Here is a 122,608-nt window from a genome sequence, read left to right as displayed (position 1 = left end):
AAGAATGTTAAGTTTTACCAAAGCAAATGAAAATCACGGCAGTGCGTACCTTCTCCGCTGCACAGTATTCACATGTTTCTTCGTGTTCTGAGTCGCTCCCTCGTTCTGCCTCCTTTTGCTCAATGTTTCTTGCCGCTAGTCCCACTGCAAAAGTTCCACCTCTCTTTGCCTCAACTGCTCTGTTGGTCCGCTCGTCCTCATCTGTTGAGGAACCCGAGTACGAGAGTTGCAGAGATCTACGCTGGGCCTTCCTCCGTGAGCTGTACGGAGCTCTGTCTGGAATAGCCTCGCTCAACGGCCTTGTCTGTCTTCTTGTCTGTTTGTTGCTAATGAATCCTACATCCGGGAGATCGGCATGATCCTCTTCTCCTTTGTAACGATTCCTGTGCCCTGAAACTTCAAGCACAACACAAGATGACTGACACATTGCGACGTGATTTTTGAATAATGCTCCTACCAAAATTCTACCGTGCATCAAAATTTGGAAAACACTTTAATTATCTGTTCTCCTCGCATGTCATTATCGCTTATCTTTTGGCAGCATTCCCTAGCGGGACTAATTATCAAACTGTAAACACGAAGCGGGAACTATGTTACAAGCGTTCGAATGAATTAATTGGTTACATTTTCACTTCCAAATGCGGCACCTGTCAATTTGAATACTTTGGTGCTGAACAAATTTCCTTGAATTCACAAAACACGAAATTGTTTTTGTGTTACTCCACTGTGACTACAAAAAGCCTTTCTTTGTATTCAAAGGATCGAGGAAAACTGCCGATAAACTACCAGCAGAACTAGTGTGTTTATTTTCTTCGCCAACAGGTCAGTTTAATAAGCAATCTTTTGACCAATTCTACACGGTATTCATATAGCTGTCTACCACCTCATCACAGTGAGTGACTGTATTATTGAAAATGCTGGTTGATGGAATCAATTGCCAACAACACCAAGATGGTGAAAATTCTCGGCTATCAGGTTTTTTAACATCGAATTTCGTATGATTTTTACCTGAAGTTCAAATTAGATTCCCGTTTAAAAACAAAAACAAAACTTGGCTCTTGTCATGACAAACAGCCTGACTGAGTGACAATTTCAATGTTACGTTGCAATAGTAACAGTTTAAGATTTCTGGATTCGTTTTAATTACACCGTTGATTGCTGCTACTTGAACAAGGGCAAGGTAAACATGCACCTAGACTTAATCTATTTCCAAATCACATTCACATGTACTAAGCGTACATGCCAGGTTTTTAAATATTGATTTTTTTTCACTGCATTTTAGTCTCCTAAAAAGGTGGAATATTATTTCTGGTTGGATCAAACACTGCATGCAAAGGAGAGATCTGCACTAAGTCGAGATGTGACATGACAACCATTAGGCAATGAAAACAGGGAGCATTATTCACATTGCTGCAGCGCTATACACATCATATCTTGAGTCGGCAGCAGCCTTTGCAAGGTCTCGCATGAATGGCTCACAAAAAAAGAGAACAATAAAACAAACAACAAGAACAGTGCCCCTAGCCCCCAAAACAATAGCAACTGCTACTCTAGAGGGCCAGTAGAATTACAATTTTACAAAAGCTGCTACAATTCTGCACATCTTTAGACATTTTCCCCATTACAGAAGAACAAAAACATCGAAATTGCAACATTAGACAACTGTTATATACATATTTACTTACAAACTTTCCTTCCAGCCAAGCTTCCTGACTCGTACTCCTTTAACAGGGATGCTTTCTGTGCAATAAGCTTATGAATCTCATCATCTCTACACAGCCAAACATGTTTACTCCGATCATGGTTGTGGCCACTGTGCTTGTGGCTACCATGGTCCCTTGCACCATGATCATGCCGACCAGAGTGTGATGAAAGTTTTTCATGTGAACTGGACAGATGACCATTACTTGTAGGCCTTGCCCTCGGCTTGGCTGCCTTAACTTCAGCTGAATTTTTAGCAGGTACATGTATATGTTGCCTCCCTTCGTGATACACAGCATCTTCATGGTCAGCTCACAACATGAACAGGCTTGGCAGCAGTCTTTTTTGATTTTGTCTTTCTTACTTCAGTATTTTCTAGCAGGCTTTTCTTTTTCCTTGTGTGATGAAGTCGTAGTAGCAGGCTTTGGTTTCTTTTGCCTGGAAACTGATTCAGAAGAGCTTGCTTTCTTTGGCTTTTGCCTTGTTAGAGAATCAGATGTTGCATCGCTATCACTTTTTCGTGGTTTCTTTACTTCCTTCTTTGCTTGGCTGGTAGGCAAATTTACTTCCTCTTTATGCTTAATATGTGAACGAGAATCACTTGGTAAGTCACTAGCTGGTCTTGCCTTTTTCTTTTCTTTTGTTGGCAAAGTCTGTTGACCCCTTTGCTGTTCAACAGCACCTCTCTGTTGTTCACTAGCACCAGCATGAAGAGATGATGCCGAAGCTGATTTCACCCTTCCAGCTTTTGCTACAGGTTTCCTTTCCACACCAGCTGCCTCAGTCATCCTTGGACTTTCTTTGACATCTTTCCTTTGTTTTTCAGTCTTTTGCTTAACATCTGTTTTGTCTATACTCTTATCTGTAGCTTTGACTTTTGCTTTCACAGGTTTTGTTGCAGTGTCAACTGGCCTGGAGGCTGTCAAATTTTTTGTTGTTGTAGTGTCAACTGGCTTGGAAGCCGTCAATTTTTTCGACGTATTTTTCACCTCATCTTTTACACTTTTCTTTTCAGCTTTTACTTGTTCAGGTTTAGGTGGACTGTCTTTTGTCGCTTTTTTGGGATATTTTCCAGGCTCACTTTTCAAATCTTGATTGGATGCATTTTTTGAATAATCATTTACACGTTTCTTTTCATCTTTTAGGGTGCTCTTTGCATTTAATCCTTTATCAATCTTTTCCTTTTTCTTTGGCTCAGCTCTCTGCTGAGTTTCAACAACCTTTGTCTGCTCTGCTTCACTCTTGAGAGTGTCCAGAAAAGACCTCTTAAGTTTGTCAACCTCTAATCCTTCTGCATTAATCTTCGATGTTTTATTCACGCTCTTCTGTGGAGGCAGATCAAAATCTTCCACATCCCATTCCAGCTCGTTTTCATCGTCGATAGGAACAAATTCAGGAGAGTCACCACTGCCCTGATCGCTGTCATCGTCAGAACCTTCTTCTTTACTTAAACTAACTGGCTGGTCACGAATGTGATCATGATCTGCACTTAAATGTACCGCATCTTCTTTTTCATTAAGTTCACTGCTGATTGCAGCATCCTCTGTAACATCTGCTTCCTCGTTATCCTCCTGTTTGTCTTCATGTGAGTCTTCCTCGGAGAGTGCTGAGTTGCTTACCTTATTAGCAACAGAGGCAGCATTTACCTCTTCCACTGAATCCAGTGCAGCTTCATGGTCACTCTCCTTCTCATCAACCACGCCATCATCACTGTCATCAGATTGGTTCTGTAATGGAATTTGCCTCTCGGCTTCAGCAGGAGAATCAGATTGTTCACTCTCCTCTGAGTTTTCAATCTCAGGAGCTACAAACTCAGTCGAGTGTGGCGCTGCTTGAGTGTGCTCGTCCTCTTCCTGTTCTCTACCATCATCATCATCATCATCATCATTTTGATAGTTATCATCATGTTGCTCATCATCATCACTGTCGTCATCATCATTACCATTGTCATCATTATTATTATCATTGTTTTCATCATCATTATCAACCTCTTCCACAGGTGAATCCTGTGTATAACTTTCAACAGTGTCAACATTAGCACTCTCAATATTTTCTGCATTAGGATTGCTCGCTTCATTTTCTTCTTCATCATCTTCACTGTCAAGAGGTGGTGGTGCTTCTTTTACACCACTCTCGCTATCACTGTCGCTTGCAGAGTCTTCAGAACTTTTTACACCCCTCTTTTCCCTTTCTTCAGGAACTCTGTTATGGCTTAATTCCTCTCTACTACCAGTATCAGGAGAGGTTGGCAGCTCTTCTCCATCATCTGTGTTCTCGGCATTGTCGCCGCTGTCCAAAGGAGGGGGGCCATCTATACCATCAACATCGCTGCCATCGTCATCATCCTCACTGTTCAATGGTGGAGGGCCATCATTTACGTCACTGTCACTGTTGCTTTCGCTCGACGTAGCTTGATTACCATACTGTATCTGTTCTTTAGTGTGTGCAACAATCTCAGTGTCACTGGATTCAGATATGGCATCCCCATCTTGAATATCAATAAAACCAGTGCCCTTTGAAGGCTCAAACATATCTATGACAAAAGTACACATATTAGTGTTGTTAGTGTTGATGAAGCATTTACACGTATGTTGTTATGGTTGTAATTTCCTTTTTTTAAATGGATTAGTTTAATTCAGTCTGAAAATCTTTGAAGACCTTGTACAAAATGGACAAACCTCTGGATAAAAAAAAGCAGCTTTGACATATTCTACATGTACACTTACCATACTCCAACGGGGAGTAACCTCCACAACTACAATAATATCTAGAAGGCATTGGACTTTGCAGTACCATTTCACCAAATAACAAAAACCTACTCATCAGAAAGTTGCTATTAGCTATCTTTCTTTTGTATAATTTAAAATGTTTACTTGACAGAAGTAGCCTTCAATTTAACATACACAGTATTGAAATTTTAACTGGCATCAATTATATTGGTTCACCAATTAACACTAGAAAACAGAGAACTTTATTATATGCTTAATTGCAAAATTTGGTATGGTTAACATTCAAACAATATCATTCCTTTATTTTCAACATTTTGCTATTTTCAGATACAAAAATCTATTGTTTCATTTTAAATATTGTTCAATGTGTGGATTTTTAATTTTCTATGACATATTAATCCAATTACTTCAATCTCAGATTTTGATAACTGTGCTGCATTAAGCTGCCTGTCAATATCTTCATCACATTGTTAGAGAATTTACTAGAAAACGGTTCTGTAAAGCCAATATTTAAGGTTTTAGAGTGCTCAGTTTTCAATCGAGTGTAGTAAAACCAAACCCAAAGTAATTGCTCTGGGCAATCACAAAGGAGACAGATGGGGAAAAACGTGCGTGAGCAAGTCACGATTGATTTTTGTTTTACTTCTGATTGGCTAAGAAGGTGGCGCGAGATTTTTAAACCAATCACTAAGCGAAGTGATGCAAAACCAAAGCAAACACAAACTACTTTCGACACTCAAGTGAAAACCGCTCTAACTGTCGTGGTCAATTATCATCTAAAGAAGAAAATTAACTACTTGAAAATAGCAAAATTTGCAATCTTATAGAATATAAGTAGCATTAAATGTGAAATTTTTACAGAATTCTTTAAGAAAAAGACAATTTCCTCTATCGAATTTATAGAATTCATGCAAGCCTATTGCTCTTTATGTATTACATGAATGATAATGGATTTTGTTTTCATCATTTATTATTAATTCATGTAAAAAAGTGAAGGTCAATAATTATTTAACTCTCAATGTCAACAGACAAATTCTTCTTACTAACATGCATACATTTTGCAAAGTACAGGATGGGAAAATTTATTAGCATATTACATGTGAAATGACAGAAGTTCACAATTTCCTTCTGCGGATTATCCATCTTTTGGCCCGCATGTTTGATAAACTAGTTGAAATTCACGACAGATAACAGGTGTTTCAACCTTGGGTTATTCAAATGACATTTATAAGCACTTTTCATTTCAGACAATGATCTGGGAAAGAAGGTTTGTAGGACATTTCACCACTATTTGTACATAAAGTATATGTACCGGTATAAGGTCTAGTTATTTATCAAAAAGAAGATTCAAAACTAAAAACCTAAATGTTTGCTTCAAAACTGTTTAAATTTAATTGTACTTGACTGTCCTAACTACTTCTAGATTGGATGATTTAAATGTAAATCAAGGTTAGTTTCACATGTACATGCATACCAGCTGGTTTTATCAAAAACAATCAGTGACAATTTCATTAATAATTATTTTCATTGTCCAAAAACCCACAAATAAAAGCACTATCTGATTAGCTCTTCAAAATAAATTTAATTTGTAAAGAAATTAAATTATTTGCTACAATGTAGGCAAAAGGAGTGCAGTGTACATAATAATAATAATGACGGTATTTATATAGCGCATTTCCATATGCTCATTGCGCTTTACAACACTTTGCGGGGGACTTAGACAGACTGCAATTAAGCAGTTTACAACGAATGAGGATTTATTTTTACAGATGCCCCCAATGTAATTTCGGAACAAGACTAGGCCACAACACCGGGAACTCCATGCCCTACTCTTTGCGATAAGTGTGTGGGTTCTTGAACGTCTCCAGCTGACCATAACCGTGAAGATGCAAGAGACGGGACCTACGGTTTATCGTCCTTATCCGAGAAGACTAGAATATCTAACCATTTGCAGTTGTCATCATAAAGGCAGCACATTCTCCTCAGTTATTTTAAGACCCTGAGTGCTGGTCCGGTCTGGGCTCGAACCCGAGACCACCCGCACAGAAGTCCGGCGCTCTACCAACTGAGCTAACCGGTCGGCGGTACATGCATATTTTATTTATTATAAACAAAAAGTAACTGATACAACTGGAGCTTCTTGTTATACCAAGAAAATCTAGCAATTGCATTGACAAGCTTGAAATCTTATTGACAATTGAACGAAAATATTTCCATTACCAGGGTTCTCAATAGAAATTTTAGCTGCCGTTGCAGTGAGGTTTTCACCCGTAACAGGCAACCATGTGACCAAAGGCTCAGCCATAACATTTTCAACGACACTCGTGACAGGTTTTACAGGTTAAAGCTTCAACTGAGAAGCCTGATTATCTCTTTTATCCAAATGCACTTGACTTTCTACAATAATAATATTGTTATTTTACAATTTACATTATTATTTTATTGCTACATTAGAGGATCATACAGTCTTAAAAAAAACCTACACCAAATTAATTTCCAAACAAAATTTGAACATTCACCCTTTATCATACACATATCAATTCATCTAATTAACAATGACTCTGCTTTGCTCAATAGCTTTGTCATAATGGAAGCTTTTTGTTGTCTCGTTTCACTGTTCTGTACAGATCTTGCAAAAAACTTTAATAAGGAACAGACTATTATTTTTTTGGATGGGGGGATGAAAAATATTGAAAAAAAAATGTTTGCAGGGCCTAAAAAGACAAAATAAATTGTTTGCAAACACGATATGTATAACAAAAAATAGTTAGAATTTAGAATAAAAATGTTTGCAGAGGTGCATAAACTAAAAAAAAAGGTTTGCAGAGGAAAATTTTTCACCCCCCCCCTCCCCCTCCTCCAAGAAAATAATGGTCCTTCCCATATTATGTACCAGTAGTTATTAGTTTTAAATTGCATAAATTAATAAATCAATCTAATTTACCTGAGTACTCCATGACTAAATCTTTATGATCTGCTGATAGATCCACAGGTACATCATCAAATGGAGGCTCTGTACTCCCTCCAGATATAACCACAGCATGCCCAGGTTTACTTATCCCTCTTTTCTTTAACCTTTCTTTCTCCTCTACAGCATGTTTACCTATTATTTAAACACTCATATTAAAATAGTTTGTTGCAAACACTGGCTTGGCTGAGTACTTATCCAAACTTTTCAACTTTTACCTTGATCAGTGCATTGCAATGTACATGTAAATCAATAAATGCATAGCAGTTTGGCAAATGCCCAATAGCCCTTCTTTATTTTTTATTACAGCACTACTGTAATTGCACAACCAGAACAGTTAATTAGTGACATCCCCTCCCCCCCCTCCCCCCCCTCAAACACACACAGGTGTTACAGGTAAACAGGGCATATCTACACAGATACATGTATACACTGTTCTTGTATTAGATATATACTTTTCCGGATACACATTAAGGAAGGAATGACTTTTAAAGGAAGGAATTGTGCATTTCAAAAATGCTTAGTTGATCATTAACTTGAAATTGATAATGGTAAATTAACCATGGCAAATTTGATGATGGTGAAGTTTTTCAATTTTCAACCGCTTATTCACACCTAAGGTGTGTAAATTGGCACCTCGTATATTTTCTAAAAGTTCAGGCCTTGGTTAATAAGCCTATGTAACCTTTATTTCAGAAAGTTGTTAACTTTAAAGCCATTAATTTTCAAATTGGACATGTTTGAACGTTTCTACTACCTTATACACCAACATAGCACAACAGTTTCTTTAGAAACTGCCAGTACTCCCTTGGTTCACTAAAGTTATTATTCAGAAAGGTGTTTGCATTGGAAAACTTTTGGTGCATGTGATACTAAACATGACTTAAAAAGGCAAAACAGAAATTCAATAATCATCAAATGGGCATGCTGTAACAATGTTAAATGAAAAAACAAGCTTTACAGCCAGGGGGTTATAATCAGAAGAAATTATACAAGTCATATAAATTATAATTTCTCATTTAAATGGTAAATCTGCATGTAAGGCTGGCTGCTTATTATCCAAGGGCTTTTTAAATCTGAAATTTGAGGAGGTTAATGAAATTTTTTTAACTGGTCTGACACTGAAATACTGAACGTAATATACACCATTCAAAAAACTAAAACAAGACATTTCCGCCGAACATCTTCGGTCTTCATCGGTTTCAAATGAGGAGGTTGTACTATAATTTTAGTGGGCTTATTTTTGCAAGTTTATTTTTGCACTTGTCATAGTGTTATGTGCAGTGCAACTCTCCTCTCAGGTGTACATAGGCTGCAGTTAAAACCCTGGGGGAGAGGGTAGGCAATTTGTGATGGACTAGCAACCCATCCAAGTCACTTGTTTAACCATAAAGAAAGAAACTGGAGCTTCCAGGCTCCAAACAAACTTAATTACTATTATTACATTTTGTTTTCTTTGAAAGACATTGTTATCTTTTTCAAAAGGTTCTTAAAAAATAAGATGTTATCAACAAGCTGGCTATGCAAATATGTGGTTTTATTCACCAGAAAGGCAGATAAAAATGATTGAGTCAAGCCTGGCCTGTTGAATGATCCCTATTAAAGGGTACATGTACTACATATGTGTAGATAAAAAAAATGACAAAAGCTAAGGCAATAATGACTATAATTGTCCTAACCTTGCCTTAGTATTTTAATTTAAAATGAAAGTTTAAAATTTAAAAGGAAATCTATTAAGCAAGTAGTCACTCAGGCTAGTAAAAATAACAAAATATTAAATAGTTTGATGATAGTCGCTTCTGTCATGTAGAAATTTAACCAGGAAAACAGATGGTTTTCGACCAAAGCTGTACGTCTAAAGCTACAAAAATCCCTCGTATTCCTTGAATATTTTCATAAGAATGAATCAATTATTGGACGCGTACTCGATATATTATTTGTTAGATTCATCAAGCCTTCCGGTATGCATGCACGCTGTCTTTATATTAAAGTACAGTTTCTTCCTTTACAAATTTAATTCGTACTTAAGGTTAGAATCGCCTGAACCAGGGTGTCAGTTTAACGCCGCAAGCTATAAGACAGAAAGCATTTTCTGTACTTCTGAATGGCAGGACGTGACTCAGTCAATTAAATCCTGTTTGCTTAGAATCATTCATTGAATCGAAAATCAGCGCCTTCTGGGTGCGACGATTTTTCTAGTCTGGCGACTCGACCGCGTTGAACGGCAAATTCTAAGACGGTTTTAAGGTTTTCTTGTACATATAACCGTTACTTAGACATATCAAGAAACAATTAGTGACTTCTTACCTTTCCTTTTCCCTTTCGAAGCATCTTTGGCCGGATTCTTTTGCTGTGAAAATGTTAATTCGTGGCCGTCGGAATCCGCATCCGCCATTTCAGGAAAAGAAGAAATGACAGCACTCGACCCAGACCTTTCAGTCCAATTTTCTAGAAAAGGACTGGAGCGAGCTCAAAACAACATGGCGGACGACAACAGCGAATCTGTTCCCCTCGTGGCTGTTCTTTCGGAGTTTGAAAGCGCTTTTGATCACCCAGAATCGTATCTTAAACCTCCTGCTAGTCTTCAGAAGAACACTCTATCTGCAATCAAGCAAATATTTGACTTTTGCAAGAAAGATGAACTGAATGGCAAGCGTTCTCTTGAAAGCACGTGCCCTCTGCTGGAACTATTGGTGGACAATTTTGATGATGAGCAGATATGGCAAGAAATTGAACTGCAGAATGCTCCTTTGTTGCGTGTCCTAAAACAAGACATTCAGGATTTAAAAGAAAAAGCTGATCAGCTTTCTCTTTTGTCAGGAAATAGTGATGCAGTGAAAGGGGATCATTTAGATGATTTAGATGATAGTTATCATGAAATTGTTGGTGAAAAAACCAATGGATTTGAGGAGAGTGCACCAGAAAGTGACTCAGAAAACGACAATGTTAATGAGGGATTAAGTCTTGATGAAAATTCTGATGATCAAACAGATGACGACGACGATGATAACGATGACGAAGATAATGAGGATGATGATGATAACAATGACAGTAACAAATTAAAGATTTCTAGTAATAATAGCAAAAAACAAAATCCATCAAAGAAAAAAACTCAGGTTGATGACACATTCTTCAAGCTTTCCGATATGCTTCAGTTTTTAGACAAAGAAGACAAAAGATACGAAAGAGCGCATAAAAAGAAGAGCCAAAAGCAAAGTGATGATGATGACGATGATGATGATGACGAGATTAACAATGAACCTATTGATTACTTTATTGACATGGACAGTGATGATACAGAAGAAGAGGAAGATGAAGATTGGAACAAAGCTCTTGGTGTAACAGAGTCACTTCTGGGAAGGTGCATATCTGTTTCCTGTGCATTTTTATTTAGTAAACAAAGAGAAAACAAATATATCAGACAATATTGAGCATAATAGCTAGTAAAAGTTTACATTTTTCTCGAAAGGCATGGGTGACGACTATTTGGCTATTATGAGCTGAGAAAAAAATAATGTACCTACACTCATTGCTACATGTATTTTATGCACCTGGAAGTAAAAATGTTTGCTGTATTTAAATTGGTTTGTGCTAAAGGTTTTGTAAAATTAGTTTCTAACACTACAGTGTAAGAAACTTAATGACAATTTAAAGAAGAATATAATGCTGACATACAGTACTGTTCGCTTACATTTCAGCATCTACATTCATTTCACACACGTATATGTTTTAAAATTTACATGTGTGTAATAGAGAGGCTTGATTACACACGTAAGGAAAAGTTCTTTGTTAGTGATGCACCATTTATTTAGGCCTGTCCACCTTTTTCATTTCATTTGGTGCAGCAAAGTGCATTTAACTAAGAAGTGGCAGATCCAGACCTTCAGGTAAGTGGGAGCTTCGATCATCCATACCCTGAAAAAGGAGGGGAGGCTGCTCTGGAAAATAATATTTTTCTTGGCCCTTCGGTCCTCGGTTTGGTCTAAAAATAAGGTGAGGGCCCAGGCCACCCCGGGCCCCTCCCCTACATGTAGATCCACCACTGCCTAACTAGCTAACTAAAGTACCTATAGTAGTCCCTAATGAGGTCTCTGTTATTCTTTCTGAGTAGAAAAAGGGAGTTAAAACGAAAAGACAAGAGAAGTGGAAAGTCTGCCAGGAAAATGAAGTATGCAGACTTTTTTGATCCTCCTGATGGAGAACCAAATGTAAATAAAGGAAGTGGAGAGGAAAGTGAGGAAGATGACGAAAATGATGAAGATGAGGAGATGGAAGTTGATGATGAAGGTGCAGACGAGGAAATAGAAGATGCTGCTGCTAGCAGTGACGATGGATTGGACACTGATGAAGAAAAGTCTAAAGCAATCTCAAATTTTGAGAAGAAACAACAAAAGGTAATGTTTATAGTACACATGAATACAGTCAACTCTATCTTAATGGACACCTTTACAACACAGACACCTCAGACTGTAAAACAAACACCTGGTGTTGGTCCTGTCCCTGCCGTTTTTCAGTAATTTAACTGTAACTAACTCCCTATAAGTTGAACACCTCTCTAAGACGGACAGTTAGAGCCAGTCCTGACAGTGTCTGTCTTAGATAGAGTCCACTGTAATACAGGTATTCTATGTTGAAAATTCTTTGTGTCAGTGATACATGATGTGCGGGAACAGGTCACCCAGGTCACCATTCTAAACAAGGTCTGTTTTTGTCAATAATGACTGTTATACGTAGTACCCCAACTGGCATCTAATTTCTCTAAAATATCTAGAAACAATGAAGTCATGAAAGTAATAGAAGGACTGGGTCGAGGCATGCGGAGGCTGTAGACGTGTTTCAAACTGCTCCGCGTAACTTCGTCAATTAATGATGTTTTTAGGCCTTAAACTCTTATGAATCCCAAGCGAACTAGAGAAAGCAGTAATTCGAGCGCGTCTGGTGCATCGCCCGTGGAAAAACGAGCAAGAGAGTTTAACTCGGGTACCTCGCCCGAGCGATCTACTGAGGTCTTCGAAATGTCGGCGGACGCCTTGGAGACGAAATTAGATCTTATCTTAAAAAGATTAGAGATCATGGACAATAAACTTGAGGAGATAAACACTAAGGTGTCCAACCTGGAGACCAAATTCAACTCATTAGAAGGCAGAGTGGAAAAATTAGAAGATGCTCATTCGACCACGAGGACGGCCGTACAAGAGTTACAAAATGGCCTCCAGGAATTCAATACGCAAGTCAACGAAGCGACAGCGGCCCGAGAAAAGGCGAGCGAGTTCTGTGAGAACAGGTACAAAGAATTGGAAAACAAACTGTTGTATGCTGAAGTGTATCAAAGGCGAGAAAATTTGCGTTTCTACGGCATTAGCGAGGAAGAAGAAGGCGGAGACTGTCGCATGGTGCTTAATTCTTTCCTGGAACAGCAATGTGGTGTCCAAACAATGGGTATCGAATTTCAAAGGGTCCACAGGATCGGAAAGCCTCATGATGATGGAAGCCCTAGAGCAATAATCGCTCGGTTTCTTAGATATAGCGACAGAGAAGCAGTTTTCTCAAAAGGAAAGTCGTTGAAAGATTCCGGGTATAGGATCGCTGCAGACCTGCCAAAAGAAATAGTTAACCGAAGGAAGCTCCAGTCGAAGAAGCTGGTCGATGCAAGAAAAGCGGGTAAGATCGCGTATTTCAGCCGCGCTGAACCTGATAAATTGTATATCGATGGACACTTAAACCCACTTTAATTATTGACGTTTACTTTTTTGTTTGGATTGTTTGATGCCTATATTTAGGCACAGCTTGAACTTATATTGAACGCGAATTTGTAACTAGATAAGCTTGCCTCAGTCGTAAATGGCCTTGCTTTCTCCTTATTATGATTTAATAGACGAAGTTATGGGGAACAAATAACCGTTGTAATCATCATTTCCCCTCTCCGCTTAGTTTTCGTATTTAGTTTGTGTTTATTTTTATGTTGTTTTTTGTTTCAATCAATTTCCTCGAGTCGTTCTACGGTGGCACAACAGTGTTTCTGGTCACCTTTTATGTTCTGTCGTTTTCGTTATTCGTTAGTGTCTTGTAGGGTGTTAATTGCAAATGCAATAAGGGAGAGTGTTAATTTTTTTTTTCCGCAAACAAACGCCTGCTTTACGCAATATTTTTCTTCACAACTTTTGTATGGAAATGAATTCAGGTAACGCTTTTTGTTATTCCATTGACAGCTGCATTGGTGGCCTTTTACAAATTCTAAAAGTTGTGGTAAAATCATGACAGCAAGCAACTTTGCATTTAAACTATTATCCTTAAATGCTCGTGGGATTCGTTCTTTTGAAAAACGGAAAGCAGTATTTGGATGGGTAATGAGACAACAAGTCGACATTTGCTTTATTCAGGAAACCTATAGTACTAAGGAAGTTGAAAATGTTTGGAAAAAGCAGTGGAAGGGTGAGATGTATTTCTCGCATGGTTCTGTACATAGCAGAGGCGTGCTTGTTTTAATTAAAAATAATTTGGAATTCCAAATCAAGTCCATGCGGCAGGACAAAGAGGGTCGTTTTATTTTTCTCGAGGCGCTGGTGCAAGATCAAAAGTTTTTATTAGTAAACATCTATGCTCCAAACAAAACGAGTGAGCAAACTCACTTTTTCGACAAAATCAAGGAGGAATTGGATAACATTGATATAGATGACGACTGTAGAATAATCATTGGGGGAGATTTTAATGTTATTTTAGACCCCAACCTTGATGGCTGTGGGGGCAAACCAAAATTAAAGGAATCAGCTAAGCAGATTGAGAATATTTGCTTACTGTACGATCTAGTAGACATTTGGCGACTTAGGAACCCAGGAATAAGACGTTTCACTTGGACACAGAAAACTCCTGTGATCCAAAGGAGGCTTGATTTTTGGTTAACCGATAATGCCTTGCAGGAGGAGATCGATCAGGTGAGCATTATTCCTTCCATAAAGTCTGATCACTCAGCCATTCTGTTGTCAGTTAATGGAATAGAAGAAAAATCACACGGTCCTTCCTTCTGGAAGTTCAATGCAAGTTTATTAGATGACAATGACTATGTAGCTCTAATAAACGATAGATACCAGGTTTGGGTTGACGAATTTAGGGATATACAAGATCCCAGATTGCTTTGGGATCTCATTAAATTCAAAATTAGACAGGAGACAATTTCATACAGTAAACGCAAAGCGAGGGAAAGGAAGGCGAAATTGACATCTCTAGAGGAAAAATTGACAATCCTTCAAGAGCTTTGTGACCAGGATCCATCTACGGATAATCTGAATAGGCTAGAGATTTTGAAAACCGAGTATGACCTTCAATATGAATACATTGCACAAGGCGCTATAATCCGTTCAAGGGCAAGATGGTACGAGCAAGGAGAGAAAAGCAACAAGTATTTTTTGAACTTGGAGAGCTCTAGGGGTAAAAAGAGCACAATCCGAAAGATTCTTAAGGAGGATCAATCTCTGACAACGAATCCCAAAGAAATAATGGCCGAACTTAGAAGTTTCTACTCAAATCTTTACCAAGTGAACTCTACTGGAGAAAGTGAAGCCTCATTAGACGCATTTCTTAACAGCGTATCCTTACCCACACTGTCTGAAACACAGAAAGAGAAGTGTGAGGTAGAATTGACTATCGGTGAATGTTTCAACATCTTGAATGGTTTTCAAAAGAACAAAACACCTGGTAACGACGGCCTTACAACGGAATTTTACTTAGCCTTTTGGCCTATTCTTGGAAAACATTTGGTAGCTTGTCTCAATTATGCACATAATCACGGAGAGTTATCTAACTCTCAGAAACAAGCGGTGATCACTTTATTAGAAAAGAAAGGAAAAGATAAAAGGCTGATCAAAAATTGGAGACCGATTTCCTTAATTAATGTGGACACCAAAATAGCCTCCAAAGCGCTAGCTAAACGATTAGAGAATATACTTCCTGACTTGATTCATTACAACCAAAACGCTTATGTGAAAGGAAGTAGCCAGCGTAGCTTGGCATTCTAGTCAGTCGGGGAGAGCGAGAAATCGCGCGCGCGAGCAAAGCGACGGCGGAAGGCAGAAGAAAAGAACGAACGCCAGCCGCCAGACGCCTCTTAAACGGGAGAAATCTTTTCACGTAATTATGTAAATGATACGCGTAATTTGTGAAGACCGGAAATAAAAAGGTGACGTGTTCTGTCAAACTCACGTGTGGTACAGGATGTACAAAACAAATAAACCCTGGGAAAGTTATCAGGCTCATATTCGTTTTTGCAAAATGTCTGCAAATTTGGGAGGTCCAAAGAAAAAATCATCTGCAAGTCGAAGCGGGGGAAGAAAACCAGTTAAAGTTTCTAATGATCACTGCCGAGTTTGTTTGCCTGCAATAGCATCCATGTGTAATTCACACTGCTTTGCTTCATTCGTCACTTGTCAAATGCTAATTGAGCGGCCTGAATGTTGCGTGCATGCAAATGAGTCATTTGAAATAAATTAAAGCCAACAAACCAATCACAGGACAGATAAGCAATTTTAGCCAATGGGAATTAGCGGCCTCTGGAGGCCGCTAATTCGAAAGATTTCTCCCGTTTAAGAGGCGTCTGGCGGCTGGCGTTCTTTCTTTCCTTCTGCCTTCCGCCGTCGCTTTGCTCGCGCGCACGAATTCTCGCTCTCACCGACTGACTAGAACGCCAAGCTACGCTGGCTAGAAAGGAAGATCAATATTTGACGCCGTCAGGACCATTGATGATGTATTAGAATATACAAAATGTAGTGATCAGTCGGGTATCCTTGTAACAATTGATTTTGAGAAAGCGTTCGATTCTTTGGACCATAGATTCTTATTGAAGGTCCTTCGCACATTCAATTTCGGACCATCTTTTATTCAGTGGATTCGCACCTTTTACTCAAACGTGTCTAGTTGCGTAATAAATAATGGATTTGCGACAAGTTACTTTAATGTTGACCGTGGTGTGAGACAAGGGGATCCGTTATCCCCTCTCTTGTTCATTCTTAGTTTAGAAGTTCTAGCTTGCAGTATTCGACAAAATGACAAGATTCAAGGGATCAAAATTGAGGATGAAGTTGTGAAAATCTCTCTTTTCGCGGATGACATGACATGTTTTTTGAGGAATAAGTCTTCGTATGAGAACCTGATTGTTAATTTAGATCTGTTTTCGAGATTCTCAGGTTTAAAATTAAATGAGGAAAAAACAAAATTTTTTTGCTTAGGGGTCCAAAATTTGTCTAAATCACCTCCCTATGAATTTAAACGCTCAATTAAGATTTTAGGCGTACACTTTGATTATGATCAACTTTCTAGGAAAAAGGATAATTTCGAGGCAATTATAAAGTCTATTAAAAAAACATTAGGCATGTGGAAATGGAGGGGACTCACACTTATAGGAAAGATACAAATCGTTAAATCTTTTGCTATTCCGAAATTTATGTCGAAAGCGTCGCTTATTCATGTGTCTAAAGATCTCATACAGGCAGTCAATAAAGAACTTTACAGCTTTATTTGGAAAGGAAAGGATAAGGTTAAACGGTTAGCTTTGATTAATTGCATTGAAAATGGAGGGCTTAAGATGCTGGATATAGAATCTATGGTTCTAGCGCAAAGAATAATGTGCGTGAAGAAGTATATTGAGGACTATGTTAGTCCCTGGAAGATCTTCTTAAACCACTATTTGAAAAAACTAGGCGGAAAGTTCATTTTGCAGTGTCATTTTGATTGCCCAAAATTGCCCATATTTTTACCCGAGTTTTACAAAGATTGTCTTGCTGCGTGGTCAACTCTTTCAAGTAAAGAAGTGGTTTCGTACGGGGATGTTATGAACCAATACTTGTGGAATAATAAAAACATTCTATGTGAAGGTAAATCTTTATATCATGCCTTTTTCCGCATAAACTGTGGGATAAGCAAAATCGGAGATTTAGTCTCTAAAGACAATACGTTTCTGGAAAGTGATAAAGTTCTCAGGTCAAAACTATCACCTAGTCAATTTTTCCTTTTAATGGGAGTAGTCAGTGCCATTCCAAAGGAATGGCGCTCCATTATCAAGGGTGAGAGTATATACCGTGAACCATACTCCTGCCCTGCAAATTCTTTTGAAGTGCCAATAAAGGGGGAAATGTTGGATATTTCTAACATTCCCTCCAAAATAGTTTATGAAGAGTTTCTTTCTCGTAAAGTAATTCCTCCTACTGCCCAAAAGAAATTTAAAAATGACTATCCAAATCTCTCCGTCGATTGGAAGAAAATCTATTCTCTAGCGTTTAGTGTTACTTTGGATACAAAGTTAAGAGCTTTTCAGTACAAATTACTAAACCATATTGTGTATACAAATGACAGACTTTATAAATTTAAGATTGTAGACTCGCCATTATGTGCTTTCTGTTACTCTGAAGATGAATCCCTCGAGCATTTATTGTTTCTTTGTAAAGCAAGCGAGGTATTCTGGAAAGAGGTATTGTCGTGGTTGGCCATCCATAAGAATGAAGTTTTAAATTTTTCTCTCACCGATGTTTTGTTTGGTAAGTTTGATATCGATACAGACTCTATGGTAGTTAACCATATTCTTCTTCTTGGAAAATATTTTATTTATAGGTGTAAGCTTGATAAGATTAAACCCTCTTTACCAGTTTTTAAGGCTAAATTAAGAGCTACTCTTAAATTAGAATTTTACATTGCCAGGAAAAAAGGTACACTTGCTCAACATTACAGAAAATGGAATATCTTTATTCCTGTATTAAGTTAGACTATTTCCTTTTTCCACTCTACCTTTTAAAAAAACTCCACCGAAAATATTTTAGGTCACTCTATTTTTTTGAAAACTGCTTTTTGACCTTTTGTTTAGAAAGCTGGTGTTTGCTTTGCATGTCTCTTTTTTCTTCTGCTCTCCATAGCATAATATACCTTGTTTATTTTTTAACGTGCTTTGTTTGTAGTAAGTAATGTTAAGCTTGTAATAATTTATTGTTGTAGTGTAAGTAAGTATTGTATTAGTGTAAGTAAGTAGCGTTAGGACTGTAAGTAATGTTTAAATTGTAAGTAGTGTTTCTTTTTTCTTTGTAATTTTGTACTGTATGTTTGTATGGCAAGAAATTAAAAATATTAAAAAAAAAAAAAAAAAAAAAAAAAAAAAAAATGAAAGTAATAGATTCAATCGTGTTTACCAAGGGATATTGCCTTCTTCTTTCCTCAGCTTCTCACAACTAGTGCTATGTGAAATTTATAGTTTAATGTGAGGAGAGTTTGCAAGTTCTTATCATTAAATGAAAAGTTAAAGCAAAGCAAATGGATAAGATGGCTATCCCTCTCTTCTCTGACCATTTAAGTCTCCACAAAGTAGACAAAAGAAGCCACATGGCTACTAATTTACATGTAAGCCATACGTGTAAACATTCACTGTCTTATCCTGTGTTTTCTAATGGATAAGCCTTTGGCTTTGTGTCAGACCAGTGGAGATGCCAAGTGCTCATTGACAATGATATTATAGATTTGATTGTTGTCTTTTTCATTTGCACCAATATCACAAATTTGTTTACAGCTAAAGGAGAAAATTGACAAGCTGGAGAAAGCCAACTTAGCTAAAAAACCCTGGCAGATGTCTGGTGAGACAGGTGGTAATGTTCGACCTGTCAACAGCTTGCTTGAAGAAGACGTCAGCTTTGATCACACAACCACTGCTGGTAAAAAAAATTATGTGTACACCTAATAATGATAATAATGACATATAGTGGCAGATCCGGAAAAGCTCAGGAGAGGGGGAGGGAGAAGGAGGGAGCAAATTTAAGAGTGGACTTTTCATGCTTGGAAAAAAAGGGGCTGGACTGAGGCTGGGTCTTTTTTGCAAAAAGAAAAGGGAGTCCAAAATTTCTTAAACCCTTTGGGCCTCATGCATACTTTTTTCCACCACAAGGAAGGGTTCCTTTCTTCGCCAATGATTATTGTTATTAAAAGGCATGGTTATTTTTTTAAAGCTTGGTATTTAAATTAATACTGACCATTCAGTGTTATACAGTAGAACCCAGATATAATGAACCCCTTTTGTAACAAGGCCCCCAGTATAAGAAACGATATTCTTCAGCCCAGAGAACGTTACTAACAGTGCAATACATGTGATATATAACAGTCATAACAAAAACATATTCCCAGTCCCTTACCTCTTTATTTTATCACAGTTTCACTGTAGTTAGTGCTTCAAGGCATTTCCATAAACTCTGATATTTATCATCTTCAGCAGTTCATAACATCTTGATAACATCTTGGTTCATTCTGTCGATTTCAATTTTGTCTGGAGAACAGATTGCTTAATACCTGTAAGGACAAACAATATTTGAGCACAAGAAAAGATCCTGTTTTGTATTTTATTGTATCATATCTTACCTGGGATTACTGTGACGAAAATAAAATTATTAAAATAGTTTTTTTCAAGTTTTTAATCTTCAAATAATGTGTTATCCTTGTCACAGCTCCAGATATAACAGAAGAGACAACTAAAAACCTTGAGGACATAGTGAAACAAAGGATAAAAGATGAGGTATGTTCATCTTGCCAAATTAAATGTGTAGCATAATTTGATGCACAATACCCCAGGGGATGCACACTCCCTGTAGTGGAGTATATCCAAGGAAGCTCTGCCTAAAGGGTGTATCTTTTTCAGGCTTAGGGGAAGGATTTCACCAGTTGAAGTATAGGAATGTGTAGGGGGGAAATGTTGAATAGGTATTTAAAAGGCCCTTTCGAAAAGTATGTTAACAGTTGATTCATCTGAGTGAGTATTTTTAATGGAATACTCAAGTAACCGTTTAGAAAAAGGATTCAGTATTTTTGCTGAAGTTATGACAAAAAGGGAACGATCTTCCATAGGAGGTATATATAAAAGGATTACCTTTTCTATCAAAGAGTTTGGCCTCAGAAGGGAGCCTCCCCATATAATACTTTGCTGAGTACCTGCTCAGTGTTACAGTCTATTGTAGGTATGGCTCTGGTAGTATATCTACTTAGTTGACCCAATTATTTCCTTTAGACAGTACATTTTAAGTTTATGATTATTTTTATTGTAGGCTTGGGATGATGTGGAACGTAAAGTTAAGCCTGTCATGGAGCCATTTGAGTACAAGAAAAAGCTACCACTGGATCAAGAAAAAAGCAAACTGAGTCTGAGTCAGATTTATGAACAGGAATACCTCAAACAAACACAGGTAATGTAAATAACAAACTAGAAGATAAAGTTACATTTGGGTAATTTTGGGCTAATGGGAAGGGCGGATGCACATGTTGCATTACAATATTCAAAGTTCAGAAACATCATGCATGAATGAATGTTGGAAAACATGTTGTTTGGAATAATGAGAGGGGGAGAGGAAGGTGCTGTAACATGCCTTTAAAGAGACTTACTATCACAACAGCACTAGTACTGCAAGCTTGGAGTATTAGCAGGTGCACCGTAACCGGTAATATTATTCAACAAATGCGTGTGCTGCCCATATAAAATTATAGTCAATATGGTATTGTTATCCGTCATCCGTAAATAACACAAGCAACAGAGAATGCTACATTTTCATGATGAGTGTAAGTGTTATGTTGTTAAATTAAGTTGCTTTGTTGCAGGCGGAAGCTGAAGAGAAAGAAAATGAAGAGCATGTTGAAATCAAAGCCTTGATGACTAAACTCTTCGCCAAACTTGATGCTTTATCAAACTTTCATTTTACTCCTAAACCGGTAAGCTATCTTTTGATAAATAACTATGTTTTATTTTGTCTTGTGGCAAAAATTTATTATTCCGGGGTTAACATAGCGAAATACTCAACATTCCTTTATAGTTTTTAGCCAATATACTGCAATATTCAGTATTTGAGGGCAGTATTCAATGTTCAATATTTCGCTTCAATCCAGTTTGACACCACCACCTCAGCAGGGGGAATATAATGACCCAAAGATTTTTTCAGTCTGTTTGCAAAGGGTACAACGTTCATGTTAGCCTTTCTAAAAACTCTTTCCATACCTATTTTCCAACACATGTATGTTAGATGCTCCTACACTTTAGGTCGCCCTCTCCTAAAGACCTTAAATAGCTCTAACCGTGTGTGAAAACCATGAAAATGTACTTGTTTCTAATGCAAGTAAAAAAGGCCAATTACAGTCAGTAAGAGATAATATTGATATTATCGGCATAGTTAAAGTATTGTTATTAGATTTACTCTCCTAACATTTTGCCAGTTTTCCTAAGCAATTTGTCGGAATAAAAATAATTCCCCTTCTAAAAAGCTTAAGGCCTGGCCAAACGGAGACGTACGTATTGCGTCTCCGTTTTGCAAGGGCTTGCGTGCACTTGCGTTCACTTTGGTCAAGATCAAATTTGTGAGCGCAGGTTTTTTTACGATTTAGCCACCCAACGCAAGTCTGTACGCAAGTTCAACTTGCGACTAGTTGCGTCCTCTTGTGTTACCGTTTGGTCAGGGCTTTACAGTCAAATAAGAAGAAATGTAGGAGAGAAGGGAGATTCGGGGTACATCTCTAGTAACTTTGGTACGTAATTAAGGAGTTTTTTCTTCATTTCAGCTTAAACCAGAGCTTAAGGTTGTCAGCAATGTGCCTGTGATATCGGTGGAAGAAGTCGCCCCAGTGGCTTTTAGCGATGCTATGATGTTGGCTCCGGAGGAAATCCACGAAAAGAAGAAAGAACAGAAAGGCAGTACAGAGAAAACAGACACAGACAGAAAACGTGAACGACGAGCAAAGAAGAGGAGGCAACATGAGCGAGCTGTGTCAAAAGAGAAGCGGAGAAAACTCGTGGAAAAACTCAACCCTGGACTTGGAAACAAGCATTCTAAAAAGGCTGCGCTAAAGAAGCTGGAAAAAGATCACAAATCTTCGAAAAATGTGTCGGTGTTGACAGACGAGGGGAATGATAAGCCTGTGAAATCGTCAGCAGCTTTCTTTTCTCGTCTTCAAGACGAAGTCAGAGATCAAGTTAAAGCAAAGAAAGAAACGAAGAGAAAGAAAGAGAAGTCCGCTGTAAAAGTGTCGCAACTAAAACTTTGATATAGTAAACATTTCTGTATACTATAGGCTTTTTAAATTTTTTTTCTAGCAGCTGTTAAGACTGGTTTTCACTAGCGAAGCAAGCACAAGCGCAATCACGCAATAAGGACAAATTTTGACCCTTGTCCTTGTGCAAGCGCAAGCACAGACATCAAAATACAATGCGCTTGTTCTTTTGCTTGAGTCGAAGCCGTTTTCACGGTGAAATACGTGTTATCCTTGTGCTTGTTCTTGTGCTTGTCCTTGGGTCGCTAGTGAAAACCAGGCCTTAATGTCTGAAGCCAAGGTGATAACAGGATAAATATTTGAGCCGTTCACAGCTTAAGAAGCCTCAAATGAACCAATGGGGTGTGTGCTTGGGAAGAGTTTTTCTTCAGTCGTGCACGTGATTGGCTGAAGAAAACAATAGCTTAGCTTTTGATTGTTCATTGCATGTTGCACTAGCCTGCGTTGCAGGCGTCGAAAGGGGAGGGAGGGGGAGTTGGGAAGAGAGAGAGAAAGAGGGAAAAAACGGAGGGGTATATACAGGTCGGTTAATACTTAGACTTGCACCAAGTTGCCCTCTATTAAGGCTGGTTCTCATATGATCGCCCCGATCGCGTCTGTCGCTTTTGTCATTTGCAAATTCTGAGGCGATCGTAGGCGATCGAAGCGATTGGAAGCGATCGCCCTGATCGTCTGATATATGCAAATTAGGGTTAATTTAACAAGATAATAATAGACCATTTGCATTATGACGTAAAAGCGCAATGACTTCTGGTAGTTGTAGTTAGTTTCGCGGGAAAAAAACCATTTCTGCCTTATGATTGGCTAAGGGCAGCCAAGCGTGAAGGTGGACATCCAGGACTTTTATTTTGATGTGAAGTTGAGCTGCTAAGTTTACGCTCTTGTCGCTTCGAAATTTGTTTATACATTTATTTTTTCAGTTACCTGTCAAAAATATAGAAAACAGGATGATAGCTTTGGAATGAAAAATGACTGAGTTCTGTGTTTTAACCAAGACAGACAAACAAATGTTGTTCGTGTTCAAGCAAGTTTAATATGTACATTGTGCGGCGGAGTTGACTTGGTAGAAATTCATTCATCGCGGCCGGCAACTTCTCTTCGTAAATAATTTTAGCCTAACATCACAGCTTTAAAACATAGCGCACTGGAAACTTGAAAGGACGAGTCTACGATATAACTAAATTTGTGTGGAATCAAGTGAAAGCAAGGCAAAGATTGAATTTGTGACAGCTGTGGTTTCAATCCGAGCGAGGGCCGTGCGAGCTAATATAATTTTATTTCCATAATCTTGTTGATAAACGATTACTTGTGAGACTCGAAGGGTGAGCCTCAAAGATTTTTACGAGTGAAGACATCATGTACTGTACTCCCCCATGTTTAGAAAGGGTAAAATATTGCGTCTTCGTATGCTATTTGAAAATACCTGGCAAGCAAAAGTTTTTAGGAATTTAATTAAATAACCGCGCGGACTCGAGTGGAGGAAACACTCGTTGAAACTTCACTACAAAATGCAACCCACAAAATATACAATTTCTTGCATAACTTTTTTTTTTTTCATTTTAACGGACTTGGTTTTATACTGAGAGGTTGCTTTATGCGCTTTAAATGTCGCCCCAGGGACGTCTTCTTCGGTGAGAGTATTTTTCTTTACCTCCATCACGATTTTCTTGGGCAAGCGGGCTTGATGACGATTCAAAATTTCCCGCGAACATAACTACAACTACCAGAAGTCTTTGCGCTTTTACGTCATAATGCAAATGGTCTATTCATGATCTTTTGTTTGTTCCCGCATATGAATATTCGATTTTATTCCGATCGACGCACGTGTGTTTTTCAAAACTCCGATATCACTTATGGCAGCCTTCGATGCAAAGGCAAAATTCGCGGTCACCTATCTTCTCGTTATTGCCGTTACGTTACGGCGAAGAAGCAAAAGGGAGGCCAAACGGAAACGTAGTTCTGGGTAATACTGATGCACCATGGGACAGTTTGGATCGCTTCGATCGTCTCCCTCTGTGGCAGTAGTTCTCATATAATCGTTCGAGATCGCCGCCGTCTGCGACCGATCGCCCGGATAGAACACGGGCGATCGCGATCGCCCCGATCGTCGCAGACGTCTCTGTAATGTTCTCATATGATCGCCGCGATCGCAAGCAAACTTTTTGAAGCGACAGAGACGATCGGGGCGATCATATGAGAACCAACCTTTAGCGAGCGAAGAGAGCCGCAAAGCGTCGCGAACCGACGACCGCGAGTGACCTAAACCGCGCGTCGAAGGACTTTGGGAAAGTTTAGTTAATACTAAGGGCCGAATCGCACTAGCGGACAAATTTTGTAACAATTGGTAGATTTCATCATTAACGTGTCACTTGTTACAGAAAACAAGTGCGAGCGCGTTTTTTGAGACCTAGAACTTGTCCAACATTTCAGGAAAACAAAGAAGCAGTTGTCTTATGATTGGTCCGCGTTGCACGCGCGATAGATGTTGTCAAACAATTGCAAAAACAAGTGCGAACGACTTGATGGACAAGGGCAAATTTTGTCAAAATGGACAAATCATCAAAGGGACCGAAGTCCTGCCTCAAGGCAGGACAATTCATGACAAGTCGCATTCCCATGCCCCTCGTAAATGCCAGATAACAATACGTTGTTGATTGGCTATTGTGTTTGGCCCAAATTGCACCGAAAAACAACACGCACTCAAAAGTTGCTGGGATAGTGATGTGGCTCTCACTATCATAATCAAGCCGCAAAATCTTTTCGCGAGAGGCAAAGCATATTTATAAGTGAAGTGTTTCGGCCAAATGTAAGAATGAGAAAAGAAAAAGTTGTCTTGAGACGACTCATTAGTCTACTGCGTGAGAACACGCGTACTTTAAATGCGAATTGTTTTAGATTTTTTTACCGCGTTGTACTGCATATTTGATGTTTGCCCAAGACGGCCGTGCTGAGAAATGTACAGGGATGGCAGAAGCACGTGCAAAGCTATTGTACTAATAATTACACCTTTTGTTTTCTTCAAAATGTCTCTGACTTGTCGCGACAATTTTGTTTTTGTAAAAAATGTTATGACATTTAAAACTTGTCCGCTAGTGCGATTCGGCCCTAAGTTACTTTCGAAGTCATGATTTTTGGAAATGGTTTTTTCGATTATAGTTTATGTATATAACAGAATCAAACACAACGTGATGTTATTTAACGGTCATGAGTCAACGCTCGTGTTATATCGTGACTAATTTACACACAAAAAATTGCAGTATAATCAGACCTCTAGTATAATACAGCGTGTAAATGAATAAGTTATGAATTCTAATATTAGGAAGTGTATATAACTTATGAATAAAAATTATGCATATCACAAGCAACGAATTTCGTGGTCGTGCAGGCGTAAAAGGGGGAGGGGGAGGTCCCCTCGGCTTTTTTCCCTCTCCTTTTTCCTCCCTCCCCCTCCCCTTCGACGCCCGCCACGCAGGCTATGGTCGTTCGCAAGGGAGGCTCTTTGTCAGTCGAAAGTCACTTAACACTTGGCGACGATTTCTGTGCCTTATGGCAACACACCGGAAGTATGATCAGACGACCTAGTGTTGTCCCCAAATTAAGCTCTTGATTTTTAATGCAGGCTCTGCATACAAGCAATCGTCTGACAACCTATCAGATCTAGGGAAGAGGTGGGTTTTTCTCCTATTGCAATAAGAAAAGCAATAAATTTGACATGTTTATACAGCTAATACTGGTAACTGCCTCTGTTTTTCATAAAATTGTAATGCTTCCTGTTGGCTCATTACAGAAGCTGCGTTTTATCCAATAAAGCAATTCAGAGATAAAAAATGTGGCGTTTAATATCCAGTAGGACAAGTGTTATCAATTAAATCCCATGCCTCAGTTTACAAGATCACTTCACTTGCAGAGAAAAGCTAGAGAAACATATCCAGCCTTACCCTGGATTCTTTGTTTCCTGAAGGTTCAGTTGTCGGCAAAAACCCGGTTTTCGCCAACCCGTGCACGGCCTTTCGTAATTCACGAAAAAAATAATATTGGCATTTCACGCTTCACGGAAATAAAAGAGAACGTTTTGGAAAGCCATGGTTCATAGCTGCTATGGAAATCACGATTTATGAGGAAAAAAAAAGAAATTTCACATTTCACGGGAAATAAAACGGGGCCGATCACGGGTCACGAAAATACCCTTTCAACCCTCAACAAAAAATAAACTGCACTAAAAGTACCGCCAAGGTATGGACAGACGAGTGAACGGGATCGGTAATTCTCAGGCCTGGGTAATTCTGTAACGCGGGCGATCGACCGCATAGGTAGGAATAATTAGTAATACGTGACCAAAAATCAAGTTTGACTCAACAAGAAATCGCCGCGTGAACACAAAGAAAAGTACTCCCGTGCAGTTTAATGGAACATCTAAACGAAAGAGACTAATTATATTTAAAAAGTTCCATTAGCTTTAGCAGACAGAAATTTCTAAATTTACTGCTCGCATTGTATCGTATGTCGTTTATCGGATGTCACGCTACAATATAACGCAACCTTTGTTGAAATAACAACGGGAAATCTAAAAAATTGGAAAGAAAATCAAAAGTTAATAATTTAAAAATGTTACTGCTGTTCAATTGAGCAAATCTATGAGGAAAATGTATTATTTGCATCTTTGTGACTCCATACTACCGTAGCACATTAATGTGAATTCCAAACTGATCCTCACAAAGTCAATGCTAATTTATGCAAGCAATAAATTTGCGTCTTATGTCAAAACATGTAAGCTGCAGCTGGATAACCGTCATTTCACGTACAAGTTGTCAGCTACATTTATTTACGTCATTTTTTGACAAATTTCCTGAATTAGATCCCCTTGTGAAGCGTCGCTTTTGCATGCATTGCGTGCCATTTATTTGTCTGAGCCGTAAATTTTCGAAAATTTAAGGTGGCTCTGAAACCACTCCAGAGAATTGTTTTTGACTTTGCAAAAATTTTATCTTAACATGCTGATCATTATTCAAAAATAAAAAAAATGGGGGTCACCAGACTCGTTTTTGAGTTATACACTTAAAGCTAACATTAAGGGTGTTTTAAACAGGTTATGTTGTTGCTATGGTTACGAGTGACGTCAAGAAAATACTCACAATTTGTTTATCAATGATTGGGCATTTGTTTGATACCATTTTTGTAGCGGGAATTGATAAATGTTTGTAGCACTGACCCATCAAACTTGAGCCTTAACCCAAGAAATTGATTCTGGTACGTTTCAGATTTTTTCAAAATATCTAACAATGATGCCTGTTGCTTTTATATAGGAGCCCTTTCGTGCAAAGCCTTTCTATGTAGTACACTGAAGGGAGTATCCCCCAGAGGCAACGTTTCCACTTTGATCATGTAAATCATGCCATTCAATTTTGTATCACATTGCCTGCTTTCACGTTGGAGGCAATTAAGTCTAAGATCCTATATAGGTATGGCCACAGGAAAGAGTCTGGTTTTTGAGGTTCTCAAATCCTTACCGGCAATAGAGGCCCTGTTAGGGTAAATTCCGACAGGCGACACGGCTCTGAAACGGCGACATGAAGGAGCTGAAATGACGACGAACAACAAGATGCTCCCGTGAAATAATGACAGCGACAAAGAAAAGAGCAAAATCGACATTGACCTTGTTAAGACCAAGAGCCCCCTAGGAAGGTGTCTCCTTCGTCTGTGCCAACACATCTAATTGACAGATTCAAGAATAGGGAATATTTGAGCAACAGAATTACGAGAACGCATTATTTTAGGTTATATGCACTCCGGGCTCAACCATTTCCGATATTATCAGTCGCAATGGACGAATTCGAAATTCCGACAGCGACACACGAAATTGCGACATGAAAAGGTTTGAAATTCAGACGGGGACACAAACACCCCCCTAACAGAGCCTCGCAATAGGGTATTATTTTTTCCCTTTTTGGCATTGTATTTTTGATGTTATCCTTAGACAGCGTTTCAAGTTTGTTGCTCATAATCCATCTTAATCTTCCACAGTCATAGATACCTGTTTCTTTATTATTAGTTTATTATTACTTCTTTGTGCTTTTCGACCTTATAAACTATATTAATAAAATTGCCCTTTTATTTTTTTTTAAAAAATGTGCATCTTAAAAATAACTTGAAAGAATTAATATAGGAGATTGGTCAAAGGTTTTCTCAATCAGGTAACAGATAAACCCCTTTCCAGCTTTGGTAAAATGTTGAAGTTTTGCTTAGTGATTTTTTTTATACTTTTTCACTTCAAGCCAAGAAAGATCTGTAAAAATATCCTCCACATTATATGTACACCATAGTTTCTAACAGCTTTCTTCACTTTATCCCATAATTTACAAATACAACACAATTTTAAAAAAAACTAAATGCTATTTTGATTGCTTCTGATGTTTTGACATATACAAACGGAAAAACTGCGAAACTGCAGAAGTGTTCCAAGACTGCAATATTTACAGTAATAATTTATGTAAATTGGATGTGACTGCTGTTAAAACTTCCATTGTTCTCCTGGTTTGGGCGCATCTCTGTACTCGTCTATTGGTGTACTGAATGCAGCATTTTTACGAAATGGTGTATCTTCAGTTCGCACCTGAGATACTCCCTGAAAGAAAAACAAACATCAAAGTTACTTTGAACAACTGCATGAGGCCAGATTGTAAGGTTCGTTTGCAGAGTATAATACTCACATGAACTTCTTCAGTTCTTTCAAGCCAAAAAGTAGCAGGCTGCTCAGTCTTGTAGTTGTGATCCTTTATATTAAATTAAGAAGACAATAATGAGAAATTTTAACATGGGCTAAATTGTAATAAAGCAGGGAAGCCAGGGTGTCTGAAAAAACACAATCCTTCTTTCCACTTGTGAATTAAAAGACACATAGGTACTTCTAATTTCAGCTACATGTAACTACAAAAGATTCTAAAAAAATTTTCAAATACAGTGAGCTAGCAAATAATGAGAAATGAAATATGTCCGGGAAATTCAGGGTTAAAGGTGACAGATATTTGATGGTACTTTGCTGACAATTAAAGCTGATTTCCAGTCCGTACTGCGCAGACTCGAGGTTTGTTTACGTTTTTGTTTTGAATTCGTTGAAACATTACACTTCGGTGACAGCATACATGACGTTTTTTAGTCCGCCATTACAGTTCGTTTCGTTCAAGAATTTCCGATGAGCTGAAACGTCGGTTTGAAATAGTGTCAAGGTTCTTCTACTCGTTATTATTTGTTCTGCAAGGATATCTGGCGTTAATAATGAAGAAAAAGGTAAGTTTGTCGCGGAATTTTTAGTTTTGCTTGTAAACATTCCCTTCGTGTGAGGCTCACATAAACATTGCAGCCGAGATTGCGCAGTACGGACTGGAATTCATCTTTAAAGAAAGCTGTCGATAATGATGAAAAAGAGCAGTGAAACTAACAAATTAATGTTCATGTCATTGTTAAACTCACCCTTGTTGGTTCTTTGACAATTGGAGTGAATTCTGCAGAAATTCCAAAAATAGGAGTGAGACGGAGAAGCAATCATTGTAACAAAACATGAATAACTCCATAAAACTCAGATTCAGCAGATGACAGTTTTTTTTGGACCAACCTTTTGTAAAATCTTTCTTGGTTGTAGAAAGATACTCCACTGTAGGAGGTGGTGGGTTAAATTCCTGATCCACTTCAGCACTAAAGAGACAAAAGTTCACCACTTAACTTATAAAGATAGTTCATACGTACTAAGTTTATGTACTACAGTCAACTACTGAGTCAACTCTCTCTCTCTCTCTCTTGTACACCTCTACCAGATGGAAAAATGTGTTGGTCCTGCCTCTGCCGATTTACAGTCATTTTACTGGAACTAAACTCCCCATAAGACAGACATATACCTGCCAACTCTCACGCCTTGGGTGTGAGTCTCACGCCTGCGAGTTGAAAACTTCAATCTCACGCCAACTCATGCTTACGATCCAGTTTCTCACGCTTGGTCGAAAAATGCAAGTTTTTACAACCAAAACGGACACACTTTCCAAAAAAATGTAAACTCAAACCAATGTGAGAAACGAAAACTCCATTTAAAAAGGGTAAATGACGATACTTTCTTCGAAATCCCAGAGTTTTGATGAGAAAAGCATTTGGAACGGGGTCGTGTTTAGCAAAACACGTCCATGCACTAGGATCAGGATATGTTCAGAATGTCTTCGGAATACTTTGTACGTCTTCAGGAGGCTTTGGACATTGTCATATCCTCTTCGGAACTCCTGGAACTCTCAGGATAAAAATCTCACGCCTTTGACCCAGAAAAAGTTGGCAGGTATACAGACATCACTCTAAGATGGACAGTTGGAGCCAGTCTTGATTGTGTCCGTCTTAGAAAGAGTTGTCTGTATAACCAAAAGTTATAATATTTCTACCTGACTTGTCTGTAGAGTTCTTCCTGAAGAAGCTGTTGCCTCAAACCAATCTCTCGCACTCCAAGTTTCTCTGGTTTTCTGTAAGAATCTCTGACAGTAGATAATCCCTCTGGCCTGGCATCGAAATCCGTTGTCAAGATGCCCTGATGAATGTATAAATAAATTTTGTTTTATTTGATTTGTTCTATACATTTTTAATTTGTACATGACAGTAAATTATGCACAAAAGGTGATACCTCCAACTCCTGTTGACTGATTGGTCAAATTCTCTGTGACGATATTGGCCGTAAGACTCATGTAAGGTTCATCAACAGTGATTGGCCAGTTCAGCTGTGAACTGTATCACTGTTGACGAACTTAACATGAGTTTTACTGCCAATAACATCATGCAAACATCATCAACTGACAAACAACTTTTCACTTCACTCTGAAAATAAATAGCTTATGTGTACATTGTTCAAACGTCGGCCACCAATGGAACCTTTTCAAGACTACTTTGATTCAGATGATCACACTTCGTCTTACTTCCTCAATAACTGTGTCTATAACAAAATTCTTGATTCTGATGTGTTCTCCATACATTTTTTTGTCATGGAATTGGAGTGTTATCGTGTGGGTGTCCAATTACATCTGTTCAATAATAAAGTTATTTGTAATTGAAAACCTGTAATTCAACATACCTACACCATTTGTGTCAATTACATGCATTAAATTGGGTTCAGTTTCTCGCTGTTTCTCTGCTGTTTGTGAAACTGATGGAAAATGCAACTCACTCTGTCACCTAAGATGGTGTTCTCTTCAAACTGATTTCCCATTATGATAAACTGGTAATTGGACAGTGTCATACAATTAAGAGAGTTATTTTGCATGTTACGAAATCACTTGCCCAGTTACTCCTGATTTGTACTCCACTCAGTCCAATTACCATTTCATAACAAGGAAGCCATGGAAAACACTTTCCTTAAATAAGTTCCTTCAAATAAATAATTTCATTGTCCTTTACATTACCTTGTGTCCTTGTTTATGAAGCTGAGAAACATTAATTTCATCTGACTTATCATACTGTTCACATTGTCTCTGTAGAGAGTAAGAAGTATTGAAATAAGGAATTACAAAATATATGCAAACCTGGAATTTTCATGGAAGAAAAACATGATCCAGTTGACAGCATTGAATGAACATTTTTAACACTTACCTCTTCAACCCAATTGTCTAGCAAAGTTTTACCACAAGAACTGTTGTGTCTCATGACACTTATAGTATCAGAACTCATTATTAAATCTATAAAATGTAAAAATATAACTATGAAAAAGCCTAACTTCGATCCTTCGTGGTTCAGAGGAAGTTCTTGTAATTTTGTTGTCTAGGAAACTGCATCGCGGGCGCACTCCAGTGCCCGGATGGCAGTAATTAAATTAGCATAAATTAAAAACCTTCGGTAAACAGGCAAGATGGCGGCAAGTTCCTCGGAAGAGTCGCTCGCCTCACTTTGTAGAGAAGCGGAGCAACTGAAAGTGAAGATAGACGAGGAGAAGCAGAAAGTAAATGACCTTCAACGTAAGTTTCCGTCCACTAGTGTGAGGGCATGATCGATTTTTGTCCGGCAGATCAAAATGATCTTTTGCACCAGGTGATCTTAGAACCATTCAGATGTGATGGGACATGTTGAATGTATGGCGTTCTGCAGTACAGTTTACTTACTGCTACCTTTGACATTCATCATAGAATACCTAAGGGTCATGATGCTGATAACTGTAGTTATAAACTGCAATTTCAACTGTCGGCTTTCAAATGCTATAAACTAAAGCTTTCATTTTTGCAGATCTAGAATATGCTGTAAAGCATTGATCTTTCATTTTTGTTAAGCTTATCGTAAAACTACTTTTTAAAAGATACTGAGTCACCCATCGTTTTCACACTATAGAAAGTGGAAAAGGTATAGTAAAGTGTCTGTTTGAACCTCGGGGCTCCTCAGTCTGGAGCTTATCAGTTTCCATAAGAGACTTGTCGAAGTATACGTATTTCCACTCCTCCCTGGATGAGATACTAGTCCATCACAGGGTTACGTCCAGCATTAAATTCACTGATGCCCATTTATACACCGGGGTGGGGGAGGCACTCTTACAGTAAAGAATCTTGCCCTGAGTACAGTGACCCCGGCTAGGGCTTGAACCCAGACCACTTCATCTGGAGTCAAGCATGTTATAAACCATTAGGTCACTGCACCTCCCATAATTCAATGTAACAGCTGCTTTTAACTTGATGACAGCACTGGCCTTAGACTTTCAATAAAGTCCTTCGTCATGTTTATTATGGCGTGCCGGGACGAAGGACTTTTCATACTTGATTCGCGCCACTATTAGCGACCCAAAAACGGGTCGCTGAGCGTAGACCAATCAGAGCAGCCCTTAGGACAGAAGTGTCAATCACAAGGGATCAAGCGGAGGGAAACGTGACTTGCGGTCAAACATTCAACATGGGGTCAATTTCGAAAGCGATAGATGATGCTGTCAAGGTCACCAGTTATTCATGTTTGTGTGACTGCTAGCGGAAAACAATAGAATTTTATCTTTCCGGGAGAGATGTTGTGTCTGCTCCAACCGGAGCGGAGCTGGAAAAAGCCTCACCTTTGAGCTCGCTCCGTACGCATTCGACTCCTTTCTTGGTGAGGATAGCAATGCCATTGTTTTATTTAGATGTTGTTCCACTGATTTCTTTAATGAAAGATCAAGTCTAGAACCTTATTGCCTCTGGAATTCCAGCTTTGTATGTTGGCGACGACTGCTCTGAACAGCAACTGGCCAATAATTTAGATTTCAAATCTAAACTGGTGTTTAGAAGTCCGGAGGCGATTAACTATCGACACATTTTTCGTCGGTTGAAAAACAATTTCAAATGTGTATTCATCGATGAGAGACATGGCATTGCCAAATGTTAAGAGTGTTTGTCGTTCTTTTTTATTTTTACTTAGAAGCCCGGTTTAATCACTGTCTATTTTAATATTAAAGTTCAACTGCAGAACAGCAAGCGGCAGCAAGCGTTACTAGCTAGCACAATTCAACCAAGTGTGCGACTATAAAGTGTCATAGAAATGTTAACATTGCTTAATCCACAACTTTAAATTTCTTTTGTCCTGATGTAAACGGTGACTTCCATTTGTTCTGAAGTTCGAGAAACACACACATGCTCGATTGTTTTCGTTGGAGTTGAGTCGTTAGTAAGTTGAGTCGGAGTATTAAAGTCACGCAACAACTAAACTCCATCCCTTGAAAATTGATACTTCCCATTTTTGGCGCGAAACGCAAACGAAAACCCATCAAGCGAGACAAGTCGACCTCTCGCGACTTCGTCACTCGATCTCGCGACTTCGTCGCTCGCACGGCCGCTTCGCGACCTAAAAGGCTCGCTTCGCTCACTTATTCACTGTGAAAACTCATGAGGTCGACTTGTGGCAAGTCTACACTGGCCTAAACAATTTTTTTTCTCTGTTTCTCTTTTTCAGTAAAAGATGTTTCTCAGAGGGTAGATGGCCTTCTTCTTTCACCTCTCAAAGTGCGAAGGATTCTTAAAGGCCATCAAGGAAAGGTGCTGTGTTTAAACTGGGCACAGGACAGACGTCACTTGGTCAGCAGCTCACAGGTATGTTTAAGGTAGCATAACTACCGGTAAGTCATATTTTTAGGTAGCATAAGTCACAGAAATTTTTCTACACCATAACAGGATTATGTGGAATAGACTGTTGCCGCACAAACAGCTGTTGAGAAGTATTGACAGCTGTAAATACCTAGATTGCAGGTAATTCCAACAGATGTATGTTGAGTGTCAACACATTGAAAGAAAAAAAACAAATTAACTGCATAAAATTAGTTACTAAGTAACTTTATTATAATTATTGAAAATATGCGGCTGTACATTATCTTTGAATCCAAAAGCATTAACTGATTTTGTATTATATTTATTTACCAGGATGGCAAGGTCATTGTTTGGGATGCATTTACAACTCACAAGGTAGGATCACAAGCTGCTTTTCAGTTTTGCCACATTATAATTTGCAGTTTTCAGTGATATGTAAAAATTAAATCCTCAACCAAAGATTACTTTTTTATCTGCTGTCAATCATCTTAGCTGATCTCTCGGGAAATAGAAAATCATTTTAACTGGGATAGAAGGTTACCTCTGTCAGTTGTGATATTTATTTTGTAGATTTCAATCCATGTTTTTTTTTTTATGGTTCGTTGACTGTTGTCATAATAATTGATAGCAGCAAAAAAACGCAATCGTTAGTTGGATTTTGAATATCACTAAAAACTACAATAAGTAACGTGTTACTGTGCTATACCCTTACATGTAGTTTGTACAATATCTAGAGTGTTTAAACTCTTTTAATGCAAGGTTCTTTAAATTTACATTGGCTCTGAGACTCAAAATGAAAATTAACTCCTGTGTGAAAGCTGTTCAAACTGCAACTACAAAACATCAACAAAAATCACTCTTTCCTCAAATTGCCTCATGCCACTCCATGCACACATTTTATTGCCAAAATAATACTGTATTTTCTAAGTATTGGGCCAGCTGAATTATCTACTATTAACATTTATGAAATTGAATTTAGGGGGCCATTGCAGAAAAAAACTGACATCAACATGTTATTATTAAATTTAGAATATTTTCATCTTTGACAGGAGCATGCAATTTCTATGCCGACAACGTGGGTCATGGCTTGTGCTTATTCACCATCAGGCAACATGGTTGCTTGTGGGTAAGTTGAAATGAATTTGCAGTCAAAACAAATGGTGTAAAAGTGCATGGTGACCACATGTCAGGGAGTGTGCTCCCTTTGATTTGGAGTGTTCATGGTCCAGGGGATATCTGGTAATTTTTGGGCACTGGGGCTGTACCATTGGGACTCTTAAACCCTTACCCTATTGGGCTATTGCATAAAATGTTTGTTTCCGGCCTGTTGAGGTGGAATTCTTTAGGGGTAAGTGCCAAAATCTGTGGATTTCCTCAGGGGTAAGATAAAAATATAAGGGAATTCTTCAGGGGGAATGGGTGAAAAGTATTTGAATTCTTTGGCTCTTTCACTGTTCAAGATCTTTCAATTTCAACTGTCAAATTTTAACTTTAAATCCAGGACTAAAATGATTCCCTGAACATTGTAGACCAAAACTCTTGACTTCCATACCCTGTCCCAGACTAATACAGATTAAACTCTCGCCTGGCAGTTTAGTGGTTTAAGCAAATTTTGAGTGTACTAGTTCATTTATGATTTTAATGTTATTTTCAGTGATTTTATTAATCTTTAATTTGTCAAACTGTTGCTGTCTACCGTTCTAGGGGCCTTGACAACAAGTGCTCGCTGTTTAAATTGAGCTTTGACGATGAGGGTGCCACTAAGAAGCACACTGTTGCCATGCACACTAGCTACATGGCTTGCTGTACATTCACCAACTCCGACCAACAAGTAAATACCAGTTTATTAGCACTAGAACTTCCATCCCCAACAATAAATAAATCTACAGGGGGTGTGATCTTGGGAAATATGCCGTTTTTAAACCGTATTCACCCAAAACTACAGCCAAGAATCTCTGCCAGTGAGACCTCGTGTAAGCAGCACTTAGTCATGATCTGAGCAACATACAAACACTACTACCGGTAACATTTTCAACCTTGCATAAGGGCGAGTATAAGCGCTCACCCCCATAAGGGCAAGCACTTATTTGAGGTGGGCACTTATTCAAGGTTGGGTGCTTAACCAAATAAATATGGTAAAAAAAAAAGGTAAAGTTTGCTTCGAGCCTAGTGGCCCATACAGGCCGGAGCTTATTCCGGTTTCCGTAGCATTAAGTGACTGAGAGTATTGCTACTCCCCCCTGGATGGGATGCTAGTCCATCGCAGGGTTACCCCCCAGCAGTAAATTCGCCGGTACCCATTTACACACCTGGGTGGAGAGAGGCACTGTGAGAGTAAAGTGTCTTGCCCAAGAACACAACGGAGCGCCCCGGCCAGACCTCGAACACGGGCCGTTCGACTCGGAGGCGAGTGCACTAACCATTAGGCCACCGCGCCTCCCAAAATAAATATGGTACTACAGCTATAACTCTACAGAAAATTATTGAATGGGGCATTGAGCAAGTAAAGTTAGGTGAGCGTTTTCTCATTCATTTCACACAAAGTTGCAGTTAATAATTAGCACTGATTTAAGATATGGATGGAATGAATCATAAGAATATTGTCTTTTTTAGATCTTGACAGGCAGTGGAGATACCACCTGTGCATTATGGGATGTGGAGTCAGGACAGCTGTTACAAAGTTTTCATGGTCATTCATCTGATGTGATGAGGTACTTACTTATTTAGTGACAATAAATAGATTCATTATAAATAATTTATGTTAATTTGCTCCTGGTAATAATTTATATAAAATTTTGTTTTAATTAATAAAGTCAGGACTCTTGTAATAGGCATTTACCTTTATGACAATTTGCCCTGAAAAGAATTAAATTAATAAAAATAATAATTTGTTATTTTTTTCCTTTCAGTCTTGAAACTCTTTCACATAAGTTACGATCATGACACTTGTCTAATACTACTTTTGTCCTGTAAACAGTGTCGATCTTGCACCAACTGAAGGAAGGAATATATTTGTTTCTGGTGTAAGTACTTTTTAATAATTGCAATTACCAATTCAAGCAAATGTTCTTAACTAATTTAAGTACATGTTTCAGAGCCTAGTAACCTGGTTCTTGTCTCTCACTAAATCACTTTTAATTGATCTTAGTGTACAGAGATTCAAGTCCATGGATGAATATCATGATCAATCACTTATTAATACTTATTTATTCCTTGTAGGGATGCGATAAAACAGCCCTTGTTTGGGATATCAGGACTGGTCATGCTGTTAACTCATTTCAGACACACGAGGCTGATATCAACGGAGTAAGGTACGTGTCAGTGTTCAATGATGATGATGGTGATGATGATATTCTCAATGAAGTTTATAAATAGTTAACTTTGACATTGAACTAAAAATTATTCCTTTTCCTCCTGAGAGATCACAATTAGTACAAATTTGAAGTTTCTAGAATTTTACTTGGGAACTCAAGCCTTTATTCACAATAGTTTTACATTCTTTGTTACTGTAGGTTTTATCCAAGCGGAGAAGCATTTGGCACCGCTTCTGATGATGCTACTGTAAGTGTCACAATACAGCTGCAGTTCCAAATTATACATTTTATCATTAACCACAAATTTACTCTTTTCAGCTATCGTAAATTTAATTTTTATGGTTGCAACAAGTTTAATAACTTGTCAACATCTTGATTTGCTTAATTTGTGTAATGTTTTTGTTTTGCTCTGAGATATTTTGCACTTTATTTCTACAGTGCCGTTTATATGATTTAAGAGCAGATCATGAGCTTGCAGTGTACTCTAAAGAGCACATAATTTTTGGAGCGGCATCTCTGGACTTTTCATTTAGTGGTTAGTACTCAGACTTGAGCCGGAGGGAGTTTTTTTTTAATTTTGGACAGTGTTGGTTTGTGATTCTTTTCAAAATGCAATTCCTGCCACTTAGAGCAGTTTTCAGTTGAGTGTTGTAAAACCAATGAAAGTAATAACTCTGACCAATCACAAGGGACTCCTACAATTCAGTACACCAATCAAAACTTGAAGTAATTACATGTAGTTGTCACTAAGAGTGCAAAAACATGCTCAAGTAACAATAAATTTATTGATTTTGGTTTTATAAATTTCTAATAGGCTGAGAAAGTGGCACAATATTTTTGAGCCAATCATGAACCTTGTAATGCAAAACCAAAAGCAAATTTACTTTCCACACTCATGTGAAAACTGCTCTTAACACCACCAATCTGTTTGTCTGTTTGTTTTTCTCTAGGGAGATTATTGTTTGCTGGCTACCATGACTACACCATGAATGTCTGGGATACATTGAAGGTAGAAAAATCTGAAATTTTCATGCATGATAACTCATGGCTGATGAAAGGAAATGTATTGATGGCAAATCAGTTTTGGTTGGAGTTTGCCTCTAGGTATCCTTACATATATTCATGGGTGGAGAAAAGCATTTCAGTATATCTTGCCCATAAGAGGACACCAAGGTTCCTTTTTCTCTGGGATGTCGCTAAGGGGTGGCTGCTGGCTAATTTTACCGGCTTAAAGAGAACTTGTTAATCCGGCTAAAATTTTACAAGACTTAGGTAAACTTTTAGAGCTGCCAAGGCCTGAAAAGTCAGCTTGGCTTGTTAATGAGCTGGCTTAGTGTTTTCTTAGCTACTTCTTTGTTTTCTAATCATTCACAGGCTGAGCAACTATCTGTGTATTATGCACATGATAACCGGATCAGCTGTCTAGAGGTATCCCCAGATGGGACAGCTGTTGGTACTGGAAGCTGGGACAATACACTGAGAGTAAGTTCATCCAAGAAGCCAGTAGAACAGGAAGTCATATGTTTTTTTTGTGTTTTTTTTTTTTTTTTTTTTTTTTGCTTGCTGTAACATAATTTTTATTGATTATCATGTGGCTCTCTCCTTGGTTTCAGATTTGGGCCTGAACAGCAGCCACTCTCACCACAGACATTATTGCATATGAGGAATCTTCCATTATTCGTAAAGTTCTCCATCATTAGCACTGTGATACAGGGGTGGATCTAGAGGGAGGGTGCAGGGGGCATGCACCCCTCTCCGTTGAGAAGACCAGCTTTCTAATACAACTGGTATTCTGCAAAAAAAACCGTCATTCTTTAGTGGTGCACTCCCTCCTAAGAAAAATCCTGGATCTGCCCCTGCAGTAGTGTTTTTTTATTCCTGAACAAAAATAAAAACGAACAGAAACAAAAAACAATTTCTTACCTACTATGTGTGGCCTAGGGCCTTTATACATAGTACTAACAATCCTTTTGTTTCACGGATTGTTTTTATTTAATACTGTATCTAAGTTATAAAAATGTAATATTTTTATGTATATTATTTAAATTTTCAAAAAAATGATTTTTGATATTGAGATGTGTCAAAATTTGATTGAGAGAACAAATTAATATAATTTCAAAAAAATAGTGTAAATACAAAGATGTTGCGATTTTGTTAAAATGTATTTGAATTTAGCTTTAGGTATTGTAATTATTTTAAAGAATGGTGGTAATAAAAGTGTAAATTCACAATGAAATATAAGCTACAGTTTCAAACTTGATAGCGCACAGTTTTCACTGTGAACTTTTTTTGCTACGCCCACTCCATTCATGCCAAGCCTTTCAGATTCACATAATTCTATCAGTTAGAGGTATTACCAAAATGTGGGTTTACCTCAGCTTATGAACTTGTGAAATTAACTTCTTTGTTTTTGAGTTATTGTTTTTCCGCTCTATATCACTTCAAGGTTCTTTCATCTTGTTGTTGTTGGTTGTTCTTCGTTTCATGTCATGAGCCCAAAAAATTGTTAAAACTTCCTAATATTTACCCCAAAATTTCAAAAGGGTACTGATACCCAATTTTCCAACTCCACCAAAGCAATTTGTTCATATTTTTGGCCAGTGCACGCCGTTTTCGAATGAAAGTTCTGAAGCAAGTGTCAAGACAGAGTGTGGCGTGCCCATAGAGCCCCTTCTGAGGAAAAAAAACTGACTGTTTTACAGTCTACCACAACTTCATAGCACTGTATCTCTAAATGCACAGCTGACATATTGATTGTTATCGTCCTCTCTGCACGCCTTGCAGACCTATGATACAGTGTTTCATGCAAACTTGAACCAAATCTTACTTCTCCCGGATTTACTGTAATTTTACCCTCGTAACTTGCACCCTAGATAAATCAATTAGACTTTCCCTCGCCGCCACAACTGCGCCTAAGTGTCGAGATAGAAAAATGGCAAACATGATTGCATTTTCACCCTCTCTCTAGCTAAAATAAACCTGGTTTTACACACAGTTTTTGAGTGATTAGTAATCTAATATGTTAACAAAACACCATTTTAGTCCCTTATTTCTTGACATTTGTTTTTATTTCCTAATAACTCGAACCTTTGTGATTTCTCCTAAAGGGTAAGAGTTATAAGAAGTCTGTTCTAGCTCTCTGCATGCCCTGCTGACCTATCATTTGATAAAAAGAATCTCTAATGTTATGTTACTGTAACCACGCAGTAATGAAAAACAAATGTTACAAACAATTACAAAATGCTTCACAAGTTCTGACAAATGCCAGGTGTTTATTTTTTCCTAACAAATTATACAGAGTTGGTTACAAATACAAACTGGAAAATGAACTAATAGCAAAACAGGTCACTTGACAAGCATAAGCAATCAATAATTCACTGACTTCTGATTCAGCTTACATATGGACAAAAGCTTGAGCCACTTCATCAATCCATGAACTGTCATTAGCAATCTATTTGGATTAGTTAGAGCAGTTTCACTTGAGTGTAGAAAGTAATTCGCATTTCCTTGGTTTTGAATTTCAATCTTTGTGATTGGTTTCAAAAAACTCTTGCCACTTCTCATCCAATTAGAAGTAAAACCAAAACCAAACGTGACTTGCACGCACAAATTTTCTGTGCTTTCCACTAGCTACATATATTTACTTCCAATTTTGAATGGTTCACTGGATCATTTGAGTTCAGTGTGATTACTTCAGTTTTGGTTTTCTGACACTCCATTGAAAACTGCTCTATTGTATAACCATGTTTGGAAGTTGTTTAAAATAAACCCTCAGTAACATAATTTTTATAGGGTCGTTGTGTAACTTTAAAAGGTTTACTGCCATATATTTTGACCACAAGTCAGGTTGAGAGTGGACCATAGGATTATTGTGTTGCCTTCAAAAAGTGGGAAGAGGAAGCAAAAGGAAACAAAATTCAGTCAGTAAGGCAAGCTACAGCTTATCCACTATAGTAGTGACTGAGCACAAACTTGACATGCCCTGAATGGACAACAGTTTGTTTTAGCTGTAATAATATAATTGCAATGAGTTAACATTGCAAGATGATTTTTTTATTTCATCTTATCCCATGTTAGGGGTGCAGAATGGGTAATGCATGACTGATATCTTTTCAGCAAGCCCGAGACCTTTTTAGCCTTGCAAAAGAAATTGAGACTCCGAAAAGGCGTCAAAGAAAAATTTGAGATGACGAGACCCCTGAAATTTGGCTAAAATTTTGTGACACACTTTTTTTGAAGGACTTTTCACCACCCGATATGTTGACATAAGATTTTTAAGGTAGGATAGATACATTATACCATAAAATTTAAAGACAGGGCCATACTTAGCAGGGGGGGGGGGGGCAGTTGCCCCCACCAGGAAAAACTAAATTTCTAACACAGTGTTTGATTTTGCTGGGCTATTTCTTGTAGTTATATTGGAGTTTGCCCCCGCAGACTAAAAATCCTAAGTAAAGCCCTGAAAGACTTATCTTTATCTACAAACCAAAAACTGATGGAGAGTATTTCCATACTTTTTGCCATTTTACAAAACTGCAAAAACTAACCCTTTTATCTAGTACCTAGCCAGAAAAATATTTTTCTTTACAAACTAGCTGACCAACACAAACAAACCCCATTTTTTAAAAGCAAACCACATCCTCACAACAGGAGCAATGATATAAAAATAGAGGTCTATAATAATTTCATATTAATTTTTTAAGCTTTAGGTGAAATATCAAAATAATTTTGACATCATCAGACATTTTTATTAGAAGTCTATTTTACTGAATAACACAAGTTCTAGACTGAACACTTTGTCCATCCTGCACATCTGTTCTGTCTGGGTCTGACCTGTGTCCTGCAGAAGCCTGTACTGAAGCCAAGTATGCTTCTCTATGTGCCCGGGGCATGTCGTCGGAATAATCACTCCTTGCAGGAGAAGCTACTCTGTCATCAACTGCCTGCTCATAGTAATTCTCTCCTTGTGTTGATTTGAGGGGTTCTCTAAATGATGTATGTCTAGCTTTTCGTGAATGGCGGGTTTTTCTCTCTCTTCTTTCTCTATCCTTGATGACTTGTTCCTCGTCAGTAGAATCTGTGGATGTCATTTTTCTTCCTCTTTTTTCACTTGTTGGCTCCCTCTCATGATGAACGTCAGCTTCAGTGGTTATCGTCCTATGCCTGTGCTGTCTGTCTCTTGTAGCTTGTTCATTCTGCCTTGTCTCCTCCTCAGAGTCATCAGACTCTGACGACTCTGTATCCTGGTCACCATCTGGCTCCTCTGACTCTGAAGGCGTCTGGTCACCATCAATCCCTCTAGCAATCAGCTGGTGGTGCTCTTGTCTTGAGCGTGTCTTCCCTACTCGTTTGCCTTTTCCGACTCTCTCCTTTGTGACTGCAGCATCACTCTTTATGCTGTCAGCTCTTAAGGGGGGCAGCCTTCCATTTAATTTTTTGGACAAAACCAACTGGCATTCTAAGGCATTAGCAAGTTTGCTAACAATTCTGTTGTTGTGTTCGGGATCTACCTCTCCCGTTGTTGAAAGGACTGACAAGGCTAACTTGTAATACTCCACAGCTTTGTCATACTCCTGTCCAAGGAAGCTTACTGCTGCCAAACCCTCATAAGCTTGCCACAATCCTCTTTTATCATTGGCGTCCTTTGCTGCTTGGATTGCATGGGTGAAACTCTCTCCAGCCTTGTTGTATTCTCCAAGCTGACTTTGTGCAAACCCCATATTACAGAAGGCCTGTCCTTGGGCTGCTCTGTTGGATAGTTCACCTAACACAAGCAAAATAGAAAGCAATGTTTTAGATGAGTTGTCTAGTTTGCAGTTTATACTCAAAATGACAGTTTTGATTTTTTTGACTTTGTAGTTTTAAAAATTTAAACTGAATTATGTAATTAAGTTATGCTATTACAGGTGCTCCTTTCTATTAATATTTAATATTTTTTATTATAATTGCACCGATCTGAAACATTTTTGTACCTGACTTTCAAATGTAATTGAAGCTTCTGGTTGAAATCATACAGTACTAATTCAAAAAAACTTCTGCCTCTTTCAAAATCCTCTTTATTATTACCAGTAGTTGAATTTTTCACAACAACAGTAAATGTAAATACATGTACTTAAAGGAGCAATGTCACAATATTTTCAGTCATATTTCTGATTATTTCCAAATTGAAGAAAACCTCAAAGTATATAGTCTTGTAATGTAGAAAAACAACAAAGGAGTGGTAAAAATGTGAAAATAACCAAGGAGGTTTCGACTGACGAAAATCAAGACAGATTACGAATGACAAACTTGGTGTTGTCCGTGACGTGGCTTCTTTAACCAGATAGAATATCCTTACCATGAAGAGAGACAGCCTGTCTATGACACTCCATTGCTTTGTTGTATTGTTTAAGTTGATTATACACAGCTCCTAGATTTTGCTGAAGAACAGCTTCCAGTTTCTTGTCAGGGTGCGTTTGCATAAGAGGGAGTGCTAGTTCAAAACACTCTGCAGCATTCTCATGCAACTTTAATCCATTGTAGAGTAGACCAATGTCATTGTAGACTTTACCTGAAAAGAAAAAGACATCAGTTTAAGTGTAATCAACATATACATGTATTAGAAAAAGGAAGCATCAAAACATTTCAGTGTGTTCCCTGTAGAACTATGATAAATAAAGTTACGTTTACTTAGCATTTTAAATTAGTACTTAAGATTCAATTACAGACAGCAAAAAACACATGTTTTGTTGGCTACAAAATTCTGTGACTAGCAAGTAGAATGTATTTTGCTGTTGACTTCAGCTCCTCGATTTTAAAACCTATGGCATTAGAGCTGTACATAATAAATTTATATCACTGTTCTGATCCTCTGACTAAGACAAGCCAAAAATACCACCACGACCCACAATATTACCTTAAATTTAGCAGAATTGCACACAAAACAACACGTAATTACAAAACCCTGCATTATGATCATATCTGAAAAATTATTTCTGTTTTGTACCAATGTGAAGGTGGGGTTGCTAGATAATTGCCATAAGCATAAAATAAACATTGCATGACTGTGTTATATATTCTGAGCTAGCAACAATGTTCTGTATATAAATGTTTAAACAGTCAAGAGCACAATAATCTTAAATTACAATAGGTTTAGAGACGGTGATTTATATATTTTAATTTACTACTTTGAAACCTTCGAAAGTTATTGGAATCATAAATTTCATCAGACAAATTATTCATGTAAAGATGTTTTTGGCCTTGCTAAAACTTTATGTACTTTTCAAGTAGAAGCAGTATATTTACAGTGGGCAAATACACAATTCATATCCCCTAGTGCAAGTGAAATTAAAACATTAATCTGAGCACCTGTAGTTGAACAATTGCACAAGAAAAACATTAAATTTAATTACTATTACTATTTACAAGGATTATACAACTGTAATTTAAACCCTCAAAAACTGCTTAAAAAGAAAAAAACATCCCAAAACAAACCTCTGATATATAATGCTATGGTAAAAGGGTTACATTCTTATAAGCAGTCCCCAATGGCACAAAATACATTTACCAGGAAAAAGGCCAAAACAGCAGGGTGCAGTCAGTATGCTTTTAATTAGGATTAGCCCATTTGTTTTTTAACTCTTGCCAAGGAAACTATAGAATAAATGTTACAAATTGCTACAGGCAAATTTGTCATGATTTATGGCGCTTTCTTTTGATATTCAACAAAATAGGTTTAAATCAAAACAGCATTGCTTAAATTTCTCCTTCATGCCTGCTGCATGAATTACTGGGCTTGTGAATTGCAAGCTTTTGGATAGGCTAATAATTCAATAATATTATTCCATTGAGGCCCAAGTATTCAAAATTCTACATTCTGAGATGCTTACATATTTCTGATGAGCTTGAGAAAAGCCAAGACTCTAGTTTAAAAAACCAAGGTTTTAAGCCATGGCTGAAGATAGATGAGATGCATGTACAGGTGTTATCCCGAAGAGGCCAATTTTCATAAATTATCACAAATTCTCTCTTGGAGATGAAAAAAATATGGCTTCTCTCCTGGAGATGGAAATTATGGCTGGTAATTGGTAATTACTGACCAAAATTATTATATAAAAAAAAATTGAAGGTCAGTAACCAGGATTTCTAACAAAATTATAGTAAACTTTACTAGGTCATCTCCAGATTCCTGTGAAGGTTATGTCAAATTCTTTTTGTAGGGGATCTTTTTCTTCCAGGGGATCTAATTTTGGCTCATTTTCAGAAATCCACAGACTGAGGGTGTTCTGTAGATCTCACGGTAATCCTCATACATCTACAGCAACATTTGCTAGATATAATTTAAATAAATTCTGTCTGTTATATGATATAAGAACTGTAACACATAAGGGTCCAGTTGTTTAAAGGAGGGATAACACTACCCACTGGATAAATCAATATCCACTGGGTAGCATAGTTTGTTTTGCAAACACTTATCTGCTAGATAGTGGATAAGTGGATAGCATTATCCACCCTTTGAACAACCAAGTCCAGATATTGGACATTTTTGGTATAACGTCATTAATTTGCTATGCAGAAAGTATCTTCATAATCTAATTAGCTTTTAATTGAAAATGGTTTTTTACAAATTTTGTTAGGAATACACAAGTTTACCAAACAGCTACTGTATATGTTCGTGTTGTTGGAGAAGCAAAACTCTAGTTTTGCTATGGTATCCAAAGGGCAATGATAGAATTTCAAACATTTCAAGGTGATGTTTGTTGATGAGTGATCAATTATAAACAAATTATAGCTGCACTGAAAATATAAACTACTTCACAAAGTCATTATTATATACAAACTGTATATTTCACTTACCTTTCAAAGCGTTGTCATCGACTTCGAGACAGAGTTCAATAACTTGAGTAAGCACTTTACCACAAGCCCCTATATCATGCAGCTCAGCTAGCAAGCTGGCAAGGTTATTGAGGATCAGTAACTGAGTGTTTTTATCGCCCATTTCTTGGAAAATCTCGGCGCATTGCTGGTAAATTTCTGCGGCTTTTTTCAATTCCCCGATACTCGTCCAATCTTTGCCCAGTCTGAGAAGTGTTTCCCCTCGCATTTCCTTGTTCTCTTGAGTTTTGTATTCCTCGGCGGCTGTCTCGTAGCATTCAACTGCCTTGTGTAAGTCGCCAAGCGCGTCATAAGCAGTTCCTAAATTATATTGTAAATCAGCATAGTTCGTCCTTCCATCTGACTCCTTGTCGGGTGGAAAAGCTTTAAGTAAGAACTCTACTCCTCGTTTAGGATCCCCTCGTGCAACGTAGCATGCTCCCAGATTAAAATAACACGCTCTCTCTGTAAAACCTTCCTTCAATCCCTCTGCAAGCTCAACAGCCTTTTCGAAAGAACCACAAGCATCGTCAATGTTCCCCTTGCCGAGCTGTTCGTGTCCAAGTCTTGTAGCTCCGTCTATTTGTTCTGAAATCAATTTGTTGCTCATCTTCGTACCAGTTCAATGCAGTTTTTTAACGTAAATCAAAGACGGCAACCCCATCAGAAGGACAACACGAGTGACATGGTCCGAGGAAAGGATAGTGCAAGTCACGTCAAAAACGCGTTTAAAACTCAAAACTGCTCCCGAAAAAAAGAGGATGCCAGGTGTAAAAAGGCTTAAAAACCTTAAAAAGTGCTAGCGCTGTAGTCTTCCGTAGCCAACGTAACCCCAAGACTAGCTATAAACTTAGCATTTATCTTTGTTTTGTCTCTGATTGTCTGCCCGTGTCCGTTGTGAAGGTGCAGTGACGTCACGTCATCGACCGGCGGCTCACAAAAACAGTAATGAAGTCATGCGCGTGAGTGCGCCTCGCTTTCGAACACGTCATCTCTTCTCTCTTTCTTTCTTTTCTTCCTTTGAGATCCGGCGAGACGGTCACTGTGGTGTATAGAAGCAGAAATGAAACAAGTACGTTGAGATTTTGTTGTATAGCTGTTAACACCGTGTTGCACTACTAATCAGAGTCTTATCAGGATGGCAGTATTAATCGAAGATCTAAACAGATCTTCGATTTTTTCTGGTCAAAGCATGGATAGTTTGCGTCACGTGTTCTTTGTTTATGAGTTGAATCTGCAATGGACACGCAAATTTTGAAAGTTTCTCTAAGTTCAATGCATGAATTGTGTGCGATCGGACAAATATAAAATTGAGCCAATCAAGAGCTTTGTTTCAAATTTTGAAATCAGGGGCTAAGTGAAACAAAAAAGAAAAGTTCAAGGTTTGCTCAACTTGAAATAATTTGTGAACAAGGTTTAGTTTGAGGTACCGTCTTAGTTGTAGCCTACAAGATGCTGCACAAAAAGGCTTTTTTACAGTCAGTCCAAAAAGCTGAGGCATTCTGCTCACCGTAAAATATTTTTACTACTTTCATAATGCCGAGTTGTGTTGATTTCTTCCAATTTTCAACACCCATGTCTTTTATATTTCAGCTGTTTTTGTGTCTCCTTCTTGGAGCCTTTGTAAATTGTGCTTTTGGTGCTGAAGGAGATACCAGTGCTAGACTACTCATCTCAAAAAATATTCTTAACCAGTATGTTGTTGAAGGAAAGGAATTAACAGTTCACTATAGCATCTTCAATGTTGGAAGTGGGTAAGATCAAACATCTTGTGTTGTGTTGAAATAATTACTATTAAACTACTTCTTGGAGTAAATTCTCCATAGGTAAAAGATAAAGTCTGTGTTTGAGCCTAGTGCCCAAACAGGGCGGCACTTACATTGTATCTCAGTTTCCATAGCATGAATCGACTAAGAGTATTTCTACTACCCCCTGCATGGGATGCTAATCCATCGCAGGATTGCCTCCAGCATTTAATTTACTGGTACTTATTTTTCACTTGGGTGGAAAGAGCTACTGTGAGAGTAAAGTGTCTTGCTCAAGAAGAATGCAAGAATACAGCACTGTACAATAACCCCAGCTACTGTTCGAACCTGGACTCCTCAATGTGAAGTCTGTTGGGTTAAACAAAAGGTTGTTTGTTGAACCACAAGTGTCTACTGTGTCTTGGCCTGTGACGAGTCTTACAATTGTGCGAGGCAGCGAGACGTGTGAGGCAAGGCAGTAAGGCAAAAATCCCTACTCCGAATAAAAAGACTAACCGCAAGCTACACTGTACCTAAGCTAACTGTAGCTTAATGGGAGTGCTATTGCTTCGCTTTATCATACTTTGTGACAAACCGCTTTGTCAGTCAGTAAAGACATTTTTTTCATTTTCTGACTGATTTATAAGGGTAGACAGAAGGTTAATAAAAGAGCCGATATAGTATATTGTCTGGCCAATGAGAATAGAGATATTTCAAGTAAAATGCACAACAATAAACTTTTAGTTACGTTTCTTTGCCTACATTGACAGAACACCAGTATTTAATGCTTGCTAACTGATATTACCATTTATCTTTGCATTCTTAGTCCTGCCACAGCAGTATCCTTGACAGACAATTCCTTTCCAGCAGATGAATTCAAGGTGCTTCATGGATTGTTATCAGTCAAGTGGAAAACTATTGCTCCGTATCCTATAGATATGATTAACTTTTAATTATCTAGATATTTTATTATTAATTTTTTATTATTATTACCTTTATTTAGACACGGTAAGGATTAAAGCTATAAGCTTGTGGGGCCGTGTTTTCCTGATCGAATTGGAATTTGGAAGTGTTGGTTTTTGTGGAGGGAGGAAAACCGGAGAGCCGGAGAAAAAACCCTCGGAGCAAGGACAAGAACCAACAACAAACTCAACCCACATATGACACCGGGCCTTTCACAGGAAAAAAGTGTGTTGTATTATATGTGGATTAATGTTCTAGTCAAACTTTGAAACTCTTTTTATCAGTTTTTAAAATCCATTTCTTCACCTTCACTTTCTACGACTTGTATTTTCTTTATTTATTTTTACTCTTTCATTATTTGTTTTTGTTTTACTGTGGCTGCTTTTTGAACTTTTTTTCCTGTGAAAGTGATTTTTTTACCAGCATATAAAGAAACTCCTGTCTGGTTAGAGAATGTTAATCCTTGTAAGGTCCATAGTGAATTTTACTGTGTTAGCAGATTTATCCCTTCCTTGACCATTGGGGTCGCAAACTTTTGATGATTATTAATTTAGTACTTGCATGTAATTTATTGGTAAACTTTTTTATTGAGCTTGTAAGAAATAGTTTCAGGCTAATTCGTCCCATTCTCTGTTTGCCTGAGTGGTTAAATCAATTATTATTGATTGTTACACCTTGATTACATTATGTGTTGTATTAGTATGCAAACATTTCCTTGACTTGCTTACCAGTGGTACAAATGTATCACACACTATAATTCTTGAACCTATGAAGTCTGGAGTGTTCAACTTCACAGCAGCTCAGGTCTCATATAAACCATCAGAGGATGCCACAGATCCTCAGGTAAACTTAGACTTAGCTGCTGTAACAGTTAGATTTCCCCCAGCATGTGCTGGTTTTTCCTAAGGGTCTTACAATAACTGAGAAGAATATGCTGCCTTTGCAATGACATCTGCAAATGGTTAGATTTTCTAGTCTTCTTGGATAACGACGATAAACCATAGACCCCTTATCCTGCATCTTCAGTGTTATGGTCAGCAGGGAACGTTAAAGAACCCACACACTTATCGTAAGGAGTAGGGCATGGAGTTCTCGGTGTTGTGCACGAAAAAAATATTTTCAGGCAAAGCGATTTGCTCACACTATCAGTGTGCATCATTGGATTATGGCGCACGCTTACATACATGTTTACTGAATTTGATTGTGCAGCTGTGCTATGTTACAATACAATTTCATGAAATGTTTTTTTTTTCTGAACTGTCTATTTCTTTTTTTCTTTTTCTTTTTTTTAACTGTCTATTTCTTACATGTATATTATGACTGTAACTTAAAGCATTGTCTTGTATGTTTTTGTTCTTTCAGATTGCATTTTCTACATCTCCAGGGGAGGGCGGAGTTATGGGTCAGCAAGAATATGACCGCAAACACTCACCACATTTAGTAAGTATGGTTAATAAGTTACAAATCAAGACTACCGGTACACAAAGAATGTTTAGATTTAATTACTTGTCTACAGTAGTTGCCCCTGTTTGGGTACTTCTTTCTAAACCCAACTTTGGCCAGCCTTTTGGCTGTTGTACCTTGCTGTACCATGTTTATTTGTTTTGCTGGTGGTGGTAGATCTAGTGGTCTAATGGCAAGTGCAATTTGACCTCTACATTGAAGGTCTTGAGTACCTGGGACAAGACTTAAGACCACACTTAGTAGACTAGTTAGATCTCCTCCTTGCCTTCCTTTACCCATTTACTATGCCTTTCAATAACAAAAGAACACTACTCAAGTCAACAGTTACGTTTTCCACTACCATCAATCATCTAAAGGTTACGTCTGTCGGTTGTGATTCATAGATTTCAATCCATTTTGGGTTTTTTTCTGTTTTTCAAGGTTCGTTTGTAGACGTATTTCCAGCTGTCGTTTCTCTCCGCCGAAAAATAGCATCTGTGAACCTGAGCCAAGAAATGATTTCCGTGACGACAGCCGGAAATATGTCTGCAGGCTATGTTCGTTGGCTGTTGCCATAGTTTCGATTGATGGCAGTGAAAATCGCTATTGTTAGTTGGGTTTTGAACTTTGGCGATTGCATGACAGTGTTATTGAAAGATGCAGGAAAGGCCCACTTTCATCCTGCATGCTCTCCGAGAGTTTGCCTCTTGTTTTGACCAAGGTCTACTACTTTTTTCTTTTACAGGTCGACTGGGGTCTCTTCAGCCTGATGTCTCTACCCACCATTCTGATACCGTTTCTTGTCTGGTTTCGAAGCCACTCAAAGTATGAAAATTTCAAGGCAAAGAAGAACTAGAGCCTAGTACAATTGTGCATCTCAGAGCACTGAGGGCGAGTAGCATCAACAGTTCCTATGGAGTGCACAGAAGACTAGCAGAAAATCTGCTAATTCCTAAAATATTTTAAAATAAAACGTTTTTTACGTATTTCGTTTTGTTTTGTATACGAATTTTAAAATGTCTTTCCTCTCCATGCTATCTAAAAGTAAGGACATCATACGGATCGTAGGCTGTATTTATAAAACACGATAGGCTCTGGGGACCTGAATAGCTTCCCCCGAAACTCGCGGCAAGTTTAAACACTTGTTCATGAAAGACAAAAGATGTCAATGAACTATAAAAAGCTGATTTGGGCAACCTCAATTTTTCACATAGTACTCCCCAAGTTATTGGAATTACAGAAATAAAACACAAAAGCACCCAAAAAGCTTTTTTTGTTCACGATTTTCTTGTGTTTTAGCGAAACAATCCTTATAAATCGCTGAATTTCAATGCAACGCAATTTTTTCATTGAACATTGTATTTTAACGCGTCGATATATTTAAGTTCTTTCCAAACCAAAACTGATTCAAGAGCGATATGCAAAGACGTTACTCAGTGATGATGTAATGCGGGTGGAGGTTAAACTTTGGCTCTGGCCAATCACAAAGGGCACAGACAATCCAGTGAACCAATCAAAACTCGAAGCAAATACATGTAGCTGGCACGAAGCGCGGAAAAACATGCGCGAGCGAGTCACGATTGGTTTTGGTTTTACTGCTGATTGGCTGAGAAAGTGGCGCGAGATTTTTAAGCCAATCACTAAGCGTAGTAATGCAAAACCAAAGTGTGACGAATTATGCATAACCGTAATTAGAATATTAGAATATGTAAGTGCACGTGCATATGTGTGCAGTATTTAAGTAGTAATTTATGCGAGTAGCAGTCAGTATTTCCAATGTAAGCGCTAGCGATGTTCGGTCACCATTAAAGTCCATATTTACCGTTATCTTTCGTTACATGGTGTCAGAAGTGGCTTACTCTCCAATGGCTTATCTTCAATCGTTGCCTGCCCCTCATTCTCTCGACATAAATGACTCCAACGTCGCCGAGAAATGGAATGAATGGAAAGAAATGTGGCTCCACTACAGTGTGGCGGCTAAAGTCAACAACGAAGCTGGCGAAGTGCAAGTTGCCACGTTCCTCACAGCGATAGGTCCTGAAGCGAGGAAAGTCTTTAAAACATGGAATTTAACCGCTACGGAGAAAAAGGACATCGATGCTGTCATCGAGCGATTCGACAATTACTGTATCCCAAGAAAGAATGTTCCGTTTGAGCGTTATCGTTTTAATTTGCGACAACAAGAGCCTGGTGAATCCTTTGATCGTTACGTAACTGCACTACGCCATATTGCGGATAAATGTGCTTTTGATGCCATTACACCAGATGATATTCTTAGAGACAGGATTGTTTTTGGCATTGCTGACAACAAAGTCAGGGAAAGACTTTTGCGGGAACCCGAACTCGATCTTAAGAAGACATTGGAAACTTGCCGCGCCGCGGAAATGTCCCAAGCTCAAACCAAGGCGGTGGGCGATCTCAGCTTGGCGAACGCTGCTAACGTTCACATGGTCAAGGAAAACGAAGGAGAAAAACCGCCGCCTGTTTCTGCAAAGCCGCTGCGATATCCTTGCCGATTCTGTGGAAGAAAGCATGATGGAAAACGTGAAGCTTGCCCTGCTTGGGGAAAGAAGTGTAACAAGTGCGGAAAGGATAACCACTTTGCAAAAAAATGCAGTTTGAATTCTAACTCTAAACAAGTCTCCATGGTAGAGGAAGAGGATGAGTATCCTGTTTTCCAGGTATTCAAAGTCTCAGCGAGTCAGAGCTCCGACTCGAACCTCGTGACGCTAAAAATTGCAAGCGGGAACTTTATACGCTTTGAAATCGACACTGGAGCCCGTTGCAATGTTTTACCGGTTCATATCTACAAGAAAGCTACTGGCGACTACCGCCTTGAGAATGTTAGCCCAGTGAAGTCGTCAATTGTGTCTTATGATGGTGGAAGTATTCCGGTTCTGGGAACAGTAAAGATCCTAGTACAGCGTGGATCTTATACGTGTTTTCTGTTGTGTCGTCTGGTGGAGAGCAAACGTTGCCGTCCAATTCTAGGCAAATCCGCGTGCGAGGGGATGGGCGTAGTCGAAATCAAAGACTCTGACGCTATTAGACAGCCTGACACCAGTGGTGGTGAAGTTTTCTCTGTTCAAGACGCAGTTTCTAGCTCTAAAATTCTTACCAAAGAGCAAGTCATTGAGATGTTTCCTGATGTTTTTGATGATGGGCTTGGTATGCTGGAAGGCGAATACCACATCAGGCTCGACGAATCAGCTAAGCCCGTTCAGCACGCTCCCCGACGAGGTCAGGTTGCTCTTCGCGCTAAAATCAAAGAAACCCTTGATGAGCTGCATAGTTCTCGAGTCATCGAACCGGTCACGAAACCTACACCCTGGATCTCCTCTATGTTGGCTGTCCCCAAAAAGAATGGGAAAATTCGCATATGCCTCGACCCAAAGGATCTGAATAAAGCCGTTCTTCGTGAGAACTATCCCATGCCCACCATCGAGGATATTGCTACTCGACTACATGGTGCTAAAGTGTTTACAGTCCTGGACGCCAAAAATGGGTTTTGGCACGTAAAGTTGGACGAGGAATCTTCTTATCTCACCACCTTTCATACTCCCTTTGGCCGCTATCGTTGGTGTAGAATGCCGTTTGGCATAAGTTCCGCTCCTGAAGTCTTTCAACGGCGAATGCATGAACTGATCGAGGGTCTCACCGGCACGGAAGTCGTGGCAGATGATTTTGTGGTGGCTGGTTTTGGTGACACATTTGAGGAAGCTGTTTGTGATCACAACAAAAGCCTCGTCGCTTTTCTACAGCGTTGTGCTCAGCGTGGAGTCAAGCTTGCGGTGGAGAAACTTCAACTGTGCTTAGAAGAAGTCCCGCTGATTGGTCACTATGCAACTAAATCGGGATTGAAAGTTCACCCCGACAAGGTGCGCGCCGTTCTTGAAATGCCTCGCCCAACTGATATAAAGAGTTTACTTCGCTTCAATGGAACTGTTCAGTACTTGGCTAAATTTCTTCCTCGCCTGTCAGAAATGTCTCACCCACTTCGCCAGTTGACTGTGAAGAACGCTGAGTGGATTTGGTCAGATTCTCAGGAGAAAGCGTGGAACGACATCAAAACGGCCATCACCCAGGCACCGGTCCTACGTTACTACAGCCTAAACGATGAGGTCACCCTTCAATGTGACGCTTCTGATACGGGGCTAGGAGCTGCTCTACTTCAGTTACAGCAGCCAGTAAGCTTTTCGTCGAGAGCCCTAACCCAAACTGAGACCAGATACGCACAGATTGAGAAAGAGCTCCTTGCCATTGTGTTTGCTTGCGAAAAGTTTGACAAGTATATTTTTGGGCGCGACGTTGTCCACGTGGAAACAGACCACAAGCCTTTGGAGGAGATCTTTAAGAAGAGTCTCTGTGACGCACCTGCAAGGCTGCAACGGATGCTTCTTCGACTTCAGCGTTACAATCTTGACGTCAAGTACAAGAAAGGACCTCTCATGTATATCGCTGACACCCTGAGCCGCGCTTACCTTGACGAAACGGTGTCCTGTGAGGAAGTGAAGTCCCTGGAGCTTGTGGATCACCTCGAGACCCTGCGTGTTTCTCCATCTCGACTGGCGCGGATTGAGAATGAGTCCTCCCAAGATCAGGTCTGCAAAACTCTCAACCATGCGATTCTGAAAGGCTGGCCAGACGATATCCGCGATTGTGATCCTGCTCTCCGTCCTTTCTTCCAGTTTCGTGGGGAACTGATTGTCCAAGGACATTTGATTTTGAACTGATTGTCCAAGGACATTTGATTTTCCGTGGTTCTCGTCTATTTGTTCCCAGTGCCCTGAGGAAAGAAATTATGTCTTTGGCTCATTCAAGTCACATCGGTCTTGGTGGTTGCCTTCGTCGTCTTCAAGAATGCATGTTCTGGCCTGGGATGAGTTCGCAAATGACAGATTTTGTTAGTCAGTGTGATGTATGCCTCACCCATCGCGACTCACAAGTTCGGGAACCCGTCCTTCAGCACGATGTTTCTCCACGTCCTTGGGCCAAAGTGGGTGCTGACCTTTGCCATTTCTCAGGTCGAATCCTCCTAGTTGTGAGTGACTACTTCAGCAACTTCATTGAAGTCGATTCTGTCTCTGCAGAAAACTCCAAAGCTGTAATCAGAAGTCTAATGGCCATGTTCAGCCGATATGGGGTGCCAGATTCCGTAGTTACTGACAATGGGCCGTGCTTTGCGTCGTCAGAGTTCGCAAAATTTGCCAGTCAGTGGAACTTCCAACATGTCACTTCTAGTCCCCGATATCCCCAGAGCAATGGTAAGGCCGAGAATGCAGTTCGCACGGTCAAACGCCTCTTTACGAAATGCGGGGCTGCTGGTGTCAGTGAATTTCAAGCACTTCTTGATTGGCGCAATACTCCAAGCGAGGGATTGGATGCTAGTCCGGCGCAACGTTTCTTTGGACGTCGTTGTAAGACGTTACTGCCGGCCACTGAAGCTCTTCTCAAACCAAGGTTTAGCCTTGCCGCTGATGCTAGAAAGCTAAGTGCCCAGAAGGAGAAGCAGAAGAAATTCTACAATCGTGGCAAGCGCTCTCTTGCTCCCCTTAAACCTGGTGAAGCGGTTCGTGTTCGTTCCCCGCGAGGGACCTGGAAACGAGGTACATGTTTGAGAGAAGTAGCTCCCAGATCTTATGATGTGCAAGTTGACGGGGAAGTTCGCCGTAGAAATCGGAAAGATATTTGGCGTGCCAATGAGGAGAAAATGCCGCTGAACGACTATGAGCTTCCTTCGCCGCAGTTTGAAGAGGTTGCTCCTGAATCCACTGTGCTGTTCCCTTCGCCTGAACCTGTGGCTCAGAACCCTGTGGCTCAACCCGTTGCCCCGGTCCCTGTGGCCACACCTGCGTCGTTGCCCCTCGGAGCTGAACCTACGCCAGCACCGGGCTCATCTGGACAGCAGGAGATCAGAAGATCCACAAGACGGAGAAACCCTCCTGGCTATTTCAGAGACTACGTCATGTCTTAGTCGGTCGTTTAGAGACTATATCAGAGACTATGTCAGAGAATATGTCATGTCTTAGTAGGTCGTTTAGAGACTATGTCAGAGACTTTGTCATATCTTAGTCGGTCGTTTGTCAGAACAATATCCTTATGAGTGATGACTTGAGCTTTCCTTTAAAGGGGAAGATGTGACGAATTATGCATAACCGTAATTAGAATATTAGAATATGTAAGTGCACGTGCATATGTGTGCAGTATTTAAGTAGTAATTTATGCGAGTAGCAGTCAGTATTTCCAATGTAAGCGCTAGCGATGTTCGGTCACCATTAAAGTCCATATTTACCGTTATCTTTCGTTACACAAAGCAAACGCAATTTACTTTCGACACTCAAGTGAAAACCGCTCTAAAACTTTCATTTTTCGGCTATTCTGAAATGTCAGCCGTCCTCTCGCTCGCGCCCCTCAGGCTTAGCGGGGAACTGGGGGTAGGCATTGACGGATTGTGCTCCAAAAAGAGGCATATTATGCTACTAGCAGTGCTCGAAATTTTGCCAAATTATGCCAAAATTATGCCAGAATTCCCTAATTATGCTCCTGGAATAGTGTGGACCCAGCCTAGTCGTTCTCTCTGCAGTTTGCTGCTCTTCGGACTCCAGACTCCCTTGAGCCTAGGGACTAGGCTGGTGTAAACAAAAACATGATTGAACCGTTCTTGGTAAGTTTAACGAAAGATCATTATTTGTAACCAAACTTGCATTTACATGTAATAACTTCAGAAAAAAAGAATTTCTATAAAAAGAACCATAATTATAACGATTGACGATATTTACTTTAAAAAAAAAAACATGGAACAACCCCAGTTCGTCTAATAACGTAAAAATTCCGATTAAAAGGCAGTGGCCTGTTGATCGTACAATGTTTCGACTGCGTCGTGTTTTCTTGTGTTTCTTTCTCCTTTCCCAATGAAATTTGGACCCCAAGGCGATAACAAGTTCAGTGGCGGTGGGCAGGATTTTCATTTTCATGCTTGAATTATTTTAAACGACCATGTCCTGTATTAAATAAGCACTTTTCATAGTCTTTGAACACTTTTAGTTGTCAAGGGAACCTCACACTGTTTTCGTTTCGTTTCCATGTATACCTGATTGAAGAAACGTTGACCCGTGAAAAGCATAAACCATGAACGATGCCATGAACGATGCGACCCAAATGTTTTTGGGGGTAGGTCCACCGGGGAGGCTTTTGAGATCAAGACCATACACTTTCTCCTTCCTACTTTATGTGTACTGCCCGGGCCTATAGGCTAGCTACGCCCCTGCATGTAAGTCTTCCTTGTTTGAATTTTCTATAACCTCAGTATCTTATCACTACCTAGCAATCATTTATATTTACTGAAGAATCGCTTATTTCACAGATAACTAACCGTCATGTTGACGTATCTTTTGTGAAACGCAAACAAGCGCGCCGGTGTCAAGCTGTCTCCCAATGCAAAGTATTTATTTAACTTGTCATCTTCCCAGTTACGCTCAACTGTCTCTTCCATCCTGTAGAGAAGAAGTGCCCCGTTATTTCGGAGCTGAGTAGGCACGATGCCGACTTTCTTGGCCAGCACTCCCAGATACGCGTCTTCTAGCGGGAATTTGCGGGTATTTTTGGATGCGGCGAGTAATTCAATGATAGCGTTTTTAGACAAAATGTAGAATGGACCATTGCAGTAAACGGGAAAGAAGGTCTCGTTGTAATCTTGATTGCCGACATAGTATTTGCTTCTCGTTCTTCTTATTGCTCTTGAACGATACAGTAAGTGACCAGCGTACAATTTTTCAGGCAAAGACGCAGTTTTTAGCCACCAAATCATTCTAGGAACATCCAAATACACATCGTCATCTATTTTGACAACAAATTTGACGTTCATTGTTGAAGCAAACTTCAAAGAAGTCAACGTCTTGTGCACCAACATTGTATATGTCTCATTATATCCCAGCCTTAAAATGTCTTCGTAAACTCTGGTCTCATTTTCCACATCGGATTCGATTCTTGGGTCCTGGGGGTAGTGGCCGCAAACAAAGAAGTATTGAATAAGCAAGGTGTTAGAGGAATCCACAGGGTCATTCATTGTTCGAATGTTTGATTGATTCAGTGCAACGGGATTTTCTGTTAAAGTGGAGAGCCACGTTCGTCGAATAGCTGATCTTCGCTCCTTGTTATACGGCGCACTCATTATTAGTATTAAAACAAACCTTTCCTCTTCTGTGAGTAATGGTTCACTCAGTGGATTTTCCCATCCTAAGAATTCTCTATGTGGCGGATCTGCTGAGGAGGGCAGAGGAGAAGCATTTCGCGATGGCTGCTGTGCCACTTGGTTTTCTGTGATCTCGCCAACTGGCAAATATGATGCGCAACTTTGAAGGAACTGATTCAGTTTTGAGCATTTTATCTGTTGGGGAGTTATCATATAAAACACAGTGGCGGCAACAAACAACGAAAAAGCCAGAACTACTCTTTTCATTGAAACACGCCTCATGTTGTTCCCACTAAGACCGCAGTCAATTCTATCCTGCTTTCTTTTGATTATTTTTAAATAGATTTGATTGAGTCGTGTGTAAGTACAGTGCACATTCGGAAACAAATGTAATTAAAGTAACTCTTATTTCTATTTGAATAACAAGGGAACATGGAGTGTTTATTACTAGTGTGGCGAAAAAACCATTGTTTTACTTCCTGGAGACCTAATGAACCAAAGAACATCAAAGAACTAAGGAACAATACATTCCTAACAAGGATGTCGGTTGTTACAGCAATCAGATCGTGTCAGTGAATGTTTAAGTAATGGTATTGAAAATTAATCAAGTTTTATTTTAGTATTAGTTCAAGTTGAATGTCCCCAAGGCAGCCTTGATATTTAAAATCTTTTGAGTATCCTCATTTCCAGGGTCTTCTTAGCTTTTCAAAATGGCAGTCGGGACTCTGAGGACGAGATTGGAATTCAAACTGAAAATCAAACTAAAAATCTCGAAAATTTGAAAGATGGACCATTAGATGCTACAGTAAACACCCGCGTGTAAGAACCTAGTGGTTTAAGAACCTGCTGGCAGAAATTTGCCATTTTAATATCCCAAAATATAAGAACCTGTTTAGCCAAGCAAATTTCAGCAGGTTCTTATATGTGGGTTATAGAAAATTTTTATGAACATTTTTAACAGAACATCCCAAATAAAGAAAAGACAGATTCACATAGACTGTAATTGTCTTCTTTGGACCTTGCAATACAGCAATAGAGCAATACAGTTATGAATAAATGCTGTATAATGAAGGACCAAACCCATTTTTTTTCTTCTCGTACAATCAAAAACTATGGCTCCTCCTTAGAAATTAAGAACCTTATTAAGAACCTACTTAGCCTAAATTACCAATAACTACCCCCAAATACAAGAACCTATTTTGCCAAACTTAGAAAATTGTAGGTTCTTACACGCGGGTGTTTACTGTATTCTGAATCTCAAATGGTCTCCATGATAGCGCAACTTCCTCCAAAAACGCTTCAATATCACACGAGCACGAGTAAGACTGAAGGGGTAAAATGGGAACGGGGATTCACTGGGAAAATGAAAATTGGAGGACTGGGACTAGGAATCACAAACCAAAAATTGGGAATGGTACGGGGATTTGGGCAAACAATAGGCTGGGAAATGAGATTCATACCCATCCACTCCCTCCCTGAATCTTTTTATCATCGCTTTTCTTTTTTGTTGATATTTATTTGCTTTAACCATTTTTTGTTTTGTTTTTTCCTTCTGTTAATAAAGCATGTTTATGGCACGCTACAGGCCATACTTATAAAAATATAATAACCAACCGGGTCACTGTCCGTTTAAGAACACCCACCCACCGTAAATAACCACTGGGGAAAGTAGCCTGCCAAATGCCTAAGGAGAATCTTGAAAGTCCATTGGCCCATGCGTGTGTCCAATGATGAAATTCGGAGAAGAGCAGGAATCGAAAAGATCAGTTCACAAGTACGACGCAGGCGATGGAAGTGGATAGGTCATGTTCTGCGTATGGCACCAAACCGAAACCCACACGTGGCATTATCCTGGGCACCAAGCGGGAAAAGAAGCAGAGGACGGCCAAGGGAAACATGGCGGAGAACGGTGGAGAAGGAACGCGCTGAGCTGGGACTAACATCGCGGGCTGCAGCAGCAGCTGTGGCCAAGAATAGGGACAGATGGCGAGCATTGATGTCCGGCCCTATCCCCCACCCGGGGGCAAGGAACTAAGAAAGTAGCCTGCGTAGCTGGCTGCATTGATGGGGTTAACGCGCGCGCGTGCAAGCGGTGAAGCCGCGACAACGAGTGGCGAAGACGCCAGGTGCTTAGGGAGGAGGCAATCAGGGGGAGATGGCGCAACCAAATAAACGAGTCCGTCAAGAAATCTTTCACAAGTGCCACGATTCCAATAACTTATTTTATTCATATCTATTCTATAAGAATGTCCACTTCTAGAGATTCAAAACTAAAACAACTGTACAGAAGGCAATCTAGGGAAGAAACAACATAATTTACGTTCACACGGAACAGCTCAAGAGAAAATCCAAAGAACTACTCAAGATTTATCAAACAATTTGTACATGATATAATAACTTCAATATCCTGGACTCTTCAGGCAATCAACTTCTTATATTATTATCATTATTATCGTTGTATTATGAAAATTATACTTTTATACACAAGACACTGGACAACATATGTCGGCCCATTAAAATGATTTGGTCAAAACTGTACAACTGAGCCAGTTAGCATTCAACAAGTGTGTGTACAAGAGTTTACAAATTAAAATTGTCTTGCTCAGTAAATATTTTCTACAAGGCTCTTGGTGAAAATGCTCAGTGATTACACAAACCAATTCTGTCTCATTCACTCTGAGATGTTCACACGAAATTACAGGCGACGTTCGCAAACGCGCAAATTTCGGAAACCAAAACACTGCCCTTCGACGCGGGATATATTTATATTTTTACACTTGAAAAGCCGTGCGTTTTCGTTTGAGCATTTCTTTCGAGGCGGGAATCGCTTTGGTCTCATTGGCAACCGTTATTTGAGCAGTCACGCAACTCTGAACTTCAACAGGCGTTACCTGGAAAGTCACGCAACGCTCATTTCAGAAATGCCTCAAACGTCATCATTCTCACCAGGTTCCGCGCACTTTTTTTTTGTCAATGTTTAATAAAGTAACATCGGCATAGTAATCACTCTCCGTCCTTTAATTTATTGACGCCTGAAAATTACACGTGAACATCTCTTTACCACAATAGACCTTCCACAGGGTGGAGCAAAAAGATTGAAGCCAGAGGACACACTAAATGGCCTGAAGCAGGATACAGCTTCTGTCTGCTCGAGGTAACCGAACTTAAAATAAAATAAGGAAGACAATTATAAAGATACTTGTTAAAAAGTCACAAGCAAAACAGTTTTTGAACGAGTTTTACAGCAGTGAAATGAGTTTTACATACAATTTGCTTTTATTTTGTGCTGGTTCTGAGGTTTGTTCTATAGCCAAATAAGCGCACAAAAACATCTCGTTTTACTTTTTTTTAGGAAAATAAATTTTGGACCCGAAGTTGTGCAGTTGTTTAGCCTCCGAATGGTTTACTGACCACGTTGGGAAGGCTTCCCAAGAACAGAGCGACATAAATAGTTATGAGCAAATAAAAAGTTCCACGTTTGAATTTGACCCAAAGAAATCTTTCCCTAGTTTCGTCTAACAGGCAGGCCATTTAGAATGTCCCAATTATATTTTCCTTTTTTGTAAAAACGGACCTTTGTCCCCCAATACATGAGTTTCACCAACAGCCTGACTATAAAACAAATTGGTAGCAAGAATAAATTAAGAATAATTTGAACTGTATGAACACTACACAACAAAGACATAAGGATTATTTCAAGAAAACAAGATAAAAAGCACTAGCCATGAATATCCCTTTCCCATAAAAACGACAACATTCAAGGATTTTTATTGTTTTTAGCTAGAAAACATCCGTCGTGTTTTATAGCTCAGTATGCAAACTAAATGCTCCGTTTTTGACCACCAAACCGAGAGTAAGGAATAAAGATTTCATTTCGGTATTATCGTTATTTAAAATTTCAATCAATGGCAAGTCGAAGGAACAAGAGACAATTTCGGTAAATCTTCGTAAAAAGTCCGAGAATTTCCGATTCCACTCAGAAGTTGTCACGTCGGTTTGTCGGAATCAGGTTACGTCATGTTTCTAAGCAACAAGTTCCAAAAAACGCGGGCTTATTCATTCAGTCAGTACTTGTTCCCCCGACTGTGCACAGGAATCAATACTAGATTCCAGCCTCACTCGTCACTCATAAAAGTGATGAAGTTGTGGGTCAGAATCTTTTTACTGACCTACTTCTTTTCAAGAACTGCGAGTATCGAGAGCATGTCGACGAAAGACATGGTTAGCAATCTTCTCGACCGTCAAATTCATGAAATTGTGCTTGGGTTCTAGCCAGAATTGCAAGCTTATGTTGTAGATAACAGCAACCGTTTGCCATACACACTCGTGACGCTATGAGCGCTTCCCCTTACATTAAATAATTTGAAACTAAGTTAAATGGAATGAAATTTCGACCGAAATAAAATGTTGTGAACAGGCAAGGTCCCGCTAGCACCACGACATCACAGTTGATGAAAAGAAGCGTCAAAGCTTACTCTACTTGATGGCGAGCTTGAGAGCAATCAGCCAATCAACTCTCAGCTCTAATCTCAATATTGTTCCCGAAGCCTGCGCTCGTTTTGGACAGCAGCTAGCAATTTCATATCTACTGCTGACCTGTAGGAGTGCAGCTTCAGGGACGCGATTGACATTAATTTATTTCACTCTACCAAAATTAATACATTATTTCATAGGAACAGATTTAGGTATGGATAGGTCAACGGAAATAAATATAATACTTTATAATTTTCTAGAGATTTTTCCTTGCTGGGAAAAAACGCTATGTACAATTTGTCTTTTGTTTTTTTCTTATATATGTAGAAGGTAATCTGTTTCTCTCTTGTAATTAAATAGTTTTGTAAGGTACCCAGATTGCGGCCTACTTTAACTAACTTAAAGAAAGAAGAGATTTTACAGTCAACAAGAAGGTGTAGGAGAAAAATGCCTGACTAAGAAAATTCTGTTTAAATTCAATGCAAGCTACGCTCTCTGCATGAACGGGTCTTACACAAAACTTGCAAAACAAATAAAACGATGTGCAAATTTAGGGATGAGTTACAAAAATCTTACACTTACAGTACCTCACGGCCACAAAAATCCGAATCAGATAAACTTGCGTTACTGGACGTCACGCGGCTCAAGTCACGCAACAGAGGCCGAGGCGACGACTGGCGAAGAAACACACTGATTTGTAGTGGCTTTCAAACATTCTATACTGCATGCATATGCTACAATTCTGCACATAATGCCGTCAAGTACTGGTCGGCATTTGAGCGTTTGATCGTATAAAATAAGTGTACAATATATATAATACGCACTGACATGAGGAGAACGATGACATCAGGGAGAGCTTACTACCGTGACTGACAACAAACTACGATGAGGTGAGAGACGTGCTGGACGAAGAAGGAGGCTCGGATGAAGTGGTTGACGTGGACGTAGGATTTCTCGTTGACGCGCCGGAAGTTGGGTTACCGGAAGTGGTGTTACCGGAAGTACTGACGCCCGCGGTAGGAGGACGAGCATCCTGGGAATCAACAAAGGGACTATGTCAGTCAGTCTAATCGCAAGGCCCAGTGAGGACGACTACTGTGCAGTGCATACAGTTGAAGGATTAGTAAAGACGAGAAGAGTTGAGATGAGACCAAAACCACGACATTGCATTTACGTGACAGAGCAGTTAACAACATTTGTGAGAAACCAAAGCCAAAGATTATCACAGCGGCTGCCGGAGGAAGAAAAGACGACAGGCAATCAACACTAGAAAGGAAACTTAACAGAGACGAGGTGCGTGTTATAACGATACCACAAACACTACGAACGATTTAACATAATCTGCGTGCAACCATAGTGTTAAAGAACCACATAAGAAAGTAAATGTACAGTGTGATTGGGCCTAATAACTCTGCGTATCACGTAATGGATGAGCTATTCTAGACAATATGATATATTGCAAGTTAATAATTCTGAGCAACGCCATCTGGAGTTTCAACAAAAGGAACGAACTTCAAATCAAAAACACAAGCCCTTACCCAGTCTTCCGCTGCTTTTTTCCAATATTCGTGATTATCTGTAAGATGTCTGATGGTCTCCGGTACAAAAGCGAAAGCTGCAAAGAACATGTGAAGAATCGTATAAGCCTTTATGACCTCGAGTCACTTAATGGGGTTCTAGCTATTAAGTCTGAGATCTTTCATGCGATACTGTCTGAATAAGTTGCAAATTAAAGTGTTTTTTTTTGTAATTTTTTGCTGTAGTTGTTCGCTTGTTGAGCTCTATATTTGGTTCAAAAACATCGTGCAATGTGCTCTAGCCAATGGGAAAAACATACTATTTACATCAACCAATCAGAACAATCCAAACTCCTTCACGCGCGTTTCCCGCGCTTGGCGCCTTCAGCAAGTTTTTGTTCTAAGCCCTGATTGGTTAGTTTTTAATTCCGATTGTCCAGACGCAACTACTTCAGTTTGGTTTTACGATAGTCATTAAAAAAAACAACAACAAATAAAACAAAACAATAACAAAACACGTACCATCCCAGGCGTCGTAAAGATCGCTTACAAAGTAATCTATGAACCAAACCTAGAAAGGACAGACAGAAAACAAACGGCATTTACTTTGGTGGATGAAACAAGTTCTGTTCTTTGAAAGAAAGTGGAATCTCGATAACTTGAACCTAGATAATGATAATGTATTTATATAGCGCATTTTTCATATGTATATGTTCAAATGCGCTTTACACGTACTGTAATTTTACTACACAATTGTAAAGGCCAGACCACAACACCGGGAGCTTCGTGCCCTACTCTTTGCGAATAGTGTGTGGGTTCTTTAACGTCCCCTGTCATAAGACTGAAGATACAGGAGACCGGACCTACGGTTTATCGTCCTTTTCCGAGAAGACTAGAATGTCTAACCATTTGTAGATGAAATTAAAAAGGCAGCACATTCTCCTCAGTTATTTTAAGACCCTGAGTGTTGGTCCGGTCTGGGGTTCGAACCCACGACCTCCCACACAGCAGTCCGGCGCTCTACCAACTGAGCTAACCAGGCGGCGGTTGAAGGACGTATCCCTTGAATTTGCCTCACTCAGTAAATCACTGCAATTTTACTCCCGATTTCTCGAACCAATTTTTGTTTCCCTTGGAGGTTCAAGAAATCGGGATCCCACTGCAATAGAAAAGCAATGTGCTGAGCATGCGGTTATTAAGCCTTTTTCTGGTCAGCTGCGAGTGAGAAACGCCGACTCTACACCCTCACCTGGTTGAAGAAAAAGGCGATTTGGCCTTACGTTGCCAATATTTGTAAACCTAAACTGGTGATCCTACGAAGCTTTAAGGTTTTTTCACGTGTTCATAAATAACAAGAACATACCTGTGACCTCGGTACATTACACGTCAGCTTGTCAAACACAGGCATCACAACTGGTAAGCCGCGCCTCTTTTCCTCGTCCGTCTGTCAAAAGTACACATGCAAGCGTACAAACAGTTACAGAGGAAGGCAAGAGGAAGACCAAACCCCTTGATTCACAACTCGATTGCTTCTTAGAGCTTCACAAAATAAAAGGATTTAAAATGAACTACCTTTTCTACTTGAATATCTTTGCTTAGTACATACCACACAAGTCAATAGTGCTTTTCGCACGCGCTGATTGGTTAACTCGGAGGTGATTAGCAAAGTACTATTCACCTCCGAGCAGCTAAAGAGAAACAAACTGCCTTCGCGCGTCACTTTGTTTATCGAAAGTGATATTTTGGTCCACTAGTTATTCAACTTGTGTGAATGTCGCGGCGAGGTAAATATCCACCACTATTCACCTTCACTTCGGTGAATAATTAATTACTACAGTGACATACCTGTGAAAAGTACTCGTCAGCTATCCTGTAGGCCCACTCCTTACAGAGATACCGAGGTCGTGCGGGGTTGGCGATATCAGCGCACTTGATTAACATCCTTTTAATCAGTGTGCGGTTTTCTGGCGTGTTAAGGGCTACGGCTGAAGACGCAGTGGAGTCAGGTGTGCCACGTCCACTGTGCTGTAAAAATAAACACACACAAGTGTCACAGTCGGATATTCGGACAACTACAAAGCTAAACTAAAAAGTTAACTAAAAAGCTATGCCGGTGAATTAACCTGTGTAACGATTCAATTGTAAGCTGAAAATCACTTTTGTGTCTGTGAATAAAACTCTTGTGTCACCATTCAACTGAAAGCTAGCGAGCAGTATTTTCTTGTTGTACTGTTTTTTACGCCACAAGATGGTTTCCAATCCTAAGTCTGTGGACGAAATACTAGCGTTTGACCATACAAATTAAAGGCACTTAGCAATTCTTTCATGTGATACTGTTTGTTTCAATGTAATTGTTTCTTTTTATCATTTGAAATGTAACTGGACATAAAATCTTACCACCGAATGGACCTCGTCCATACTTGAAGAACGCCTTTTATTAATGGAGTTGACGAACTTTGAGAGATGCTCAAAGTGTCTTGTCATCTCTGTTGCCATCACCATGTCGATGATCGCTTGTCGAATCGTGCGAAACTCATCCCTGGCAGACAAACAAACGTAACACAGCATTTAGCTCAGTTAGCAGCGAGTTCCGAGAGGACGAAAAATTGCTTACAATTACAAGTTTGCAATTTATTAACTAATCCCCTACACATAGCAGTTGCCTTGTTGAAACTCTTGCAAGGCGCCCTTGCCTAGCCAATTAGAACAACACTGTTTTTTTTAACCAATCAGGTCGTGACAGCGCCCTTGCGTAGCCAATCAGCGCAACATTGTGTTTCTTTTCAACCAATCAGGTCGTGACGCGTACGCGCGTTTTCCCGCGCTTTTTCCCACGCTTGGCACCGGTTGCATGTTGTTTCAAGTTCTAATCAGTTTGTTACAATTGGTGTGAAACGAAAATTTAAGTTTTCAATTACCACGTTCGTAATACACCCTAATCGTGAGTCAGAGACAAAAAGTGATAATCTTACATATCTAGTCCTTTGAAGATATTTGATCGTTCCTCCCGGGCAGTGAGCTTGAAGGCCAGTGCCGCGTGATGACTCTCTAGCACTGCAATGTCGTTGTAGAGAATGGCAAGCTCGTTGCCGGCGTTACAAAGGAACGAGTTCGTGTAACCGGGATGGTCTACGTCGTGTACAACAGCTGCTATTAACGAGGCTATTTCATCAAGAGGCTCGAGGACGGCCTGTGCAATAAAGAAAAGCCAAAATACACTTATTACAAACAAAAGCATAAGTGTAGCGTCCAATGGTAAACCACATGCAAATTTCCTATTAATGTCTTGCAACCTCTTTTCTCCACCGGGTGTGGGGGGGGGGGGGTGGGGGGGGAGAGATATCTTAAGTTCTTGTCCCATATTCATTGCCTTAAAACCATTTCGCCTAACAAGATTTAGCCTTGAGTCATTCGTAAGAATCATTTGCTCGTTCTACGGTTTAAAATTTTTCATGTTCTGCTCGATATTTTTCCAAAACCCAAACATGGCGAGCTGTAAGCTTGGCGTTACCGCCTTTTGGTAGCTTCAGAGCGTCGTAAGGCCCTATGGCTCGTTGTGAAAACTGATAAAGAGTTTGCTTTCATGCATTGCCCATTTTAATTCGTTCGATTGAGATGCGAATTTCTTACCAGCTCAGCCACCCCACCTTCCCACACATATGGACAACATAGAAATTTTATAGGTATTTGCTGCAATCATCTTTTGTTGTAGCGTCCCCTGTTACTTCGACACTGAAATAAACTTCTTACTAACACTTATAAATTACTGCCAAAACAATGCACGTTTATGCAAGACCCTACCTTGACTCGTTCTTTCGCCAAAAACACAGCTGTGGCGTGAAGGACATCTGCCGCGTGCGTAGAGTTGTGGTAAGCATTCTTTGAGTGATAATTTAATTCTATTAACTGAAACACAAACAACATTACTGGGCATTAGAAGACCGGTTTGATAAATTATGGGCGGTATGTCCTGTTCTCCACTCACTCTCCACTTATAGAACTGCATGAAATAAGAATCTTCAACTTTTTACAACAATGCATTTTACCCAGAAAAGAAAATACTACAAATTAAAACTAATTTTAGCTTAAAGAAACACGAAGCTAGCACAGTAACTTCTTATTCCCGGGCTTTGGGTCGGCACATGTATTTGCTTCGAGTTTTGATTGGTTCACTGGATTGTCTGTGTCCTTTGCCGTTGATTGGTCAGAGTCATTACTTTGGTTTTGGTTTTACGGCACTCATTTTAAAACTGCTGTAAATGGGCATCGGTAAATTGGTAGGAAAACCTAACAATAATCCAGGGAAAGGGGCTAACTAACATCCCATCCAGAGGAAGCATTAGTAGTGTAAGGTCACGGAAGAAGGGGTAAGCTTCAACTGTGGGGGTCACTTTACACCACGAGTAACCGTTAACTATGTGCAATGCACTGCTTTCTTTGTTACCGAAGTTGTTTAAACAGAGTGCCATGCAGACTTACTTGTAACCAGTTTTTAAGAACATCCTCTGAAATGTTGAGTGCTTCACAGGCCCTGAACCTGTTGAGTATCTTTGTTCCCAAAAAGTACAAGGGCCTAAAGACAGTGCAAAACGAGCAGAAGGCAATGTAAATGATTGCGAGAGGCAAAAACGTCCACTGAGTAGTGTGTGGATTCCCTAAGATACAGAATGTAAATTTAAAACCGACCAAAATGTAGACAAAAACACTATTGATGAAGTGGACGCCAAAGGACAAAATGGTAAGGCTAGGCTGGCTTGGAAGTGCCTATTTACAGCGGGATGGGCAGTGGCTACAATGAGTGTCAAAAGTGTTGTCTTTTTTATCCCCCTTTTATTGCAATACAATAGTTGTTCACCCCCTCCCCCTCATATCAATGTTGAAGTTTGTTTCTGGAAGTCCTCTGCTGCAATCATACAACATCGGACGGGGGGAGGGGGATTTTGTTAAATTGAGGTTAAACTTAAAAAACTTGTGATTAAAATATCGTAAAAAATTAAATGAGAAGTCAATGTGTCAACTACTTTTTTGTCTAAGATTGTAGACTTGAACCAAAAACATCTTATACAAGGTGTTAAGGCTGTGTCATAGCCTTTTTTTATCTAGCCGGAGTCTACAATAAAACCCACCTGTGATTGGAGGCTTTTTCCAACTTGAGAATATCAAAGTCCCAGTCAGCCTCGTCAACCATAGCAGCAATAACTTCTGGGGGTGCCTCCTGGAGGTGTAAGATTGGAGTCCGCATATTGCTTTGTGTGGATTCCTTATGACCTGTCAAGACAATCAAGATGAAAACTGTGTAAGATTAAGACATATTACATGTGCAATGTGTACAGTAACTCCACCACCTCTCTGGGACCTTTACAACCACTGTTTTCATTCAATTGTTACAAACAGTATGTCGATTAGTTTTGGGGGAACTGGGCTTTATTTTACGGGCAGTATTGTGAACTGGTATTGCTTAAAGAACAAATGGTGTTTTTGGTACCAAAAGGTTGTGGGCATGTGTTGAGGTCTTATGATTTATGTTTGAGCCTTGTCTATAAACAATTCAAGAAAATAGACTTTTTACAGCTAGGAGCTACATGACCTTTTTTCACTATTTTTATTTATTTAATTTTTAAATTTTTTTCATATTTTAAAGAATACCAGAAGTGGAATTAGCACATGGCCAAATTTGATGCCCCTGGCATTTAAGAGTGATGCTTACGGCGTTTTCCTTTTTCATTGTTTGCAAAATATAAAACATTTGTATGGAGAAGGTTATTGGAGAGCAATACATTGCTTGGGTTCGATTCCTACCACTCCTCAAGCCGATTTTTTTTGTTCCTCTGCTTGGAGGAAGGCAGGTTCACTTCCCAGACAATGGCTGGTAATAGACCCTGCACCTTGCCTCCAAGTAACTTTTTCCATACAAATTATATAAATAATTTAAGCATTACGACCACTATCTAGAACATTTCCCTTTTCAGAAACCTTAAACTCGGGTATATACATTTCGCCGATAAAAAGTTTAAAATAAAACTTAAGGTAGTAAAATCTGTTAAAATTGGTACTAAAAGATTTCGATCTGTTCGATCATCATCATCACTATCTGATGATGATCGAACATATCGAAAACGTTTAGTACCAATTTTAACAGCTTTTACCTTAAGTTCTATTTTTAAACTCGGGTGTCTTGGAAATGACACTTCTGGTACTCATTAAGTTCAAACCTATAGTAAAAATCAACTTCCTTATTACAGTCTTAACAAATTTTCTGTAATCCTTCCAGGGAAAACCATGTACTAAGTCAAGATGATAAGGAAAAAAGTACTGAGAAGTTATAATTTAATCAGAGTTTTGTTTGTTTTCCCTGCAATGTTACTGCATTCGATCTCACATCTTTGATTTTAAATTTTTATTTTTTTGCATGCATTACTGAGTAACAGTAGGGAGGAAAAAGAAAAATGCCCCATGAGCAGTAGAGAAAAGGGTTTCACACTGTCAATGCTCTTAGTAGACAGATGTTATATTCCACTTTGGGGAATTTTGATGAGAATCACACACATCAGTAATTAAGTTCAGTCCGAAAAGGAAGGAAGATGTTAACATGATTAAATAACTCATTATTAAAATTACTAAGAATAGTTATTATGAAAGTTAGAAAAGAGTGTAAGCATTAGCCTCGGACCTCGGCCAAATGTGTAGAATAAGTTCATACTTGGTTTGGGTACATCGCAGGATGGTCTCCTCCGGCCCTGCAACACAACAAACAAACAAATAAATATAAATAAATCAACTTTGTTTAAAGGGGCTATGTCATGCAATTTTAGGCATTTTTGGCAATGACCAACTGGTCATAGAATTAACTAAAATATCACAATAACAGCTTAAAACTGTAAAGACCTCAAAAGAAACACAGAAAGGCCAAAAAGGGGCATGGATGGGCAAAATTCAAGAAGATTAAAACTGATTACATTCGTGTAAACTTGAAAAACGTCGGCCCAACATTTTTCAAGTTCATCTCAATTTGGAATGTATGAAAGTGTCATTTACAATGCTCAAAAATCATCTTTGTTTGTTATGTGGCAGTGATTTACCAATAAATGACTTTTGCTCAGCCAATTTAAAGTTTACAGCTCTTACTTAACGAAAATAAAAAAAAAATACCTGAAATACCGTGACCTAGCCCCATTAACAGGGGTTGCAGGTCTTCTCGTTAGGGCAAGTGAATAAGGTGAAACAGTATCATTTATTGGATATTTAAGAGCACTTTTTATGTGTTCCTAGGACTTAAGACAAGCACTGTAGCTACTTTTTGTGCAGGTAACAAGCATAATTGTTTTATTAAGAAAGGATTTGCCCATAAAGACGAGAAAAACTTACATTGCTCATGAGACCTCCTACAAGTTCATTATTCATTACGTCTTCTTCTGTAGTTGTGAATGGGGAATATAATTCAGCTGTCCGTAGAATTTCCTAAAGAAAAAAAATTCGTTACTTTTCTCTATTGTACAAATCTTTGTTTTTATCCTTTGCAAACTCACTTACTTAGTACATCTGATTGCAACTTATACACTTGCATGGGTCAATCTTTATTTCAACTTTGAACCATGCAATGTGGTTCTAACTTTCGTAGTCTGTACATAGATGAAATCTTTAAGTGCAACCTTTGTATTGCACTGCAACTGCACTGCCATTGGACAACACCTTCCCATGGTGTATTTCCTTCACAGATTAATACAAATGTAAACTTTTTTGCAAATCTGTCAAAATGTTATTTGGTGGCACTCTTAAGAATTTTTTTCTGTAGGTTTAAAGTAAATTTGACTAATCCGTCCTAACCATCACTGGATACGACATGTGTTCAACCTTTTTTAAAAAACTCGTAACACTCTGTCATACACAGGTCTTGTCATGATGCACAACCACATTTTATAAGCGAACACTAACAGAATCAGATAGGAGAATTCCAACACATTTCAAACATTCTTACCAGCACTCTATCAAGTGCTTGCACTACCGACATCGGACTATTTTCTTGAGCTGCTGACAACATGTTTATGACCTGAGGAATAAAGACAAATGGCAATCACTGTACTGTTTCTGTTCACACAACTTTAAAAACCAAAAACAAGGTTAGCGGAATCCCGATTTCTCAAACCCTCAATTTCTCAAAATTCCTGATAGCTTTAATCTAACTTGTCAGTCAAACACTGCAATTTTACCCTCCAATGTCTTGAACTTCTCAGTTTCTCAAACGAATTTTTGTTCTCCTTGAGGTTCCAGAAATTAGTATAAAGTATTTCATTGTATTTGAAAAGATTTATAAACATTTTGTTACTGATGATATTCATTTGCACCAAACACACCCAATTTATATGGACACTGTCTACATTCCCTTCAGTGTCTGTATCAATGGGGTTTGACAGTATCTTGAATTTTCAATAAGACGTTTAAACTATTTTTAGGTTTAGGCTACTAATAATTTGTACTGCTTCACATGTGAAGTAAATGCTTATCAATAACAAATTTGCTGGTAAAGGCCAAGGAGTACAACTCACTTTTGTAATTGGTGCCTCAATTTTTGTTGTTGTTGTTGTAGAGTGTCTTCTAAGTATACCTCCTAAAAACCATGTTCAAGATAGTTAGAATTGGCATAAGATTGACTTGACTGATTTATATATAGCGACAGTCAACTCTCTCCCAGATGTACACCCTTGGGTGCAACTCAAACTCTCCACCTTAGAGAGGTTTCCACCTTAAAGGGGAATAGCATGGGGATTTTGCGTTATTTTAAAGGTTTAAAAAAAAACATTTCAGTGTTAACAGAAACTTTAAATAATGGTCCAGGTTCGTTATAAATCACCACTTAGTGTACTAAAACTGTCGATGAATGTCATGGGTGGAAAGGGTGGAAATGAATTACAACTTGAAATACTGGCAGAAGTTTTCAAGTTCTCTCATGTCCCATGAGCTAGGCAAGAATAAGAAAGGAAAGAGAAAAGTCTGTTTATTCACCAGGTTATGAGGAATTGCTATTTAAAACTTACATACCATTTGTTAATGTATCTATTTTAACTTGTTCTGTTACTCCACTGGCAGTGGTTGGCTAAAAAAAGAATATAGACCCAGTTAGATTCAAATGATATTATTGTTATTTGAGACCTTGCGATATTCTCTGAAGAGTAAATCTTCTGCATAGCTGTCAATAGACCTCTTTAGCTACATATGTAAATTGCCCATTGTAGATCATGTGATACTCTCCAAAGAATGGTTCCTTTGTCTTTCTGGAAATTATTAATTCATTCCCATGTGAATTTATTTATTAATCGGGCGGAGCCTGGGCCCGATTCATAATCTGCACGGAATTTTTTTTTTTTTTTTTTGTCGGTAAATCGATCCAGACCCACGCGGCCCAGCCGGCTCTTCTGTCACGGTCACGCAAGATTTAATATTTAATAGCGATCAGCCGATCACTCGCGTTTAACATGAACACTCTGCTCTCTGAAATGTATAATTTTGTTTCATTCCATATTTTACAAGAGAGGGCTGAATATAATCACATTGCGAAAACAAAGACCGCTTGGACATGTCCAAGCTATTTAAAACTACCACTACGTCAGACCCATGTCACGCGATCTCTCGCTTGTAGCTATAAATAATCAATCACCTATTTTCTGTTTGAATACTCTGCGCTCTGTTTGTGTGAAATACATGTATTTATTGTTGTGTTACTCAAGCGTTTGGCTCGCAGCGAGTACAAGTCGTACAATTTACCCGGAACGTGTTAAATATTGCAAAGGACGACTTCTTTTCTGGATATTCCAATTTTTGTTTTGAGTTTACGGTATTTTGAGAATCGAAACGTTATCGAAACGTAAGTTGCAAGCTCAGCAAGAATGTGTCAAAGCACGGGATACACGTCATCGCGCCAGGGGAATTACCAAAAGTTTGTCGGAAGACGCTAAACGGAGAAACACAATGGCATAGCCTTAGTCTACTCTTTACAGTGGAACCCCGATATAACGATCTTCGATATAACGATATTCCCGATATAACGATGAATATGTTATGTCCCGGCAATAGTAAAATGTATGGGACGGAACCCCGATATAACGATATAATTTTACTGCCCCTTTGCATATCGTTATATCGGGGTTCCACTGTATTTTGGCGTGATTTGGCTTTCTTTTAAATGAACTGGTTTGGGTTTATTTTATTGAACATTCGGAACAAAATAAATATTTGCATGCGTAAGCAGGCATTTTTCCGGCTAGGCATGTGTTTTTAAACAGAAAAAGATGACGTGGTAAAGGAAATTCATGTCACGTTCACTCCGTGACTAACGCAAACACGACTTGTGTGTTTCTCAAGTGACCGCTTTTCTAAAGATTTTACTGTGTGGCGCCGTGCCTTTAAGCCAAAGCACTGAAAGAGGTCAGGTGGTCAAACATTACCCGCACGATTATAAACTGCTTGCAGTTCTTGTTTGAGTTGGAAAGAGATTTCTCTCAAAGGTAATGGCACATGGTCTGCAATGGGACAAACCAAGCTAAAGAGGTCTATAAGACCCAGCACCCACTAGATTTGGGGTGGGTATTCCATGTCAAGTGCACACACTGTATGAGTTAAACAAAAAAAAGACAATAAAAATATCCATTTGCTGTTGAAATTTGATAACGGAAGATTTTGAAATACATTTCAGAATAAATATCAACGCTAAAAGTACATGACGTTTCGGCGACGACATGTACTGGAGTCCTTTTGAGTGTTCAGGGATGGTTTCTTTTTCCTAATTAGGAGCATCTCTCCCTGAACACTCAAAAGGACTCCATTCCAGCGGAACTGTTAACTTAGTTATGCACATTTTTCTGTTTTCCACGCCTCATTTATTGTGATTTAGTTTCACACTTTCTTTTCTATAAATATCGTTCTGTACCATGTAAAATTTGCATTTGATAATGGTGACATGTCGTCGCCGAAACGTCATGTACTTTTAGCGTTGATATTTATTCTGTTGAAATTTTCACTAAAAAGGAAACAGAGATTGCTTTGTTGAAGTTTTATACCATTATTATTTTTTTAATTTTGATACCATGTGGTATTGAACAGAACTGCCTGAAATGGGGTATGACTCTGTCTCTTTCATATCAATGATAAAAGCATCTTGCACTTACTGATTCCATGTGCATGTTAACCTCCATGTTCATGTTGACTTGATTAAGAGGGTTAGCTTGAGTAAGTTCTCTTTTGATTGTTACGTGGTGTGCAACTTTCCTGAAAATGAAGAGAAGTCCAGTTTAAAAATGTTACTAATTAAATAATATGTTTAAAAATATTTTGAAAAGCAGCTAAGTAATGATCAAAGCAAAAAAAATCCAGCCCCTTAAATTTGTTCAGTTTAGTGTAGAAAGCTTTCAAGGTCAGTTTTAATCTCTGTAGTATGCTTCACCATTACCAGTACCTAATAAAAAGCATTTTGAGTTTGAATCTCAGAAAGAGCAGTGACAAGAGATGTTTTATTAAAGATGTTCATTTAAGGTTACCTACAATGGAGGTCAAAAATCCTTGGGACACTTATGAAGGCGATCTCTTAATCATACCAAATATCCTTTTTGTACGTCAAAAAAAGGGTTTGGCACTGTTCTTGTGTATTTCTTCCCCCCTCCCCCCAAGCAATGTTGACAAACATATAAGCCCTGATCTCGGTGTGTGAGATAGTCAATTCTCAACATTACTTAGGGGAAGGGGGGCTAGCAGTCATTTGGCCCAGAATTGTGCATTATAGCAACATATGCTCCTTGCAGGAAGACAACATGTTGACCAATATGACGACAAACATAAGCTGTGAGTTGATTCCTACTTTCTCAATACAGTCAACTCCTGCCTTGCGGACACCTCGCTATTACAGATACCTCGCTATTAAGGACATGAGTTTAAGTCCCGGGGAATAAGAATTACTGAAAAAAAAACTCCCCCTACTGCAGACTTTCTCTATTGCGGACACCAAATTGTGGTCTCGAAGGTGTCCGTACTAGTGGGAGTTGACTGTAGTTGGCCAGTTGCTTTTAGTAAATGCACAGTAATCCATTCCTATTTTAACATTCGTTTCATGTGTCTGTGGAGCAGGACTTGATGGGTTTTTAACTTAGTAAATGGTTGAGAAGGTCACATTGTTGAACATTATTTTAATTAATTATTTCATCAAAGACTTATATTTTAACCTTACCCCCCTTTTCCAATAACTGGAATAATGTGCACATTTTGTAAGAAGCTCTCCCCATTTCTTCTTTTTCCAAGAACTCTGCCCTCCCATGGCTGCAACAGAAAAGAAAACAGAACCAATTATTAACAGAAATTACATCACCAGAGTTGTCAGGAGTAGCCCGCTGCTGGCCAAAACCACTATCCACTTCATTATGGCAGTCAGCTACTTTGCTCGGCTATTTGTCTGATTCTTTAGTAAAAGATGGTAAAATCAGCCGCCATACTCCAACATTAAAGCCACCTACTTCAGAACATTGTGACAACCCTGTTTCCCGCCTGAACAGACAAGTATAAAAAACTCAAAAGATACTGGGAAACCAGTTATCTGTTTCACACACCATTTGATTCAATCTTTGGTTTATTAAATAATACATGATCATGTGATCACAAATTTCGTATCCCACAGTGAGAGGATTTCCCTTGGGCAATAAATAAAAAGTGGCAAATCAATTTATTTTATAGTAAAGGATTTTACTGTGAGTTTGCTTTGGCAATATTCGAAACAATACAGATGTATTTTATCCAATTATTTAACTATTCCAGGCTTTGGACTGAAACTAATCTTGAAAAAAAAGAAATTATTGCTATCAAAATTGATCTATTGTTAGACCAAATTAAAGAAAATCTGGTTTTACAGTGTGCATTTAATAGGCAAGCTTTAGCACCCAATGGTCTTAAACACAGAGGATCACAACAGCTTACCTTCCCTTTCTTTAAGAGTGCTTGTATTGATTCATAATCCTGAAATAGAAAAAATATATTAATGTGTAATCAAGATATATCAAGGTTTGTGATCAACCCAAGTTAGAAAGAGCTCTGGGCCTGGCTATTTAAAGCAGATTAATGTAACCCTGGATTAAAAGTTAATTTAACAACAACAATATATCTTGGTGGCCCCAATTATAATAGTCGCAATGTAACTGTCTCAAGAAGTATTGTAAAAAGAATTTGCAAAGTGGATAACAAGGCTTCAATTTAACTACTTACAGATTTTTCATGCTCGCTATTCATCACTAAGGTTTGAGGATGACCAACAACTTCTGACCTCCAGTAACCAGTCAACCTCTCAAACGCTGGGTTAACATACTGAAATTAAACACAAAACTGACTCAAAGACTTGCCTTTTTTGATACAATTTACTTTATTACAAAGAATACATTAATAGTTCCAACATAACTACAAAACCAACTTTAAAACAACATGGCCAATCCAGTTCCAGTATTCCGGTAGTAACTCAAGAGGGGCATGACATGGGCAATCTTTGTTCACCTTAAACAGCCTTAACCATCTTAGGTTTCTTTCTTTCCTCTTTGCCTTCTCCTATTGAACTATTATCTTAGATTTTTTATAAATTGAAGATTTGCACGAATGGTAAATTTTTCAAGTGTTAAGATAGGGAGTTCTAGTAATAATAATAATAATAATAATAATAATAATAATAATAATAATTACGAATTTGTTGTGCGCAAATTCCATACGTTAAAGTTCAAATGCGCATTACAAAAAACAAAAAGTTAAAATTACAGCTTAAAACTAAAATTCTTAAAAACTAAGTTATAGGTTAAAAATTACAAGCGTTAAAGTACAATTTATACCTAACTAAAATCTGAAATTCTAAGAAATTACAATTCTATTCGGATTTTAATAAAAACGCTTTAGAAAACAAATATGTTTTAAGTTTGCTTTTAAAATCGGTAACAGTGATCACAGATCTGATGGCTAAAGGAAGAGCGTTCCAGTACCCTTAAATAAATACCGGTGCATTAATTTTGTAAAGAGGTTACAATTTTGCATTTGATAGCTTAAACTCTACCAGAAAGAAAAGACATTTATACCACTCTGTGGCTAGTTGGCTGGCCAGGATAAGTGTCAACCTTTACTCCGCCTTTTGACTGAGTTACAGTGGAAACCTGATTTTTCAAACCTCCATGGACAACGAAAATTGGCTAGAAAAGTATATTGAGAAATTGGGGATAAAATTACAGCGTTTGACTGAGGGAAAGGAAACAATGTTTGGTTCCAGTTTCTGGGAAAGTGGAAAAATTGAGGGTTCGGGAAATTGTGATTCAACTGTATATGCAACTAATGCAAAATTTTCATGCCAACACTTCTATTTCTTAACTGAAGAATTGAATTAAAGTTGTTTGCTTGTACCTCTACCTGTAACTCTGACTTGTCATGGTCCAGGCTCGTAATCTCCACAGCATCATGGCAGTTCTCAAGTGCACTAAAAAGACAGCTAGATGCCCGGAGTTTGAACATTGACTGCACTTCTCCATGTTCCAACATTAACAGCTCGTTGTGACAGGCCCCAACATTGGCATTTTCAACAAAACGCTGGGAAAAGAAAAACAGGATTTGTTACAGTGCTGTTGTTATGAATAAGAGGTAAGACAAAATGATAAGAATAAACTGCATGCAATAAAACAATGAGACTGAAATGCGTCAAGTAAGGATCAAAGCAAAGTACTCATAAAGTCTTACTCTCGCATAATTTTCTGCACCGAAAATGTTGTATTTTGATTCAAACTGCTTTCCTGTTTGTGAAAAAGGAGGGAGTGCATTCCTACCTTGTCAAATCCTGCCTTCAACAATGGAAGCATCAATGGTTCATCACTACGAGGGCTAAAAACAACAACCCAAAAACAGTGTTTTAAAATTACAGTATAAATAATTCTCTTTACTTTACCTACACTTGAATAACAGGAACAGATTGAAAGTAGAATAAGTTTTGCTTGAGTAAGCAGCTATTTCTCTTTGCACTCAACACAGGCTCATTCTTTCCCAAAAATTAATGTGAGACATCTCATATTATTCAATTAGCAAAAATTTCATACAGGCAACATAGTTGCAGTGATTCATAGAGTGTCTGACTAGTTTTACTTAAACACAGAAATTCAAATCTGATCAACACTAATCAAATATCTGTTGAGCTATGTCGTCAGCGTGCAGTTTTTCCAGTAAAATCTCACATGTCTTGAAACAGGGGAAGGATTGAGAGTGCAAAGGTGCAAAGAAAGAGATCTGTTTACTCAGGTTAGACTATGCTAAAGTGAACCAAAAGCCATCAAACTATCATAGAAAGTTGGCAAACGTAGTAGCCCACTTTATCACAGTGATGAACTTATTAAAGTAAGATGGACTTAGATGCACTATCCAGCAAATTACCATGCTAATCATTACTATTCTAGCCTTGAACAAGCAACATGTGGAGAAGTTACATGTAAGTTCTCCAAATTGAAGCTTCCATGTTCAACCCACAAACACTACAAATTTCCTAAAACATGCTGAAAATTATTATCATACATAGATGCACAATTTTGTCATCGAGTTTAAATTGCAGCCTTGAAACATCAAAATAATTCTTGTTCTTATATATATGGCTTTTAACAAGAACTGTTATTCTATCAGTGTGACTACTTGTTTGAAAGCTGCTTAACTCTTGCTTTAAAGTTTTGACAAAACTACAGAATTCAATAACAAAATCTAACTGCACTTAATTGCTACCTTCAGCGGGTAAAACTTTCCTTCGCAATCAAGAGAGCTGATCTGGTCAAAATTTGTGATTTTTAAAACTCATAGCTTATTAATTTTTCTGTTAATGATTATAACTGAATGACATAATAGACTTGTTGGGCAAACAAAGGCAGATTTTTAAACACATGTAGTTTGTTTGCAAAGGAGAGTCTGATTTGAAAGTTGCACATAAGTGAGGTCAACTATAAACCAGACCTGCGATCCGTCCAGACGCCACATGTGAAAATTTTGCGAAGACAGTGGGATTTCGGTTTACTAGAAGTGTAATAGAGCTTTGTTAGTGATTATTGTTTTAAGCTTATTAGCAATGCTTTTATCAAGGCAGCAGCTTTGGAAGAACACTTATCATCAAATTATTGTGTTTATTTGAAAGGAATTAAGAAAATACCACATACAGTTTACATGAATGGTGTAAAATTCATAAAGTACATAAAATCCACGAATGGAAATAACAACTAAGTAAAGATGGAAAAAGACTTATCTGAGGGGATACAAGCTCACAATATCTTAAATGTTAACCATCAACTAAGAAAATTAAGCAGCTTTCATTCAAACAGCCACACAAATGGATTCAGTATGATACTGATAAAAGAATGATAAAATGAATAATAATAATGTATTTATATAGCGCATTTTCCATATTTATGTTCAAATGCGCTTTACACATACTGTAGTTTAAGTTACAATTGTAAAGGCCAGACCGGTAGTGACGTCCACAACACCGGGAGCTTCATGCCCTACTCTTTGCGAATAGTGTGTGGGTTCTTTAACGTCCCCTGTTAGAAGACTGAAGATACAGGAGACGGGACCTACGGTTTATCGTCCTTATCCGAGAAGACTAGAATGTCTAACCATTTGCATATGTAATTACAAAGGCAGCACATTCTCCTCAGTTATTTTAAGACCCTGAGTGTTGGTCCGGTCTGGGGTTCGAACCCACGACCTCCCGCACAGCAGTCCGGCGCTCTACCAACTGAGCTAACCAGGCGGCGGTAATAGCCTAATGATCAATCTCACAGTAACTTGTTTTACTGGTAACTTCATTATAACTCCTTAGTTATCTCATGGTTCAATTTAAAGGCCCAGTTTCACCCAATTGGCTTTGCAGTCACGTGTTCAATTGTTTCAAAACAATAACAAGCAACCACAGATATCTTGGACCACTTCTATGGTCAAAATTAAGCGAAGACCTGAAAAACTCGCCGACTGTGGCTGCATTCAAAACTAACATTAGAAAACTCAATCTATCGGACTACGTGGACAACAATAGTAACTGTTGAAAACTCTGTTGCGCTTAAGACATTTTAAGACGTTGTAAATATTAGTTTTTTTTAGTTTTTAGTTAAGTATTTTAAATATTTTTAGCTTAGCATTATTAATGGTATTTTAGGTATTTTAATTGTGTCCCCAATTAGTCCATAAGGGCTAAACACACAGACACGGTAATAAAGTTTTTATCTTATCTTATCACAAAGCCAAGTGGGTGAAACTGGGCCTTTAAGAAATAGAGAACCTGTAACCAGATAGAGCAAAAGTAGTTTATATGTAATAACTAAACTACGAAACATGAAAAAAATTTACAATACAATAATAATGTAATTTAACAGTTGGTGAACATATTATAGATTTGATGAACATGATGTAGTTTGCATGTAAAAAAAGTCAAACACGTCTGAACAATCAGGTTTCAAATGATAACTACCGTATATTTTTACAGTGCTCGTTATAAGGTGTTCAAAGGGGACTTAGACTTCAAGATGAAACTCAATAATAAAATCACCAAAAAATAACAATATGTGAAACTTCTATAGGTAGCCCAATTCAATTTTCTTTGTCATTTCCATAATAAAAAAACCCCAACCAAGTGCACTGTCCAATTATAACTAGTTATATTCGACAGCATTTCACTGAATGTCTGGACTACCCATACCAAAATCAGCCAGCTGTCAAGTAAGGTGTGCTTTAACCGATTAGTCTGAATAATTTTAAAATTTACAGGAACAAGAAACCAATCATGAACAGTTTGGTTATTACATGACTAAGATAGCCAAAGTGCCAATAACGACAATCAAACAATCAGATTGCTCCACTGCCGTCCAAGTAACTATAGACCATGTATTGTCCTGAATGATCCCATGCTTATTATTTATTATTATTATTATTATGCTGGTCCAATATAAAAAAATACTCAACTCACATGAAAAATCCCTAAAACAATGTAAGGGAATACTTTTCCAACAAAAAGTATCCAGTGGGTCCTTAGTTAAAATCCCATCCTTTTTATTTTTCAGCTTTTTGTGTATTGTCTATAAAAATCTAATTCAGTCATGTAAAATATCTCTTATTAACCAAGCTTGCCCGGGACCTTACTAGGAGATTATTCGCCCCATTTCTTTTCTGTACGAACCTCACTGCACTTGATCCATACTGTCAAGACCTTGGGCCGATATTCTTCCAGTATGGCCCAAGCACTTGGTTAATAAGATGTATTTGACTGTCAGCAAACTTGTGGTGTTATTTTTGTTTATTTTGTGTTGACTGCACATTTTAGAAGACTAACTATTTATTGAAATGAAATAATCCAAGTTTATCCAGTTTCTTACCTTCCTTTTACAACAGCAATTATTATAGAATTCTCTCTTGGGCCCTTTTTTCTTATTATCCTAAAACAAAGTGGAATAATAATATTGAAATCAAACAGCAAAATGTGTTTGCAAACTTACAGTACATTTATAACAGATGCAATGTGCTGCATTCTATTTTAGCATAATTTATTATACTGCATGGGTATTATTACTCCACCAAGATGGATGCTAATTCATTACAGGTTATTCCTTTACAATAAGTATAGTTGCCTCAAACTTCATTCGCCTCGCCAGCTTTGTATCAGGTGGTATTCCAAGTGATTTTGCAGGATAATTATTGTTAATATTATATTTTTCCAAGTGTTTTTTCAAGGAGATACAATTATTGCAAGTGCATTTCTAGATACAAAGCCTACGGTACTTGATAAGATTGCAATGAACAAAATAACGGTAAGAATTAAACAACAAAACTATTTGGAAAAAGAACCTTATAACACTACAACTTAATTTCAAGTAATGGTACCTGCAGAGTGTTTCTCCATCAATGACAGAATTCCCCCTCATGTCAATGAAAATCACCTATGGACAAAAGTAGCTTGTTAACAACAATCAATCTGAGACTTGCTATTTTTTGCCTTTAAAGCTGCCATAGTGATTTGTATTAACATTAACACACGGTTTTATCAATTTCAAGTTGCTAATTTCTAGTCTAGTCTTAAGGTTACTGTAGACCTTCAGAGGCCAAATTTTGCGAAAAAAATTTTCTTTGCTCATATTAAAGCTTAAACACTGATTTATAGTTTGGTGAAAAATTTAATAAATTGTTAAATTATCGCGAGTTATCGAGGAAAAACTTCTTTTCAGAAGAGTTAATAAATAGCTAAACGTGTTATAATCCAAATAAAACATGGAGTGCTCCGTACATTCTTCGCGGTAAACTTCATCCAGCGACTCGAGTTACGCAGATTTGAATGTTTTATTTCTCGGCATTGAAAGAGCTGTTCTGTTAAGCGTGGGCTAGGCCATAAGGATCAGTGAATTTTTATGCAAAAGACTGTAAAAAATTGATATGAGTTCGTTGAAAAGGGAGAACACATCTTGGACGAAACATCTTAAGAAAACCAGGTCGAAGAAAACGAAAATGAAAGAGGGAGACTATTTCAGTTGGAGCTTAAGAACAAATCGAACAACAATACTCAAGGAAAAGCTTTCCCGAGCGAATTCATCCCTGCTACAGCACTTTGTTTGGGATCGCCGGTCAACCGATTTTGGCTACTATTTCGCCGCTGGTTTCCCGTCCTTTCCCGCTTGCTAGCGCTTCATTTTCCTTTTGTTTTCCCGTGTTAGAATCCATTCTTGTTGTCCTTACTTTCCACATTACCAGCTGCCAGTACTCCAAATATTCGGGCCAAATTTACGGTTCTGGGAAGATTTCTGTCCCCTTGAGCCGCCATACAAATCAATTCGACCATGATTTGATTGCGAAATAATGTTTTCAGTGAATTGCAATGGACTATTGCAATGGTGAGGAGTCTCTGGGGGACACAAGCTTGTGTTTCATTGGTCGGCGGCATGACCGCATTGACAACCACTTTGACGAGGTGTGATAAGCTTGCAAACCTTTAGGAGCGAAAAACTCGGGCTTTATTTTTGCGATGATTCCACTGCTTCAAGCGAATTAATAGGGTATGTAGTTTTGATGGATTTTTACGAAACTTGGCCAAAATGTTTCTTGGTTATTAATGCGCCAAAGTGTGTGAGGCTTTTTTAATATTTCAAATATTCCGCGTTTTACGCCTTCTTACGTGACGAAGATCGGCAAATATACTATTCGCCGAATTTACAATAGATTTTCTCAGCAACCAATAGGAATATCCAAAAAGCCTCACACACTTTTGTAGTCCATTTCCTGCTGATTGACACTGTGCAGTTTGTTTGGTCGTATGTGCGAACACGAAAGCAGGTAATTCAATTTAGCAAACATCGTCAGTTTTGCGGTTTAAGGCTTGCGCGAGCTTACCATTAGATCTAGTCTTTAAAATAATTATTTCTTTAGATTCTACATTTTATAAGCTTTACAGTGATATATACTTTTCCAAGGTTTTGTAAAAAGAAACGCGCGTATGATCGATTTTCCAGAAGACACCCCTGAAGGTCTACAGTAACCTTAATTCTTCATGCACCTGAGCAGTTACCCCCGGAAAATGAAAACCTGTTGTAGACCAGAACTCTTGGATTTCTATACCCTATCCCAGACTAAACTGCTTGAAAACCATACCCCTTACAGTATCACATGCCCATGTAGCTTATAATGGGGCAGGGCCCGTATCCTTTTTCACAAACATTAATCCTTTCACTCTAAGATCTTAACATCATTTCTCCTTACTGTCTGTACATTTCTTAAAATGTTAGTTCTAAGAATTCAGTTTTTACTTGAGTTAAACAGATTTCCAGTCTTTCCAGGACCGGTAGTCTTTTTCCAAAGAACTTTCCAGACCTGAAAAGTGCCACAACAAATTTTCAAGACTTTCCAGGTTTCCGGACCCATATGAACCCTGATGCAAGTGCCCCCTCCCTCCCCCCCTCCCCCTCTCCCAGCCAATAAGCCATTTGGCTCTTGCGACCTCTTGGACTGGAACAGACCACACCTTACTTTGAATTCGATTTCATGAACTAGGTATCTTTTTACCTCTGGCTGAACATTGATGTACTGTTCCATGGCTTCTTCAGATGTTTTACATATCTGACATAAATATCCCCCTCTTTCTGCTGCATGAAGAAAGCTGTCGGTTTGAGCATCTTCCTTTGAAAACACCAGCATGATCTGTGAAGAAATCAAGAAGTGAAATGTAATTGTTTGGAGATGTAGATGCTCTTGTGTTTCCATGGAGAGAGACACAGTCTATGAGAGTAAAGAGTCTTGCCCACGAGCACAACGCAGTGCCCTGGCCAGGACTAGGGACCAGGACTGCTTGATCCAGAGTCCAGCTCGCTAACCATTAGGCCATCACGCAACCCCCAAGATCAATGAAGTACATAGATGGTAATTTTCGCTGGCAGCCAGCTACTTTTGACAACCCTGGCACTATTGTTGATGCATTTTAGTAGATACATTTTTCCCTATCATTCACACTGATATAATCAAAAATACTCTGTTATGTTTTTGCTGTCCACACTTCAGAGCATGGCTTCATTATCAAATGTCTCCACCATTGACAGCACTATCAAATGTATGTGTTTTCAATGAAAACAATTAACATTTTCAAACATATCAGTGTGGACAACAGGCGAAAATTACTCAATTTAAAAAGCATCAGTTTGAATATGATATAAAAAATAAAATAACTATTAAATTGCAAAAAAAAGTATCAGTGCAGATGATAAGTGAAAATGCACTGTTGAAAATGCGTCAATGAAAAGGAATTGTTGCGGCAGGGGCCTAAAGCCAAAGACTTTACTGTCTGCTACACTTGTTCAATCAACAAGCATCTAGCTATTTTGGCTTGTACTGGGAAAACATTTCATTTTATGCACAAATAAAAGACTGCTGTTGGGAAACCTTAACAACAAATACACAATTAAGAAAAGTTGACTTCATATTGTGTCTGGCTTTCAGCCATATAGAAACAAATAACAATTTGAGTCCTGTTGTATTTCTGACAATTTTAGAAATCAAACTAGGGGACAGAGACTGAGTGTTTAGGATGTTCATACACCTCTATGATAAAATCATAAACAAAAAAAACAATTTAAGCTAGTGACGTGTGAACACAAGAAACCAACATAACAGCAAGTTTTTAAAATACTGAGATCAAAGTTAATAAAAAATCTGTAATTTCAAGACATGAAAGACTGCTGACAGAGACAATTTCAAGCTATCAAAAGAGCCAAATGAACACTTAAATTTAGATGAACAATACATTCACCTTTTCCTTACAAAAACTATGGTAACCATTTAATCAACAACCATCAATCTAAGTATTCAAATTTTCACCAGCAAAATTTCTGGCTAATATAGATGTTCAACTTTGGCTTCGTTATCCACTGTCAAAAGGTACTATGGCCATGATTTTAGACATCCAAATTTCATTTCCATCCCAAAATCGCAGTGAAGCCACATTTTAGCTCAAAAAACCCTCAAGAAACGGAAAACTGACAAAGGCCAATAAAACCTTGATCTTAAAAAAAAAAACACTTTTTGGAGCTAACTAATGCCCAGTCTGCCTTTTGCCTGACTTTTTTTAACAGAGTATTTGTAAGTTAAATGTTTCTCACAGAAAATACATAGAAAGTGAACACTGCAGTTTTGCATAAATTGGTATTGAGGTTGATTGTTTGGCAAAAAGCCTGTTGTTCATGGTGGCTTGAATACAAGATTGTGACTTGTACAATGTTCATACAGTCAGATTGAATGTTTCAAGTTGATGTAGTGCTTCTTAAAATGCCACAGCCAAATAAATTTCACCAACACTATCCTTTTATATTTCAGTGTCATTGTCAACCATATTAATGGCATAATACAGGACGGGTTGTAGATTTCTCTTTCTGATGTCAGTTTCAAAAGTGTTGAAATCTACATCAAAAAGTGAATCTATACACCACAACCAGAAGTCTCAAAAGATTTCACAATTAAATTTGCAGTTGTTTCTTATGAAACAACTTTTTTCAAGATCGCTGGTACAAGATGTTACAACCCAAATTTCATGCAAGGTCATGTTTTAAACTTTCGTATCTACTGAAAAGAGAAATCACAAGACTCCAGGAAGAACTTCAACTCGAACGTAATGAAAACTCGAGCTTCGGTTGTTTACAAAAGGTCTGAGTTTTTTTCTTGGTAGCAAATGTTTATCTTTGCTTCGCTAGCAACTGCTATGGGAAATTTGTAGGCGACCACAACAAAAACTCGCCATCAAACCTGTCAAATCGAGGTCATAAAATAGATTAAAGTTTAAAAACATAAATTCAGCCTAAACTCCGACTTTTCAAGCGCGCTACGGCAAAATACCGGCAAAATGGAATGAAAATTTGCGGTTCCTTCGACGGCCGATTCGATATTAAAATTCTCACGTAGTAGACGTAATCAATTTTCAAGGAAGGTTTGATCCCACTCGTTTTTATGGAAAAAACGTTTTGCAATGGCAGGATGAAGAAACTTCCTGGTTTTTTGCAAGCGGTGATAACCTCTAAAAGCCAAGCAAAAACATTAAGTAAAGGAAGGCCGCAGACCTTTCACACGACGAGATCTTTTGTAAACAAAACACAGACCAATCTTTTTACGCGCTTGACGTGGAAAAAAACCCGGGGAATATAGGTGAGGATTTCTCCCTCTTAACCGTAAAGATATAAACACAAGGGTTGCTACAATGTGAGAAATATCGAAATATAAAGCTTTTCGCGTTTGAAATACGAAAACCTGGCAGCTGAGCAGAGGAAAAATGCCCTGAATGTTGTTGACGCCAAGCGCTAGCCTGGCTTCGTTTCGCACAAAAGTATACGTGTTAGGCGCTATACCGAAATACAAAAACACCTAATTTCCAGGTTGAAGCTTGAGGAGTTCGATCCGCTTAAAAAGCCGAAAAAAAAGCCAAACATTAGCTAAGTTGCTGGAATAAGGATAACTGGTAACCACTATATTCCATGATCTCTAACTGTCTTTCGCCCACAAGTCAAAGCTAGCTTTGTGTGTTTTCTACCAAGAAAAGACGAACATACAAACCCGGCCTACCTGCATTTGTGCTTGATATAACTTCATAGGTCCAAGTAAAATTTCTTTCCTCTCATTCTGTAAAAAGATATCCGGATAGAAAAATATCAGCCTATTGCAAGGGTCACACAGCAGAAATTTCGTAGAAAATTTCCACAGAACACCTTTTAATCTAAGACGAGTCGGCCACAATGCAAACGGGAAAATAACAGTCGTTACCTTGGGGTTCTCCATACTCCTCGGGTCGTAAGTTTGTGTTTCTGCTTCAATTGAACTTCCTCTGTGTGAATTTTGCGCCTTTTTGTTGCTTCCACGATTACGAGAAGAAGACGACGTCGAAATATGCGAACCGGAGTCTGAACTTGTGCGAATATGGCCGACAATTTCACTTGGTGAAGATGCTCTTGGTCTGGGGCTTGATCCTTCGCGAATTTCGTCTCTACAATAGAACACTCCAGATTGTGAGACGTGTATGCTAGGAGCACAGCCCATTTATAGGGCTTAGAAGGAGGAACATTCACAGTCAACTTGTCCGCAATTTGCAACCGAACTTCCACAGGCACTTAGTGAGGACGAGATATTAGAATTATTCGCCTGCCTTCCCACATGCAATTCAAGGTCCCCGAAATTGCCGACGCCAAAGAAACATATGTGGCGGCCTGGAAAATACAGTTAGCCTGCAAAGTTCACACAATCCATGGCCGGTGTTGGATCTTGGGAATCAACCCTTCAACGAGCTGATTTCTCTAACACTCGGCACAATCGCTTCGGTTTTTTGAAAGCTTCAACCTTGTTCGCTGCTGTTGCTGTTATGGGAACAAACTTTGCTGGGCCGCTCGTCATGTAAAGAGGTCCAATCCCCGACCATTTACTTCGCCATGTGACCTCATTAACCAATTGATTGGGTCCGATCGGGAGTCTTCGGCAGCTGTCGGTAACACGTCGGCTTCCGATCAAACAGCTGCACCGTCCGTGGCGATCCCAACCGATCTTCGAGTTGTAACTTTGCGTTTTGTTTACTCGCTGGGCGGACGACGCAAATAAATGATATTACCAAAAAAAAGTTATAGAAAAAATACAAGTAAGCGCAAAAAATAGTCCCCAAACAATAGCATGAAAAAAACAGGTCGACGGACTAGCGGAATTCAAAATAAAAGTCTTGTTTTCTGGCTTGCCTAGGTACTACGAAACTAGCAAGGAAATAACCAATGTACACAAAGCGAACTCGTGAATGCTGACGTCATCCGGCGCACAGATGGCCTGCACTGTAAAAGGCCAAATAATAATAATTCTCTGGCAATTTTTTTTTTCGCGATATTCGTGGAGACAATTAAAACTGTGCCAATTGCCTGAAAAAAGCATGCGCGCCTAAAATTATAAAGTTTTTGCCGCGAAATCATAATAAACTCACTAGTTTTTTTTTCCTTTTCCGAAAGCATCTCTTATACAGTTTGGAAAAAAATCTTGCCTCGTGTAACCCCTCCCTCCCCTCTCCCAGATTTAATTTTTATTCATACAATGAACTAGGGAATTGGCGACGAAAACAGAAATGCTGTTTGCCAAAAGGATATAGTACCAGCACTGTTCAGAACCAACATTTAAGTTAAATGTATTGTAAGGCAATTAAATTACAGTGGAATTTCGCTAACACGGCCGCCATTAGCTTCAGTTGAACCCGTTGCTAGGGTTCTTAGAACAAGAAAATGACTGAGTTTCAATTTGGGCCAAAAACTCAAGTGTTTGTAATAACGAGGTGATTGTGTAGCGTAGCGCTGAAGTGTCATTGTAGTGTACCTTTTACTTATTTCTAGCTATATTTGTAAAGGGAAAAAATAAATGAACTTCCAAAAAAGCCCTAGGTGCAAGGTAAAGTTCAACTTTTCGAGCTTTAGTTTCAAGTGACCGGAAATAAAACAAGCTGAAAAACACAGACTTATGTAGAAACAGCTGAACTACATGTGCCAACAGCACTATCAGTAGCGCTCTTTTCCGATCACTTCCTCCTAACAGGAAGTCCTTGAGTGCGCTGGCGGATATTTGCCTGATGTTTTTCCACTCGCCGTTCTTCGGGCTAATCCAGTTTTCCCGCTGCTCCGCAGCTAGCCGAACGCCTGGAACAGGCTTTCCCGACCGTGCAGCTGAACCGGAAGTACTCCAGCATAACATAACGGAAGTTTAATTTGTAGAACAGCGTTGCATTATGGTTAATTTAATACCCAGCCCCACCACTCACAGGCCAAGAGACTTGGTTTCTTTTAGTCAAGTCGTGGGCGAATCGAATAGTCTCCTTCTGTTTGAATTTGGCACCAAAAAAGAAGCAGAAAATCGTTGCCGAGATCCCACAAGCAGCGAGAACGTGATGCGAGATTTTGGGCGAGTGTTGGGCTTGGTCCCTGTTTCAAGCCAAAATATGTTGGTTTTATCCGTTTTATTTAGAAAAGTGGTATTTTTTCTTTAGTTTCCTTTCTTTTTTTGCTGCAAAAATGGCAATGGCAACAAATTTATTGCACCTTTGTCTAAAATACTATAAACTCCTGACATTATAAAGCCAATATTAAAACCGCGCAAGTATGCGCGCGTTCGAAGCTGTTCTTCGCCCGACGTCACAAACAAATGATTACGTATTCGTGACGAAAACAGTAGTTTTTCGCATCAAAGCCAGTTGCTACTTATAATTTTAATCATCAGAAATAGAGATATGGAAGAAACAAGAAAAGAAGTCGGGATGAGGGAAGCAGACCACAAACAATGGAGCGAAGCTTCAAGTCTTGAGACGAGAGAAGATAGATCCCTTTTCGACCCGCCTCAGCCCGCGCCAAGCTTTCATCCCGCCCTGACATCTAATCTACCGACAATCGGTTTACAGAATTCCAGTGCATTGTCTCAGATGCCTATGTATCCATCACGATTTTACTATCAGTACTATACTCCGCCGCCATATTCTAGACCAATGTATGACCCGTGTGCTTCGTACCCCGGATCATTCTATCAAAGTGAAGGTATAATAATAAACGTTTATCGTTAAATTAACTATCTTGTCATGACGCTATTAAAGTACTTTTGTTTCGCATATAAAAGCACGTTTTTGTACACCTAAGAAAGCGCTGGATGCCTAAAACGTATTTTTGTCAGAAAGTAGGGAATAGAGAATTAAAAAAAAAACGTTAAGTGTAGGACTGTAACTAAAACGAAAAAAGAAACAGAATTGGAAGTTTTTTCATAACACGTTACACGCGAAATAAGAGCAAAACTTTATTGCGAGTTTTGTGTATTAATGAGGTCCTTTTTTTTTGTTTAGAACACCATTTATTCGTAATTTTTATGACATAAAACTTAAAACCTGTTAGTGGATAATTTAGATAGAGCGCGCTGTTCAACCAGTTTATTTTATTTCATTTAGATTTTCGTCCAAAAGAGAAACGTCGCCGCTGTAGAACAGTGTTCACTCAAGAACAACTCTTCCTTCTCGAAGCAGGATTCTCGGAACAGAAGTATCCTGATGGCAAATTTCGCCAAGAGATGGCAGAAAAAACAGGTCTTCCTGAGGATAGAGTACAAGTTTGGTTTCAAAACAGGCGCGCCAAAGAAAAGCGGCTTGTGGAGGAGAAATTGTTTCGTGAAACGATTCAACCGGAGAACGTGACTACGGTGGAAGATGCAAGTAGCCACGGTGTTAGAGCTGTTAATGAGAACCAAAGATTACTTGGTGCTGGTTTTGAACCGGCCCAGCAGGAGGACGGCATAAGAGAACTGGACGTAGTAACAACAGAAGTGGAAGAAATTGGTGTGGCGAACAATGTTGGTGGTGAAGGTTGGTCTCATTTAAGGAAAAATCCGAATATGTTATAATCAGGTCAGACTCAATATCCAACGCAAAGGAGTGATGGTCTCTTTTCACGACCCCACCCCTCCCTAATTGAAAAGACCCCGCCACACCATCGCACTTGCGCTCGAGTTCTATGAGGCGGAGAAGTTCAACTGAAAGACGTACTTTAATTGAGAAGTGAAGAAAGACAAATTGAACTGGAGTTCGAAGAATCCGAACTAGCTGAACATCAGTAAGTTCAGTCACTTGTTTCTCCCTTTAGGTGTGAAACAATTGACTGAAACTTACTGATGTCCAACATCTTCTCTTTTCCTGTTTATCCCGAAATTTATTAGAAAGGTTATGAGAATCAAGAACTTGATCATGGAGCCGGAAAAACCGAAAAAAGCATAAGGAGAATTAAGTGCTAATCTTGGCGCGTGAAGAACATAAGACACTGACCAAACGGTAACGCAAGTGGACGCAAGTACTACAGACGCAACTTGCGTACAGACTTGCATTGGGTCGCCAAACGGACACGCAAGCTTAGTCGCAAGTGTACGCAAGTTTGCAAAAAAGTCATTCAAAATCGTACCTCGAGTCTTCATCCCTTCTGCGCAGGGCTTGAATAAGGCAGAAAAATCGTTCCTGACCGCTGGTCAATAGGGAACGAAGGGACCCTGGGTACGAGGATGGCTCCATTTGAGACGCCATCTTTGTTTTTAGCAGTCAGGCATGCGCAATTCAACCGGAAGTCCGATATTTCCGGACTTCCAATACCGAAAACATTCGTTATATCAGGGTCCTAACGCTCGTTTCCTGACCGCTGGTCAAAGGGAACAAAGACCCTGGTCGTACGAGGATGGCAAAAAGTCATTTAAAATGCTACGAGGTGCAATTCAGTATTTAAAGTAAACTGCGTTGAGTGGCCAAACGGTAAAAAACTTATATGTGAAAATTTGATTTCGACCCAAAGTCCAACGCAAGTGCAGGCAAGTCTCGGTAGACGCAAGTAGACGCACGTTGAAAACGGTTGCGTCCATACATTTTGCGTAATTTTTGCCGGGACATAGGATATTCAGGGCTTTAATAAGGCAGAAAAATCTTTAGATCCACAGTCATTATATCAGGGTTACACTTAGTTAATTGCTAAAAGCCACTTCGTCTCCAAATAAAAAATTAAAAAATTCCGAATTCTTATTTCAAGGTGAAATTACAACGCAGCAGAACCTTCCTCCTGCAGCACAGTTGCCAGACATCAACATCTCCACGTACTTGACTCCAGGCCCCCTTCCTAGTCCCAGTGTTTCTCGGGTTGAATCAGCAGATACGAGAACTGATGACAAGACAGATGAGAGCCACGTTCTCGTCTCCCTGGAGACACCTGTAAGTTCTTCTTCCTCGCTTGTGTTCGAAGGCTTGCCAAGGCATCTATTTGTCAGCACCGATGATTCAACTTTCTGTCAGAGTAGTTGCGAGAACGACAGCAAACTTTACCACGACAATTCTACATCTTTCATGGACGTGTTCCTTCCCGAGGTTATTCAGACACAGGGGGAAGAAGTCGTTATTAGCACGGTTGAGATGGACCCCGTTGAATGCTGCTCTGGAAAGGACGATTTAAATGAAGAAAAGCAATCCACGGATCCAAAATATGTGAAGCTTTGTGTTTAGACTTTAGTTTATAGATACCCAGTGAAACTTCGATTTCTATTTTTGAAGCTGCAAACCCGCAGCTTATAGGAACAAAGTGATCCTTTTGCTGTAGAAAGTTATTGAAAATAAAATAATGCCTAATTAAATTTTACCGTTTATAAACCTCAGTTATTGAGAAAGAGGCAGGGTACTTAAAGTCTTTGTACGTTATTATATCAGTGTAGCAAAATCTTTAAAAGAGAAATAAAGCGATGTTGCTCAATACAAAAATGTGATGATAACTACGAAAACGAAATTATTTTATGGTTGGTTTTATAGTGTGCGTTTTTCGTAACGGCTTGTTCTAAATCCAATCCAGTGGCAGAAAGGGGAAGGGTCCCGCCCCACCCCGTTTTTGCTAAAAATATGATCCAAGGGCGGTAAACGTTTCCCCACGCCCCTATTCATCCATTCAAGAAAGGATCCTCATCCTCTTTTGTCCATTAGAAGCCTGTTCAGTATAAAGAAGACTTATCACTGGTAGAGTTGTTACCCTCTCCCCCGCTATGGAGGGAAACCCTCTAACCAGGGATAACTTTTCTCCATATAAACAGGCCCTAAGTAGAGATGGCGATTATCGGGATTGGCCAGTTTTAAAATAACAAGGGGCTCGGGACTAAGTTGTTAATCGAAAAAAAGAGCTTGAAGCTCGTTACTCGTCATATTTTTTAGCCTTTGTGCTATCAAGTGGTGTATAGGGCGAAAAAAATCGGTGGGAGTATAGCCTGCCAATACAGCCGCCTCTCCGCGCTCCGGCTGCTTGCCGCCTTCGAACGCAGGCTATGAGCGTAGCAAGGGAAAGAATGATAACGCTAAAGATAAGGAGAACGTGCTGGCCCGGGGAATTTTATTTTCCTTATACTCCTTTTCGGAAATCGGCTGTTCATAGGATATAACGTCAATGCCGCGCCATCGCTTTTATTGGCAATCAGCGTCCTATTCAGAGTGCAAACGACAGAAAGCACAGGCACGTATTACGTATAATTTACATTTGTAGCTGCATACCGTATTTACTCGAATAAGCACCGCGGCGCTTATTAAATTTTTCGCGCCTCTAGTGCGGCGCTTATTCGAGGGCGGCGCTTATTTGAGGGCGGCACTTATTTAAAATATGGACGCCACCAAGAATCTAATCTTTTACAGTAATTGAAAATAGCGAATTTTGATAGTCAGTATTCGTCTCTTACTAAAGAAAGAAGACAGTATAGCTAGCTGTCCTGGCAAAGTTCGCGGCCTTCACAACATCTAGAGAACTACGTATTGTAAGAATGTTGGATAAAAACTAATGGGCGAGCAGTAAAACAATCACTTTGAACTGCAAAACATCGCTTTCGATGGAAGGAAATGTCCAAGTTTGTTTTAGAGTTGTTTTGTAGTGCTGTTTTTAGTTAAAAAAAATTCCTTGAACGAACGAAACATCGGGACTGCGGCGCTTATTCGGGGGCGGCGCTTATTAACTTTTTTGTCCCAAATGCGGCGCTTATTCGAGTAAATACGGTAATTACTTAGTCACTTTGGTGGGGAAATGGGCACACCTTTAATCCCCTCGGGATGAACGAAAGAAAGAAGAGAGCCAAACTCATCCCTAGGATCTTTCAGACAATCAAGTCCACAATTTAAAAACGCCTGAAAGACCCTAGAATGAGGTTGCGAATAATCGCCTGCATTCTGTTGGCTTGTCACGCACCGCGCAAGACGCTGGACAGACACGGGGGTGTGGCATGACATTCATTGCGTGACATTCTGAGACGAGCAGAGACCAGAAACGGAGAATATAGACCTTGCGACAAGGGCGAGGGAAACCAAAAACGGGAACAAGTTTCACTGATGTTTATTTACGTTCAGATAAAGAATTTATATTAAAGATATTAACAATGAAAGAAAGAGTTGAGAAAAAAAGTCAGTTTCCACAGACTTCAAAATTGAGACGACACGCTTGACCAAAACATAATAATCCTGGCGCTGATGCAGTACTGCCTTGACTGCAGAATCCTGTGTTTTAATAAGTTCTAGAAACATTTGATCGGTACCCTAGGAGCACAAAACTTTAATTTTATCAGACAAAATATATAAATAGCTCTTCTTTTTGTAAAGATTTCTTCCTTTCAATTTACAGTCACATTTACAAGCAGTACTTAAAACGTAGTAGTTCGCTTTCCTGGAGCAATAGAAAAAAGTGCCTGGTTTTGTCTGCTGGTGAAAATACGATTAAGGGTTACAGAACAATTTAAAGCATGTGCAGCCCATCCATGATAATACACACATTGGGTACATTCCCTCACAGCACCCCTCCCCACTTCAAAAGCAAACGGTCCACGTATTCAAGTGCAATGTTGTTAAATGTTCTGCTACTGGAGCACAACATCACATGAAAAATTGCCCCCCCCCCCACCCCCCGGACGAAATGCTTGACTGACTGACCCAGCAAAACAACGGTAAATGAAATGCAAAAACAGATCCCATCAGTAGCCGGCTACTGTATATATCGACTCTGAAATACTACATCTCATAATCGTAAAGAAACACTCAGAAGGGGATAGAGCGGGTAATTATTTGATTTGGACTTTGCTAAGGGGGGAGAGGAGAGGAGAATGGGCTGCTCATGACAGGACTGGGGTGAGGAGACGGCTAGCATTCTGCAGTTCACACTGCCTGCACATTCCAGGTTTATCTATGTACAATAAACTGGTTTCTATCACACTCTCTTCCCTCTTGGAATTGAGGGTTGTAGATGATGTGAGCTTCTCATTTCTATGCTGTCGTCAATCCAGCTGAATGACATTTGATGAGCCAAGTAGTCCATGATACATTGCTGCATACTGTGGAAAACAAGTAAAATTATTACGAAAAAGAAACAGTTTTTGATGGGGTTCCGGTCGAGTAAATTTTGGTCGGCAAAAGTAGTAAGTCTTCTGAGGTACAAAAACAAAAACACAAAAGAGAAAAGCGTGGACGTTAGAGAATGCGGAAGATTAACATCCACCAGCAATACAAATGGTGCATCTAACTATCTAAGGATAAGTACCAATCTAAGGCAGAAATTCTGCACTAGGCGGAAAGAAACGTCTTACGTTAATAAAGTAATGCCTTAATGCTCTAAAGCTTTGTTTAATAAGCTAAGCATTCTTCGCCTACCTCACAAAATTAATTTCTAGTAAAAAAATTTCTAAAATCTCTACTTTGGAAAGTATGAAACTGAACACCACCACAGAAACATTCTGCTTGATAGCTTTTATTTGAATGGTCACATTTCAGGATCACCCTGAGCCACGTTACGCACAAACGTCATACCCTATTTTCAGAACCTAATTAAAAGCCGAAGAGATGCCACACGCCATTACCATTTTAGAAGATTAACACTTTAGAAGACATCTTAGAAGGCAAGAAGACAAGACTGACTACCTACCTACCTATTTATTTCTTGTCACACAAACACACACAATTAACCAGTTTTCTTGTCACCAACTTGTCCCTATGCAAGGTTTATTACACAAAATACCAACAACATAAACAACAACACCAACAATAAACAACAACAACGTAAACGACAACAACGAAAAAACACAAATAAGAGTAATAATCTCTTGCTAGGAATACTTACTTGGTCATTAGCAGAGAAAAGAGGATACATATTGTCCAGATCAAGTCCTGACAAAGAAGTAACAACAAATTTAGGCACAGGAACAGTAGATACATGTGGCACCATGATTCGTATGTAGTTTTATATTTTGTATGCAGTTAAAAAAAACAAAATTCAAGGACTTTTCAAGGACACAAAATTAATTGTCAAGCACTTGAACTATTAGCCTGTTCCAGCTGTTCAGTAGCGAAGACCGGCGAGTGGAAAAATGGAGTGGGATAAAGGAGAGGACACACCCCTCCCTAATTTTTTTTTATTTTTAATTTTTTTTATTAATGCTTACAACAATGCTTACAACAATACAATACACACAAGGAAGAAAAAAATAACAATGTAATAAAGAAAGAAAAGAAAAAAACAAAACGATGATTACAAATCTCTAACTACTTAGCCATGGAAAAAATGGCACAAGAACGATAAAGGGGCAGAAAAAGAGGACAAAATCAATATGGTGGCAGAAATTAAAAATGCAGGGCTGTTGGTGGCATTGCCAAGGCAAGTGGGGGTAGAAAGTGGAATGTCAGGGGATACAAGGGTTTTCTTTGGTTATTTGACCTTTTTAAATGAAATTTTTCAAAAGTTCCCTTATTTTTTGCTCGCTGTTTTTCATGCTGCTCCCCAACTAACCGAACCCCTGGAACAGGCAATTGATCTATTTGCTCTGAATGTCGAGACATTTTTCAGTCCACAAAAACAAACATTTTTGCATACTAATTCAGTATATGCTGAATTTTTTACTCATTTCTATATGTGCTGGCTTGTCCTCAGTTGTCCATCCCAGTGGCGGATCTATAGGAGGGGCCCAGGGGCCTGGGCACCACCTTCTTTTCAGGCCAAATAGAGGCCTGTAGTGCAGATAAAAATAATTTTCGAGAGCGCCCCCTCTCATTCCAGGGTCTGGATGATTGCCCCCCCCCCCCCCTATCTGAAGGTCTGGATCTGCCACTGCATCCCCCCTCCCCAATCTAACATTTTTTCACTCAAGACTTGTATAGATGTCACCAGACATGAAGAGTAAAGTTTGAAAACAAATAAACAACGTTTTATTACCTTGACATGGGAAGTCCAGTGGAGGAGGAAAGATGTTTGGATTGAAAAGTGATGGCCCTGACGATCCAGGTAAAGTGCTGGTACTGGTAGGAAATACCATGCTGTTCAAGCTGGGTGGTCTCTTCATGCCGCTAATATTGGTAACACTAAAAGTTGGCCTAAACAAACAGAATCCACTGTCACTTACATTACAACTCTCATATTCTAGAGGGGTTTAGAGTGCACTCATGTCCAATAGAGCAACCTTAAGTTTTTGAAATAGTAAGGTGGCTCTGAGCCCCTTTGATAAAATATTTTTAACTTTGCAAAAAGTTGTATCACAACATGCTGATCATAATTCAACAATAAAATTGGGGTTATAGACCTCATTTTTGAGTTATTAGCACTGAAAGCTAAAATTAAGGGTGTTTTTAACAGGTTATACTGTTGCCATGGTGACCACTTATGTCAAGGAAATGGTCACAACTTGTTGATCAATGATTGGGCATCTGTTTTATACCATTACTGTAATAGCAACTGATAAGGAGTTGTAATACTGACACAATAAAGTAAAAGGACTGGAAGATGCTGAAAACTGTTAACAGCCACCTTAAGTGTATACTATTGCAAAACAAAGTTTGGTATTACTATATTGCTCAAACTTTTTTTGAAAGTCATACCTAGGGAGGATATTAACTACCATCTGTACAAGACAAGGATAAATAAACTACATACCTTGGTGTGTTTAAGTCACGCTCATCATCAAACTGCTGACTATCATCGTCGTCATCATCATCATCATTCCCATCACTTTCTGAATCACTGTCTAAAGTGAGGTCAATGACCTGCACTTCTTTTTCTTTGTTATTGTCAACTTCTTGTGCCTCAGCTACATTAAAAACAAACAAACAAACAAATCAAAACTTAATATTTTTTTAGGGAAACTAAACTATACATTTTTAAGGTGCACAAATAAAATCATTGCCCAAGTGGTAATTCTTTTGGACTACTGTTGTGCGTAGAATGAATTAAAACAAAACCAACAAGAGAATTTGCAGATTGACAGTAAGGGTTAAAATTTGACAGATGAGAGTCACGCTATTCACAGCTGCTAGTGATAAATTATAACTACAACTGACAACTGCAGTGAGAGAAAAAGGTAAAGTCTGCTTCGGATCAAGTGACCCATTCCATTGGAGCTTATCCCAGTTTCAGCAGCATCAAGCAACTAGGAGTACTTCTACTCCCCCTGGGTGGGATGCTAGTCCATCCCAGGGTTACCCTTCAAAATTGGATTTCCCGGTAACCTTTTTGTGCACCTGAGTGGACAGAGGCATGCAGAAGTTTGATGTTCACGTGCCTAAGGACACAATGCAAAGAAGTTGACCCGTAATTCAAAGCTTGAAAATGACTAAACAGAAAACACCCACAGGAAGCCATCTTGAAATGATTTTTTCCTGACCTCCCACTTTCATTCAGGAGAAAGTTTAATGACAGCCCTGCATATAAGGAACAAGTACTGGTAAACACTGTGCAACAACAACAACAACAACAACAACAAAATTAAATGAAGAAAGAAAGGCAAATCCTTTGAAACATACCCTGGAGAGGTGGCTTGCTTGTAGTTACACTTCTGTCTGGTGTTGATAAAACTGTGGTGGCTACCAGAGCACTGAGAGCTTTTTTGCTTTCATTTTCTGCAAAATAACATCAACAACATTTGAGAAAACAATCAAACTATGCAGTAACAATGTAGACAACATCAACATCAATCCTTTAAACGCCCAGTGGCGCATAGGGCATCAACAAGGCGACTCCATTCCTGTCGGTCCTTTGCAAGCCGCGAAGCTTGCCCCCAGGTAAGATTTAAAGCCTGAAGTTCTGCTTCTACAGTTCTTCTCCAGGTGGATTTTGGACGGCCTCTTTTTCTTTCCTGTTGGCTTTCACTGCCAATAGTCATTCTAGCCTGTTAAGGCTCTGAGTTCCCTTGGTGACCAAAAGGTTGAAGATTTGTTGTTGGTGTTTCCGTGACAAAATCTTTTTACAGGGTGAGGTTGTCAACCTCACGCCAACAATGTAGACAAACATGCTTAATACCTTGTAAATCATTTATTGGCCTCCATGAGCCATCCTCGTGAAATGAAATCTCATTACTATTTGCAGATGCTTCTAGAATCTCCTTGAACAACCTGCAGTCACAAAACAAGGCCCAGAATGTTATCCAACCAGTAAATACAAAAACACATTATTTCCTTTGTGTCTTCCCAAAAATGGACATTAAAGGGAGGCAACAATTTCAATTCTTCTTTCTAGTTATTTTTACAGGTACAGTTCAATCCTGATAACTCGAACCCTCAGTAACTCAAACCTCCCGCTAACTCGAACCTTTTCTGATCCCCCTGCAGGTAGTTTTCTTTAGTCACTAATTTTACCCTCGATAACTTGAACTCCCAATAACTTGAACCTTTTTCGATTTCCCTTGAAGGTTCGAGTTATCGGGATTCAACTGTAGTTATTTATTGTTTCTAAGCAAAGTAGACATCTCTACCCAGTAACCTGAGACAATTAAACAGAGATCAGGCTAATGCAGGTTGATTTAAAGGGCCTAAAGAAATCCGGTATACATGCTGCTGATATGGACTAACATCCCACCCGTTGCGAAGTAGAAAAACTCATTTGGCTTGGATGTTGGTTTACTTTATTTTTCAGGCTAAGGCCCGGTTTTCCTTTTTATTTTTCTCTCTGCAACTTCTGATATACAGTCAATTCTCTCCAAAATGGGCACTGTCTGGACTGGCTCCAACTATCTGTCTTACAGGGTGCCTGTCTTATTGGGAGTTCAGTTACAGTAATGACTGAGACAGCAGAGACGGGACCAACATCAGGTGTTCGTCTTTGGTTACTGTGACCTTCAGGGGTGTCTTCCGGAATCGATCATCGCGCGTTTCTTTTTCACCTTGGAAAGTATTATCACTGTAGCTTATCAAATGTGAATCTAGAATAATTATTTTAGACTAGATCTATGGTAGCTCGCGCAGCCTTACCGCATACTGACGATGTTTGCTATTGATTACCTGCTTTCGTGTTCGCACGTACGACCAACAACTCCAGTGTCAATCAGCAGGAATGGACTACAAAGTGTGTGGGCTTTTTGGATTTCCTATTGTTGCTGGATCTATTGTAATTCGGCGATAGATATTTGCCGATCTTCGTCACATAAGAGGCGTAACGCGGATATTTGAATATTGCCTCACACACTTTGGCGCATTTCCAGAAATTTTGGCCAGTTTCGTTCCATCAAACTACATACCCTATTATTCGCTTGAGCAGTGGAATCATCGCATGCCCGAGTTTTTCGCTAGGTTTGCAGCTTTCACACCTCGTCAAGTGGTTGTCAAGCGGTCATCCCCAACCAATGACACAGCTTGCGTCCCCCAAACTCCTCACCAATTCCATTGCAATTCACTACATTTTTCCTCATCATGTCGATTGATTTTTCCTCGGACAATCTTCCCAGACCGTAATTTTGCCGAATATTTGAGTACTGGCAGCTGGTATGTGGAAAGTAGGACAACAAGAATGGATTCCAACACGGGAAAACAAAGAAAATGAAGCGCTAGCAAGCGGGAAAGGACGGGAAACCGGCGGCAAAATAGTGCCAAATCGGTTGACCGGCGATCCCAACAAAGTGCTGTAGCAGGGATGAATTCGCTCGGGAAGCTTTTCCTTGAGTATTATTTTCGATTTGTTCTTGCTCCAACTGAATAGTCTCCCTCTTTCATTTTCGTTTTCTTCCCCGGTTTTCTTCGATGTTTCGTCCAGATTGTTCTCCCTTTTCAACGAACTCATATCAATTTTTTACAGTCTTTTCATAATTCACTATCCTTATCCTAGCCCACCTTACAACACTCTTTCATCCGAGAAATACATTCAATCTCGTAACTCGAGTCGCCGGATGAAGTTTACCGCGAAAATGTCGGGCACCCCATGTTTTATTTGATTTCACCTTTAGCTATTTATTAACTCTTCTGAAGTTTTTCCTCGTACTCCGTATTTACAATTTTACATTAATTTTTTCACCAAACTATAAATCAGTGTTTAGCTTTAGAATGAGCAAGAAATTTTTCGCAAAATTTGCCTCTGAGGTCTACAGTAACCTTAGAGGTGTCTGTCTTGAGGTGTCCGTTAGAGAGTTGACAGTAAATATACACTCTCAACAGAACCACATATTTAACGACTAATCACACTAACTAGGCCCTCCAATTCACAGACAGGGGAATCTCTAGCTTACCTCACTCTTGCTGTCTCATCATCTCTTCTTTTTCGTCTCTTCAATCGGCGCAGTTCGTCTTCGGCGTTGATTTCTTCACACACCACTTTGTTGCAACTAGAGTGCTGTCAGGGGTACCTTTTATTTTTACGATTGCATCTTTCACCCTACACATTAGTTTCATCACTTCTACGGTAATTCATAGATTCATCACCAGATGCAGTTGTTTTTCCACTACGAGTTATTTTCCACACCTTTTGTTCTTATTTTTCGGAACTTAGGTGGTACATATGGCTGAGCGCATTTTTTTCTCGCAGTTTGGCTTATATTGTACCTTTTGTGTAGTTATGTTGTTATTTTTGGAGTAGAGGCTCGCTGTCCGCTTTTTTTTGAGAAGCGAGATTAAGTCGTTGTCAGGTCCGCCATTTTGAGCCGCCATTTTAATTTTCGTGTTTACTCGCTTCCGTCTCGCAACTGCAGGATGCCATCAAAGCTACAGCAAACAACAGGCATTAAGCTCAGTTAAATCTCAACCAGCTTCACAGCGATACCAATATATTCTCTCTATACTTTATTCTCATGTGAGCTAAATGTATACCCCGTTCCGGGACATGACACAATCACACAACGAAAGCGTACCGCGACCAGCAAATAAAAGCTGACAAGTCAATTGAGAAATGTAAGTTTAGACCAGTTTATCTTGCAACTACTTACATGGCCATTTCGGCGAAATAATTCCACCTTTATTAGAGTATCTTCATACGTATTCCGCCAGATCGATCTTGTTCATTATATTTCCCGGCCAATCCACAACTAATGTCTCCGTGGGATGTTTTCTCGACGTGGGCTTTTGCTATCGATGTTGATTGGCCCAACACAAGATAACTTCACGTACTACACGACGGTTCGGAACATCTTTATTCTTTCCGCTATAGCATTCGAACCAGCCAATACCGTCTTTCCGATCGATCGTCAAATTTTCCGTCCAACTCCTTTTGTGTGTGCTGTACACAGAGATGCCACTGTTGTCGCAGGATATTTCGCTTGTCCTTCCAGACTATTTCCACCAACATTACAAGATTATAGCAGAACACAGAACTTAATCACCACGGCGAGCATCAATACCCTTGCGTGTGCACTTGATATGTTTACTCGACACGCCGATGGTTATGCGTATGCAGTGCGCATTGTTACCGCTCGATCGCAGTGCCATTGTTTTGGCGGTTGCTGGACTCTCCTTTTTTTCTCTCGACACGTCACCTCTACCTCATTTTCTTCTTTCTTCCACTCTCCGCCAATCAGCATACAACCCCATGCACAAATTTCCACCACACACATTCACATTCTCCATTGTGCTATTTCATCTTTTTTTCTTTTTTCAGATATCACACTGCTGTTCCCTGACTTGCCGACATTTTTCTAGCATCGATCGATATTTCCCGATTATGTTGACACGTGACTGGTTTAGAGATGGTCGTATTCCGTAGATACACTGATGTCCTTCCGGATTTTTTTTACGTATTTATCGCATCAGATGAGAGTTTTTTTTTGTGCATTGTGTCTTTCACCTTTCCGGATCTTTATTCTTTGATTCTCGTTACTATTATAGTGAATTTGGATCTTATTATCTTTGGCTCTTTTGCGCATTTTGCCATATGTACCACCTTATTTTCTATTTTGCGGACTTTATTTTTTGACATTCATTTGTATTTTCATCTTCGACATATCCAATTTCAAGAATACATCACATTAGAAGTTATCACTAGGGGGATTCTGTTGTCTCATCCAATTGTCTCTGACCTTTACATATCCATCCATTTTATTTGAGTCATTCCTTCCCCCTAGTTTTTTGTCTATGTTGACCTGAAACATAGACACTGACACATTTCACTTCCTCGACCTAGAGATTGGACTGGTGGTCTTTTTTCTCTCCTCTTACTGTGACTATTTGATGTCATCGAACTTATCTCACTTTCAGCTGATTTTCTTCTCCTCTCCCTTTTTCCTTCCACATTTACTTTTCTCCATCTTTTACTAGATTATTTCTTCGACCTCCTTTTTCTTTTTTTGCTTTCCTGATAGTGTCCCTTTCATTTCTTGTGTCCGAGTCCTTTCTCATCTCCCTCATTTCCTTACTATCCTTTCTCTTCTTTCTCTCCTTCCTTCTCTCCAGCTTCTCTCTTCCCTTTCCTCTTCCCCCCCTTCCCCTTCTACTCTTCCCGAGTGCTTCTCTCTCTCCCTTTTAGTCTTTCTATTTCTCCACTCTTTTCCTTCACCCACTTGGCTTTTTTTCTCTCTTTTTTCTCTTCTTTTTCTTTTTCTTTTCTTCTTTTTGTTTCTTCTTTGTTCTTGCTCTTCTTCTCTTTTTTCTCTGCTCTTCCCTTTTTCCTCTTTTCCCTTTCCTTTATGTCTCTCTCTCCTTTCTCTGCTTCTTCCTTCTCCTTCTCTCTCGTCTCTTCCTGCTTTCTCTCTTTCTTTGCTTCTTCGCGCTTGCCTTCTCCCCTCTGGGGGGTGGGTCTTTTTTCTACATTAGCTGTCGTCTTCTGTGGTGTCTCTCTCGTCTTGAGTCGCTCGGCTTCTCCTGTTCTTTGTTGTTTGTCGCTCTCCCTTCGCTTCTGTCCGCTCTTTCTGGCTCTCTGCTGTCGGTCTCTCCCTTTTCCTTCTCCTTGGGTCTGTCTTTTCCTTCCTTCTTGCGTCTCTGTTCTCTTCCGTCTCTCTTCTCTCTCTGTCCCGTGGTCTGGAGGGAGTGGTGGGCCCTTGCTCCCTCTCTTCCTTTCGGGGGGCTCTTGTTTCTTCCGTTTCCTCCTTGCTCCTTTCTCCCTCTTCTCTGTCTCCTCTGGTCTATCTCTTCTGCCGTCTGTTTTTTCTCTCTTTCTTCTGTTTTTTAGCCGGGGTGTGTGGGGTTTGGGCTTTCACTTGGTCTCTTTTTCCCTTTTTCGGGGGGCTTGTCGTCTTCTTTTCTGGTGGTCTCTTCCTTTACCGTACCTCGCTCATTACTACCGAAACGAGCGCCCGCCGCGCCGCCCGCGCGACGCCCGAATACCGAAAGCCATTACAATTATTGGGTCGTAGGCTACCGGAGTGCAGTGGCCCTAAGTGACGTAGGCTACCGGAGTGTGTAGTAGGCTACGGGTGTATAGTAGGCTAACCGGGGTTTATGTAGGCTAATCAGAGTGTATAGTAGGCTAACGGGGTGTATAGTACGGTAAGTGGCGAAAATCTTGAGTTTGTTGTTCGGTGTTCGTTTCGTTTCGCTCGTTTCGGCCGTTTCGGTTGTTTCGGCGGTTTCGTTTCGTCGTTTCGGTCGTTTCGTTTCGGTGGTTTCGTTTCGTTGTTTCGGGTTTTAGTTCCTGCGTGCTTCCTGCGGTCTTTATTTTGTACTTTGGGGTGAACATAATTTGCTATATTCTTACGTAGAGATGGTTTCCTGTTTTTTAAGATTGCACTTTTGAGGTCTGGCGCTGTCCTTCACCTACAGTGTGCCTCGTGCCCTTGCCAAGCGCTTGTCCTCAGTACTTATTTTCTTTACAACTGGAACTCTCCTCTTTGGTAAAATTCTTCCTTTCCCTGTTGCCGAAACAGGGTTCTGATGATGTTGGTTTTTACTATATTCTAGGGCCTGTTTACATGGAGGTGGGGGACCCCGGGTAAGTGAGGTAACCCGCCCAGCCATGGTCGAAATACTCGCGTTTACATCAATCTTATCACCCCGGGATCCCGGGGTGACCTTTTCACAAGGTTAGCCGTAAACAGACAAATGGCTTCGTATATTTTTTTCTCTCGTCTTTTTCGTCGCGTTATTTTCTTCTTTTGATGTTACCCCTCTTTCGTTATTTCCTTTATTGGAGTATTTTTTCTCTCTCGTTTTTGTCGCGTTATTTCTCTTTTAACACAAGCGTTAATTTCCTTTGTTTGGTGGCGGGTTACCCCACCTAGGCGGGTTACCTCACCTACCCGGGGTCCCCCACGTCCATGTTAACAGGCCTTAATACTCCTAATCTTCTGTAGTGCGCTACTAACCATTCTGACAAAGCCATCCTTTCTCCTTGTTTACATACCTCAGCGACCTCTCCATACTTTTCAAACATCTCCCTCAGTTCGGTATCTTCCCTCCGTTGCCAAAGCTGATCGACCGGAAACTTCCTTTCCTTAGATTTGGGTTCCTTAGTTTGTACGGGATTCTTGCCTTTGCTTCCTTTTGAGCCGATGATTAGACGTTTTCCGTAGATTTTTCCGCTGGTTTACTTCTTTTGTAGTTGTGGTGTTCGTTTGGGAGACTCTGGCACGCTGGTCTTTTTCGCATTGTTTCTCTTTCTCCTCGGTTTTATCGTGTTATTCCGGTTCGGTTCTTTCTTTTGAGTGGTGTGGGTCCGCCTAGGCGACCTAGAGCGCGAACGATCGCCGGCATGCTGTAAAATTCGGCGAAAACGGAGCGCTAGAATGCACACAACAGCTGTCCGCGTCCAAGATGGCGTCGAGAAAGGGATTAGGCCACGTGGTAAAGTATCCCAGACTCCTTTGCCAAGTCACCCTCACGAGGAGGCCTCGAGGGAGAGGTTTTGCAGAAATGGCTGCGGATATAGCTTTGAAGTGCGTGTGTATAAAATTGTGCTAATTATGTGCTTTTTATGCTCAATTAACTTTATTTTAGTAGCCACGTTAAGTAACAATTTCTCTTCCTTTTTCTGATTTCCAAATAGGATTGCGCCTGTGCTGGGAAGCGAACGCGACGAACTTTTGGATCACGAGACTAACGATTTGGCGCGAGCGACGAAGAGGTTAGATTTGTTGATTAAAAAAATTTGTTGTGTTGTTAGTACTTTAAATACTTGTAGCTGGTTCTTGTGATTTAATCTTTTAATTGGTTATTTGTGGGTTGTTTAAGCATGGTTTTCCACGGTACTCGTTTCGCTTCTTCTTCTTGTTTTTTTTCGCTGCCTACTGCTTTCCTCAACCTGGTATTTTTTGTTACGACTTTTAGACGATTCAATTTATATTGGGATTGTAATTTGTGTTTTTGTCAACTTTACGAGTTTTTTCGGTGTCTCGCTTTTATCACCTGTTTCTCTAATGAAAGCTCCTAGGGTGAACCCTTTCCCCTGGCCAACCAGGGGGGTTGTAAAAAGGGTGGAGAAGTCTTGATGATTTTCCTTAGGTGTTAGAGAAACTTGTTTTCCCTGGTTTGCATTTCTATCACAGACAATAATGCCCTAGGGTAAGAGCCTGTTTACTATTTTGTTTCTTCCACGAGTTCTTCCCCTATTTTCTCTGTATTGTTTACTTACTGAGCTTCTCTTCATTTTTTTTCATTTTTTTTTTTTTTCTTGGGGGTACTTCGAGTGTGTTTACCTTTTTGTGGTGCACTTCACCTTTTTTTTTTGTTTTTTTCGTTTTTTTGTGCCTTTCTCCTCCGGGGGGTTTCTCCCTCTTTCCTTTTTTCAGATTACCTCATTTAGTATTTTTCTTTTCTCTTCTTTTTCCTTGGGGTTCTCGTCTTCTTTTTTTTCTGCTTTTCTTTGGCTGGTGTTCCCCCCCTCCCTTGGTGGACCTTCCTCTTTTTTTTTTTTTTTTTTCTATCTTTTCTTCCTTGGCTTCCTCTTATCTTTTCTTTTTTTTTTTATGAGCTTTCACTACTTAAATTTTTTTGTTGGTGTTCACTTTTTTTTCTTTTTTTTGCTCCTCTTCTTCTTTTTGCCTTTTTTTTTTTCCTCTCTTTTTCCTGGGACTAATGCCTTTTCTTTTTTTCTTCTTATTGGTGTTGCTTTTTTTTATTTGTTCGCAGGAAACGTGCACGACGTCTGGTTCGTTTACTTCTGTGCTGGGCGCGAGGATTTTAATACGTAGTTAAACTTTACTTTACCTTGGTTTTTTTTTCATGGGGTTCAGTCTTGTTGCGTGTGCTCTCAGTGGTCTGGGTTTGGCACTGGTCAAGCCATCTGCATTTGTCTTTCTTTCACTTCACTTTGGGTACTGTTGCTAGGGGGTAACCCTGCGTGGACTGCATCCCATCAGAGAGGACAAAACACACCTAGTCTCTTTTGCTAAAGACACTGGGATAAGCTTCAGTGGTGTGGATCACTTGGCTTGTGATACTTTCCTTACCTTACCTTTTGTTTATGAATACAAAATATGTTGCATTTTGCTACCTAAAATATTGAAAGGTTGCATGTTAGGAGTTGTATAGTCATTAGTTGTTGGAAAATTTTTGTGCAATCTTTAATACACACACTTTATATCTGTATGCAGTTATTCTACTCTGCTGTTATTACAATAGTTATTATTTTTCTTCATTTTATTACAGGACAGTATGCAGAGAAATTCTCACCCTTGTGTTCCTTTGCCAAAACAGAAGCCCAAAAGTAAGTACCGTCCCGCAGATACCGCACCTTTTTTCCAAATATTTTCCTCGGCGGGGTGCGGCTATCCGGCTATTTTCTGTCTTTTTTTTTAGGCGTCTTCTTTTTACGTTTTCTCGCTGCTATAACTTTACAGTATTTTTATTTTACACAGAATCGAGTTTCGAGTGTGCATTTTTCTTTTCATTTTCACTTTGTATTTTCGACTGTACGCTCTCTTTTAACTTTTTTTCTGCTCCCATTCTTTTTTTCATTTGCCACGCCCGACGCCTCCATCCCATCTTTTTTCTTTTTCTCCCCTATTCCTTTTCCGTCCGTATCCTGGTACTGCTACACGTTCTGCAAACGAGTTCTTTGTTGTCACAATCTTGCTGCGGGCTGTATCAGTACCTTTTCTGTTTTCTTTCTCTTGGTTGTTTTTTTTCTATCAACTTTGATCTTTACTCCTTTGGTTTTCTTTGTTTATTTCAAATTTTTTTCCAACATTTGATTGACTTAGGTGCGGCTTATCTCGGGTGCGGCTTTACGCGGGTGTTACGGTTTTCTCCTCCCCCCAGTGGCATCTACCCTCTACTTCTCCCGCGACCGCTCTGTCCTGGCTGATCTTTGCACTCTCCTTCTCCACTCTTCTCTTCCTATACTTCTTCTCCATTTTTCTTGTTGCCCCCTTTTTCTTCTTCCCTCCGGCGTCCAGGTCGGCTGTTTTTATAGCAACTCACTTATCTGATGGGCGAGTCAATTTTCAATTTTCGTGCACCAGTTTAATTCGTGATGCTGTTGAGCTTTCTGCTTCTTATATTATTTTATTTTATTTTTTCCAGTTCACGCACTTTGCATATGAGAAACAAAGGATATTAAAGTGGACACAACTGTGAAGAAGAGAGGTATAGTAAATTCTTTTTTTTTTTTACCTCTTATCCTTAGCGAGGTAGTGTTGTAAACATATTTTTGATTTGTGTTTTAGGCTGAACATTTTCTTTCCACTCAAACCCTTCAACCACCTGTCCATCCGTGAGGGGAAATCTGTATTCGTTGTGAAGGTGCTGTAAATGTACATCACCTCAGTGTGGCTTAGTTGCAATTTTTATAGAGCATGTCACGTATTTTCTGAGAAAACTAAAATAATATTGTGTTATGTAGAAAAAAAAAAGGAGTAATAAAAACGCAAAAAAACCAAGGATGGTTTCAACTGACGAAGATTAAGATGGATTACGAACGACAAACTTGACAAAATTGCAGTTTTTTAGTGGTTTTCCTGGTAGCTCTTTAAATCTGTAATTTGTTTATAGGAATTAATTATATAAAGCTGTTAGCCTAGCAGTTTTAGGCCTGTGGTGATCATTCTTTTGATCTGATATGCAGAATAAACTTTGCATTGTTGGTCGCTGAGTGCCTACTAAGGTGTGTTCGTCATGTTATTGGTTTTGTACTGTGTATCTAACTTTGTAGGTAGAGACTGTGTTTGATTCTAGTTCCCAGGCCAGAGCTTAGTCCAGTTTTAATAGCATAATCAACTAGGAGTATTATTTCTTCCCCTGTGGGATGATAGCCCATCGCAGGGTTACCCCCAGCAGTAAATTTCCAGTACCAATTTATACACATTGGTGGAGAGAGGCACTGTGAGAGTAAAGCAGTCTTGCCCAAGAACACAATGCAGATGAGCCTGGCCAAGGCTTGAACTCAGGCCACTCAACCCAAAGTCCCATCACTAACCATTAGCCACGCACCTCCCATCTAACTTCTAATATCATATTGTTTGTTTTGCCTTTGAGTTTGGTTAATGGTCATGAACTTTTCATCTTACAACTCTTAAAGTATTCCTCATATGAAGTTATTATCACAAAACTTCTTTTGAGCTGGGGGTACTGTATTTGCTTATAGAAGAGGTTTCTGGATGTTGCAGTTTTGTTGTTGGGTGTGGCATAAGGGCAGCCACCCCTTTTTACAGAGGGTTGCTCCCCTATGCCCCATGCGAAAATTCATATTAATTTCTCTATCTTTCGATGAAGGTAGTGAGAGTAATGGCTCAGTGTTTTGAATTTCTTGTTTAAGAAAGGTTAAAAGTGGGTCAGGGGGATGAAACTGTTTGAGGAAGTAAAGAGTTAGGATACCTGAGTTATTTTTACAGTAGATGAAAAGAAAATAAGAACTGTTTTTTTTTCTGGATAAGGGAGTTAGATAGCACAGTCCTACTGTATTGATTTGAGCTTTTTGCATTTATCATGTGTTTATTGTATAATCTTGTATGTTTTGTGTACTGATTTGTGTGTGCGCTTCTTAATTTTGTCCCCCGAACTCCTTGAGGAGAGGTGCTGAGTGGGAGTGCTCTCTTGCGGAGTAAAGGAGCTTACAGAAGAAGAGAGAAAGCACTACTGGCCATACTTGGAGGGGTACTTTTTTTACGTGGTAATTTTTCTCGGTTCGGAAGTTCTTTATTAAAATTTATTTTTTTATCTTTGTAAAAATTTTTTATAGTTAACTAAAAAATATTCTTGAGAAAAAAGTGTCATTATTTCTTTTTGGTGTGATACTGAGACATTATTTTTGTTTCTTTCTTCTTATATCTTGGTCTACTTCAACCTTGATTCTCTACATGTAGATGAAGGGAATACGATTAGTGTACATTTTTTTCATTCTTCAGGCAGGAGGGGAATGAACTTCAGAAGCTGCGAGCACTGCAGTCTTATTATGAAACAAAATGTCGAGGTGAGAAAATCAAAAAATTTCGTAGGTGTGTTGGGTCGTGGATTTGTCAAACGTAACATTAATTTTCTAGCGGCATTTATTTCTCCAATACGGTATCAATCAGGTTGTGAGAAAAAAAATCAATTTATTTGTGTTGTGTTAAATTCTCTAAAAACATTAAGAAAAAAGCAGCTGGTAGGAGAGTTAATATTTGATCGGGCTTGGTAAGGAGGTGCCATCTGCAATGGACTTAGGTTGAGTAGTCGGGATCTGATCACTGTGTTCTTATTCTTACTCTATTGCCTTTCTCCACCCAGTAGTTAATGGGTGCGGCAATTGTAGGGAAATCTGATAAACTGCTGGGGCTGACTGATGAACTAGCATCCCATTCAGGGGGAGTAGCGATACTCTTAATTGCTAATGCTACTGATACTGGGCAAGTTCTAGCAGTGTGGTCCTGTGGCGTGTGGAGTGTGTCTTTAGCTTTTTAGCTTGGGACGGTGTTAACACAAATAAAGGGCTGTGTAATTATTGCATCTTGATGATGAATATATCTTTTGGAATTACCGTATGAGTTTCTGGAAACTTGTGAGTACATTTTGGCTCCTGGAGATGCAATAACAGAATAAAGAAAATGGTGATCAAAGAATGTTGTCTTAATTTGCTGTTGATTTCTAAAAGCTGACGTTAAAAGATACATGTACGTGTGGCAATCAATGGAAATGGAAATAACCCTTAGCTAAGGGCTGAAATAGTTAAACAAGGGCATGATATTTGCACTAGGTATCATCGGGTGAAAAGAAAAGCAGAGAAGCGTGCAGCTGGGAAGGTGGCAGGAGAGGATCAGAATGAAAATGCAGAGGAGACTTTAGAAAAAGCTGAAAGACTGCGAGCCTGGTGAGAATTTACTTTTCATTTTGAACACTGCTCAGTTGTTATTTCCTGAACTCACAGGTCATTGGATGAAGCAATAAAATTGGACCTCAGTGGAAAAGTTGATGAAATGTTAATTGTCCCATGGATGCTCAAATGTTTGCTGAGTGAGAATTCATCTCAAGTGTTCTCCTAATTTACTATGGCTGATCTTTTGTTTTATGTTTTTTAGGCAACATCTACTGTTGACAGAGTTTGTAAGTGGAAAAATTATTTTTTGTTGTCTGTCCTCTTCGGAACGTGTGTCTTAAAGCATCGGATACCTCTAATGGGCAAAACACTTGATTGCTAAAGGAGGCAAGAATGCAGACGTAAGTTATTTCAATGTGTTCCACAACTCGTTCTTTGCTTACAAACCTGACATTTTCACCCGCTTTAGTCGCCATGGCGACTAAAATGGTCTTAACGTGGAGGGGTGTGTTATTAGCCTAAGCCAATCAGACGCCGATCTTTCCATGAGCCGAACTTAATTCCTTGAATTAATTACATGAAAAGATCGGCGTCTGAATCAAATTAAAACGGCTATTTCAATTTGGAACGGCTCACCCGTTCTTCCCGCCTGGCTTGGCCAAGAATTTCACCTGTGGAACGCCTTTGGAACGGCTTTGATTCAGACGCCGTACTTTTCATGTGCCGATCCTAATTCATAAATTATTATTATGTATTTTGACTGGTTTTATTGGAACTGTATTAGGACCGGCCTCGGAACGGTCAAAAAGTACGGCATCTGAATCAAGAGGCGTACTTATGTCAATTTGGGTCCGTCCAAATTCGAATTGAGTTCGGCTCATGAAAAGTTCGGCGTCTGAACCGGGCCTAAGTAGTATAATTACATCCCTGTACTTAAATATAAAAAGTACTTAAGCCTCCTACCCATCCAGTACAAGTTTTCCAAATGGTGCCTTCTGGTCACACACTGGACAAATCCATGTTGTTTTTCTAAAAAAAGGGGAGGAAATCAGTAGCTGTTATTGATAAACAAATTACACAAATGGGACGATTTACTTTTGCTGTAGTGCTAAAAACAAAGAAACAAAATAAAATGCCTTAAATAAAAGATTTTTAAAAAATGGCATTTGTAACTGAACCCTTGGGCAGAGGAGATGGTTTGATAATGCCAAACATTAAGCTTTTTCAGTTGCGAGTAAGTTGCAGAAACATCTTGAGAAATGGTCCACGGACATAAAAGTATTATTAATAACTACCGGTATTGCCCTCTTTTAGTTGGTTATTGATAACTTACATCCAATCATGAAAGCAGATTGAAGTTGAGAATTTGCGACAGCTAAGTAATACTACTGTTAAATTTCTTCAAGTTCAGAAAAAAAGGGTTTCAAACAAATAGAAAACTTCAGTGAATCAGAAAATTTGATTCAATTGCAAACCAGATAGTCAGTAAGTAAAAGATGCAAACCTTATCATCTTGAGACAATGTATTATAAATTTCTACTGAAAATTTAAAAATATATCTCAGCTATTTCTAACTATTTTTCAAATGCAGAATACCTTTCATTCATCTGCAAATACAAGGCTGCATCAAAGCACTGTAAATGGTTGCAAGTGATGGCCCTGTACACAAAATACAAGTCAGTTCATAAACAACCTGAGAAAGTGTTGTGGATATATATGCAGGGCCTGAGACTAACTTTTTTTTCTAACTAGCCTAATGGCTAGTGACAGCTTTGATTTCACTAAGCAAAACCAATTTTCTTCTAGCCAGAACTTTCAAGTATGGTTTTACATTTTTCTCCCTTTTTCTTTTACCAAGTGGGAGATGCAGAATCAAATGGATTTCATAATCATAACTCCTCAACTTCCACAACATGACTTCTTAGTTCCATTCTCTCAGAAATGAATTCAATTTGCAGTTTCTTTCCACTAAAATGCCTGAATTTTTCACTAGCCAAAATGGCTAGTGAAAGCCCAAAATCTACTAGCCAAAACTGTATTTCTACTTGGCTACAGTTAGTCTTGAGCCCTGTATATGAGTGCATTAACAGTATGTAAAGCATTTTTTAATAATATTTTTAATATAATTATGCAGAACAACTTAAATAAGTTGCAAACAAATCCATTTGCATAACCTTAGTAATATGTATGCATCATACAATATTAGTATTTTTGAACTTTCTAAATTTTTGTAGAGTATTAAAAGACACAAGAAATAATATATAAAAATAATCCACGGCCCTTAATTGGCACATGTAGGTGTCAAAGATAAACAAAGATAAAGCTTTAACTGTAGACAGTTCCCATGGAAACTACTGACCTACAAGGAAGAGTCATCCGTGTCTTGCCAAGCTGAAATATAACATTAATACCGCATTAAGTCAAAATCTCATATTATCAACTATTGAAATTTATGTATATACTATTGGGTATTATACAAGATTTTATGTTTAACTGGACAAAAATGTAGAGACAGGGTCGACGTAGTCTTAAATCAGACAAAATTTGAGGCTTTTTTTAGTGTTTCTTCCATTGCAAATGATTTTAAATTTTCCTTTCCAGATTCGGTGAAATGAGAGAAAGATTCTTCCAGAACTAGCATGCATTTCCCTGAACAATAACATATAACTTGTTACATCTTCAACAGAATTTAGCTCTTTTTATTTAAATTTACTCACTGGGCAGAGAAGTGAGACTCGTAGACTTGTGGTGGCTACTTCGCTGTCTGGGTCATGGGCCAATTTTTCCTTGACTGAAAATAAAAAATATCAACAATCATCAAAAAATAACACAATTTATTTATTTCCAAAGATTACTGAAGATAGCCACGATTTTCTGAAGATGACCAGAAGGCTTCAGTGCTGCTAAAAGCAACATGTTGTGAGAGAAGTGTCGTCAATGTATCAGTATTACCGTAGTTATTCGGTTATAAGGCGCACGGTTTTTTCGGGAAAAATCTGTTTTTCTGTGGGAAGTTCATGCCAAAATTAGGGTGCGTCTAATAGCCAAGTATTTTCGCGCAACAAAATCTTATGGCCGCCATTTTACCAGAACTTACATTTAAAACAAGAAAAATGAAAACACTTAATGTTGTTTATTGACTTTTACAGTATTAAAGAGATCAGAAACATCTTAATTTTAAACGCAAAGTCTTTTATCGCGGATATAAAACGAGTTCCGTTAAGTAACACCAGTATATGCCAGCATTTTGTTGAAAGTAGACAAAGAAAGCCAAGCATACTCATTTGTAACAAACCCTTCTAAGCGTGGAAAGTGGAAAATGACTTTAGAAGAGTGAAGACAAGGAAAACACCAAAACAGCTTGAGAATCTTTGAAAAACACTCGATAAACAGTTGTTTGTAGCGATACGAAGCATGCTCGAGAACTTGGTAACCAAGCTACAAACTCAGTGGTCACTGGTAACTACACACCTGCCAGGTTACTAAGCAGCTACGTTCGAAGCATGAACGATGGAAAGATGTTTTGCTCAAGTGGATTTACGTCTTTTTTAGCAGGAAATGTTAGCTTTTTACTCGAAGATTGTGCCAAGGAGTATAAACAACATTCAAACATTTAAATTTTGTAAGAAAAAACTGTCCTTAAATTGATCACTACATCTTTTCAACTCTCCAACTCATGGTGCGTCTTATAACCGAGTGTTTTCTGAGAATTTTCAGTTTGTAAACCTAGCATAACAATGTTGCCAAGTTTGGGGTGCGTCTTATAACCGAGTGCGCCTTATAACCGAATAACTACGGTATTAACAAGTGATCACATGATTTTCCTTGTACAATTTGGAATAAATATCAATGCACTTTTAAATTCAGACTGAAAAAACTACAAATTCAACTTTACTTTTGTGCAATTTTGTCAGCCTTTGAAGAGTTTTCTTGAACTTATTTACTACTAACTGCACTGTTGACATCAGTGATCATCTACAGTAAAACTTACTCAATGCTCTTGAATGGTCAGGGTTTCTGTAGCCATGCGCCTTCAATCTCTGTATCAAACAGCTTGATGTGACAGCTCTAACAAGTTTTACTGTTACCACATGTCTCTGTTTAATAAAACAACAAAATTAAATCAGAAATGTATTAAATGAAAACTTAATTTTCCATTTTAAATTTAACTTAATAGGATAACTTGTAAAAAGATGAAAGTTTTGTTGGGTAAACCTAGATGAGAACGGTATGCAAAAATCAGATTTCAGAGATTTGAATAGTTTCAATAGAAATGCATTTTCATCGACCTTTGACGTAGTACCTAAGAGTGATTGTGATGTCCAGTGTGAAAGATGTAAAGTCAAATAAAGATCCTAGAACTGTCCATGCCTACTTCTACATGCATGTCTTGTGGAAATGGCTTATTCTAATGGGCAAATGGGAATAATTTAATGGTTATTTTGAGTAATTTCAACTTTACCCTTACCTGCCCAAATTTCGGAGTCCAGGTAATATGAATATGATTTGCTACAGTTGGTGACAGCCGACACAGTGGTGTAATATTCACTGGCTTACTAGGTCGTTTTGATTCAGCATTAGGATTGCATTGTTGAGATGTGTTCCCCTGAAAGCAAACACTTTAATTAATTTAAGTGCAAACACAAAAACCACCATGCACCTGTATCTGTGGCATGAAGGTATACCAAGGACATAGGTGATAGGGGTTATACTAGTAGAGCATGGATGGTGCAGTGGTGAGAGACTTGCCTCCCACCAATGGGGATGGCCTGAGTTCGATTCCTGGACCCGGTGCCATATGGGGGTTGAGTTTGTTGTAGGTTCTCGTCCTCGCTCCGAGGGTTTTTCTCAGGTTCTCCATTTTTCCTCCTCCACAAAAAACCAACACTGCTAAATTCCAATTCAATCCATAACAGTGGTTGAAGAGCCACTCTGTGGAAGTGCCACTGCAAATTCCCATTCCCATGTTTATTTCTGTATCAGTTTGTAGCTACTCTCCCTCTTAACACAGATTACCACCTAGCATTTGTCCTGGTTAACCTGAGTACAGTCAAATCTGACTTACAAACACCAGCTAAATAATGACACTGTTATTATGGCAAGTCATTTTGGTCTGCAGCTCATACGTGTTTTTTTTTTTTAATTAGCCTGCTTTATATGCCTGAAGAAGAAGCTTTATAGCCTGCTATTTATATACTGTCTGGGTAAATAGGGATGGGCACACAACCACCAATTGAAAATATCTTATTATAGCCAGCTGTGACCTCAACATCTAAAACTGGAGGCTAAGGGGTAAGTACAAATTATATAACAAAAACATACTGTTAAAGGGCATATTTTTCCATTGACTTTGATACAAAGAGAAGAAGGAAAGTTGTCCTCTTGTTCACAACTTGTTTCAAATAAACAAAATCTGCAAAAGAAAAAAGATGTTTTGCCTACAAACAACATCCTTCATGATTCAAAATGGACATAGAAAGAATTCAATGCACAAGGTAAAGAAAGGAAAGACATAATTTGCTACAAAATTGAAACAGCCTGCAAAACTGATAATATGAGTAATATTAGAAATAACTATTGTGAGCAACTCACTGATTACCTTAGTTGCACTTGAACTGTAAATTCATTTCTATAATTTGGCCGTGTATCCCTTCAAGAAACAATGATTCATAACATTAGACTGGTATGAAAATGATTACTCCAAAAATACATAAAATATCTTATTGCCCAGATCGCAAGGACCATACTGAAACAACATTGTCCCAAGGACTTAAGAGTATGGATCAAATGCAGCGATGCCCATATGGGAAGACAGAGGGCTGATATTCCCCTAGAACAGTCCCAAGTTAGCTTGGTTAATAAGAGATTTATCACATGAATTAACATGGGCACTTTACCTGGTCCAATACTTAGAGAATATTGGACTAGCAATAGAGCACTCTGATTGGTTGAATTCAGTAACTGGCTCTCATAAGTGTCTTGGTCATGTGATAAAAACTGATAACAACCAATGTGGAAATTGAAAACACCACTAAGGTATTCACAAGTAATGTTAAAAGTAACAAAATGAATGTAAATAGTACATGTAATGAGGTAGGCTTACCTTGAAGTACTTATAGATTGAACTTGGCTTGGGGTAAAATGGAACATGACATATGCCTCTTGAAATTGTGACATTCCACGATGGACTTAAAAGCAATGATCAACATCACTATTAGTAGAGAAAAGTGGCTACTAATTTATAATTTAATTTAAAAAACTTAAACTACCGGTACATCTTTCACACATCATTTGATTGTTAAAAGGTCTTATTTGTATTCCTGGATGGCCCTGGGGTGAGGTTACGCTGTATTTATAATAACCTAGAGGAGATCTGTCAGAAATGTTAATGATGCCATTGCAATGATTTGGAATTTAATTCACATTAACAGTAAGAAGTTGTTATACATGTTCCTTTTGGTGGTGTTTAATATGTATTTTTAATTAAAAAATTTCATTTGACATGTTACTTTTTGTGTATGTCGAAGAGAATTGTAAGGAAAATATTTGTGAAAAAAAAAGTTTTTTTGTTTTCTTAGAAACAATGCCAAGTCAGCATTTCTGGTCCATGTAAAAACTTCCTTATCTCTGAAAAAAATGCATGGTCACCCACACTTTTCTTTTTGGATTCCAATAGCCCTTGCTAAGATCTGCTTTTCCTGCATAGTCATAACCTGCGCAAGGGATCTTTTGCACAAACTGACCTTCACATTTTAACTTGACAATGATGTTTTGAAGATGTCGAAACATTTCCTTATAGCTAATTTTTGTACTTAACAGTTACCGGTAAATAAACAGGAAAAAACAGACAGCCATGCTATGGATATGTTTGCCTCCAAAAATTATTAAACAGCAGTTGATTTGACAGAGCAACCAATCGAAACACACTAAACTTCTTTGGCCAAAATAAAAAAAGTAGTTTTAGGACACTGCATACTCAAATGTCAATTATGTTTGAGTTATCCACACTTATGGATAAATACATTATTTGCCTGCAAATAAAATTTTATGCGCGATTTAACCATTAAGTTTTTGAGTGATGTTGAGAGTGGTTGGAAACATGGAATCGAGGGTAGTGATTTGAATTTTGAATTCAAGATGGTATCTTCATCTAATGGCTGTTGTGTTCTTGATCTCATTACCACGCAAAATTTTTTCAACACTTACCCTCCTTCCCCATTCCTGACTCTTTCTTGATAAAAAGAATTTTTTTATACACAAGAGGAAAAACCTTAATATTTTCAAGCACATGGATATTACTCTGTACTTCATACATACATGTATACTGGCACAACACAGATAGGGGGCTTTAATTTTAAAATAATATTGTACTCTAGGTGTCATCAGAGAGTCCAACACATACACACTTACTTAATCATTCTATAATAACTGCTAGTCTAATATATAAATATTTTGTATTTTAGGTGTATTATTAGACCAAACAGAAATAACTGACCATGGTGATATAAGCATTGACGTAGTTATAATGAAGTGTACAAAATTATTTGACTGCTCCATGTTTAGTTGAAGTCAATTTTTGAGTTGTAACAATTCTAGGCTCACAAAAAGAGGCCATTATACACGAAATTAACCACAAACTTAAGGTCTAAATATACCTTTTAGTGTGAATGTGAATAGAATTTTGAGTTGACAAGTTGAGTAAGATAGAATAAGATAAGATCACAAAGACTCGTTTTATTTATATTTTAATTTCCCTACCCAAACATAACAGCCCCAAGAACAAAGTCAATAGAACACAACAAAACAGAACATGTATAAAATAGAACAGTAAACGTCATTATCTATAAACTGGTTTGGATCATATAACAAAACGGTCGTCTAAACAATAAAAGGAACTGCTCAAAAAGTTAATTCAAGCAAAGACATTCAGGTTTTACTTTCAATCCAAGTCTCTATCTTTTTATAATTTTCGTAGGAAGTTAGCTTACATGAAAGCTTATATTGAAATGTGTACCATCATGTTTTCGTAAAGTGATTTGTTCTCGAAGGAATGAATTTACGTGATTTTGAATGTACGTTAGTTATTGAACTAAACCTGGGAATTTAATTTTACTTAAAAAATTAAAAGAGGTTAATGATTTAAAACACTGGCCGAAATGCTCTATTCTTATTAACTTTCAGTACAGTCTGAAGTGACAATTAAACATGACGCACCAGAGAAATCTCCAGAAAACACACAAGATGGTTTAATTATCACGTCAAAAAAAACCCTTAAAAGCCAAAAATGCAACTTAATTTCTGAAGAGGATAGGCTCTTTACACAAAAACCAACTTACCTAAACTTGTTGGCCTCACTAAATCGTCGATATGTTCAAAGAAAGGTAAACGAGAAAGCCGAACGTCCGGGTGAACGGGAACGCCGGTTGCGTCCGAATTCATTGCCGAAGGACGTTGAACTGGTTGAGGCATAACAGCTCGAGGTTGCGGTGGAGGTACAACAACTTTCCGAGGGCATCGTCTTTCATATAACTCCCGTACTTTCTTTCTAACAGGATGGTTTCCTTCGCTTTTCAACATTTGAAGGGCCCGACCCATAAGTTCATGCTTTCTTCCCGATTTAGACCGTCCCGCAAAACCCAACAATGACTGAAGTTCCGAGACGCGAAAACTCATCAACATGTGCTGTGTGGAAAGAAATAGATTTTAAAATTACAATTTACATTATCGTTTAGCGAACAAACGCCAAAAGAAGCAAAATTTCACGGCTTTTCTTACCCGAAGATCCGCCGTTTCGTCCATGTTGCTTTTCTTGAAAATTACTCAACAGGCTTTCTCGCCCCAGTTCCTCGCGTTGTCCTCCGCAATAATAAACAAAGATGGCAATGACGTCACAAAAGAATAATGGCGGTAATTTTGGTAATTTTGCCGTTATATCAATTTCCATTATTTTATATGCTAATCACGTTCAAGAGATTCTTGGAATCTCAAATGCAACAAGCATGCAGAATCTCGATTTGAGTACAAATGAATGACCTCGGCTTAATACATGCAGGTGCCCGGGGGGGGGGGGTGGTGGCTGGAGTACTGGAGGGGGGGGAGTGCGTTTAAGCAGTCTTTAGCCTCCTAATATTTCCGACAAAATAAAGCCCCCCCCCCCCCCCTTTCCTTACCGCAACAAAATGGGAGATGGGATTTGGGCAAATTTTCACTGGGAAAAGAGT

The 122,608-nt window shown here is 38.9% G+C and overlaps 9 protein-coding genes, 1 non-coding gene and 1 pseudogene across 17 annotated transcripts in view; 4 read left to right on the top strand and 7 right to left on the bottom strand.

Annotated features, from left to right (window-relative positions):
• LOC144662593 (uncharacterized) overlaps window positions 1–9,803 on the bottom strand; it is a 55,666-nt pseudogene extending 45,863 nt beyond the window's left edge. Inside the window, exons 1-4 of the transcript XR_013572478.1 lie at window positions 9,706–9,803; window positions 7,375–7,533; window positions 1,686–4,234; window positions 50–396 (exon numbers count right to left, since the gene is read on the bottom strand). The product of XR_013572478.1 is annotated as an uncharacterized LOC144662593 (transcript). The remainder of the gene's footprint in view (window positions 1–49; window positions 397–1,685; window positions 4,235–7,374; window positions 7,534–9,705) is intronic.
• Window positions 9,776–22,522, top strand: LOC144662696 (U3 small nucleolar ribonucleoprotein MPP10-like). Its single transcript, XM_078523557.1, has 7 exons — window positions 9,776–10,759; window positions 11,510–11,792; window positions 18,938–19,079; window positions 19,863–19,930; window positions 20,457–20,594; window positions 21,004–21,114; window positions 21,955–22,522. The coding sequence occupies exons 1-7, from the start codon at window positions 9,810–9,812 to the stop codon at window positions 22,435–22,437; spliced, it is 2,175 nt and encodes a 724-aa protein (XP_078379683.1). The 5' UTR covers window positions 9,776–9,809; the 3' UTR covers window positions 22,438–22,522.
• A 6,216-nt stretch (window positions 22,523–28,738) lies between these two features.
• LOC144663122 (sperm-associated antigen 8-like) lies at window positions 28,739–32,221 on the bottom strand. The gene is made up of 7 exons (XM_078524059.1): window positions 32,053–32,221; window positions 31,866–31,934; window positions 30,858–31,000; window positions 30,053–30,132; window positions 29,911–29,942; window positions 29,151–29,213; window positions 28,739–29,065 (listed from the first exon to the last, which is right to left on the bottom strand). The coding sequence occupies exons 1-7, from the start codon at window positions 32,128–32,130 to the stop codon at window positions 28,952–28,954; spliced, it is 579 nt and encodes a 192-aa protein (XP_078380185.1). The 5' UTR covers window positions 32,131–32,221; the 3' UTR covers window positions 28,739–28,951.
• On the top strand, window positions 32,198–40,034 carry LOC144662992 (guanine nucleotide-binding protein subunit beta-5-like). Its single transcript, XM_078523922.1, has 13 exons — window positions 32,198–32,414; window positions 34,360–34,496; window positions 34,824–34,865; window positions 35,540–35,616; window positions 36,195–36,321; window positions 37,104–37,201; window positions 37,468–37,513; window positions 37,710–37,801; window positions 38,003–38,051; window positions 38,243–38,339; window positions 38,755–38,813; window positions 39,179–39,286; window positions 39,418–40,034. Exons 1-13 carry the CDS (start codon window positions 32,309–32,311, stop codon window positions 39,427–39,429), a joined length of 1,050 nt encoding a protein of 349 aa, XP_078380048.1. The 5' UTR covers window positions 32,198–32,308; the 3' UTR covers window positions 39,430–40,034.
• Window positions 40,035–40,860: 826 nt separating this feature from the next.
• On the bottom strand, window positions 40,861–47,549 carry LOC144662702 (uncharacterized). The gene is made up of 3 exons (XM_078523571.1): window positions 46,640–47,549; window positions 44,142–44,354; window positions 40,861–43,568 (listed from the first exon to the last, which is right to left on the bottom strand). The coding sequence occupies exons 1-3, from the start codon at window positions 47,265–47,267 to the stop codon at window positions 42,568–42,570; spliced, it is 1,842 nt and encodes a 613-aa protein (XP_078379697.1). The 5' UTR covers window positions 47,268–47,549; the 3' UTR covers window positions 40,861–42,567.
• Window positions 47,550–47,614: 65 nt separating this feature from the next.
• On the top strand, window positions 47,615–51,794 carry LOC144663144 (translocon-associated protein subunit beta-like). The gene is made up of 6 exons (XM_078524078.1): window positions 47,615–47,729; window positions 48,251–48,411; window positions 49,229–49,327; window positions 50,097–50,208; window positions 50,728–50,805; window positions 51,554–51,794. The coding sequence occupies exons 1-6, from the start codon at window positions 47,721–47,723 to the stop codon at window positions 51,662–51,664; spliced, it is 570 nt and encodes a 189-aa protein (XP_078380204.1). The 5' UTR covers window positions 47,615–47,720; the 3' UTR covers window positions 51,665–51,794.
• Window positions 51,795–58,165: 6,371 nt separating this feature from the next.
• LOC144662951 (beta-1,3-galactosyltransferase 1-like) lies at window positions 58,166–59,301 on the bottom strand. Its single transcript, XM_078523884.1, has one exon. The coding sequence runs from the start codon at window positions 59,279–59,281 to the stop codon at window positions 58,166–58,168; it is 1,116 nt and encodes a 371-aa protein (XP_078380010.1). The 5' UTR covers window positions 59,282–59,301.
• Window positions 59,302–61,202: 1,901 nt separating this feature from the next.
• Window positions 61,203–90,070, bottom strand: LOC144662646 (high affinity cAMP-specific and IBMX-insensitive 3',5'-cyclic phosphodiesterase 8A-like). 6 transcript variants are annotated; one of them, XM_078523517.1, is made up of 27 exons: window positions 89,284–89,918; window positions 89,086–89,142; window positions 86,050–86,184; window positions 83,884–83,939; window positions 83,379–83,438; window positions 80,971–81,030; window positions 79,809–79,863; window positions 79,399–79,575; window positions 78,226–78,324; window positions 77,941–77,979; window positions 77,201–77,289; window positions 76,149–76,248; window positions 74,026–74,080; window positions 73,533–73,594; window positions 72,965–73,036; window positions 72,355–72,447; window positions 71,660–71,726; window positions 70,116–70,257; window positions 69,469–69,562; window positions 68,791–68,895; window positions 67,962–68,179; window positions 67,387–67,528; window positions 66,835–67,014; window positions 66,353–66,433; window positions 65,512–65,560; window positions 65,011–65,087; window positions 61,203–64,505 (listed from the first exon to the last, which is right to left on the bottom strand). In XM_078523517.1, the coding sequence occupies exons 1-27, from the start codon at window positions 89,554–89,556 to the stop codon at window positions 64,353–64,355; spliced, it is 2,790 nt and encodes a 929-aa protein (XP_078379643.1). In that variant the 5' UTR covers window positions 89,557–89,918; the 3' UTR covers window positions 61,203–64,352. The 6 variants fall into 6 exon arrangements, with proteins under 6 accessions (XP_078379643.1, XP_078379642.1, XP_078379647.1 ...); XM_078523516.1 differs by having other exon boundaries at window positions 79,393–79,575; window positions 89,284–89,915; XM_078523521.1 differs by having other exon boundaries at window positions 71,690–71,726; window positions 79,393–79,575; window positions 89,284–89,911.
• On the bottom strand, window positions 81,691–81,763 carry Trnas-gcu (transfer RNA serine (anticodon GCU)). Its single transcript has one exon. It is a non-coding gene; the product is annotated as a tRNA-Ser (tRNA).
• A 1,614-nt stretch (window positions 90,071–91,684) lies between the features above and the next one.
• On the top strand, window positions 91,685–94,795 carry LOC144662920 (uncharacterized). Its single transcript, XM_078523856.1, has 3 exons — window positions 91,685–92,063; window positions 92,465–92,875; window positions 94,077–94,795. Exons 1-3 carry the CDS (start codon window positions 91,763–91,765, stop codon window positions 94,541–94,543), a joined length of 1,179 nt encoding a protein of 392 aa, XP_078379982.1. The 5' UTR covers window positions 91,685–91,762; the 3' UTR covers window positions 94,544–94,795.
• A 1,584-nt stretch (window positions 94,796–96,379) lies between these two features.
• LOC144662789 (E3 SUMO-protein ligase PIAS3-like) lies at window positions 96,380–122,257 on the bottom strand. Of its 2 annotated transcripts, XM_078523723.1 has the most exons (18): window positions 122,163–122,257; window positions 121,724–122,069; window positions 119,491–119,575; window positions 118,987–119,037; window positions 118,710–118,800; window positions 117,856–117,993; window positions 117,379–117,484; window positions 116,105–116,178; window positions 115,747–115,778; window positions 114,984–115,046; window positions 114,351–114,416; window positions 101,331–101,422; window positions 100,835–100,930; window positions 99,969–100,122; window positions 99,255–99,412; window positions 98,166–98,212; window positions 97,975–98,036; window positions 96,380–97,383 (listed from the first exon to the last, which is right to left on the bottom strand). In XM_078523723.1, exons 1-17 carry the CDS (start codon window positions 122,184–122,186, stop codon window positions 98,007–98,009), a joined length of 1,653 nt encoding a protein of 550 aa, XP_078379849.1. In that variant the 5' UTR covers window positions 122,187–122,257; the 3' UTR covers window positions 96,380–97,383; window positions 97,975–98,006. The 2 variants fall into 2 exon arrangements, with proteins under 2 accessions (XP_078379849.1, XP_078379842.1); XM_078523716.1 differs by lacking the exon at window positions 97,975–98,036.
• Window positions 122,258–122,608: the final 351 nt, after the last annotated feature.

This window comes from Oculina patagonica, chromosome 1 (genome assembly GCF_052425735.1).
Source record: "Oculina patagonica isolate OP01 chromosome 1, crgOcupat, whole genome shotgun sequence".
NCBI lineage: Eukaryota > Metazoa > Cnidaria > Anthozoa > Scleractinia > Oculinidae > Oculina > Oculina patagonica.
Note: the sequence above shows the minus strand (reverse complement) of the source record. Positions and strands in the feature narration are given on the sequence as shown.

Coding starts and splice junctions, on each gene's coding strand:
- LOC144662951 (XM_078523884.1), bottom strand. CDS start 59,281: ATGAGGCGTGTTTCAATGAAAAGAGTAGTTCTGGCTTTTTCGTTGTTT.
- LOC144662696 (XM_078523557.1), top strand. CDS start 9,810: ATGACAGCACTCGACCCAGACCTTTCAGTCCAATTTTCTAGAAAAGGA. Junction 11,793..18,937: donor TTGAGAAGAAACAACAAAAG/GTAATGTTTATA, acceptor ATTTGTTTACAG/CTAAAGGAGAAAATTGACAA. Junction 19,931..20,456: donor AACAAAGGATAAAAGATGAG/GTATGTTCATCT, acceptor TTTTTATTGTAG/GCTTGGGATGATGTGGAACG.
- LOC144662920 (XM_078523856.1), top strand. CDS start 91,763: ATGGAAGAAACAAGAAAAGAAGTCGGGATGAGGGAAGCAGACCACAAA. Junction 92,064..92,464: donor ATCATTCTATCAAAGTGAAG/GTATAATAATAA, acceptor TATTTCATTTAG/ATTTTCGTCCAAAAGAGAAA. Junction 92,876..94,076: donor GAACAATGTTGGTGGTGAAG/GTTGGTCTCATT, acceptor TCTTATTTCAAG/GTGAAATTACAACGCAGCAG.
- LOC144662789 (XM_078523716.1), bottom strand. CDS start 122,186: ATGGACGAAACGGCGGATCTTCGG. Junction 115,779..116,104: donor GAGTCTCACTTCTCTGCCCA/GTGAGTAAATTT, acceptor GTTATATTTCAG/CTTGGCAAGACACGGATGAC. Junction 100,123..100,834: donor AAGCAAGCCACCTCTCCAGG/GTATGTTTCAAA, acceptor TTTTTAATGTAG/CTGAGGCACAAGAAGTTGAC.
- LOC144663144 (XM_078524078.1), top strand. Junction 48,412..49,228: donor ATCTTCAATGTTGGAAGTGG/GTAAGATCAAAC, acceptor TTGCATTCTTAG/TCCTGCCACAGCAGTATCCT. Junction 50,806..51,553: donor GCAAACACTCACCACATTTA/GTAAGTATGGTT, acceptor TTTCTTTTACAG/GTCGACTGGGGTCTCTTCAG.
- LOC144662646 (XM_078523516.1), bottom strand. CDS start 89,556: ATGGGCTGTGCTCCTAGCATACACGTCTCACAATCTGGAGTGTTCTAT. Junction 77,290..77,940: donor CACTCTTAAAGAAAGGGAAG/GTAAGCTGTTGT, acceptor TTTCTGTTGCAG/CCATGGGAGGGCAGAGTTCT. Junction 65,088..65,511: donor TCTTTACGACGCCTGGGATG/GTACGTGTTTTG, acceptor TGTTCTTTGCAG/CTTTCGCTTTTGTACCGGAG.
- LOC144663122 (XM_078524059.1), bottom strand. CDS start 32,130: ATGAGTTCTGATACTATAAGTGTCATGAGACACAACAGTTCTTGTGGT. Junction 29,943..30,052: donor CAAGAAAGATTTTACAAAAG/GTTGGTCCAAAA, acceptor GAATTTCTGCAG/AATTCACTCCAATTGTCAAA. Junction 29,066..29,150: donor AAAGAACTGAAGAAGTTCAT/GTGAGTATTATA, acceptor TTTTTCTTTCAG/GGAGTATCTCAGGTGCGAAC.
- LOC144662992 (XM_078523922.1), top strand. CDS start 32,309: ATGGCGGCAAGTTCCTCGGAAGAGTCGCTCGCCTCACTTTGTAGAGAA. Junction 37,802..38,002: donor GCTGATATCAACGGAGTAAG/GTACGTGTCAGT, acceptor TTGTTACTGTAG/GTTTTATCCAAGCGGAGAAG. Junction 38,814..39,178: donor ATGTCTGGGATACATTGAAG/GTAGAAAAATCT, acceptor AATCATTCACAG/GCTGAGCAACTATCTGTGTA.
- LOC144662702 (XM_078523571.1), bottom strand. CDS start 47,267: ATGAGCAACAAATTGATTTCAGAACAAATAGACGGAGCTACAAGACTT. Junction 44,355..46,639: donor CGATGACAACGCTTTGAAAG/GTAAGTGAAATA, acceptor TTTTCTTTTCAG/GTAAAGTCTACAATGACATT. Junction 43,569..44,141: donor ACAGGCTGTCTCTCTTCATG/GTAAGGATATTC, acceptor TGCTTGTGTTAG/GTGAACTATCCAACAGAGCA.